The 144,179-nt window shown below is 40.2% G+C and overlaps 1 protein-coding gene, 1 long non-coding RNA gene, 1 other non-coding gene and 1 pseudogene across 8 annotated transcripts; 2 read left to right on the top strand and 2 right to left on the bottom strand.

The window, feature by feature from the left end:
- The first annotated feature begins 56,575 nt into the window (after window positions 1-56,575).
- On the top strand, window positions 56,576-56,682 carry LOC123584510. The gene has a single exon (XR_006705478.1). It is a non-coding gene; the product is annotated as a U6 spliceosomal RNA (small nuclear RNA).
- A 9,622-nt stretch (window positions 56,683-66,304) lies between these two features.
- Window positions 66,305-125,505, bottom strand: TTC8 (tetratricopeptide repeat domain 8). 6 transcript variants are annotated; one of them, XM_045451821.1, is made up of 15 exons: window positions 125,334-125,503; window positions 114,350-114,379; window positions 108,911-109,031; window positions 107,501-107,564; window positions 107,234-107,393; window positions 106,944-107,033; window positions 104,804-104,848; window positions 96,120-96,205; window positions 91,816-91,903; window positions 89,339-89,449; window positions 74,962-75,101; window positions 73,484-73,658; window positions 72,975-73,097; window positions 69,768-69,851; window positions 66,305-66,929 (listed from the first exon to the last, which is right to left on the bottom strand). In XM_045451821.1, exons 1-15 carry the CDS (start codon window positions 125,445-125,447, stop codon window positions 66,813-66,815), a joined length of 1,548 nt encoding a protein of 515 aa, XP_045307777.1. In that variant the 5' UTR covers window positions 125,448-125,503; the 3' UTR covers window positions 66,305-66,812. The 6 variants fall into 6 exon arrangements, with proteins under 6 accessions (XP_045307777.1, XP_045307781.1, XP_045307779.1 ...); XM_045451825.1 differs by lacking the exon at window positions 114,350-114,379 and adding an exon at window positions 124,724-124,782 and having other exon boundaries at window positions 125,334-125,445; XM_045451823.1 differs by lacking the exon at window positions 106,944-107,033 and having other exon boundaries at window positions 125,334-125,504.
- Window positions 96,247-101,006, bottom strand: LOC123584198. The gene is made up of 2 exons (XR_006705243.1): window positions 96,534-101,006; window positions 96,247-96,419 (listed from the first exon to the last, which is right to left on the bottom strand). It is a non-coding gene; the product is annotated as an uncharacterized LOC123584198 (long non-coding RNA).
- LOC123583747 lies at window positions 125,446-142,744 on the top strand (annotated as a pseudogene).
- The last annotated feature ends 1,435 nt before the right edge of the window (window positions 142,745-144,179 follow it).

Raw genomic sequence — 144,179 nt, 5'->3', positions numbered from 1 at the left:
CTAATACAGTAGACCTGTTCATTGGAAGCCAAGTTAATTTTTTGAAGCAAAGGCTAAAATAGGCTTTCATCTTTTCCTTTCTCACTTCCTCACCCCACACCTAACCTAAAATAATAATAGAAGTGATTAGGAGGAGGTCTGCTATGCAAAACAAAATAAACCGGCTTCATGACAATGACCAATTCTGTACTAGAGCACATTGGCCAGGTCTTTGACTGTTGGCTCAACTGAAAAAAGAATGCATCAAGCAAAAGAGCCTCTCTCAGGCAGTCTCCAGAGCCCATGGCCCTTTAAATTTATCACCCCACAGGGAGGGAGTAGAAATCCTTTTTAGGATTCATACTCAGGATTTTAATCTGTTTTCTATTTTTAACCTTTAGAAGAGAAGACGAAACCCTGCAAACTAAAAGAAGCCATTATCTTTGCTAAAGTAATTTCAGCTCTGAGAGAGCGAGAGTCCAATTTAGCTTTCTAGGTTGGGGTTGTTGTTGTTGTTGATGTTGTTGTCATTGTTGTTTTTAATTCCTTGCAAATTAGAACAGATGCTAGCAGATCTGTGAAGCTGAGAGAGTGGGTCCTGTGGGTGCCAGGAAAGAGGGCTGCATATGTCAGTCGGGCTCCCCAAATCACACATCACTGCTGCCCACATCTACGCCAGCCTGGACTACTGCATATCCTCCCAGTCACTCTTTCATCCATTCTCTACAATTCTGCTCATGTTCTTTTTCTACACTGGGTTCTCATCCCACCATTCCTCTGCTTAAAAACCACACTGAACTCTATATTGTCTTCAGAAGGGAGTACAAACTCCAAAGCAAGATGCACAAGGCCTCCCAGCCATCTCCTTTCTCAGCCTGCCTTTCCATATCATCTTGTTCTTTGCAACCAGTGGCCTTTGCCTAGTACAGCACCTGCTGTGTATTGTTTCATTTGTCCAGCAAATGCTAATCAGCCGTACCAGTCACCATCTCCTGCATTTAATGTGCATTTACACTTCTCCAGGCTCTGTACATTCAAGCCCTTCCCTTTGCCAGGAATAGCCTTTCCCATTCCATCTGCCTGAGAAGCAGGTACTTATTCCCAAGCCTCCAACTCAAATGTCAGCTCTTTTCCATAGCCTCCCTTGACACTCCCTTCACCCACCCACACACCGCAAGGCAGAATTATTTTGGGTTACCCTCCTCTTTTATGCATTCCACTGCAGTAGCAGTTGCCACATTGCATATTTATATAGCCTGATATGCTATAAAAAGATAATTGGGTTCCTAAGAAAATTGACTTTATCAAAATTAAATTACAAACCAATTGATTTGGTGAGAGATAAAAGGGGTTGCAGTCAGTGTGTTCAAGGCTTACAATAACAAAGTTCTCCTGCAGGATTTTCAATAATAAAGGTGCTTTATAGGTTTCACAGCATTTAATTGCAAGCTAAAATATCAAATTGCTTGATTGAGAAAGACAAAAATGAACCCAAACATCTTATTTGACTCACAAGCCGCACACACCCAAGAGCCTTCCAAACCTCAGTCATCTTAGCCTTGACCTTGCAACTTTGCCAGCATCACAGTTCATAACAGAGTAAACAAAAGAACCACAGGCATGAACTGGTGTACAAAGGAAGAGACAGTGTGTCCTCACACTACCTGTCATCCTGCTCATCAAGGACTGATCCCTAAGGACAAGCCTATTGTTACCAATGGCAATCAGGGTAATGCAAATTGTGTTTCTTAATTCACTGACCTTATGGTCAATATCTAATTCAATTATGAAAACTCTCTCTGTAGGGAAAGACCTCCATTACTAATCTATTACTTTCCCTCTACATGGGAGGATGCCAAAAGCAGGGAAAATGTCCTACTCAACTTTGTTGTCCCAATAGTGCTGAATTGATGACAGATGTCCTGCGTTGTCCAGATAATTTACTTTAGTCTTGACTTTAGCGCTTGCTTCATGTGTAGGCTGTTTTGGCATGAGCTGCATCCATTTCCCATCCTCACCTCAAGCTTCTGTATACTGATTACAAGATTTTATTGTCATGAGGATTGTTCTTAATATAGCCCTTCTGTACTACAATGTTAATATTTATTTAAAACTGTACTAAACCTTTTATGTGAATTATCTCATCTGTTCCTCCCAACAACCCTGGAACATCAGTAATATTATTGACCCACTGTACATAAGAGTAAACTGAGGCTTAGAAAGGTCAATTATTTGTCCTACAGACAAATAAGTGGAATATAATGGCATAAAATAATCACTCCAAAATAAAAAATCTTATTGGTGTAGATATCCCCCAACCTTTAGTTGTTTTATAGCTCTCCACCTCAAATAGACAGTCAATTCATTTATTCGCACATTTTCAATTAGTTTATCTTTTTTTTTTTAAGTAGGCTTCATGCCCAGCATGGAGCCCAACACAGGACTTGAACTCACAACCTGAGTTGAGATCAAGAGTCAGATGTTCAATCAACTGAGCTACCCAGGAGCCACTGCAGTTAGTTTATCTTGCAATATTGAACTGCATAATATTGGATATGCAAGGTATACTTTTGTTTTTATGGCCAAGGAAGTAATAATTTGAACATTCTTAAGCTAAAATGGCCATAGATGTTTTCTCTAGCAGAAAATGGAAGCCCTCAGTCATTTATTTGTCCAGTGTAGTGTGGACCAGAGGTATTTTCTAAGGGAAATCTTGGCCATATCCAGGGGACACACTTACAGTGTGGTCTGAGGAGGTAGAATGAATGCATTTTCCCAAAAGGGTAGAGACCCTCTCAAGAGTTGGCATATGTCTCAGCACTTAATCCATCCCATAATGCATGTCCTTCAGTTCTCTTCAGACATATCTTTGCATGCTTGCTACCTGATTCTTATCAACAGCCTAGTTTGTACAAATAACGTTAGTGATGATGTCTTGAAGTACTGTGCCTACAGCCTTCTAATTCACAGATAAGGTATCTTAATTTTAAAATGAGACCTTATATATATAATTAATTAATTATGGTGATTTCAGATAAGTCATTTAACTTTCTTACACCTTAGTATCCCCACTGGTACCATGAGGTGGTTGGTCTGGATGTCAAAGTGATTTCCAGGGCTAACATTTCATCAAGTATCCTCAACTCTAGCCATACATGTGCTCATGAGAATCTCATCACAAATTACAAATGCATTGGAAGGTCCAAGCATTATTTCTCTTTGGTTTAGGAATGCATTAGAATTTGTGGCTTCCTGGGGAGAGTAATAAATGGGCAATGGAATCCTTCCCCTCTCCTACTGCAGCCAGTTTCCATGGAAAGTCACGTGAGTCCAAAGAAGTTGACTTCTCCAGAGGAGTTGAGAGGGTGTTGCTACAGTTTGTGTAAGAGGTGGTGTCAGGCCAGACTGGTGTCAATGGGAATGGACTCAAGAAGTAATTTTAATGGATTGGAAATGGGAGATGAGGGAGAGAGATGAATAAGGATTCCCAGGTTTTCTGGCTTGAGCAACCTGGTAGATGGAACTATTTGCTGAGAAAGAAAAGTAGGAGGAACCGGTTGGCAGTGGGCACAGTCACAGTTTGATATTGTCCATATGCATCTGTGCCCACTCCCCAGCCCCCACTTAACTGAAAACTCCTGGAGAGGAGCAAGCTTGACCTGCTCCTCTTTGAACCCCCACACAGCACCCAGCACCCAGCATGGGGCTGTCAGCACAGACTTGCTGACTAAATGACCATTCTCAAGTCAATATCTTGGTGTCAAATAGTAGGTAAGGAATGTGTAGTGGAGACTGAGGTGGCTTTGGTCCCAAAGGGGAATTTGTTGGCTCATGATCTAAAAACCCAGGAAGAGCAGGGCTGAAACTGGCCTTAAGAGACAGCTAGAGCCAACACTCAAGGCCTACTAGGGTCTTCTTCCCCTCCAGGTTCCACTTTTCTCTGGGTGTTAGCCTCATTCACTATCATTCCTACTTTTTACATTCTTCTTCATGTAATACTTTCACAAATCATCTTCTTCATGTACTTGTGTATTGCCTGCCTTCCTACCCCATGCCCTATCATGTAAACTCCATAAAGACAGGAATTACTTCTATCTTGTTTATTGCTACTTCCCCAGCATGTCAAATAGTGCCTCTCTTTGAGTGGAGGTCTTGTAAAAATTTTATGAATGAATGAGCAAATGAAAGGCTTTTTCATGCAAAAGGCAAGGATTCTGTCTCAATTTGCCTACCTCTGAGTCTAATCACTATGCCCAGGGGTTTGAGGTACTATCATTGTCTCATCTTGAGTCATGCCCCTGTGTCTGGGGGTGGGAGGAGACACAGAACCAAAAGTAGGACAGACAAAAGCTATGGGCAAAGAGAAGATCTTTGGCCAACAACATTATGGGCAAATGGCACTAAGAAGTAGTCTCTTAGACACTGCTGAGTGTAAACTATTCTCAGCCCTGACCTCTCCTTGGAAATGTGTGGGCATTGTCCCTTCCAATCTCCTGGCTTCTGAGTTACAGTGATTTGGACATATTTATGAGACACACACTCTGGGTAATCTATTTAAACCTTGGATGCAGTGATAATATTCTCCAAACCAAAATTCAAATACACAGTCTGATAAATGTGGGGACAACAGGATGCAACGTTTAAATTAGGCTTGTTCCCAAAATGTCATGATAGTTGCTGGTTTCTCCTATAGGTGTCCACTCCAGGTTAGCTGGGAAGCCATTAGCCATTTGAGCCGTGATTCAACGAATGACATTTACATGGGGGAAGCGTTGGCATTAGTTCATCAACATCATTTGCAGTATCCAGCAGTGAGTCCAATTTCCCTTAACCATTTGGAAAAGTGGCAAATTATAGGGAACAAATGTTCCTTCCAGCAGCAGGAGAGACACCTGCCTAATGAATCAGCAGTTATGCAGATGGTAAAATGGAGAAACCAAGCAGGAAAGGTCTGGAGTCGGCTTCTCTCGATAAGTAATCAGTGCCAGAGCATCTTCCCCCCCTCTAATCCTGCTGGGCTGGACCACATGGCTTTCCACACAAATGTAGGTCATTTAAAATGCTGTCAGCAAGCTGGTGTTTCTTACTGCCAAGACACTGGAAAACCTATAATGACTAGGAGAAATTATTTCCAAGCTGGTGTTTCTCTCTTAAAACAGAGAATCCAGAATTTTAAAGCTGTATTCTTTACTCAGAGTCATGATTCTCCTTCAGTGTTCCCCAGATAGCTACCAACTTTGTACGTGTATGGGTTCAGGGGTGGGAATGGAAGTAATGGGAAAAGGAGGGGAAGGAAAGAGTGCTAAGCTGTCTTTTTAAAGGCACTAATTACAATTTTGCACTTTACTCTTGAAGGTATTTTAAAGCATTATACTCACTTATATGAAGAATCAAAATGTCATCCTTTATGCCAAGATCTGGAGACACATTTGGCCCTTGGTTTGGCTGAAAAAGAAAAGTATCTGTTCTACTGATTGAATTTACCATTTTGCAAAATTACCTCTGTTTAATTCATGAAATTTAATCATGATCATGCTGGGATTTATTGCTTCTCATTAATGCTTCCTTTGAAGATGAGTGGGAAGACCTAAGGTTGAGAGGAAAGAAAGATTCTTTCCAAGGTACTGTAAGATTTAATTTGGATTTTATTAAATCTCATTAGTTCACTAATACAAAATTTATAACACTTTGGACAGACAGTGGGCTGGTATTTATCTTCGTTTAATCTATGAAAAAGTGATTTTTCTCTGCAGGTGAATGATATCAATAAGTCTCAAGGGGATATTCTATATCCTTGATAGAATATTTATTAGACACTTTCTTTTATGTACAAGTACTATACTAATTTCAAAATTTTTCATATATTCATTAAAGAAGATGGATAGAGGCTACCTCTTGAAATACTTTCCTATTTACTATTACCATTGCTTTTTAATTTTTACTCTTCCTCATTCCAAAAAGTGTCTGAACCAACCTACAACAGAGGGCAATCTATGTAGTTAAAACTAAATGTATGTCTGATTACCACATCACAGAAAAATGTTGAACCAGATTTTCATTAAATCGGGAGAACATTTTTGGGATGGTCTGTCTTAAAAAAATGGGTGAATCTGAAATTAATTTTTGAAAAGTTCTGGGAAATGCTGTAAAAATGGTGTAGCAGTTTTAGTGGAAAACCCAAAATAAGAGTGACTTCAAAAAAGTAAAAGTTTATTTCTGATTCACCTAAGAGAACCCATTAGCTAGGTGGCTGGAGCTGAGAGGATGACTTTCCAGGCATCAGTGACTTACTACCCATCTTTTTGTTCCATCATCCTAGTGCAGGCTTCTATCCCTTGGGACACTTCATGGTCCAAGATAGCTGCTGGTGTGACAGGGATACTACCCATTCAACAGGTAGGAAAGACAAAAGACTCCCTCTCCAATGGGTCAGCACCCTTTAAGCAGCCTTCCTGGAAATCCCACAGAAAACTTATGTTAAAGCTCATTGGTCAAAACTTAGTCACATGACCAAACTTCACAGAAAGGGGACTTTTGTTAATAAGGAAGAACAGGAGAATGGATGTGGGGTGGAACCAACCAGTCCCTGCCATGAACAGATAGATAGCCATCCGTCTGGGTGGCTACAATTGTGGTATAATCTGAGGAGAACTAGAAAATGAAGAGCAAGGAAAGTAAATGAATGCATGCAGTTACTATGATTAAACAGCAGCTTTAACACTGATCTTCTTGATAGCCACCAAAAAAAAAAAAAAACCATTGTTTTTACTAAAAAAGCAAATATATCAATTCTTCAGTAGAAGCAATATGTATATTGGAACTGAATACTATAATGTTTCTCTCACTGGCACCACAGACAAGCATAATAGACACATGTTCTGTACTTTCAAAATTACTTTCATTATTAAATATTCTATCCCATTGTTCTCCATACATATACTCACCTGTGCACATCCAATTTCTGTCTTAGAAAACATGGTCACCTTGGGTATTGGAAACAGTGAAAGGCACAATTGAATGTTGTGATAAATTTTGCAGGCAGTATGAAGAGTGGTTCTGTGGAAATCAGAGGAAGGGATGAAGCAGAAATGTCATAGTGTTGTCATCCATGCCCAGGTCTTTTGTTTTATAGGCCCCTGGACCTCACTGATACCAGGCTTGACCAAGTCCTGGAAGACTAACTTGGCCTAACTGAAATGCACATGAAATGGAGACAAAAACCAACTGTAAGTAAAATAATTGTCACAAAGACTAAGAGTGTCTTTCCTGGCATTATCTGCACACTTTCTCTCTTTAGTTAAGATATTTGGGAAGCCCAATCTTGATCCAAAGCCACACTTTGGATCTGTCATGAAAAATCTCTATCACAGGGGTCAAATTACTCAAAACTCAAACAATTCATTTATCTCCCTCTTAGGCAAGTGTACATGGAAACCCAAAGGTTGCTTTGAAAACAGGAAATTAGAGGAAGTTAAGTGATACCCTGAATATTTAATGGCATCAAGACTGTCTACTACCACATAGATGGGATAGTTTTGCCTAGAGAATGGAAATCATAGAAACCTTTTGGCTGAGACTCTTCTCTCCTTAATACAGTCTCAACATGCATGACCAACATTTGCTCCTTTGCCCTTCTTTTTTAAGGCTCTTATGGCTGCCCAAACCTCCTTGGGACATAGCATTCTTTAATGATGTCCTGCTTACCCAAAAAAGCTTTTTCTCTTTTGGGTGACCTTTCGCTTCTTTGCTCTTCTTCATTGAGTGTTCCTTTCCTGGGTTAACTCTGAGAGGGCAATCCAGAGTCTTATGGGGGCCATTGTAGTGAAATCCCTAAGTATGGTCTTCAAATGAACTTTCATAAGTATCAAGAGCATAAGACTCTAGTGGCTATCATTTATTGAGAGCCCACTGTGTTGGCCAATGGCCAAAGGCAGCTTTACCTATAGTTTCCCATTAAATCCATAAAATCTAGTGGGAAAGATTATTATGTCATCTTACAGCTAAGGAAACTGAAACTTGCAAAGTATATTCATTTCTTAGGGCTGCCATAACAAATTATCACAAACCTAGTGGCTTAAAAACAATAGAAATGTATTCTCTCAGAGTTCTGGAGGACATCAGTCCAAAATTAAGGTGTTGGCAAGGCTGTAATCCCTCCAAAGACTCTAGGGGAGACAACCCCTTGTCTCTTTCAACTTCTGGAGTGGTTACATCCTTCCAATCTCTGCTTCCATCTTTATGTCACTTTCTCCTTCAGACATCTAGCCTTCTTCCACTGATGTTCTATAGTATAGGAGAAGGCACAAAAAATGAATTTCTTATTTCTACAGCCCTCTGGTTCTCAGGTGGACTCCCGTACAGGACTGCCTTCTCCTTGGAGGTTCTGAGCAGGGACCAGCATTAAGAATCACATCACAGGGAGCTAAAGAAAGATAGATATAAAGCCACTCTCAGAATAATGGAGTCAAGACTAGAATCTGGTTCTGCTTGATGAGCGCTCATTACTTTGATCTCTACAATACTGGATGATAGTATCAGAGTCCATGTCATAGTTTGAGTTAGGTGGGTCACTAATAGTGTTACCTAACAAGTGTGGCAGTTTCTCAGAGTGTCAGCTGTGGGTGTGCCTCCTAACACCTCCACCATGTACCAGGCTCTGTGCTGTATCTTGGGGACACAGGTACAATTCAGCTATACTCCTTGATGCCAAGGTACTAGGAGAAGACAAGCCAGTGATCAAATAAGCATGCATGGTGAGATGCAAGTGTTGCAGTAATAGAAGTTTGTATTATGGGGTAACATAGAGGAGGGGATGGTTTGTTTCAGAAGAGACCGGACTCAGGGATGCTTTTACAAAAAAGTATGAGTTCTCTACCCAAGATTATACAGTCAGTAGGCAAAGCAGCTAGAATGCAAGCCCCGATCTGTCCACCTCCAAAAACATTCTTAATGTTCTTTCCACTCTGTGAAGACATTTATGCAAGGGCAAAGTTAATGAAGTAGAAGTATGTACCCCAGGAGGTCTGACCTGGTCCAAATTAGAACTTAGAATGTCTTGAGGGGTGGACATAGCATTTGTTTGCATGTCCTTTTCTGAAATATCACCTGTCTCAGCTGGCTGGTGATGATGGGAGAAGAAACAGCAAAATATTCTAGGTTTCTCTCTCAGAAAGCATCCTGGAGTGCTGGTTATTGCCTCCCTGATTGGGGGAAGCAGACGACCAGATGGTCATACTCTGTTTATTTTCTCCAAAAAGCACTTTAACTGTTTATCTAAAAGCTAATCTTGTAACGTACAGCATTTAAACTAACTTATCTCAATTAATCTAATTAGTAAGATACAGCTGCATACTCTGTAGGATAAAGGCAGTGTGCTCTCTATTTCTTTGGCCCCCACCAGGTCTAGCCCAGATCCTTGCATAGAGTAGGTGAGCAGTACAATTCTATTGGACTAAATTGAGTTCTTCTTGTGCACTGTTGGTGGGAGTGTAAAATGGTACAGCTGCTGGGGAAAACAGTATGGAGGTTCCTCAAAAAATTAAAAATAGAGTTACCATATGACCCAGCAATTCCTCTTCTAGGTATATACCCAAAAGAATTGAAAGCAGGGTCTCCAAGAGGTATTCATGGATATAACCCATGGTCATAGCAGCATTACTCACAATGGCTAAAATGTGGAAGCAACCCACGTGTCCATTTATGGTTAAATGAATAAACAAAATATTGCATATACCCACAGTGGAATATTACTGAGCCTTAAAAAGGAGGAGATAGGCTACAACATGGATTCAATTTAAGGACATTATGCTAAATGAAATAAGCTGGGCACAATAGGACAGACACTGTAGGAGTTCACTTATGTAAGGTGCCTAGAGTAGTCAAGATCATAAAGACAAAAAGTAGCATGGGGGGAGGGGAATCTGGAGCGTTAGTGTTTAATAGGTACAGTTTCAGTTAGAGAAGAATGAGTTCTGGAGATGGATGGTGGTGATGGTCACACACCTATGTGAATGTACTTAATGCCACTAAACTGTGCACTTAAAAATGGCTAAGACAGTCAATTTCATGTTGTGTGTTTTAATTGAATAAAAAAAAAGGGAAGATGGGCACCTGGGTGGCTCAGTCGGTTAAGCATCCAACTTTAGCTCAGATCATGATCTCACAAATTCCAGCCCCGCTTCAGGCTCTGTGCCTCCCCCACTCTGTCTGTCTGTCTGTCTCTCTCTCAAAAATAAATAAAACAATAAAACAATAAAACAATAAATAAATAAATAAATAAATAAATAAATAAATAAATAAAACATTAAAAATTTTTTAAAGAAATAAAAATTTTTTAAAAAGGGAAGAAAAAAGGAAGCGATAGAGAGGTCAAACAAACTTCATCCTCTCTGAGGTTTGTTGTGCTTTTGGTACACATTTCAACTTTCATAATAAATAGATTGAGGTACAAAAAATGTTTGAGTTCTATTTAGCATCCCCATACAATGTTGGAAACCAGTAAGAATTAAAGTCATATTAATTTCATGATAAATTTAAAGTGATAAAGCCTGTAGGTAAAATAATTTGGCAAGTAATTGTTATCTGAATGAAAGATTACTTGATCTAATATTCTAAATTTATTGTAGGTCATTGAAAATAATAGGTCCCAAATGATGGTAGAGTTCCCACTACGACCTCCCGTGAAAAGGCAAGGTGTCCCAAAGGAATAGCTTGCTGTAAGCTGAGAAATGTGGGGCAGGAGCATTTTGTTTTAATAATAACTTTGTTTATTCTGCTAGTTTCTCTCACTGCTCTTCTTATTCGAGCAGCCAGGCCTTCCCAGTGATGATGACCCAGAAGCGTCCTCCTGGTTTTGGTTTCCAAAAGCCTGAGGCCCTGACTAGGTGGTCAGTTGAAGAGAATAGCTATGAACTGAATGTTTGTGTCCCCAACAATTCATGTGTTGAAATCCTGTGTGGAGCTATGAAGATTTAGGGGCCTTTGGGAAGGAAATAGGGTTAGTAAGGTCATGGGGGGGAGCCCTCATGATGGGATCAGTGTCCTTGTAAGGCTTGGCATGGGGCTTTCTTCCCTCTCTACTCTTACCACGTGAGGATACAATGGGAAATCAACAGTCTACAACCTGGAAGAGGGTCCTTACCAGAACCCAGCCATGCTGGCATCTGATCTCAGACTTATGCTTCCAGAATTGTGAGAAATACATTTCTGTTGTTCAATACCAGTCTGTGGTATTTTTTCTATAGCCACCCAAGCTGATTAAGACAAGGACTCCACCAAATCTTGGAAGAAGGGTTGGGGGGGGGGGGGCTTTTTCTGAAGACCAAGCAAGCATTCCTTAGGCTGTGGGAATAGGAGATGAAGAGTGAGTGATGAGGGTACAGGCACCAGTAGGTTCCTAAACAGGGGGCCCTACAGCCTGCTTCCTGCTACAGCCAGCAAGACCCAAAGAGGAGATGGCAGGTTTGTGAGTTTGGCAGGTGGCTGACTGCAACCTGGCAGTAGTGGGGAGAGCCCTGAGACATGAAGGACCTTTGTGGACAGGAACAGGGGCACCTCTGTGGCAGCTGCACAGATTGATGGCTGTGGCACCTCTCAGGAAATCTCCTTTCCAGTAAGACTGCCCTTCCAACAAGGCTAGAGCAGCAGTTGGATCATTGGCTTGTACTGAAATGGTTTGTTGTTGGAAGACTTGTTACACACATAGAATAGACTTCCCAGAGTTAAATATGTATATGACACAACTCCCCCATGCTCTCCAGAGTTGAGAGGAAATAGAAAACATTCATCCTTAGTGGTGATAGGCACTATTTGCAGGACAGTTTGGCAAATCTTGCCACAAGCTTTAATAGCATACAGACTGTTGGGCCGCCTGGGTGGCTCAGTCAGTTAGGCGTCGACTTCAGCTCAGGTCATGATCTCACGGTTTGTGGGTTCCAGCCCCATGTCAGGCTCTTTGCTGACAGCTCAGAGCCTGGAGCCTGCTTCTGATTCTGTCTCCCTTCTGAATCTGTCTCCCTCTCTCTCTGCCCCTCCCCTACTTGCACTCACTCTCTCTCTCTCTCTCTCTCTCTCTCAAAAATAAACATTAAAAAAAATTTAAAGCATACAGGCTGTTCAACTCTGTACCTCTCTACTTCTAAAAATTTATCTTAAATGATTCATTTTGTACTAAATACTAAATCAAAGATTTAAGAACAAGATTGTTCAGTGGAGCATTGTTTGTAACAGAAAAACATAGTAGGAAACCACCAAATTGTTCAATCACATGGTTGGATCAGAGATGGGAAAGTGAAAGCTCTCTTAGCCAACCTAACTGAACTAACTTCCTTTTTCTCCATAAAATCCACTGACTGAGGCTGTGGTCCCTCCAGCAGGCCAGTGGGCTATGCAGAGGAGTGCACTGAATACCTTCTGCCACCTGCTGAGGTGTGTGGTCACTAAGAGCCTGCAGGAATCATCCCAAAGTAGTTCATGGCAGTTGTACTTACTATCTTCATCCCATGATATAATGAAATATTATGTAGTGATACAATATGGGTGCAGAGAGAAAGAGTTGTTTCTATGAAAACTACCTTGAGTGTATAAGAAAAACTCTCATAAATCAGAGTTCCCAAGGAATCACTGTGGAATGAGATCTAAATGAGATCATTATAAGTAAGTGGGGAAAATTAGAAGGATTTTGCACCAGGAATGTGTGGCTATGTCTTTAAATGTTCACTCACTTTATTTTTTTTTTTTAATGTTTATTTATTTTTGGGAGAGAGAGACAGAGTACAAGCTGGGGAGGGGCAGAGAAAGAGGGAAACACAGATTCCAAAACAGGCTCCAGGCTTTGAGCTGTCAGCACAGAGTCCCATGCGGGGCTTGAACTCACCAACCTTGAGATCATGACCTGAGCCAAAGTCGGATGCTTAACTGACTGAGCCACCCAGGCGCCCCTAAATGTTCACCCACTTTAAAAGCACAGAAACTGGAAATGAAGGTGTGGCTTATAGACAAGACATAGGGCTGTAATCCCAGCCACCCAAAGGCTCCAAGCCACTGTCCTTACAAGGAGTGAACTATGGGCTGGGGTCCTTCAGTGGAAGGCCTCTGGGAGGAAGGGGGTTGGTTGCTCAAGCTCATCAATATATCCACCACCAGGACTGGCTTCGTGATCTGTGGAACCCTGTGCAAAGTGAAAATGTATGCCCCTGTTAAAAAAAAAAGACAAAGTATTTGAAGACTGCATTGGCAAGGCATTAAACCAAGCTTGGGGCCCTTCTGAGAGCCTGTGCCCATTACACAGATTATATGCCCATAAAGTTGCCCTTGAAAACCTCCTGAAATTAGCAGAAGAGAAAAAATAAATCACCGAGGACAAGATAAATGCAACTTAATCAAAGATAGGTATCAGAAGGCTATGAGGGCCCAGCACTTAAATTACCAAATCACATGGGACACAGAGTGGTTAATTCACTGAGATTTTGGGTTAACTGTGCCTCCAGTATTACCTCCTGTATTTCTAACAAGGTCTGCTTGATCGTGATGGCTGGCCTCCAGTCCTTGTCCTCCTCGAGGATGGACAGGCACACTGTGCCCGAAGGTCACATGTTCCAGTGAAACAGCGGTGGTTCAAATTTGCATTTTGGGGGTGACAATGGACAATGGTCTCTGTTTTTGTTTTTGTTTTTTTTTCAACGTTTATTTATTTTATTTTTTGGGACAGAGAGAGACAGAGCATGAACGGGGGAGGGGCAGAGAGAGAGGGAGACACAGAATCGAAACAGGCTCCAGGCTCTGAGCCATCAGCCCAGAGCCCGACGCGGGGCTCGAACTCACGGACCGCGAGGTCGTGACCTGGCTGAAGTTGGACGCTTAACGACTGCGCCACCCAGGCGCCCCATGGACAATGGTCTTTGAAAAGCATCTGTAATTTGAACAAGCCTCCTTCCCACAGAGTCCCTTTCTTCTCTGGAATGGCGCACTCCCAGTTCATGAGGTTCATCATGCCATTGGGGTTTTTGTCGCTATAGCCACAAAGACAAACGAGTGGTCCTTCCTCCAGGCTTTCCTCTCCTGGGCAAGTCTGCTGAGGGCCATCCCTGACATATTCAAAATCCCTCGGGCTGTTAACTGTGCCTCCACTCTTACCCAACTAACCCTAAACAAAGTCAGAACTTGGGTAGAATGAAGAAGAGTTTCACCAATTTTACCTACACATCCCTGAATTCGTATTGTTTTACTGTGACTTATCATAGACATTCCCAGGGGCACTGATGGGTTATCAAGTGAACCCTGAAGTGGTCCATGGATCTGCTTACCTGGGGAAATTCATAGAATGGCTCTCTGAACAGGCTCTTAGAATACTATTATTATCCCCCAAATAAAACGTATTATTTGGACCTAAAGTTTGCATCTGCACAAAGCTTTAAACTTACAAAGTGCTTTCTTTTTGTTTGTTTGTTTTTTTAAGATTTTATTTTTAATCTCTACACCCAATGTGAGGCTCGAACTCACAACCCCGGGATCAAGAGTTACATGCTCCACCGACTGAGCCAGCCAGCAGAGTGCTTTCACATGTACTATATGGTGTTATTCCCAGACCATCTCACTGGTTAAAGGCAGAGCCAGTTTTTTACCTTTGCTTTACAGATGAGGAAACCGAGGCAGGCAGAGTTGGAATGATTTGACCAAGGTCTCCCAGCTGTAAGGCTGGGAACTGGGACTAGAATACACACCTCCTGACTCCTGGACAGGGACAGGTGCAGCCGAGTCATTCCTTTTACTGAAACCACACCAAACCTGCTGCCTGCTCAGCTAGCAGAGAAAGCCTGAGAGGACCTGGTTTCTGAGGAAGCAGGAGCAAGGCCCTTCTGTCTGGTCCTGGGGGTTTGACAGGAGGCCAGATCTCTGTTCTGTTCCAATTCACTTTCTGCAAGGCTGTAACCTCTAGAATTCCCAGGAGGATGATCACAATGAAACATAATCTGATAGCCCCGAAGCAATCCCCAGCACCTGCTTTTTCCTTCCCACAATGACATCACGTCCTGCAGGCTGCCATCAAGAGCAAGTAGCGTATAGCCCTGTTACCATCCTATGGCAAAGCTCTGTGTCTCTGTGTCAGGTTGGTGGGAGGCAAAGGGATGACAGTGTCTCTTCTTGATGGCTGCACCTCCCCAGAAATGAAGGGAAGGTTGGCTCAAGGTGGCCACATTTGTGCAACTGCATGCTTTTACCATTTCCAGCTCCACCCAAAGAGCTTGCATTCAGTAGAAGCTTCTATCTCAAGAGCAGATTCAGGGAGACAGCATTGCCACTTGGGTGGTTGTCCTCAGAATTCTTGTCCATACACTGGAGGTGCTCAGTCCCTTGAACAGCCCCATTCTGTGACAGCAGAGTCTTGGAAGGAGATGAGTTTGCCCCGCTAAGGAGTTTGGTACTGAAGGCCAAGTACAAGCTGCATCCCAGAGATGCCTCATTCCCCGTGTGGCTATGCAGCAGGTGCAATCTGACACAGCCTTCCCCTTAAAGGTTCACAGTTGAACTTCCAGTGAACTGGAAAGTTCTAGGTCCCTGGAATTCTTTTCCCTTCCTAGCTAGCTCAAGCTAGGTGGATTGAATTTGGAGGACATAGTTTTTCAAAAAAGAAAGAGAAGAAGGGAAGGAGAGATTGAGAAAGAGAAAGAGAGTGGGAAGAAGGGAAGGAAGGAGGGAGGAAGGAATAAAAAATGAAAAGAGGAAGGAAGGAGGGAAGGAAGGAAGGAAGGTGGTCTTTGAGATCTGGAAGAAGAAAAATAACTAGGTAGAGGGGTAGAGGGAAAATGTTCTGTCAGAGGTGGAGGAGGACACATATGCAGCCCAGAAAAATACATGATTCTTCTAGTAGTTAAGGTTGTACCAAGTTACTATGATAAAAATCCCCAAAATACGACTCACATGATAGCAATTTCATTTCTGTCTGTAATTAGCAACCAGAATGAATAGGCAGTGCTGCCCCAATAGGTTGTTTAGAGACCCAAGCTTCTTCCATCTTATTGCTTAGCCATCCCTCTTGGAACAGAAGGTGTTTCCCTTATCCACATAATCAAAGCTGGTTCACCTTGAAAACCCCACCATTTCAACCCAGAGGGGAATAAAGAAGTGGCTAGCAAGCACCAGTGGAGAGAACTTAATCACAGAGCCAGATCCAACTGCAGGGGAGGCTGGAAAATGTGGCCTTCAGCAAATGGCCATGTGCTCTGACAAAAAGTGTACGAGAGTGGCAACAAGCTCTACTCTAAAAAGGGAGAAGGAAAGAATGGGCATTAGGATACATAGCCTCTGCCGTAAAGCAAAAGCACTCCCGACACATATTGTCATTGAACTAACAAATATAGATGGATGTCAGCTGTTGCCTTGGTTCAGTTGGAATGACTGCACCATAAAGATTTCATAGTTTTATTTCCTGGAAATGTCCTAGTTGCAGCTTCTCATCTTTGTATATCGTGAATGAAGTACCAGGGAAGGAACTCCATCTATAGAGTACTTACTATGTCAGGGACTGTGTTCTGTATTTTGCATACATTGTCTCATGCGAATGTAGTACCAATCCATTTTATAGATGATGAAACTGAGGAAGAGAGAAATTAAGATCACATTAGGTCACATCACAAGTGTATATGATGTATTAGAACTCATATCTGATTCCAGATTCCATGTTTTTAACAGGTACACGATATGACTGCTCCTAGAAATTATAACTCTATTGAAAGGAATTTAAGAAGTAATGCATGTCAAAAAAAAAAAAAAAGAACTAATGTACGTCATTCTAAAGGAAACAAAATCACTACATTAAAGAGTTTTCTGCACCCCCTTCTCACTGCAGGATTATTTACACTAGCCAAGACATGAACACAACCTAAGTGTGCATCAATGGATGAATGAAGAAGATGTGGTATATACATAAGTGGACACCTGGGTGGCTCAATAGATTAAAAGTCCTACTGGATCTCAGCTCAGGTCTTGATCTCAAGTTTGTGAATTCAAGCCCCACATTGGGCTCCACACTGGGCACAAAGCCTACTTAAAAAAAGAGGATGATGAAGATGTGGCATATACATAAATAGAATCTTTCAGTCATAAAAAAAAAAAGGAAATCCTACCACTTGCAACAGCATGATTGGACTTTGAAGGCATTGTGCTAAGTGAAATCAGAGAAAGTCAAATACTGAATGATCTTATATGTGGAATCTAAAAAAATTGAGCTCATAGAAACAGAACAGATTGGCAGTTACCAGAGGCAGGGGGCTTGGGCTGAGGGAAATGGGTGAAGGTGGTCAAAAGCTACAAACTTTTAGTTATAAGATTAATATGTTCTGATGTTGTAATACACACCACGGTGACTAATAATACTTTGCTATATATTGAAAGCTGCTAAGAGAGTAGATCTTAAAAGTTCTCATCACAAGAAAAAAAGTGGGGACTATGTTAGGCAACAGATGTTAACTAGACTTACTGTGGCAATCATTTCACAATATATACATATACCAAACCATTATGCTGTACTCTTTAAACTAATACAATGTTGTATGTCAATTATATCTCAATACAACGGCTGGTGGGGTAGCAAATTGAGATATGAATTTAACAGAGAACAAGGATAAAAATCATAATTCATTTATAACAGGGTAGATACTTTCTATTTTATGTCCTTAGGAATATTCTAGTTTAAACATCTTGCTTTTTGCTTCTTTCCTTCCTTCCCCCATTCATGATTAAGTCTTCTGTTTTATCATCTAAGTGACTGGTTTGCAAGTTACCCTTACACTCCTAAACACTGGGTTATACCACATACTGGTCATTGAATACTGATTTTTCAAACAGTGAGACTCCCAGAACAGATGACTTTTAATTCACTGAAGGGAATTTAACCTTCTTATTCTTAGCTGTTCAGAAGTCTCAACTTTAGTCATCAAACATTTACTGATCACCTACGTTAGGAACAGTGTTAGGCACAGGCTACAAAAAATGAATACAGCCCAGACCCTGCCCTGGAGATGCTCTCAGTCTTGTGGTGGAGGCACACAAGCAAGTGTGCAGTAATGGCATTGGCATGACACAGTGGCCAAGGACATTAAAGACTGCTTGGAGAGCAGGGTGGGTGTCGAGGACAGGAGAGGCTTCACGGTCATGATGATATTTAGGAAGAATCTTGAAAGGTGAGAAAGACTCAAATAGTGAACAAGGGCAAGGAAGGCCTACCAGGTAGAGGGAAGAGTATTTAGCAAAAGCACAGAGGTGTGGCATATAAGGACACCTGATTTACAACAAAAGCTTTATGGCAATTCAGTAGAGAAGTGATAGTCTTTTGATAGTTGATGCTGGGCCAGTGGGATGTCCACATGGGGGAAAAAAACGAATTTCAATCTCTGCCTCCCACCATACACAAAAATTAATTTATGATAGATCTGAGAACTAAATGTGAAAATAAAATCAATAAGGTATGTAGAAAAAAGATAGGAAAATATCTTCATGATCTTGGGATAAGCAAAGATTCCTTAAAACACAAAAAACACTAACTTTAAAATTTTGATAAATTGAATTTCATTAAAATTTAAAACTTTGGCAAAAACCAACAGAAGATTGGAGGAGTAGAAAAGCAAGCCACTGGCTGGAGGATACATATATCCAACAAGGAATTTGTATCCAGACTGTATTAAGAACAGAAAATCAGTAAGAAATACACAAAGTGTGCAGAAGAATTGAACAGGCACTACACACATACACACACACACACACACACACACACACACACGCACACAAATCAAAATGGCTGTTAAAAGTCTCTCCAAGACCAATGGTAGGACCTGGGGTTTCATTCTGCATGTAAGCGGGGAGCATCATGGTGGTGGTGGTGGTGGAGGAGGAGGGAGTCTGAGCAGGGGAGTGTCATGACCCAAATTTAGGCTCTCCAAAGCATTTGGAAGCAGGAAGACCTGTTAATACATGACTGGAAAACTCAGAAGGGCTATCCCCATAAAAGACCTTATATGAGAACAGTTGAAGTCAGGGTGTGACTTGCTCAGTTTCATGTGCTAGAAAAATCACATTGGCTACTATGGAGAGTAACCTTGGAGAGAGTGGGGTTGGGGGGAGCCAGGTGAGTGACCGTGAGTATACTTCCAACTCTTCCTCAGGATCACCATTCTAAGCATCTACACATAGGTTATTCTAGAGTCAGGAATGCTGATTCGTTGGGAGTTCTGGTTAACAGGATGCCCAGTGCCAGAGAGCTTTCTCCATAGAAACCTCATGGCAAGATGGCAGCATTTATCTCAGATCTTTCTTAACAGTGTTTTACACAGAGGATAAATGAACAGCTGCCCCTCTATATTTACTCTCTTTTCCCCCTTTTCTTCAAACAAAATGGCAACTGGAGAGGGTTTGGCTGCTCTTTTGGGGTTAGCTCCATTTCCCAGCTCATAGTCACTCCCATGTGGCAAAGAGGAGCTGGTTTGTGGGCACATAAATGAAGCCCAGCTGTGAGAGAGGCTAAGGAAAGAAGGGTCATTATCATAGCATCTCATTTGGATTTCACTTTTGCATGTCCACAACTGAGGAAAATTGAGAGATTAAGAGCCAAGTGGAAATTTTTTTAAGTTTATTTATTTATTTTGAGAGAGAGAGAGCAGGAGAAGGGCAGAGAGAGAGGGAGAGAGAGAGATTCCCAAGCAGGGTCCATGCTGACAGCATGGGGCTCAATCCCATGAACTGTGAGATCATGGCCTAAGTCAAAATCAAGAGTCAGATGTGTAACCAACCAAGCCACCCGGATGCCCCACAAATGGAAATTTCTTACTTGCAAAGCAAATCTATGTTCTACTGGAACCGCTTGCTGTAAAAAAAAAAAAAAAAAAAAAAAAAAATCACAGAGGGCTGGGAACACACAGCCATTTTCAAATACTGTCATTATAGAAAAGACCCTTTTAGGGTTAAGCACAGTGATGTAATGTTGTTATTCAAAGGAATGTACTACAAATTTGTATTTTGTGCTTTTATTGTAGCTGGGGGTTTTAAACACTGAGCAAAGTATAAGTCAACTGGAATATTGCTTATTCTCAAATGCTGTAGAAATAATAAGAAAGACAACCCCTTTCATTTGAGAAGCAGGGAGCCATGGGTGGTTATAAGAAGACAACAGAGAATTTGGAGTTGGACAGATCTGGGTTCAAATCCCACCTCCACCACTTACCAGAGGAATGATCTTTGGACATTTGCTAAACCTCTCTGAGCATAGTTTTCTGTCTGTAAAATAGAAATAAAATGCCTACCTTTCCAGGTTGTTGTAAATATTAAACTAGAAAGTGCGCATAAAGCATTGACACATAGCAGATGCTCAGTAAAGGAGAGAAATGTGACTAACATGTTATCTACATAATGCTTTCAGATGTATAATTGTATATACTCGATAACACCAAAACACATTGGAGACAATAAATAAAATAGCCATTTGAATATTCCTCCTGGTACCGGACCTTCAATATGGCACTCCAAGGGCCCATTATCACAGGACTCCCCTATGGTGTTAGACCCCCCCCCCCGCCCACCAACCCAGGAGCCTCCCCAGGCCTCCGCAGACCCCTAATGGTCTGCTAAGGAAATAATGGATTTCCCAAAAGCTATCATTAGTATTTCTAGAAAAGACTAACACAGAGCTACCTACCCCTCAATAAACCTGCACAGACTACCTAAAAGTTCAAGAGCTGTTGCTTTTGTCTGAAATTAAGTCAGCCCAGGTGTTAACCCATGTTAGGCAGAAGCTCAGAGTCTTTGCCATACACATCTTTGATGATTAAAAATGGGCAAAATGAATTAGACATTTTTCCTTGGATTGTCTTCATATGTCCAGGTGCCTATGACAACAACAGCATAGACTGGGTTGCTCATAAACAACAAACGTTTATAGCTCACAGTTCTGGAGGTTGGAAAGTCCAAGATTATAGTGCTGGCAGATTTCCTAGACAGACATCATTTCTCTGTAACCTCACTTGACTGATGGGGCAAGGGATCTCTCTGGGGTCTCTTTTATAGAGACACTAATCCCATTTGTGGGGGCTCAGCCCTCATAACCTCATCACCTCCCAAGGGCCCCATCTCATACTACCTTCACCTTGGAGGTTAGGATTTCAGCATATAGAGTCGGGAGGCACAAACATTCAGACCATAGCACAGATGAAATCTTTCTTATGGAGTCCAGAGGTCAGCTGGAGGCTCTGAGATCTGAGGAAACCTGCCTCAAGTCTCTCCACCCCATAATTTGAGGTAGTTCAAAGCCTTCGCTGAGGCATCTGCAGATCTCTGGGGATTTGGTTCCTCTGGCTCCTATGCTGGTTCCTCTTTGACTCCACTTCAGTCTGAGCTCATTTACACACACACACACACACACACACACACACACACACACACACACACACACTATGTACTCACGCTGTGCATTTTGTGGGTTTAATTAACTTTGCTGAGGGTTGTGGGGGGCACAAGGATGGAGGTGTCACCAGCAAGGACCCCTCTTCTTACTGACTTCACACTGATAAAACTCCCTTTCTTCTCTGTCTCCCTTTTTCCTTCTTCCTTCCTCACTTCTTGCTTTGTTTCAGCAAAGCAGTCCAGCCAACATCCTTTTGAGCTAGAGCATTGGGTGTCTTCTCCCCCACACAAAATGGCTGTCTTCCTCCAATGAATGTCAAGGAAGAAGAAAAATTTTCCCCACCTTATAAAGTTAATATAAATTTCTTTGAGGAAAATCATCCAAAAAAGAAGGGGGGCAGTCTTTACTAACAAAAGTATAAGAACCATTAATCTAAGGAAGTGCTTCTCAAAATGTGGTCCCTAGACTGGGCACAAGGGCATTACCTGGGAGCTTGTTAGAAACATAAATTCTCAGGCCTTACCCCAAACCCATAGAAACTCTGGGGTGGGATCCAGCAAATTCTGTTTTCACAAGCCCTCTGGGTAATTTGGATGTGTACTAAAGTTTGAGAAGTGTTGATCTAGAAGGAGGACTTTGGGGTCGCCTGGGTGGCTCAGTCGGTTAAGCGTCCGTCTTCGGCTCAGGTCATGATCTTGCGGTCCGTGAGTTTGAGTCCCACGTCAGGCTCTGTGCTGACAGCTCAGAACCTGGAGCCTGCTTCTGATTCTGTGTCTCCCTCTCTCTCTGACCCTCCCCCCATTCATGCTCTGTCTCTCTCTGTCTCAAAAATAAATAAACGTTAAAAAAAATTTTTTTTTAAATAGAAGGAGGACTTTGGCTGTTACCAGATGGGAGTTCCAAACTGAATGCCCATAGAGGCCAGGCAGTAATATAAAAGGTATTGGGCAGAAGAGCATGTGATGAAGATATGAGTGAGCTCTGGCTGGTTTCCACTACCTGAAAAGGAAGATCCAGGGTGGTCAGTGTCTCTAAATCTTCAAGAGAAGACAGAAATGTGAGTTTTTATATGCAATCTGCAGCTGTTTTAAGTGTTAGCAACCAACTGAGAAGCAACCAAGTGAGAAGGTCATTTTGACCTTCTCAGTTAATTCGGAGGCTTGCAGATCCTATCCACATCGTCTCCCCACTTACACTGAGAATCACAGGTTTCCAAGCCCAACTCCTGGATCTGCTGCTCCCAGTTCAATTTTGAAAGCACAATTAGGAACACAGAAGAAAAAAGACCTGGAGACATTCATTTAACATGGATTTTGTGCCAAATGTTAAAATGGGTTTTTAAGTTAATGCAGGGCTGTGGAGTACAGAGCTTGTGAGGTGGCAGAGAAATGGCACTTGAACTAACATGAGACGTTGTTTCTGGGCAGCCTTTTTATTTCCATCTGTATTTTCTCAGGAAGTCACCAGGGAATCCGTTTTGTTCCCTGCATCAAGTTTAAAGCCCAGCCTATAGAATATATGCAGTGCTCTGCTGTTGCCATGGCAACCATTAATCTCCTAATTCCTTTTCTAAAAATAAAGTGCCCTTTCTCAGAGTGTCTGTTTCCACTTTTTATTTAAATCTCACTGTCTGCAGAGGCTCCATCTCTGTTTGACCTGAATGTTACTTTTGTTTGGCTCCAGAAGAGATGGTGATAACATGCACTCTAGACCTGTTAAGGTAGAAGACTAATCAGAGCTACAGACTCAGAGGCCATAAAACAACCCCAGTGATTTCACAGAGAGGGGTTCATGGCCATGTTCCTTCAGCACAGGTGCCACCTGGACCAGTGTCTCTCCGGCCATTATTTCATCTGCTCCTTCCAAAGAACTGTGTCTCCGCTACGTAAAGAAAAGTCAGAGAGACAAAGAGACAGGCTGAGGGCCCAAAGCCCAAAGCCCTGATGCAGGATGGAGTCTTTCACCCTCACTCCTGATCTGTAACTAGACAATTGTCACAGGCTTTTCTTCACCTCCACACAGGTCTTGATGATCCACTTTTGAGGCATTTGAAGAGCTGAAGGGAAAGGAAATGTTGAGTATTGACAAAAATTCTGCAGCCTTTGTACATCAAAGACCAGGCCTCCGTCAAGATGTCTGCTAACTGACTGCTTGGGACTTCTGACCTGAGAGGGAAATGATCTATAGACTGTCCTTCCTGAGGCCACTTGCCATGTTGAGATCCTACGAAAATGCGGCTTGTCAGGAGATAAGATGAAAAAATCTACGCAAGATGAAATAATAGGTGTGATCCCTGCTTTCTATGAGCCCACACCCAAACTAGCCCACACTAAAGTGCCCAAGCAAATGACTAGAAGGCATTCATAAAGTCACAGTGGCATCCCTGGTTTTCAGGGGAATGTGTACTTGGAATTTTCTCCACATGTGGGCGAGCCATCCACACTCCTCCCTCTCCATCTTTGCTGTGGCCAGCCTGCTCCTTGACAATCCAAGCTTGTCTGTTAATTCTGTGATGATGAAAAAGGCACGTTCCTCCCTGCCAAACTAAGTGGCCAAGGCAGAAATGGCAAGTGTGACTTTGGCTCATTTATACCATACACAGCTTGTGTTTGAAACACAGACTGTCTAATGGAAGTCTTAAAGTTTGCCTATTATAGATAATACAAAGTTAGGTGAAATCATTATTTTCTTTCTCTTCCTCTTGCAATTTTAAGAGCTAGTTTTAGCCGACATTCTATCCTACTATAATGTTGTTCACTTGGATGATGGCCCTTTGGCACTGCTAATGTAGAGCCTCAATTCTGTGATGTTTTTACTGAGGTAATGTCACCTGCCATGACCCCAACTGTACACTGTGGCTGGGGGTCAGGCTGGAGGTGATGGGTCAGCCACTGGGGACTGAAAACAGTCGATCAAGAATTGGTCCTTGGAAAATTTCATATGACTTCATTCATATGTGGAATTTAAGATACAAAACAAATGAGCATAAGGAAATGGAAGCAAAAACAATATAAAAACAGGGGGACAAAACGTAAGAGACTCTTAAATACAGAGAACAAACTGAGGGTTGCTGGAGGGGTCACGGGTGAGGGGATGGGCTCAATGGGTAAGAGGCATTAAGGAAGACACTTGTTGGGATGAGCACTGGATGTTACATGTAGGGGATGAATCACTGGAAGCTACTCCTGAAATCATTATTGCACTATATGCTAACTAACTTGGATATAAGAAAGTAAATAAATAAATTTAATTTAATTTAATTTAATTTAAAAAAAAAAGAAAAAGAATTGGTCCTCGCAGAAGTCCAGGGCAGCACAAGGGATTCTGGACCATATCTCCAAATGGACAAGTTGCTCACAGAAGAGAGCACTGAATTAGGTGTTGGTGGCACTGGCCAGTCCTACTATGAGGAGGAGAGAGTCCAGGGGCAGGGACTGCCCTGCTGGAGGATGAAAACACCTGCACAGAAAGCAGGAAGACGCCTCCCTCTGACTACTTCCCCAGGAGTCTCTATGATCTGATCCCTAAAGACTCAGACTGACCTTGGCTTTCACAACACTTTTTCTAAGGTCTCATCACATGCTTGATAATCTTCATGTTAATACTTAATCTTAAAACCCCTGTGCTTTTATAGCAGCATTTTCCCCAGCAGCCAAACTGTAAAGCAATCCAAGTGCCCATCGACAGACAAAAGGATAAACAAAATGTGGCACATACACACAATGGAATGTCATTTAGCTTTCACAAGGAAGGAAATTCTAGCACATATTACCACACAGATGAACTTTGAGGACATGATGCTAAGTGAAAGAAGCCAGTCACAAAAGGACAAATACTGTATGATTCCATATATATGAGGTCCTTGGAATAGTCAGATTCAGAGAAACAGAAGTAGAATGGTGGTTTCCAGGGGCTGGGGAGCAAGGGCGAGTGAGGTAGTATGGAGTTGCAGTTTTGCAAGATAGAAAGATTTCTGGAGATTGGTTGCACAACACTATAAATGTACTTAACACTACTGAACTTAACACTCAAACATGACTGAGATCATAAATTGTATGTTCTGTGTATTTTACCACAGTAAAAACAAAGGAACAAAACCAAGAAAAAAAAAAAAACCATCACTTGTTGAATGACCTCCCCTCTCCTTCCCCAGCTACTCCCCTGAGATGAGTTGAAGGCATTGGGTCCTAACCCCAGAGCTGCTGTTCAGAAACCAAGTGGCCCTGGGAAGCTCACAAAAACTTTGTGAACCTAACTTTCTTCATGGATAATTGGGAATAATAATAAGTACCCTGGAGGATAACATGAGAAAGGGTTTTGTGAATTAAATAGGCAGTACATAAGGGATAATGAACGTTGTAAAGCCATCGTAACCCATATGACACCCAAAGGAGATCTTGTATTCCATTTCAGGACTCAAATATAGGGACTGAGGGGATGGGTGAAGAAATGTGCACTAACCAGCAACCGACCCACTTTGTTGAGACAGAACAGTGGGGCCCCACCACCTGCTAGTCCCTCAGCGTTCTCATTCTCTCCATACCAGAAAATTAGGTGAAGGTTTACACTCAGATGTTGATTCACAGACATTTTGCAGGGGTATATGCACTGTTATAAGAAGCACTGGGGGCTACAGAGCACTAACCCAGAAGAATAAATACCAATGATGAAAGTTCAGGCATTAGCTTTTTTTTTTTTTAATTTTGAGAGTGAGAGAGAGAAAGAATGCGAGTGGGCAGAGACAGAGAGAAGAGAGAGAATCCCAATCAGGCTCCACACTGTCAGCATGCAGCCCAACTCAAGGCTTGATCTCATGAACCATGAGATCATGACCTGAGCTGAAATCAAAAGTTGGACGCTCAACTGACTTGAGTCACCCAGGTGCCCCCAGGCATTAGCAATAGTACAACATGGAATATATACTGGGGCAGGGACAGGGGTTGGGGTGGGAGGGGATTTTTTTATCAATCCTTTATCACATAATGCAGACAGATGCCAGGTACACCACCAGAGTCTGTCAGTGGATAAATGGGCAAGAAAAACCAAGGTCCTTGTCTTTAGAGCCATGCTGCCATCTTGGTGAGATAAGCAACACAGCTTAGAGCTAAGGACAAGGATACGGGAATCTAACTAACTGGATTGGGATTCTGGTTCTTCCACTTAGCAACTGTGTAGCCTTGTACATGTCATTTAACCTTTCTGTACTTCAGTTTCCTCACCTTTAAAAATGAGGACGAGGGGGGCGCCTGGGTGGCACAGTCGGTTAAGCGTCCGACTTCAGCCAGGTCACGATCTCGCGGTCCGTGAGTTCGAGCCCCGCGTCAGGCTCTGGGCTGATGGCTCAGAGCCTGGAGCCTGTTTCCGATTCTGTGTCTCCCTCTCTCTCTGCCCCTCCCCCGTTCATGCTCTGTCTCTCTCTGTCCCAAAAATAAATAAACGTTGAAAAAAAAATTAAAAAAAAAATAATAAAATAAAATAAAAATGAGGATGAGGATAATAGCACCCACCTCATAGGCTTGTTGTAAGGAATAAATGACTATTTATATAGAGTGAGTACTTAGTGCTTGGCACATAGGAACCACTCTATAAATATTTGTTAAGTAGAACCCAGAAAGATTGTCAACCACCAGGTTTATTTTCTGTCTTCTCCATTTCATCTTTTCTTCTCATTGCTCTTATCACTATAATTCCCTGCATGGAAAATGTACTCCCCACCCATGCCCTGGCCACAATCATTTAAGTCTCTCTTATATTCCTGGCTCCTAATAAAGCTGGCTTTCAGACCTCATTTTCTAGTTAGTTGTCTAATTTAGAGACCTTGTCAATTTGCATTACATAGAAATAATGCAGTAGGACTTCAAAGCTACTTGGAACTGTGCCCTGTAGCCCATAGCTCTGAACCTTCCAGAGTGGGCTGGAACAACTATAAATTATTTGACTGAACAAAACTTCTCCCTTGCTGATTCTCTTAGGATCACTGGGCTGGAATACTTTTTGGGGTAACTGTATAGAAACAGATGGGCCTAAAAAAAGTGAAGTTTTCTATCCATAGATAGAAGTTGAGTGAAATGTAATGTTTTCATCATAATGATTTGGGTTTCTCTGTCTGTTATCATTGCTGCTCTTTTTCATTTCTTTCTTCTACTTTTTCTCTTATGTTTAATCTAATAAATCCTTGTTGGAGTTTTAGATAAAATAACATGCACAACTGCAATCTATGCCCCAAAATTTTTCAGACAATATTACAAGCCCCTTAGAAGCCCCATCATGACCCCTTCTAGTCACCCTGCACTCCCAAGCATGACCTTACTCCCAAGAGCACAGAATGGTTCTGACTGTTCTGATTCCCTGCATGAATAGAATCCTACAGAATGTATAGTTTCAGGTATGTTCTCACTGAACATTATGTTTGTGGGATTCGTCTGTCTTATTCGTGCATGTGTTTGTACTTTGTTCCACATTGTACATTGTACATCTGTATATTGCTGTGTAGTATTCCATTGTGTGATTATACCACCATGTGTTTATACATCCTATTGGACAGATATCTGAATAGTTTCTGGCTTGGCGCTATTTTGAATGGTGCTTCTAGGAGCCTTCTGGAACATGTCTTTTGGTAAATGCGTGTAATTGGTCTTGTTTTGTACAGTGGGTTTGTCTCCCCTCTTTTCCAACAGGGGTCCTCCCCCTTGGCACAGTGAGCCAGAGTAAGTGGTGGGTAGGAAAGGAGAAGGAAAAGGAATTCTGATAGCCTGACAACTAGCTCCCACCTTCCTCCCCTACCACCTTCCTCCACCAGCTCCCTCATACCTGGTATTCTACCTACTCCAGCCGGTGGCTGCCTTCCTGCTGATGCACTTGCCCCTGAGGGCTCCAGCTCTTGTGCTGGACTCCCTTCCACAGACCTACAGGTCCAAGTTCTTGGGCCCTAAGGAGAGCCCCCTGAATCAGACACCTAACCTCTACTGATAGCTATCTAGCATGCCCCTGTCTTCACTGGGCGACATGACTCAACTGCTTTATTGGACTTCTTACATCCTTAATAGCTGTGTGTCCTGGGCTTTTGTCACCCCAGAAAACTCATTGTAACCTCTTTTAGTAGTTATGAGTGTGGGATTGAAGGGAAGGAAATGTAGATTTGAACTTCAGTTCTGGGTTCCAGTTGTGTGACCCTGGTTAGTCATTTAATCTCTCTACACCTCAATTCTTCATCTATAGTAACAGTAATAACACTGAATTCATAATGTGGCTACCAAGTTAAATGAGATAATACACTTAATATTATGAGAGTTCTTGTTATACTACACTCTGTATTATATTTTATCTTGAGGAAGTCCCAATAGTTCACATTTGTTTGCCTTGCTTTTGGCAATGTGTCTAGTAAGAAGTTGCTCTGGCTGAAGCCAAAGAGTTTGCTGCCTGTGTTCTCCTCTAGGATTCTGATGGTTTCCTGCCTCACAGTTAGGTCTTTCACCCATTTTGAATTTTTTTGTGTGTGTATGGTGTAAGAAAGTGGTCCAGTTTCATTCTTCTGCATGTCGTGATCCAGTTTTCTCAACACCATTTGCCGAAGAGACTGTCTTTATTCCATTGGATATTCTTTTCCACTTTGTCAAAGATTAGTTGACTGTATAGTTGTGGGTCTGTTTCTAGATTTTCTATTCTGTTACATTGATCTATGTGTCTGTTTTTGTGCCAGTACCATACTGTCTTGATGACTACAGCTTTGTAATATAGCTTGAAATCCAGAATCATGATGCCTCCAGTTTTGTTTTTCTTTTTCAGGATTGCTTTGGCTATTCGGAGTCTTTTTTGGTTCCATAGAAATTTTAAGATTGTTTGTTTTAACTCTGTGAAAAATGCTGGTGTTATGTTGATAGGGATTGGATTAAACATATAGATTGCTTTGGGTAGTATCGACATTTTAACAAAGTTTGTTCTTCCAATCCATGGAATATAGAATGCTTTTCCATTTCTTTGTGTCCTCTTCAATTTCTTTCATAAGTGTTCTATAGTTTTCAGGGTACAAATCTTTTACCTCTGTAGTTAGGTTTATTCCTAGGTATCTTATTATTTTTGGTGCAGTTGCAAATGGGATTGACTCCTTGATTTCTTTTTCTATTGCTTCGTTGTTGGCGTATAGAAATGCAAGATTTCCGCACATTGATTTTATATCCTGTGACTTTGCTGAATTCATGTATTAGTCCTAGAAATTTTTTGGTGGAGTCTTTCAGGTTTTTTCTACATACAGTATCATGTTGTCTGCAAATAGTGAAAGTTTGACTTCTTCCTTGCCTATTTAGATACTTTTTATTTCTTTTTGTTGTCTGGTTGCTGAGGCTAAGACTACCAATACTATGGTAAATAGTAATGGTAAGAGTGGACATCTTTGTCTTGTTTCTGACCATAGGGGAAAGTTCTCATTTTTTCCCCATTGAGGATGATATTAGCTGTGGGTCTTTTGTATATGGCCCTTATGATGTTGAGGTATGTTCCATGTATTCCTACTTTGTTGAGGGTTTTTACCAAGAATGGATGCTGTATTTTGTCAAATGCTCTTTCTGCATTTTGTCACACTTTTTAAAAAGAAGCAGGGTACTAATATTTATGTGTAGTTTTTCATTTTAGAAAAATTAAATTCATAGAGAAAGAGATAGCAAAAGGACAACAGTATATCCCTCTGGATGGTAGTATTCTGGGTCATTTTTATGGAGTTCCTTATATTTTTCTAAAGCTTCTGATACATACACATATACATATACACATACATATACATATACATATACATATACATATACATATACTTTTATACCCACATACACATAATTATCAGAATTTTAAAATAAGCCTAGTTTGAACAATGGAAAGGAAATCAAAATAGTGAACTGGTTATCTGAGGGTGAAGTTAGGAAATGGTTTAGTATTAGTTTCCAGGATTTCACTCCCTTTTTTCTGTGCAAAACCTACTAGGGTTGCCACCATGCCATGGGGGCAAGGAGGAATATGTTTCATGTGCAGGTGATCCACTTGAGTACCTCTTGGCACTTGCACCATTTTGACAGTAAGTATGGCAAGCCCAACCTGAGAGGGGCATGGTGACCTGGGGCAAAGATCCCTCAGGGATACAAATCTGGATCACACCACTAAGTAAGCCCTCTAGATCAGTAGAGGTGCTAGGTGAGGGTGCGAGGAAATGGATGCTAAAGGAGAGAGATGATGAGTATCAGTTGTGGTTCTAAGACCAGATACAGAGCAGGGGCTCTAGCTCATCTTACAAACCTTCCTCTTCTAATTTTCCTCCTGGGGAGAGACCCACTGGACCATGGAAGGAGCTGCTTCCAGAATGCATATGAGGAGTGCATCCAAATGAATAAAGGGTGGACTGTGATGATCACCTAGATCCCCTTTCAGGAAAGCCTTGTTCCCCAGCTGCTGGGAGTGCTGTTGTGACTGCCTTCAGCTGTCATCCCTTCATGGCAGAGAACTGACAGAACCAAATTTGTGATTTGGAAAGATTTCTCTGACAGCTCTTAAAGGGAATGCTCTAGATCCATACATATCCACATGGAGAGAGATCCAAAACAAATCTTAAATGTAAAAATCAAGATGTAGAAAAATAGAGAGACAGTGTAACCATTTGGAACACCTACCAAGCAAAACCATATACTACTTGTGGATACATATGTATGTATATCAAGATATACAAAATGAACGCATATGTGTATATCAAAATATATATAATGAACATAGTAGATATATTTGCATTTTGTAAACTTTCACATACGTAAATATTTTGAATTCGTTAGCTTTCGCTGTGTTAACAAATAACCTCAGTATATTGGTAAATTGCAATACCGTATGCTTATTTTTATTCACATTACATAAGGACTATAGGTTGGTCAGGGCTCTGCTCAACTCTGCCCAGCTCTGCTGGACTATGGTGGGTTTATGTTCTGCCTCCAGGGAGAACAACAGGATGAGGAGGCAACAAATTATTGTGGAAAAAAAAGTGATTCAATCTACCATACACACCAAACTTATGATGGTAATTGCCTCCGAAGGAGCAGGAAGGGGAATACAAAGAGGAGTTAGTGAATAAAGGGGATGTTGTCTAGACTGTTACATAGTTTTATAAATGACTTGATGCAATATGGCAATTCTGGATGATGGAAATATAGATAATTGTTTAAATATCCTTGGTACTTAGCTTTCTATTTTTGCAGACATGATGGATTGTTAAGGGATAAGATTAAAGATGGAGTTGGGAGGGGGTAGTTAGGAGGTAGAATTCCAGGTAAAATGATAAAGACCCAAATTATGACGCTAAGAATAGAAATGATGTAATAGAGTTATTTAAAAGCTAGAGCTGACCAGACTTGATGATCAACTACATGTGAAAAGTGAAAGAGACGTAAGCAGAGCATGCCTACAGAGATGAATTCTGAGTGACCACAGGTGTCCCAGCTCGGGTGCCGTTCTCTGTGCCGGGGAACAGAGGAGGAGCAAGCAGGTCATGGTGTGGGTGGATCGGGAGGAAGTGATGCCTGTCATTTCAAGGCTTGGTTGATAACTGAATCTTACTATTTTCCTTTTGCCCTGTTTGTTTACTTATTTGTTCCCTTGCTTTCTCTCTCACTACTGGTTTGCAAACCAGGAAGACATACACCTAGCTGTAGCTGTTATTACCTGTAACAAGGCTCTTCACTTAAGGATGTGAGTTCTATAGAGATAGGGTTGGTGAGATAGTGTCAGGCTGATCAGGGACTGTGTTGCTCTGAAGAAAGAAAAGTACCACAATGAAAACTCCGTGACTGATCAACACAAACACTTTGTAGACTTCTTAATTTTGCTTGGAGGACTCATTTACCATCATTCAATACCTTTATGTATTTGTTTAATATGAACCTGGAGTGTCCCTCAGAGAGACCTCCATGAGAGCCTGCTAGACAGCAAAACAAGCCTTCTAATTCAGAGCCTCAGTCCTTGTGACCTTTTGATTTGGGGTTCATATCTGAAACCACGGTTCATTTTTCTCTGTCATTTTACCTCACCTTCAGACATTCTGGAGGGAGCACCCTCGCCCTGAATTCCTGGGACTTCCCAGAAGAAATATTTAACCAAGCCAATCAATATTTAATCTCCAAATTGATAAAAATCTCTGCAACCCTTTCACATGATGAAGTGACAAACAAAAGAAAAACAGAGCTGCATATGCATATAAATAGATCCTGGGCAGCAAAATGACCTCCTTCTCTGGTTAAAAGCCAGACTGACATTACATCTAGCCATGTCTTAATTCCTCCTCACTCCATGTACTTGAGGAAGAGACTGGAACTAATAGCTAATTCCCTACCTGCCCCTCCAATTCTATCCCATTCCACAACCCATCTCCACTATCACTTAGTGGAGCAGATGCAGCTCATGTTTCCAGCAGCAAAGTGCTGTGATCTTACTCCATCTAAGACAGTACTGGAAGAAACAGTGGTGATGAAATTGCCTGGAACTAGACGGTTCTACTGTGTGCAATAATAGAAAAAATGCTGGGCTTGCAGACAGTCTCTCTTTCCCTTTTGTGGTTTTGAGCAAATCACATAACCTTCCAGAGGCGTAATGACTTCATGTCTAAAATGGGAAGACTCATAACCACAATGTGGATTTTTTGTGAGGATCAGGTGAAATAAAGTCTGTGGAAGTGCTACCATTGTTTTAGAGCAGAGCTTCTCTGGCGTTGAAGTGTGTACAAATGCATGTGAATGGAATACAGATTCTGATTCTGTGGGTCAGAAGTAGAGCCTGAGATTTCTGAATTTCTCACAAGCTCCCAGGTACAGGCATGCCCTGTTTTACTGTACTTTGCTTTATTTACTTTGCTTTGCAGATACTAATGCCAGAGCTGCTTGTCCACAGATCATAACTTGAGTTATAAGCTCTTTGCTGTGCTGTCCATTATGGTAGCCACCAGTCATGTGAGGCCACTTAGATTTAAATTATTAAAATAAAATTAAATTAAACTTAAAATCCACTTCATTGATTGCAGTTGCCACGTTTCAAGTGTTCAGTAGCCACCTGGGGCTAATGGCTACTGTATGAGACAGCACATATATAGACCATTTCCATCATTATAGAAAATTCTACTGGGCTGTGCTAGGTTAGAGCACTGTAGAGATGTTAGAGAGCCACTCTACAACACTCAGACTGTGTGTACTGAGCACCATTCATGGGAGCTCTATGCCTTTTCCTCATACCTTGCCGCATGCCTTCTGGCAGCTCCTGAATTATATCATTTTGTAACAAACCAGTAATCCAGTGAGTAAATAGGTTTTCTAAGCTCAGGGAGCCGCTCTAGCAAACTAATCAAACCCAAGGAGGGGATCGTGGGAACTTCTGGTTTATAATAGCCATTCTGTCAGAAGTACAGGTGACAACCTGGGCTTGCAACTAACATCTGAGGTTGGAGCATGGGACAGTCTTTGAGACTAAGCCCTGAACCTATGTAACCTGATGTAATCTCTGGATAGATACCATCAGGATTGAGTTCAATTGTAGGACACCCAGCTTGCGTCTGGAGCATTTCTTGGAGGTGTGAGGACACCCTCCCATCCCACGACGGAATTGGGTTCCAAATCACCTTATGGCCCAACTTCCCCAGCCTTACATCCAGCTATGGCTTTTACTTCTCTGGGTCCTACCACAACTTTAATAAGAGTGAGAGATGAAGTCTGCCTGCTCTTGCATTGTTGACAATGAAACACTGACAGTGTGCTGGAGCCTGCTCACCGTGACTCTCAGGAGCCAACAATACACATCTCTTCTCAATTTTTCATTCAGTGAATTCACATTGGAAGGCTTGGAAGTGGCCATGGTGGGAGTATTTATACCACAGCAATTGGCATAGACTATAAATCCTCTCCCCAACCCCCAGAGAGCCAATGGTTAGACATTTATTAGCAAACCATCAGGTATAGGAGTTGTGGGGAGAGGATGTGGTGCTCAACATAATTTAGAATTTATTTGGAGGACTCTGTTATTTTTCAACCCAGATGCTTCTTCCCCTCTGTTTTCTCCTATGAGGCCTGAAAGTTGTTTCATTTCTCAGAGCAGAGATTCCCTGGCAATGTACAGGACAAGTGGCCACTTTGGCAATTCAAAGACACCATTCCATGGCTTAAGACAGAGTGGTCCCCAGCATAAGAGAGACATCAGAAAGACAATGAGATATGAGCCAACACCCCCCCCCCCCACACACACACACACACACCCCACACCTATTGGCAGGCTGCACCTGACACTCACTTCCTTTGGTGTGCTTCCTTCAGTTTGGTGATCAAACCAGCTGATTTCATTTTCCTCTGTGACTATTAAATTAAGAACCAAAGATGTGCAGAAGTGATAAAGGAAAAGTGGGCTTGCTTTTTGTATCTCACAAGCATCCTTAGTGGGCTGTAACCACCATGGAAACACTCTGGAAGTTATGGAACACCAAGAACTAGGTGATAGGCACTTTTGCCCAGTGCTGGGCTGTGGTGGGAAATTAAGTCCAATGATGAGAAAAATCATTTGGAGGACTTGAAAGAAGCTCCGAGTAAGGCAGCTACTGGGCAAGCTTCTCTTAAGCTCCTCTTTTCTCTTTCTTGGGTCAGTGATTGTTGGTAAAGCCAGCTCTGCGGGACTGCAGTGGGCAGTGCCTCATAGGAAACTCCTACCTCCATCCGTGTTGTTTTTATTCTTCCCTTTTCTGTTTCTTTCGAAGGTTGACTCTGACACTCAGCGAAGCCTCTTTTGCTTTGGATCAAAGTCCTGGAAGCAGAGGGACAGAGAGTAGGAGACTCTCCAGTGACTTATCCTGTGGTTTCAGCAGGGCCTCAGACTCACCCACTCACACCAGCACTGGATGTTAGGTTCTTCCCTACCCCCGCCACACCCTAATGTTTCAGCAGAGGGTAGCATCCATGATGACACTTCCTTGTCTCCTTGGCCTTCAGTTCACTCTCCTGCTCCTTTATTCCATTTGGATCAACTGTGGGCTCTTTCTCTCCTAATTATAGTCTACAAAGGCCAATTTTTCAATGAGTTGGCACCTAAAATGAGCCTGTACTTTTTCACACTGCAGTTTGGTTTTTAATAGCTTGATTAAGTAAGATAGCCAACTCAGGTGAATCAGCTTGCTTGGAAGGAGGTATTTAGGGCTACAGAAGAAAAAGTCTTTATAAGTGGCCCACTTAAAGGTAGATCCAGACGTAGTATGTCAATCAGAAATTCCAAGTTGGATATACAGAGTTCAAAATATGGAGCAGATGTCCCACATGTGCCCCATGTGCCGTGGGGAGGGAGTGTTAGAATCCTGTTTGTAGGAGGGGGTCTCACTCTTGAAAAAAAAATAACTCTTCTGTGAACAAGAACAACAACAAAAACCTGGATCATAAGGTTGGTCCAGTAATCTGACCCCACTGATGGATGGAGGATGACTTAAATGTTGCTATTCCCTCCCTTTCACCTCATTGGCACCCCCAACCCATTGGTCCTACCTCTCTTCCACTGTTCCTTACCTCCTATTGTCACTCTACCCCTTCTAGGCTTAATTCCAACAGTGCATCATCATCACTGCCTTGCCTCTGCCATTTTCTCTTTCTCCAATGTGCTTTTCTCGCAAAAGCCTGCCCCTCTATGTACTCTGCACCTGCACCCAAACCACTGACTGTGGCCAGAGAGAAGCCCATGGCCACACTGTCTGTTCTCACACTCAAGTCCACATCGGTCCCCAGTGGGGCTCTTGCTGCAGTTAGCAGTCCCATCTTGCGTTCACCTGAATAGTAACTTCGCACTTTCTCCTTTTTCCTCAAACCTCCAGTATCTCCTTGCTTCTCCTTACTCTCAGCTGACGACCCTGAATGGGAAATAAACATTTCCCAGAAACAATGGGAGCAATTAGAAGAGAAAGTCACATGCTCCCACAAACACACCTGTCCAGATGGCAGTGCCTGGGCCCTTACGCTCCGTCTTCCCTCTGGAAGTTACTGTGGTTGGAACTGTCTACACTTCATCTAAAGACAAACCCTTCCCTGGAACGCTTCCCCTCTCACCTGCAGTGGTCTCTCTCCTCCCTGCCAGTCAGTGTACAGACATGAAATACAAGCAAAGCAAAACAAAATGTAGAAACAAAAACCACCCCTGACCTCCTATCTCCACTCCTAATACTCTCCCTCTCTTTCTCTCCTTTACCTAAAAATACCTTGAAAAGGTTATACTCTTGCGGGCTCTCCTACCTCTCCTTCCCATCTTTAGTGAATCCCCTCAGGTCAGACTTTCATCACGACCTGTCCGGTGAGAGAGCTGTAAATCCAATGGTCAGTTTCAGCTCTCCGGTTACTTCAGGAGAAGACTCATTTTTATGCTGCCGAGCACCTTCACTGCTGAGACACACTTCACTAGTTTCCACTGCTCACTCTCTTGTCTCCTTCTTACTCACTGGCAACTCCTCAGCCTCTTTTGCTGCATCTGCATGGTGTTTCCATCCCCAGAGTTTGGAGGGTACAGTCACCAGACATCTTCCCATCTCTATTATGTATTTCCTAGGAAATCTCAACCTGATGGCTTTAAGCACCACCTATCCACTAACGACCCCCAAAAGTTCCAACCCAACTCTTGTACCCAGCTGTCTCCTCAACAGCTCCATTTGGATGACTGATTTCTCCTGATTTCTCCTGATTTCCTGATTCACTCCTGATTTCTCCCCTCCATCAGGTGTCTCAATTGCTGAGACTAAAAAGCCATGGAAGCGTCTGTACCTCCTTTCTTTCACTCACTCTTCTACATCCAATCCACCAGCAAATCCCTGGCAGCTCCACTTCCAAAAATATATCCAGAATCTGCTCACTCCTCCCACATTCCATGGCTACCGCCCTGATCCCAGACACCACCACCTCTCACCTGATCGTTGCCCCGGTCCTGTGATTCCCTTCTTGGCCTCTGACAGCTAGGATGAGACTTTAACTCAGGATGGATTGTGTCATTCCTCTTCTCAGAACCTTCGGATCACCTTCTGTCTCTCTCAGATAAATCTAAAGTCTATACCATGGCCACCAAGGCCATGCGGAGTGTGCCCTGGAACCTCCCTGTCCTCACTTCATCCCACTCTCCCCCTCCTGCCTCAGTCAGCATGCACTGCTTTAACAGAATACCGCAGACTATGGCAGCTAAAACAACAGACATTTATCTTCTCATAGTTTTGGAGGCTGCAAGTCCAACATCAAGCTGTCAGTAGGGTTAGTTCTGCTGAGGCCTCTTTCCTTGGCTTGCAAATGGCACCTTCCCCCTGTGTCTTCACATGGTTGTCTCTCTGTACATGCACATGTCTGTGTCCAAATGTCCTCTTCTTACAAAGACACCTCTTCTTACAAAATCATATTGGATCAGGGTCCACCCTATGCACCTCATTTAAACTTAACTACCTGTTTGAAGACTTTCTCTCCAAACACAGTTACATTCTGAGGTACTGGGAGATAGGGCTTCAACATGGAGTAGGGGGTAGCATAACTCAGCCCGTAAAGTCCCTGTCATTCCACTCCAGCCACACTGGCATCCAATTGTTTCTCCGATGTGCCAAGCCTTATCTCCCAGGTTTTTTGCTCTTCTCTTTATCTGAACATCCTTCACCTTTGCTCATTCCCTTGCTCATTCTATCTTCATGACATATGGCATAACCCTTAAAATCATAGGCTCTGGAGCCAGACTGTCTGTATGTGACTTTAAGTGAGGAACTCCATCTCTCTCTATTTCTATTTTCCCATCATGAAATGGAAATAATAATGGTACTTTCTTCATATAACTGAGATAAGCATAAATTAGATCCTATATCAAAGCACTTAGAGCAGTGTCTGGTACATAAGAGATGCTTGAAATATATTAGCCATTGGAGTTGTGGCCGTGGTTGTCTAATACAGTTAAACCTTGGTTTGTGAGCATAATTCATTGCAGAAACATGCTTATAATCCAAATCATTTGTATATCAAAGTGAATTTCCCCATAAGAAATAATGGAAACTCAGATGATTCATTCCACAATTAATCTGGCCCCCTTATTTCTTCTTTATTCTTTAATATTGTATAAATTGTCAATGTAAATTTCTTATAAAATCTTGCAATTTCAGCCACTTAGATACCTCGTTCATAATTCTTGATGATTTCCTTCTTAACTTCCATTGTAATCATCTCTTTACCACCTTTGTTTTCAACCCGTTTCTGCATGGGAACCATTGTATACACTTGCATGGATGTTGACTACAGTACAATATTAATAAACTCTTGTCATATACTGTATTTCATGTACCTGGCTATAAGGCATCAGAGGACAGCATCTATATCTGCAGGCAGCCTGAACTAGAATGAAGCAAAGCATTCCTGAGCTTATTCTTATATTGAAAAGCAAAGGACTGTCCATAGATGCTTTGATGACATGAACAAAAATACACTAGTGCCAGCTGGGGGTACCTTCCAGACTTCTGAAAAATCACTGATTTCTGCCAAACACTGCAGCCTGAGACTGAGCATCTGAGCATGGGAGATGATCACCCACAATCCCACAGTGCGAGAGACAGACAGAGAGAGAGAGAGAGAAGGAGAACCATTGGCTCAGTTGTGATCATGTGATGTTCAGTGTCACATACTAATATTGCAAGACATCACTCATTTATCAAAATAAAACTTGGCGTACCTGGGTGGTCAGTTGGTTGTCCAACTTCGGCTCAGGTCATGATCTCACAATTGATGAGTTCAAGCCCCGCATCGAGCTCTATGCTGACAGCTCCAACCCTGGAGCCTGCTTCAAATTCTGTGTGTCCCTCTCTCTCTGCCCCTCCGCCAATCACACTCTGTGTGTGTCTCTCTCTCAAAAATGAATAAATGTCAAAAAAATGATCAAGATAAAATTTATTAGAAGCATTTGTTCATCTTGCAGAACGCTTGCAGAACAAGTTACTCGCAATCCAAGGTGTTATTGTATTCTATTTAATGAACAGATATTGTGCCCGGAGCATCCCTGAGGACTGGCTGCTGGAGGGTCACTGAGATGATTGGATGCAGACAGAAACAACATAAATAGCAACAGCCAGTATATAGAGAGCTGTCTCAGTTGACTTTGGCTCCTATCACAAAACCTCCACAGACCGGGTGGCTTACACAGCAAACATTTCTTTCTCATAGTTCTAGAGGCTGGGAAGTCCAAGATCAAGATACTGCAGATTCAGTGTCTGATGAGACCCCCTTCCCTGGTTTGCAGACAGCTACTCTCTTGATGTGTCCTCTTATGGCTGAAAGAGAAAGAGAGAATCTCTCTGAAGGTCAATTTTATGAGGGCATTAATCCTGCTCATGAGGGCTCCATTCTTATGATCTAATCACCTCCAAAGGCCCCACCTCCTAACACCATCATATTGGGGATCAGGGATTAGATTTCAACATATGAATTTGTTGTGGGGGGGGGGAGTGGAGGTGGGGACACAAACATTCAGTCCATAGTAAAAGTAGAGGTCAAATGTCACTTTATCATGGAGGTCTTCCCTAACCACTGCTAAAATCAATGTCTGTGTCTCTCTGTCTCTCTGTCTCTCTTTCCCTCCCTCCCCCCCCCCATTGGGATACATGACATTCATTACCCCTGATATATTGTAAGATTGTTTATGATCTGCCTTTATTATCAACCTGCAACCTGACTTATAACCTCCACAAGAGCCAGAACTTTGCTCTGGTCACGGGTTTACCTCCAGAGCCTAGAATGGGACTGGCAATGCCAGGTCTCAACACACATTTGTTGACCAAAGGAATGGGTGTACTGTTCTGGGCCCCAGGCTCCCATCATCCTGTTCTTAGAGAAAAATCAGCAATGAACTTAAAAAACAAAGAGTACCAAAATGTCACTTTTCAAACAAAAACTGTGACATATGGTAGTGGGGTTACATGTGGCCATAAATTTGGGGCAATGAAAACAGCCATCTCCGGATGTGCCGTATGGGTGCAAGGCCACTTCGGCAACATCCCCAGAGTGTGCTGCTGGAACCAGCAGCAGGTGGCAGGGCTGGGTGGTGACCTGGCCCCGTGATGATGTGCAGACTTAGCAGATGGCGATAACAGTGCCGTGCGAGGGCAGAGCCGTGAGTCAGCCTCAGTAGCCGATACTGTTGTTTTCAGCTGGCATATCACGGTGGCACTGACACCTCCTGTAGATGGTGGCAGCGGCACCCCGGGGTGACAGGTGCAACCATAGATGGCAGAACCTGAGCTTTACGGGGTGCAGACCCTGTGGTAGCAGAGCCAGCGGAAAAGCCACAGCAGCAGCAGCCTCAGAATTGGCCGGCAGCACAGAACCCCCGCCGGGGCTCCAGAGAAGACCAGGTTAGCGACACGTGGTACCCAAGAGCGGTGTGGCCACCGGCCCTTAGAGACACTCGGAAGACCCACAGGAAGACCAGGAGGGTGTCTCAGTGAGAGCTGAAGCCCCCATAATTGTGGAGGGGGTAGAGCCAGAGAAATACTGTCTGGTTTGGTGAAGGGGACAGACTGAGAAAACTTGGATTAAACACTATGCTGGGCATCATTTGTGGCCCTTAACCACACTCCCAACTTGGGATGCTGTCCCCAGCCAAGCAGAAAAGTTCTGTTTAGGTGCTGCTGACAAGAAGCGCTGACCAAGGTCAGAAGGGAGGAAGAAAGCAGAGACCATTCTTCTTCTGCCCGGTTATCAGCTATTAACCAGCGAGTGCAGAAACCACGGGCCCCTGCTGTGGCCATGGCATGTTTGCTTCTGCATTTTCTGGGCTCTGGATCACATCACCCTTCCCTGCTTCCTACTCCCCCAGCCCTTCCAATAATTCTGTGACCTAAATCCCGTGTTAAATTCCTCTCGGCCTAAAGACCTAGAGCAGATTCCAGTTGGTTGAGCGTCCAACTTTGGCTCCCGTCACGATCTCGTGGTCCGTGAGTTCAAGCCCCGCGTCGGGCTCCGTGCTGACAGCTCAGAGCCTGGAGCCTCCTTCAGATTCTTTGTCTCTCTCTCTGCCCCTCCCCTGCACATACTGTGTTTCTCTCAAAAATAAATAAACATTAAAAAAAAAAAAGCGTAGTTTCTGCCTTCGGACTGATAACCCTGACCGATACCAACATGTACCTTGTGTTTGTCTGATGGTTTATGGTTTAAAAATAAATCTAATTCTACAACAGTTCTGTAAGGTGGAAAAGACAGGAATTTTAGTGGCCATTTTTTATATGGGGACAGAAAAAGAGAGTAGCAGGAGCCTCCCTGCTCGCTCTTTTCTTCTCAACAGCTGAGTGAGTAATTTTGGCCAATTTGCTTCCTCTTTCTATGCCTCAGTTCCTTCACCTATAACATGAAGGCTTGAGACCACAATCATTAGCCTTCAAACGGTTTCTCCTGCAACTCTAAGAAATATATTTTACATCACTGCCCAGTACTTACATCTGCATGCATGTAAAAAAACTAAGACTAGAGTTTCAAGGTGTCTGTGTGGCTCAGTCAGTTGAGCATCAGGCTCTTGATTTCAGCTCAGGTCATGATCCCAGAAGTGTGGGATCGAGCTCCATGTTGGGCTCCACGCTGAGAGTGGAGCCTGCTTAAGATTCTCTCTCTCTCTCTCTCTCTCTCTCTCTCCCTCCGCCCCTCTCCCCTACTCACATTCTCTCTCTCTCTAAAAAAAGACTAGTTTCATGAAATAAGACCCCTGAGAAGCACAATGTACTCTGATGTCATTCTATTTTTCTATTAATTCTTTTAAATGCTCTTGGTAATTATTATGGACTGAATGTGTTCCCCCCAAATTCATATGTTGAAATCCTAACCCCCAGTGTGATGGTATTTGGAAGTGGGCTTTGGGGGTGGTGATTCTATCACATGCATGGAGCTCTCATGAACAGGGTGAGTGCTTTTATAAAAAGATCCCTGTGAGTTCTCTCACTGCCTTTGCACTGTGTGAGGACACAACAGGAAGTCAGCAGTCTGCAACCCCATAGAAGAGCCTCACCAGAACCCCACTGTGCAGGCACCCTGATCTCAGACTTCTGGCCACCAGAAATAAATGCCTGTTGTTTAAGCCACCCAGGATTGGCTAATTTGTTCTAGCAGCCCCAACAGACTTCAGCAGTAACCTGCTACTACCTTGATTTCAGAATCCAAGTACTTGGGCAAGTAACACCAGTTTCCTGAGTCTTTGTTTTCCACCTGAAAAGTAGGGAAATAACACCTCCTTTATAGGGTTATTGGTAGAATTAAGCAAGGACTGACTCTAGCTCAGGGTGTAGCCCAAGGTTGATGCTGGCTTTTATCCTTGGAACCCGATCAGCAGGACTAATCATACCTGGTACAATGATTACATTAAAAGCGAAGAACAGGCCATGAACACAGTCCAGGGGAGAAAAAAACCTGAGCTGTTTATAACACAAGAATACAAGCTCTGCCAAGTGGTTCAAAACCTCCCCTTCAGTTGCCAGGAACTCAACGTAGAAACACTCACCATGGCTTTATACATGCTCAGGGGTCTGCAGGCAAAGAGAAAGAGCTCATGCTGGAAAAGGATGTAATACCATCAAGCAGCATGCCAGCATAAGCGTAAGTGAGAGAGTAGCCTCAATCTGTGCCTTATCCCACTGGGGTACTTTAACAGTCAAAATGTCTTCACAAGTTTCATGTTGCCAAATACCCACCTTCCGTCTTAAAGCAATGCTATTTCCATAGTTTTGCTCTCCAAGAGGCAATGAGCAAATTGAATTTTTATAAACCAGCTATCATGCCCCCACTGGCTTAAATTATAACTTGCAGAGGTTTTGTTTTTAATTCCTGATTCATTTTCAACCCTAACACTTAAATGAAAGTCCCCCTGCCATCTGCAGCCTGCCTGCACCAGAGGTCTCAGTTGAGAAAAATAGAAGGCATACCGGCCGTTTACACAGAAAGGGAATTTATTAAAAGATATGAGATTGCCTACAGAAATTCCTGGAGGGCTAGAGTCAGGCTAAGAGTCAATGAACATGGGAGCCCAGGCTGCAGGGCAGCTCAGACAAGGTCATGTTCCCTATCGCTAGATGCAGATACTATGACTGCCACCTCTTACCCCAGGGGCTGGATGCCAGGCTCTCCCTCCTCCTCTCCCCAGCTTATTGAAAGCTGGATTCCTTCACTGCCCTATCATCTGAGAATTGCATTCTGGGGAACAGCCGTTTCCTCACTGCTTTCTTCCGAATCAAAGTGTCACATGGGTGCATCTGATTGGAGAAGACAAGGTCATGTGTCTGTACCCTAGCTGCCAAAGGAAGGCCAGCTTCTACCTTGGTTAGTGGGGGGAGGGAGGGGAGGATTTATATTTTGGGACATTCTCCCCCAAATGCTGGGGGACCATCATTTACTGCACACTATCTTTACACCATCCCTGTCAGTGTAAGCAAAGATTTTTGAAGTAGAATTATTTAGAGACTCAATAAGCTTCAACAATGAAACCAGTTTTGTGCTGTGTGGAAGTTTATGTGCATAGCGATTCCGTATACAGAACCTACCTTTGAAGGATTTTATAATTTAGTTGAAAAAAGAGACAACCAGATTATAACCCAGGTTGGTACATCATGGCAGAGTAGAACTTTAACCATTCAGGAGGACCATATCTGGAGACTTTGGGGTGTCTAAATTTGCAAATATGGATAATATGTTTGCTGAGAATCCTGTTTGAACACGTTTCCTGCGCGTATCCTCACTGCCTTTTCAATTTTCATTTATATTCTCCCTTAATTTAGTGCCATTTTATTTATTTATTTTTTTTTAATTTTTTTTTTCAACGTTTATTTATTTTTGGGACAGAGAGAGACAGAGCATGAACGGGGGAGGGGCAGAGAGAGAGGGAGACACAGAATCGGAAACAGGCTCCAGGCTCTGAGCCATCAGCCCAGAGCCTGACGCGGGGCTCGAACTCACGGACCGCGAGATCGTGACCTGGCTGAAGTCGGACGCTCAACCGACTGCGCCACCCAGGCGCCCCTAATGCCATTTTAAAACAAAGCAACAGTTTGTCTCGTTTGCTAAAAATATATGCAACAATGGCCAGAGATCCACAAAGAAAGTTGAGATGAGAGTGCTTTATGGCCAGCTAGTGTTCTCAGTAGTAGCATCACTTAGGACTGAGATGTCGCTTAGGATTAAGTGTCACTTAAGCAAAATTGTGCCTAAAGAATTAGTGGAAGAAGGTCAGTGAAGGTTCATCAGAGAAAGCGAAAATCCAAAACTCCTTTGATACTTAACACATGGTCTGACCTGGCTCTTACTCTCCGGGCTCATCTCTGTTATTCTCCCCTTCACTCACTGGACGTCGGCCCCCTGGCCGCCTCTCTGTTCATCCAATGTAACAGGTTTTCTTGCCTCGGGGCCTTAGCACTCGCTCTTCCCTCTACGTGGGATGATCTTCTTCCCTGATCTTTGCACGCTAGTTCCTTCTCTCATTCAGGTCTCAGAAAAAACAGCACTTTCTCCAAGAAAGCCTTCTCTAAACACAAGGGTAAATAGCCACCCTGCCCCCAGCTCTCCAGCACACGTTGTTTTATGTCTTTAAGCATGCTTACTGTTATCAGCTGTTACCTCATTCACTTGCTTCCAATTAATTGTTGGGTCTCTTCTTCTGAAACGTCGGATCCGTGAGCAGGAATCCTGTCTGACGAGCTCACTCCCCCCAGGAGAGTATGTGACGCACATTAGGGACTCAGTAATTATGGGCTAAATGAATGGTAAATCATTTAAGGGTAAATAAGGTAAATCTTTAAGGGTAAATAAGAGTTTGTAAAGAAGAAAGATATGGGCAGGCATTCTAGTCTGGGAGAACACAAAAGCATACATAATTGGCACTGAGGAATAAAACAGCTTTAAACTGTGTGGAACAGGCCGACTGTAGGCAGGCAGGTGCGGAAAGCCTACTGTACCGCATGCTCCGTCGGGGAACTTATTCCTGCGGGGAGTGAGGGGCAATGGAAAGATTCCAACTGAAGGCGAAAATGTACTGAGATGGGAGCACGACGTGTGCACGCGACCTTGCAGAGATGAAGACAAGGGAAGGAGAGACGCTTACCACCAGGCTAAAGACCTTGTGTTGGGTCTGCCAAAGAAATTTTAAGAAAGCCAGGTTGTTATTGGGTTTGGCAAACACCATGTCAGATGGGTTGGATGAATCAGGGCAGGGAGAAACTAGAGTCAAGAAGAATGCTTAGGAGCTTTATGGATCTCAGGCAACATGTCACTAGGGCCTAAACAAAGATGGTAAAATTAACAATGACTAATAAGGAGCCAAGAGACATTTTAAAGAATCAATAGAACTTGGTATTGGGGTCAAAGAAAATGGTTGGGTTCCAGTGAGAGCCCTCTTTTAGACTGCAGACTGCAGACTCTGGGTTGTATCTTCATAGGGCAAGAAGAAAGCTACAGAGCTCTGTGGGGTCCGTTTTATAAGGGCACTAATCTGATTCATGAGGGCCCCATTCTCATGACTCACTACCTCCCAAATATCCCATGTCCTAATACTATCACACTGGGATTCAACTTATGAATTTGGAAGAAACACAAGCATCCGGTCCATCACAGTGGCCTTGGCCATCCCTTTCCTCCCCTGTCCCCTGCCTGTCCTTCGAGGTTGATTCTCCAGCCATCTTGTCATTTCTGGGCTCTGTCTCACGTCTTCTGACTCACTCTCCACTCCACTCGAGTTAGCCAAACTTGATTTCTGTGGTTCACAACCAGGAATCCTGACCGGCTCAGCACCTAATAAACCGAAGAGACTTACAAAAGGAGATCCAAAACAAAAACAAACAAACAAAACGTGAAGATTTTAAAGCAGTGAAAGTAGATAAACTTTCTTCTGCATATACAGTAGTTTCAACTACACTTTTTTTTTAATGTTTATTTATTTATCTTGAGAGAGAGAGAGAGAGAGAGCATGAGTGGGGAGGGGCAGAGAGAGAGGGAGAGAGAATCCCAAGCACACTGTCAACATAGAGCCCGGCTCGGTACTCAGTCCCATGAACCATGAGATCATGATCTGAGAGGAGATTAAGAGTCGGACGCTTACCCGAATGAGCCACCCGGGCACTCCTGTAACTACAGTTTAAATGGCTCCCAAGGAGAAACCGCTGCATTCAGAACGAATGTTAACAAAAAGCAGCCGAAGTAATCGCAAGATGCCAGCTGCTTCTGCTCCAACACCCCCGATATGGTTGTGTTTTAAACCAGAGCAACAATCTCCAAGTCTCGTGTAGAATGGATACCCATATATATGCCCCGAAAACAGCTGAGATTTCGTTCAAAAGTCATCAGAGGCCCTCAGAGATAGAAGCGGGGCTGTTATATAGCAGTTCAGAAGAGACAGATTGCTACAGAACACAGAAGTAAAGTATTTTTTTTAAAGAAGTGCTTAATTGGTACAGCATGTGATAGGACACGTCCTCCCAGATTTAATGAAGTTTAGATCGTATGACTCAAATTGTGAGGTCATTTGCAAATCAAGTTACTAGATGGCTTTTTTTTTTTTTTTAATGACTCATGTTACCAGGAACTGCTAGGGCACAAGTGATTGCCTGTCTTATCCCTGAAGGGTGTTCCACTTGTCAGGAAGCAAAACTGCTGGAAAACCGATCACACGTTCTATATAAAATATGGCTTTGTGATGACCGCCTCTAGCAGTGGGGGTAAAGGAGAAACATAGAGGACATGATAAAAAAATAAAAATCCGGTGGAGGTGGAGGTGGAGGAGGGTCGTAACCCTAGAATCTGACCACTTCTCATTTGCCCAGCTCCCGTCTGGGCTTCTGCAGTGTTCTTACACAAGAATTTATGTTCTTATTTTCACTCTTTAGGGTCTATTCTTATCACAGCAGCCAGGGTTCCTTTTAAAACCTAAATCCAGATTATATTCCTAATCAGAATTTAGCAGTGATGCCCCACCTCACTCAGAAAAGCCCTTGCAGGGGCTTACGAGACCCTAATGATCTCTCAGAACACCCCTCCACACACGTATGCGCGGGCGCACACATGGATGCACACACACACACACACACACACACACACCTCTGACCTTACCTTTGCTGCTCTCCCCCTCACACCCTGCAGCCATACTGGTCTGTTTGCAGCTCTCGAACAATAGCAAACATGTTTCTGTCCTAAGGCCTTGGCTTGAGCTGTTCCGTCTGCCTGGAACACTGTTCCCTAAGATACCCACTTAGCTTATTCCCTCAACTTTCCTTATGTCTGTGCTCAAATGTCACCTCCACAAGGCTTACCCCATCCTCTCTCTAAAATTGCAACTCGCTGCTTTCCCTCCACCCTCCTGGTCCCCCTGCTCTTGTCCTATTTTTCCCCAGCGTGTATCTTCTCCTTTATTTGTTGTTACATTTGCGGACTGTTGTCTGTCTCCCCTGGTAGAGCATAAGCCCCATAATCACAAGGATTTTTTGTGTATTTTTTTCTCCTACTGTGTCTCCATAGCCTAGAACAGTACTTAGCATTTAGTAGCCGCTCAATAAATAGTTATTGACTAAATGTCTCAAAGGAGAAATAGAGCTGGGCAGAAAATAGTCTGAGTTTCTAAAACTCTAAGCCCATGGTCAGGAGAAAGGATAGGGTGTAGACAAAATGCATGGGAGACCCTTGAAAGGGAGAGGTTCCTTCCTACTCAGATACTAGAAAATATTTGAGGGGACTGAAGGAAACTGATGAAAGCTGAGTTTGATGAGTTGTGCAGGACCGAGGACAGCCACGTGGACAGGAAGGAGGGAGGTCTCAGTGGCAACCTGTGTGTCTAGATGTTCCCTCCCCAAACCCGGTAGCCTGTAACCAACCCCTGCCCCCCACCTCCAACCCACACCTTCACACAACCCTGAGAAAGCATGGTGATCCCTAAAGACTGATGGGATTTTCACACTATCTCATTGGGATAAAGATAGAAATCATAACCGAGTTGAGTTACGTAAAAATAAAATTCTGTTTCCTTCATGCCAACGTTCCAACCTGCCTCATTTTATATCATGTCAAAACGATCACTAATATTTGAAGGAATGGAATGAATTTCAAAGACATTTTGGTCATGTGCCAGGCAGAGCCCAACTCTGTCCCCAGGAGTCTGGGACAGGCATTGTGTGTCCTCTGCTGACCTTGGGTGCACTTCTGCAGGAAAATTAGAGACGCATTAGGTGCTGCACACAGCTGAGTGATTGCCATGGCAACCAAAGGCCCATCACCTGAGCTTTAGTCAAACTGCTTTATCAGGAGGGAATTGCAGACCAGCTCAGAAAATGGAAGATGGAAAATTCATATTCTCTTTCATTTTCTCTTCTTTTCTCACGTTTTGGTACTGGAGTTCTAAAAGTGGCCCATCCCGTCTCTTCCTAAAATTATTCTGAATGCCTTTTTATTTCCATCTCTGAGTTGTTGTCTGATTCATGGATCCTTGCACTTGATGAGGTGAGGGATTGGGATAGAATTAGCACACAGCATTTCCCTCAGGGGTCACCCTGCCATGTCGCACGTGGGTAAGGCTGGCAGAATGACGATGTGTCCCTGAAGAGGCCACTCGGGAGCAAGCATATCTCTGGTCTGTTGAAGGGGATCCACGACCCTGTCGTTCTGTTGTCTGGAGGCGACCATAACCAAGATAGAAAAGTTGTCATGTCAGGCTGTTTCTGGACGTGGAGCTGTGTTAATGAATAAGTGATGGCTTGCCCAGATCCTCGTGGGTTTTATTTCTCTCTGATCTATCACTTAAAGTAGGAGACAGTAAACATGAAATCACGGGGAATACAGTTCAGGTGATGGGTCCCTAGGTTACTATGGTGATTACTCTGCTATGAATCAATGTCCTTTCTAAAAACAGTTCTAACGCCTTAATAAGCCTAAGCATCAACCACAGAACATGTCTACGATGTTTATGCCTGGGACCCTTCCCCACAATCTGATTTAGTAGGGATGGATAGATGGCCTAGCAATTTGTGTTTTTAAAAAGGACACCCTTCCCAGGGCACCTGGGTGGCTCAGGCAGTTGAGCATCCGACTTCAGCGCAGGTCATGATCTCATGGTTTTGATTTCGAGTCCCACATCGGGCTTGCTGCTGTTAGCACAGAGCCTGCCTCGGATCCTCTGTACCCCCCTCTCTCTGCCCCTCCCCTGCTCACACTGTTAACTCTCAAAACTGAACAAACATTAAAAATAAAGCCAAAAAAAGAAAACCCTTCCCAAGGAGATTCTCCTTCAGATGGTCTTCACACAACATTGTAAGAAACACAGCACACTCAAAAGCCTTCCCCATGAGTAAGATTAAGCTGTATTAATACAGGTTTGGCAACATGCTGATGAGTCTCAGCTGACTTTGGGGTAGGACAACATGGCTACAGTAGAGTCAGCTACTTAAGTATGTGTTCTTGAGCCACTTCCAAGCCCTCAATTTTCTTATCCATATTTCCTTTATACAGGGGATATCTGGTATCTGCTTATGAGTGAGCACCTGATACAAAATGACTAACCCCTGAATGTCAAACATACGCACAGACAGGCGAAGAAAAGTTAATTCCAGATTGGTTCATATGAAAATAGATATTACTATTTCAAAAACCTTATAATAATGATTTGGGCGAGAAGATTCCCATTCTTATACAGAAGGAAAGCCCAATCTCCTAGCTTGATGTTAAGATTGCATTAAAAAATGGATTTTATATTTTCAAGTCTCCGTAGCTGTTGAGATAAGGAGTCATGTAAGTTTTATGGAAACTTTTGTTACTTTGCCTTAAGGGTATATATACACACACATTTTGGTGTGAAAGACATAAAATCATTACATATATGGTTATACTGGGCTGCAGAACAGTGGATGGAATTGAATTAATTGTTAGAATTTAATCAAACCTTTTGCTAATTATCCCTTGGAAAAGAGAAAACTTGTGGGTCAGTTATACCGTGTCAGCAAAATTATGGGTTTCAAAAGGCAAAAAAAAGGAAAAAGAAAAAATTGGATCATGGAATTTTAGTTTGGAAAAGCCCTTAGAGATGCTGCATTCCTATTATTTACACTCACAGATTTTGACCGTCACACCTGGGCAAAATTCGCAGTACACCTGGGTTGTAGCATTGCATTAGAGCTTTATCATGCTGATGATAACTTCAAATAGGTTCACTTGAATTCAAGTGTCTTTGTCATTTAGGTTTTAGTTGTTTGTTGTTTCTTCATTTTTCATTATTTGGATTTGACTTCTACAAGCATATTTCAAATTCTGTTTTGTTTTTTTGCTTGTTTTGTTTTGCTTTTGAGAATGGGGTCAGATGGAGGGAGTTGTTTGAAATAATGGAAAAACAAGCCGATACCGAGACTTTAGCAAAAAAAAAAAAACAAAAAACAAAAAACCAAAAAACACACCACAATAATAATAAGGGATAATAAGGCTGTCTTAGCTCTACTGTTGTAACAAAATACCATGCACTAGGTGGCTTAAAGAACAGACATTTATTTACAGTTCTTGAGGTTGGGAAGTCCTAATTTAAGGTGCCAGCAGATTCCATTACTGGCGAGGTCCCTCCCCCTGGCTCACATAAGTATGCCTTATCACTGCGTGCTCACATGGTTGAGAGAGAGAGTGGTGGTCTTTTGCTCTTCTCATCCTCATGACCCCATCGAAACCTAATCACCTCCCAGAGGCCCCACCTCCCAATACCATCATACTGGATGGTTAGGGCTTCCACATATGAATTTGGTGGGGAGCACATTCGGTCCATAACAATGGCCTTGCACAGAAAGCATTCAACATGGCTCGGAACACCTGGTCCCTCTGGCTGTGGTGGTGTTGAGCCAGGCCTTCAACATCCTGAGCAGTGTCCTCATCTGAGACATGAAGGGGAGGGACCAAACATTTTGCACAAGCTCTTCTGACTCCCAAATGCTATGGCTTCATGAGCAACTAGTGCCTGGCTCCTGGTAATCACTCCAGAAACATGTCTGAATGAGTGATTACTTGGATTAGGTGCCCATAAAGAGAAAGAAATCCCCTCACCTCTACAAGCTTCCAGAGCCTGGATCATCAGTCACACTTTTAAAGGCAAAAGACATTATCCAGCTGAGGAGCACATTGTTAAGGTTTATGTGCCAGGTTGTCTTAGAGGAAGATGTTTCAACTTTTTCCTTTTAGCAATTCTCTTTACATAAACTCAAAAGGCAACACAATTTCCGGAATATATGATAAAGTTTATGGTTTCTTTTTTCTAGGCTTTTCCACAAAGCCTAATGCAACCCTGGCTAAAGAATCATCTTAGGTTCGTAGATTTCAGGGGCATCTGCTCTGGACCCCATGTTGATTTCATCTGCCTTTTGGAGTCTCCTACAAACTCTGACATTTCCCATTTAACTCTCAGCCCAATTCCTAGTTATTTTAGTTCAACATCCTATGCTTTGGTTAACTCAGCTTGAAGCAAAGCTATCTCAACTTCGGATGAGATTTTCCACACATTTTGAGGATTTAACCATAGGAAATATGCCTATACTTCATATTTGAGTTATACTGAAGAAGGGATACAATACAACACAATACAATACAGCGTCTAGCATAGTAAGGGTTTGTTGAATAAATAACTGCCATCTAAATATTCATCCCAAGACAAACCTTTCCCCGCTGTCCACTAATGTCCCTTCACCTGCCAGCCATTCCTGCCCCAGTTCACCACAAAGGTATGGGCCACTATTCACACAGATTCTGCCACATACATAATAGCCCCAATTCCTCCCAGCAGGCTTCTGTTACTGCCATGTGGACTTAACTGTAAACATGGCCCCTGGCTGCCTGTGTATTTTTCCTCTGAGTCAGAGCCCTTTATCAAGAACACAAAAAAAAGGGTGAGGAGGAGGTTCATTTTTCCAGGCCCTGTGGGGTGTGCAGCCGGTGACTTTCCAATTTGCAGAAGGGAACTTCAGTCTCTCTTTTATTAGTACACTTCCCCGTCATGACCTGCTGTGCCCAGAACAGCATTCTACCCTCCATAACCTATCAAGATATTTGCTCTGAAGATTACCTGAAAATCCCCTTCCAGAGAAGGCTGGCCCCAACAAAGGTGATGGGAAATGACAGACTTCATTCGAAGAATTAGACCATTATCTAATTCGGAGAATTAGACCCCATCTGCATCATCCTCTGTGGTGGGATGACTAGTGTCTTCCAAATATTCATGCCAACCCAGAACCTCAGAATACTGCCTATGTAGAAAAGGGTCTTTTGCAGATGTAATTGGTTAAGACAAGGTCATGTTGTATTAAAGTGGGTCCTAAATCCAATTACTGATGTCCTTATAAGAAGAGGAGAGGACACGTACAGACCTGAAGGGAAGGAAACCACGTGACAGTAAAGGTGGGGTCTGGAGTGACACAACTACCAGCCAAGGAATGCCAAGGATTGCCTGCCTTTGAGGAAGACTTCAGAGGCAGCAGAGCCTTGCTGACAGCTTGATTTTGGATGTCTTCCTGCCCTGTGGGATCCCCCAAATGAAAGCATATTAAGATAAGACAACATGGGTCTAGATTTTATGCCATGCCATTGTAGGTCAACAAAGGCTTGGACCTTTATGGGGGTTGGTGTGGATCGAGAGAAGGACGGAAAAGATGGCACACACTGGCTAACTGAGCTAGATGTTACCACATTAAGACTGAAGGGTTTCAAATTACACAGGCAAAGTCTGGAAAACATTAGAGACTTAAATTGAGGATGCCTCTAAATATTAAGAATAACTACTAAAAAGACACAGATAGAACTTGTAAAACTCCCAAATCAGTAGAAAGAAGCTAAAGGGAATGTTCTCTGACTCTCCTCCGGGACACCTCAACTCCCCTCTGCCTTTCAGTTCTAGTGCCATCACCATGTGAGAAAGCCAGACCAGCCCTGCCTGGCCAAGGAATTGGCTACTCTGCTCCCAATTGCAAGGAGGGGAGGGGCCGAGGGGATGGGAGGGGAGGGGATGGGGATATGTTGTTTAAACCTGTCTGCAGATAGGGAGCAGATATGTCCAACAGAGATCATGGGTCCTGCTGGAACCATAAAAATATGTCTATTCATGTAGTTGATCGATGCAGCTTACATGAGGCCCCATGAGTATAAAGATTGTTTCTGTATTTTAAAGCAAATAGAAGATATTGATTTCCCAAATGGTATCTACATAGCAACTTTTAGGATCGTCAGGTTAATTTGCAATTAAAAAAAAGAATATGATCCCCCCACCATATATACACCTACACACACACACACACACACACACACACCAAGAAAACACTCCGCAGAACCCCAAAGGTGTAATGTGTGTGGCACCATGTGGGCAGAAATGGATGTGTGAACAAAGCCAGCACAGAAAGTGTCTCGAAACACTTATTCATCCTCCCACCCCCTTCCAAACACATTGTGTTGAGTTTACAGCTTTGAAAATGTAATTAACACTTTTATTCATGGGAGAGTAGGCCCTAAGAATTTTAACAGGATGTACTAGAAACAGATTCAGATCTCAATGAGCAATGGTTGACCTGAAGGATAAACCAAGTATAGCCACCATTTTCTGGGCTCCTAGGAACCTGGACACCATCATGGGCTTAGGTCAACCTTTCTTTGAATCCTGCTGTCATTGTTGTCATATCCCTGTATCACATTTGAAAATTAAACTCCACCGAGTACAGCTCCAAGCATACCATGATGAAAGTCCAGAAAAACGATTTGAATAAATGGGATCTAAAGCTTTCTGTCTCTTTGCTGTGATAACTTCACCAGCCACACTCATGGTTTGGGGATCGGCAAGAGCAATGCCCCTGCCAAAGTGGCTGCTTTTATGGTATGAGCTTAGGGATGCCATGGAGCTCCTCTTGCCCCCAGATATCTCTCGGGTCATTCTGCCATAATGCCTGAAATCCCATGTAAAATTACATGTATTTTACTTAGGAGGGAGAAACATATAAACCTCCAACATTAAAGAGAAATCTGACATCACCTCGAGGGAAGACAGAACTGGCAAGTATTGGTGAAGGGACAAAAGGTCTAGAATAGGAGATACTGCCGGGCAGGGCAGGGCAGGACCCCAAGACCTGACTGCTGGGAAAGGAGGCAAGGTGAGCCAGAGCGGGAGGGGAGGCACTAAACAAGGCAAACTTCATCCACTTAATTCTTCTCCCTAGAGCTGAGAAAACAGAAGGATGGTGTGGGTACTGCTGAGGAAACCACAGGCTAAATTATAGACCTTCATCGTGGAACAACTACTTTGTGTGAAGATGTGAGGGATATATTATTTTTGTATTAAAACAAATACAGATATGCTTTGGAGTTAGTTGCAAGATCCACATAGCTATTTTAAAGACAACAAACCAGAAGGCTCCAGCTTCAAATGCCATGCTCACCATGGACTCTTGGGGTGACCTAGACTAGAACTTTCTCAGCTCTTGTCATCTTGCCCACCCCTATGTCACTGTGCACCTGGAAAAGCTGCTTGCTGAAAATCTTCAAGGATATGAAACTAAGGAGCTTTGTCCTGGGAAATCAGTATCAAGACCTGAGAATCAGTACAGCCCTGAGAATACATGTTCTTTTCAATGGAAGTCGCTGAGAAATTTTTTTCTGATTGGAAATCCATTATAAAGGGGCATAAAACCAAAATAAGCCCTCTATAAACCTGGCAGGTCAGAATGGAAGGGATGTAATGCCTGTCTCTGTTGCAGCCATTTGGGATTTTTTTCTTGCTTCCTTTCCAACGAATGAACATCTTCCATGCTTATCCGGTGTAACGAAACTAAGACGTGCTCAACGGTGGTTGAGGCGACGACTTCCGGTCACAGGACTCCCTAGCCTGGGAAGTTTAAAATATTCAGCTTTGCCTTTCAGTTAGTGTCTACGCTATTAGCAGGCTGCATGGTTGGGAAAGTGGAAATGTATTGGTATAGTGGGGAGTAGAGGTATTTAAGTCCTCAAACTCTGTCTTATAAATGTGTGGCTATGGCAGGGGTGGGGGTGCATTATATGTCCCTGAACTTTGTGTTTCTCATCTGTAAGATAGAGATCCAAACTGCTGGACTGCTAGCCCCACAGGGTTGCTGAGAGTGTCAGAGAAGATCATGAAAGCACATTGTGACTCATAGAACTCATGGAACTATCAGGACACAGTCTGATGGGAGACCTCTCATTGCGTGTGGACCATTTGTTGCGTCACATCTTGATGTTTATTGCGTTCATGGAGAGCTGCCACCTCGTCTTCTACTTTTGCCACCTTATCTGTTCTTAACTGGCTGAAAGGAGACAGCACACCAAGAGGCTGAGATTCCCAGCTCTGCCTTTTACTATCGAGTGCCCTTGGACACAGTATGTAACACCCCTGAGGTTATTGCCAGGTAAATAGGAATCATGACTGTTAACTTGGGGAGTTGTAAAGATTACAAGCAATGAGCACTTAATACATAGTCATTACCTATCATTATGATGTCCTCTCTCCCCACCTCTGTTCACAAGTATTTCATGAGGGTCTCAAAAGGTAATCTGGATCCTTCAGTTTGAAGGCCTCTCTCTAAAGAAAGCTGGGACCCTTCCCATTGGAGCTTTACTGGACACCTCCCATTTGAGTGGTAGTAATAGGTGGATTTTTTTTTAATTTTTTAAATGTTTGTTTATTTTTGAGAGAGAGATAGAGAGTGACCAGGGGAAGGGCAGAGACAGAGAGGGAGACTCAGAATCCCAAGCAGTCTCCAGGCTCCGAGCCATCAGCACAGAACCCAGTGTGGGGCTTGAACCCACGAACCATGAGATCATGACCTGAGCCAAAGTCAGAGGCTTAACCAACAGAGCCACCCAGCCACCCCTACATGGATTCTTTAATAGCTACAGGTCTATTTGGATTATCTATTCTTGAAGGTGCTTCAATAGTTTGTGTCTTTTTTTTTTTTTTTTTTTGAGAGAGAGAGAGAGAGCGAGAAAGAGAGAGCATGCAGGTTGGGGAGGGGGGGTGGAGAGAATCTTAAGCAGGCTCTATGCTCAGTGTGTAGCCAGAGGCGAGGCTTGATCTTATGACTGTAAGATCATGACCTGAGCTGAAATCGGGAATCAGATACTTAACCAACTGAGCCATCCAGATGCCCCAATAGTTTGTGTCTTTTGAGGAATTTAAAGGTAAAGGTGCTCTTAGAAACCACCTGGCGTGCTGGCTTCAGCAGCACATATACTAAAATTGGAACGATACAGAGAAGATTAGCATGGCCACTGTGTAAGGATGACACACAAATCTGTGAAGCATTCCATATTAAAAACAAACAAACAAACAAACAAACAAAGAAACAAACAAACAAACCACCTGGAAAATTGGTTCTCAAACTTTAGATACATCAGGCTAACCACAGCCTCCCCCTAGACTCTAATTCTAATGTTGTAACAAATATTATAATGGAAAAAACTGTCACCTGGGTAAGTATTACTGTTTTTATTTCCCCCAAATTCCTGTTTCATGAAATACAAAATATCACATAACTAGTAGCCCTGCATTTTTTTTTTTTTTTTAAGACAGCAATCTTGTTAAAACTGTTTGTTGCAAACCATGATTAGTGAAGCACCATCTGTGACAGTCAGTGTTCTTTTCATGAGTTGGGACTATCTAGGCAAATTTTTATGCATTTGAGTGCAAATGGGAAAGAGAAAAGGGTGAAGCCAAGCAGAGATGTGGCATATACTGTCTGATCAGATGCATGTACTGTGCAGTTGGGAAAATTTTATATATTATCTAATGTAAATATATTCATTTTCACACCCTTCCTAGAAAACGTAATTTAAAATCTCTGTCTTACTTTATCTTCTCCAACTGATCCTCAACATTGCCTCCAGATCAATTCTTACAAAACACCTGCCTCCTCTACAACCTGAACTCAGGTAAAGCTTGAACTCCTTAACTATGGAATCAAAACCTTCTATATTCTGGCACAAGAACAGACACTCCGATCAATGGAATAGAATAGAGAACCCAGAAATGGACCCACAAACGTATGGCCAACTAATCTTTGACAAAGCAGGAAAGAATATCCAATGGAATAAAGACAGTCTCTTCAGCAAGTGGTGCTGGGAAAACAGGACAGTGACATGCAGAAGAATGAACCTGGACCACTTTCTTGCACCATACGCAAAAATAAACTCAAAATGGATGAAAGACCTAAATGTAAGACAGGAAGCCATCAAAACCCTCGAGGAGAAAGCAGACAAAAACCTCTTTGATCTTGCCCACAGCAACTTCTTACTCAACACGTCTCTGGAGGCAAGGGAAACAAAAGCAAAAACGAACTACTGGGACCTCATCAAAATAAAAAGCTTCTGCACAGTGAAGGAAACAATCAGCAAAACTAAAAGTCAACCAACAGAATGGGAGAAGATATTTGCAAAAGACATATCAGATAAAGGGTTAGTATCCAAAATCTATAAAGAACTTATCAAACTCAACACCCAAAAAACAAATAATCCAGTGAAGAAATGGGCAAAAGACATGAATAGACACTTCTCCAAAGAAGACATCCAGATGGCCAACCGACACATGAGAAAATGCTCAACATCACTCATCATCAGGGAAATACAAATCAAAACCACAATGAGATGCCATCTTACACCTGTCAGAATGGCTAACATTAACAACTCAGGCAACAACAGATGTTGGCAAGGATGTGGAGAGAGAGGATCTCTTTTGCATTGTTGGTGGGAATGCAAGCTGGTGCAGCCACTCTGGAAAACAGGATGGAGGTTCCTCAAAAAACTGAAAATAGAACTACCCTATGACCCAGCAATTGCACTACTAAGCATTTATCCATGGGATACAGGTGTACTATTTCAAAGGGACACATGCACCCCCATGTTTATAGCAGCACTATCAACAATAGCCAAAGTATGGAAAGAGCCCAAATGTCCATCGACAGATGAATGGATAAAGAAAATGTGGTATATATATATATATATATATATATATATATATATATATATATATATATACACACAGTGGAATATTACTCAGCAATCAAAAAGAATGAAATCTTGCCATTTGCAACTACGTGGATGGAACTGGAGGGTATTATGCTAAGTGAAATTAGTCAGAGAAAGACAAAAATATATGACTTCACTCACATGAGGACTTTAAGAGACAAAACAGATGAACATAAGGGAAGGGAAACAAAAATAATATAAAAACAGGGAAGGGGACAAAACAGAAGAGACTCATAAATATGGAGAACAAACTGAGGGTTGCTGGAGGGGTTGTGGGAGGGAGGATGGGCTAAATGGGTAAGGGGCATTAAGGAATCTACTCCTGAAATCATTGGTTCACTAGATGCTAACTAATTTGGATGTAAATTTTAAAAAATAATAAAATAAAAATAAAAATAAAATAAAATAAAGTAAAATAAAATAAAATCCTATGTTAAAAATTAAAAAAAAAAAAAACCTTCTATGTTCCATTTCTTTCTGTGCCTCCAAATTTTGTTCTCCTTCCCAGCCTACTCCTGCTGCTACTGCCCAACTCCCATTCAGACAAATTTATATTCTAGCGCCCCCCAAATATGTTCACCCACTAGCATTCCCTGGCCTATCCCTAGCCCCTCTCTCCTTTGACTGCTCACAGTACTACTCCACCTGACATTAATATAGTATGGTGTATCTTTTCTTATACTTGTAACCTACTCATGTCTTCACATTTTAATGTGTGGTTTTTCCAGAGAGTAGGTTTTGTGATTTGGCAGGTAGATTGTCCAATCTGCAAATCTCTGCCTTTTAGCTGAGAAAATTGCATTTAATTTAGACCATGCTATGGACCAAATTGTGCCCTCCCAAATTTAACCCCTGACAAGACTACCTTCCAGATAGGGCTTCAAGGAGGTAATTAAAGTTAAATGAGCTTTTAAGGGTGGGACATTAATTCAATACAGCCGGTACCCTTGGAAAACGAGAAAGACACACCAGAACTCTCTTTCTCTCTGCCACGTGAGGACACAGCAAGAAGACAGCCACTCACAAGTCAGGAGGAAAGCTCTCACCAGGAACAGAATTGGCTGGCTCCTTGATCTTGGACTTCCCAGGCTCCAGAACGGTAAGAAAATAAATTTCTGTTGTTTAAGCCACCCGGTCTGTGGTGGGCTTGTTATGACAGCCATTTACATTTAATACAATTATTGATACGGTTAACTTTAAATCTACCATACTGTTTGTTTATAGTTTGTGCGTCTCTGTTCCCTTTCTTCTCTTTTCTGCTTTCCTTTGTTCTCTGCATGGTACAAGCACACTGTTGTGGGATTTCAGAGGCAGGGGACAATTAGGGCGCACTGCCTGAGGGAGCTGGATCTGAAGGCGTCCTAAGCCTTGGACACACAGCTGAGGTTAGGAGCGTTCAAGGCTGAGAGAAAACCACACCTCAAAACCTTAATGCACTAAATATGTTGAAAACTAATAATTATGTTTGGCTGAAGTACAGGTGGCATAAAGGGAAGGCATGAAAAGTACAGAATTCAAAGTAGGTTTGAACCTGATGCCAGGGGGATGCAAATAGTTGAGAGAGTTCAATTTATAACAAACTATTTGCCTTTAAGTTGTATGTATATTTCTTGAAATTTTTGAAAATTAGTAACTTGCCTAGAGATTCCTCAACCAACACATAACCGTGAAAGCCTTTTCATCGGAATAAAATGCGCTTCTCTAACTTATCCTTTATTTACTCTGCCAATGCCATCCAAAAGTCTTACTTGCACCTGAGTTTTACCTACACCTGTCTTCCTCAGAAAAGAGAAAGTGTAAGTCAAAATACAATATAGTAGGTAGCTCTTAGATATAAAACTAGCAGGAATAACTAAGTAATTCCTATAGGAAAAATTTACAAGTGTGTTTGATCTGCTAGGATAGGCTTTTAACATGCAAAAGGTCATCATTTCATGATATGAAACATTAAAACTTCCATTAATTTTTTTAAAAATATTGAGATATAAATGACATAGAACATGTTTCAGACGTACAATATGATGATCTGATATATGTGTATATTGCAAAATGATCACCACAATAAGGAGTTAACATTTATCACCTCACATAGTAACAATTTTTTTTCAATGATGAAGACTTTTAAGATCCACTCTCTTATTAACTCTCAAATATACAACACAGCATTATTAACTGTAGTCACCATGCTGTACATTATATCCCCAGGACTTATTTTATAATTGGAAGTTTGTACCTTTTGTTCATGTTGACCCATTTTGCCCACCTTCCATCCCCATTTCTGGTAAACCCCCCCAGACTGATTTTTTTTTTTTTTTAAATCTATCGGTTCAGGGTTTTTTTTAGAGGGAGGGGTAAGATTCCACATATAAATGATACCATATGGTATTTGTCTTTCTCTGGCTTATTTCACTTAGCACAATTCACTCAGGGCTCATCTGTGTTGTTGCAAATAGCAGGATTTCCTTCTTTTTTAAAGCTGAGTAATGCTCCATTGTATACATAGCCCACATTTTCTTTATCCGTTCAGTGGACACTTAACATTGCTTCCATATCTTGGCTATTATAAATAATGCTGCAGTGAACATGGGGATACAGATCCCTTTTTGAGTTGTTATTTTTGCTTCCTTCAGTCAAATACCCAGAACTGGAACTACTGGATCATAGGACCACTCTGTTTTTAATTCTTTTAACAACCTCCATACCATTTTCCATAGGGGCTGCACCAATGTACACTTCCACCATCAGTGCACAAGGGTTCCCTTTTCTCCACATTCTCACCAACGCTTATTTCTTGTAAGTTGATAATAACCATTCTAACAGGTATGGGGTGATATCTTACTGTGCTTTTGATTTGCATTTCCCTGATGGTTAGTGATGTTGAACACCTTTTCACGTACCTGTTGGCCATCTGTGTGCGCAAAAATGTCTATTCAGGGGCGCCTGGGTGGCGCAGTCGGTTAGGCGTCCGACTTCAGCCAGGTCACGATCTCGCGGTCCGTGAGTTCGAGCCCCGCGTCGGGCTCTGGGCGATGGCTCAGAGCCTGGAGCCTGTTTCCAATTCTGTGTCTCCCTCTCTCTCCGCCCCTCCCCCGTTCATGCTCTCTCTCTGTCCCAAAAATAAATAAACGTTGAAAAAAAAAAAATTTTAAAAAAATAAAAAAAAAAATGTCTATTCAGATCCTTTGCCCGTTTTTTAATAAGATTTTTTTTGCCATTGTGTTGTATGAATTCTTTATATATTTTGGATATTAACCCCTTATTAGATATATGATTCTCAAATATTTTCTCCTGTTCGATATGTTGCCTTTTCATTTTGTTGATGGTTTTCTTTGCCGTGCAGAAGCCTTTTGGTTCGATGTAGTCCAACTGGTTTATTTTTGCTTTCGTTGCCTATGCTTTTGGTGTCCAATCCAAAAATTTGCGAAAACCAATGTCAAGGAGCTTACCGTTGGTTTCCTTCTAGGAGTTTTATGGCTTCAGATATTACATTCAAGTACTTACTTTGTTTGGACTTGATTTTTGTGCGGGGGTTTGATAGTGGTCCAGTTTCATTCATGCAACTGTCCGGTTTTCCTAACCCCATTTATTGACGAGACTGTCTTTTCCCATTGCACATAGTTGGCCCCTTTGTCCTAAATTGATCATATATGTGTGGGTTATTTCTAGGCTCCTTATCCTTTTCCATTGATCTGTATATATGTTTTTATGCCAACACCACATACTGTTTTGATTATAGCTTTGTAATATAGTTTGCAATCAGGATGTGTGATACCTCCAGTTTTGTTATTCTTTCTCAAGATTGATTTAGCTTTTTGATATTTTTTTGTAGTTCCACACAAATTTTAGGATTGTGAAAAACGTTTCAATATCTATTTCTGTGAAAAATGTCATTGAACATTTGATAGGGATTGCAAATGAATTTGTAGATTGCTTTGGATAGTATGGGCATTTTAACAGTATTCCAATTCATGAGTATAATATCTTTCCATTTACTTATGTCTTCTGTGTTTTTTGTGAATGTCTTATAGTTTTCTTATAGTTCCAGTGTACAGGTCTTTTAAAATTGATTATAGTTGGGGCGTCTGGGTGGCTCAGTCAGTTAAGCGTCCCATTTCAACTCAGGTCATGATATCATGATTTGTGAGTTCGAGCCCCGCATTGGGCTCTGTGCTGACAGTTCAGAGCCTGGAGCCTGTTTCAGATTCAGTGTCTCCCCCACTTGCACACTCTCTCTCTCTCTCTCTTTCTCTCAAAAATAAACATTAAAAAAATAAAATAAAATTGATTATAGTGATGGCCGTTCAACTGTAATCATATTAAAAATCACCAAATGGTACATTTTAAAAGAGAGAATTGTATGGTATATAAATAATATGAATAAAAAGCTGTTATGTTAAAAAAAACAAACAACTCTGGATTTGCTAAATGGGAGTAATTAGTGACCTCAATGGAAGGGTTCCCAGTAGTGGCTGGATTTAAAGCCAGGCTGAAGAGGGTCAAAGAATAAATGAGATGAGGAAGTAAGCAACAAACATCACCTGCCCTTTCATGATGTTATGACAAAGGAGCTAGGGTTGTGTTAGAAAGGAAGAGACTTAAAGGGACCATGATTTTAAAGACAGAGAGAGACAGGGCACCTGGGTAGTTCAGTGGGTTGAGTGTTCAGACTTTTTATTTTGGTTTGAGTCATGATCTCACAGTTCGTGAATTCAAACCCCATATCAAGCTCTGCACTGAGGGTGAGGAGACTGCTTGGGATTCTCTCTGCCCCTCTCCCATTCACACTCTTTCTCTCAAAATAAATAAACTTTACATTTTTGAAAATTAATTTATTTGAGAAAAACAGAGTGAGTGGGGGAGGGTCATATAGCAGGAGAGATAGAATCCCAAACAGGCCCTGCATTGTAAGTGTGCAGCCCAATGCGGGGCTCAAACTCACAAACCACAAGATCATGACATGAGCTGAGACCAAGAGTCAGGTGGTTAACTGACTGACTCACCCAGGCACCCCTAAAATAAACAAACTTTAAGAGAAAGAGAGAAAAAAATTCTATAGAGAAAGAAATTGAAGCTATCAGATCAGAGCAGGTGAGAGGCAGTGGCCGTGACCATTATAAAGTGCTGGAGCCCATAGAAACTTGAGTTTCAAACACTGGAGAAGGGTCCACTTTATTTAAATACAAAAAAAAAAAAAATCTTCCTAAATCTATCTAGGTTTGGCTTTTCCTTCCCTAGGATAATATGGTTGCTGTCTCCAGAAGTTTCTGTCATTTACGTTTCACCAGCAAACTACTCCTTAGTAGTCAGGATGCAAGGAGGGGGAAGGATCACAGTGCAGGAAATATTATATCCCTAAGGATTATACTTTAACTTTTATTAATCCCTGTTCTTTCATCTCAAGAATTTGGCTTTAATATCAAGGACATAAAATCACAGCATCTCTCAAAAATGTTGCTTCTAGTCAGCCAAACATAGGACTAATGCCATGTATATGAAAAGATGTACAACTGTTTTCAAATTGCTAAATAAAACTTTCCCCCTAATATCTGAGCCTAGGTAACTACTTTGGAACTCTGGAACATATCCATGGACCATTCCAGTTTATATGTTCTCTAGAACTTAAAACTATCCAGTAATGGCCTTTAACAAAATTCAATTTCTGGGTTATTTTCCAATGTTGAGTCCTACACAGAAGTTTGGAAAGCTTGTTGTTTTTCTGAATGCTTAAACTCAATCCCAGTTGAAAGCTCTTGATAGAAATCCCTCATGTTAATAAAGAGTTAGTGGTGGAAATTACATTAAAGATGTAGTGATATGCTATCTTTATTAATTTTCTCATCCCGAGGCCATAAAGTATGTTGGGTGCTCTGATGTTGGGACATACTATTCGGAAATGTAACAGAACAATGAGTAGGTTAGGATGTGACATATTTGGGAAGGAACTTCCAACCTCAGCAATTATTGTGCAGGCAATGGTCTTGCCAGATCCTATCTTCATCAGTGGGAAGCTGAAGTTAACTTTGGTCAGACAATTTGTAAATGGACTGAACACCTTTTTACCCAGGGTAGAAGACAACTGTTAGCCTTCCTTCTATAGAGATGTTGGCACAGGTGCCCAGGTGGCTCAGTCGGTTAAGTGTCCGACTTTGGCTCAGGTCATGATCTTGTGCCTAGTGAGTTCGAGCCCCCGCATCGAGCTCTGTACTGGACAGCTCAGAGGCTAGAGCCTGCTTCAGATTCTGTGTCTCCCTCTCTCTGCCCCTACCCTGCTCATTCATGCTCTCTCTCCCCCTCTCTCTCTCAGAAATAAATAAACATTAAGAATAATGTTGGCACAGAAGCCAGTTATGCAGTCCAGAAGTAATTTTTGTTGCGAAGATATATGTAGCTCTTGACGCACAGTGTTCTCTTATGCCATCATCCTGCCTGGAGCCATCCTGACTCATTCTTTGCATTGGTGTTCACATCGAATTAACATAAATTCAAGACGAAAATATCTTCATATTACCTTAGGAATACTGACTCATTTATTTTTTGCTGTTAATATTAGCTTATTACCCAATTTTACTAACACATATGTCATTCATTTTAAACAGTAGTAGCCTTAGGGGCACCTGGGTGGCTTAGTTGGTTGAGCATCTGACTCTTGATCTTGGCTCAGGTCATGACCTCATGGTTTGTGAGTTCGAGCCCCGTGTTGGGCTCTGTGCTGATGGTGTGGGGCCTGGTTGGGATTCTGTCTCTCCCTCTCCTACCCCTCCCTCACTCACACTTGCACGCATGCTATCTCTCTTAAAATAAATAAACTTAAAAAGCAGTAGTAGCTTTATTTATAGAAGAAACACTAGGTGATTTCATATAACGGGTAAGAGCACATCCTCAAGGGCCACGCTGCCTGCATTTGAATCCCAGCCCTGCCGCTTATTAGCTTTATAACCCTGAGCATGTTAACTTCTCTGTGCTTCATTTTTCTGATAAGTAAAATTAGAGTAACGGCACCTTCTAGGACTACAGTGGGAAGGAAAGGATTAATCCACATCAAGTACTTAGAATAGGGCTGGGTGCATACAACATCCACGGTAAATGCAAGCCTTTGCGATTACTTTGATTTTCGATTAACTAAGAAAATGACTCACGTTATAAGATTTCAGCCTAGATATTGAATACAGTATTAAGACATGTGATCGTGCTTGAGGAAATTCTCATGAGCTAAGAAACAAGCGCTAGCATATATCCTGGGGAACCAAGAAGAGTAAAAGCACAAGAGTGAAATCTTGGGTTCTAGTCATGGCCATACCACCAGCCCACTGGGCTTGGCTTCCTTCCTCTGGGCCGCCGTGATTCATCTACGTCTTCTCTAAAACTCCTCCCAGCCTCTCATACTCCATAATGCCTCCAATTCACATCTTTTTGTTCTGTCAGCTAAGCAATCCTACTCATACAAATCTGAACAGAAACAAATAGGTATCTGTAAGTTAGTTTTCACGGAATGAAGACCTTTTTGAAAAATCACATGGATGGGTCCCAAAGTCCAAACTACGAATTTGGGTGGCTTTGTTCCTTTGACACATTTCCTTGTGTGAACACGTTAATGAGAATTCCACTACATGTAGGAGAGACAAGTTCAAGAGCCTTTGCAGGATTTTGCAATATGTGGTCCAGTGATCTGGCCTAACCCTCTCGGGGCTGACCGCCCATGGGACTCCAGGCCTGTGACTCCATTTCTAATCCTGATACTCTTCTATTGAAAGTGTGATATCCCATAAATAGCTTCTGAGGAAAATACAAAATTGGTGGTACATCATTTCAAGTAAAATTAAAATAATGACTTGATTTCTAAGATTACTGGACTTCGGAAAAAACTTGTTTTTTCTGAGATAACTAAAATAAAAAATCATGGAAAATGACAGAATGATGGTGTTTTACACGCTGATTTATTTTAAAGCATAATACATAAAATGTATAGTGTCTTACAAAGCATTTGATAAAGAGTTTTAAATACAATTTTAAGCTCTAAGTAAACTCTCTAACTGGAATATATATACACATTTTCAGCCATAAAAGTGGAATTTTTATGGCAGGTTTCGGACCTCTGAAGCTACATGCTAGCTCATGGCCCAGTCAGGGACGTTAAAGATGTGCATTAATAAACATTTGAGGAAATTCATGAAAATGTTTCAGAAACATTGTAAACAAACATGTAGCATATAATGTGGGGGAAGTTTTCACGATCTACTTACACATAGCACATCCTGTCTTAGGAAGTTGTTATTATAAAGTGTTCATCATGCATTCTTGTGCAAACTCCCTTATGCCATCTTCACTAATATCGAGCCTGGCGTGTAATTCCTATACATACAAGCACACTACTTTTTCCCTTGTGCAATGCCCCATCGTAAGAATATGCTTGGTCTCAGGGACAATCAGAGCGTAGCAAAATGCTGCTTTAACTGTTTAATTAAATGTTGGGTATCCACATGATCTGGAAATGCTGCTTCAGATTTCTGAGCAGCAACATAGCTTCTCTGGAGATCTCCAATCTGTAAGAAATACCAGAATAAGACCCGAAACAAATGAGTAAGAAAGTCAAAAAAAGATGTACTATCTGTACACTGTAGAAAATCAAAGGGTTCTTAAGGGTAAATCGCTCGATTATGCTCTTTGATTCTAGAATCCTTTCACCTAGATTACAATTCAGTCTTGTAAAATGTGAGAAATATAAAATAACCAATCATATAAATTCTGCTCCATTACAGCGGTCTAGTTATGAATTCATAAGCCTGTGTTTTCGTTTCCTATCACAGACAGTGTTATAAAAATAAAATAACATTTGCATACTACAACACCCAGCTCTATAGTGTTTCACAATGTCTTAGGACAACGATTTGTAATGTGCCACAAAGACAAATTTTGGCTAGGGCTTTATCTTCTTTTTTTTAAGTTTATTTATTTTCAGAGAGAGAGAGAGACCGTGTGAGCAGGGGAGGGGCAGAGCAAGAAGGAGAGAGAATCCTAAGCAGGCCCCACGCCATCAGCGCAGAGCCTGACTGGGGGCTGCAGGAACTCACAAACTGTGACATCACGACCTGAGCTGAAATCAAGAGTTGGATACTCACCTGACTGAGCTACCCAGGCGCCCCTCGGGCATAATCTTTTAGACAGAAAATTCAAGCAAAAACTATTATATATAAGATACAATAATGGGCACTAGGGTGGCTTAGTCAGTTAACTGTGAGACTCTTGATTTCACTTAGCTCATGATCTCAACAGTTCCTGGGTCGGAGCTCCGCCCTGGTCTCTGCACTGATGGCACGGAGCCTGCTTGGGATTCTCTCTCTCTCTCTCTCTCTCTCTCTCTCTCTCTCTCTCTCTCTCTCCCCTTCTCTCCCTGCCCCTCCCCCATGTGCACCTGCATTCTCTGTCTCTGTCTCTCTCTCTCTAAATAAGCCTTAAAAAAAAAGATACAACAACATGCTCAGGGAGGTTTTAAAGGGTGCCAGTGATGTGGGGGTTTTAGAAGTTTTTAAGTAATCAGTTGTGTCTGATTTTCAATAGACTTTCGTGTTAAAGTCCAGTCCCAAAGAAAAGCACACACAGTATCTGGATCCATCTGAATAGATCTAGATTCATGCATGCGTTCATAAAAAAGTGAGAATTTTTTAGTGTGTGCACACACAAACCTAGATAATTCAAATCTGGCAGGGTTTTTTTTTTTTTTTTTTTTGAAACATATAACGCATATTAAAAACATGAGTTTCTTTTTTTAAAAGATCATAGCATTTCTTTTTAACATACCATTTTCTCTTACAGAAAGTATAGCCTTCTGTGTAAAGAAATCTCTCATTTGAGTTATAGATTATTAAAATGTGATATGGGAAAGGAAGGTGTCAACCCTTTGTGGTTTAACTAAGTGGCAGCACAGTGCAGTGGAAAACACCTGGGCATCATTGGGGTCTGGATACAAATTCTGAACCTGCCATGGCCATGTGACTCCAGCGGAGTCTTTTAAGCTCAAGCAGCCCGGGGTTCCGTTAGAATGTAAGCTGCATGAAGTAGACGTTTTGTTTTATTCACTAACATCCTGTGCCTACAACAGTGCCTGATACATAGTAGAAGTTCAGTAAATGAACCAACAGTTGTATAAAAACACGAGTCAGGAAGGTGAGGGAAATGTACGTGGCAGGGTTGTTGGGAGAACTCGAGATGGTGTATAGGAGCACCTGGAACAGGGGCTAGCACTTACGAGCACTCAAAAATGACGACTTCTATGGGGCGCCTGGGTGGCTCAGTCAGTTAAGCATCTGACTCTGGATCTCAGCTCAGGTCTTGATCTCACGGTTCGTAAGTTCAAGCACAGAGCGTGCTCAGGATTCTCTCTTTCCCTCTCTCTCTCTCTCTGCCCCTCCTTCCCTCTCAAAATAAATAAACTTAAAAAAATAATGTTTAAGAAAATGACAACTGGGGCGCCTGGGTGGCGCAGTCGGTTAAGCGTCCGACTTCAGCCAGGTCACGATCTCGCCGTCCGGGAGTTCGAGCCCCGCGTCAGGCTCTGGGCTGATGGCTCGGAGCCTGGAGCCTGTTTCCGACTCTGTGTCTCCCTCTCTCTCTGCCCCTCCCCCGTTCATGCTCTGTCTCTCTCTGTCCCAAAAATAAATAAACGTTGGAAAAAAAATTAACAAAAAAAAAAAAAAAAAGAAAAAAGAAAATGACAACTTATTTCCAAGCAGAAATGCAAGTTAGGATAGCTTGATGTTCGTGCTATAAAAAATGACATTTTTGTAATGTCTTCTGGTCTATAAAGAGTCTTTACACAGCAAATATTTTTAGCCATTTCCTTACCCTTGAAACTCACCTTTCTTCCATGTTAAAAAGAAAGATTTCCAAGTAAAAGTTATCAGATACTTTTTATCTGTTTTTCTTCTTGTTATTGAAAATGGCGCTCCTTTTAGCTCTTGGTTATTAACTGACTTGTAACACAGTATTAACAGTTGTATTTTCCCCACATTGTTCACCCATATCCCTAATTTTATAGCAATAATGACAGACAGGATTTCTTTGCAATAAAAGCCAATTACTAAATCCTTCCTCAACCAGGCGTTACTTAATGAGTATTTTTTCATGACTAAATATTTTAAAAATAAAATAATTCTGTAATCTATAACAGACCATCTATAATGCAATCTACAATATTAAGTTTAGTCCATATCCAGTGATAAATTTCTTTACAGTGTATCAAACTATCCCTTCAAGTGAAAGACATGTGTATATAATGTTTAAAAAAATCGCTTCTTTCAAAACGTTAGAATTTCCTTATCTGTATTTTAAAAACCAAGAAAAAGAAACAGATCAGATGAGGAATTGATAAAGAAAGAAAATACCTTATCAGAGACCGTTGCAAAATTAAAATGTGGCTCGTACATATGGGGTGCTAAGGATGAGGCAGTTTGTAACAGTGCTCTTGCCTGTATTTAAAAAAAGAAAAAAAGGAATGAAAAGAAAACCAAGGATATATGAACATCTATCAGCACTATATTTGTAATTATGAGTTTTTTTGTTTTTTGGTTTCGTTTTTGGTAAAAGAGTCTTTTATCCAAGATAGGACCTTAATAAACATGATCCTGTGATAAATACAGATGACACGCCTCATGAAACACAACTTACCGAAATACAATACTTATATCTTGCCAAAATTATATTAATAATAAAATTGCTTCAAAATATGAAGAAAATTAAGAGTAGTTATAAAGTCAAGAATCATTGTTCTTGTAAAGTTTATATTTTAATACGACAAACAAATCAAAATACAATCTTCTCAATGCAAAAAAAAAGGCTTATTCTAGTTTTATTGCTGTTGATTGATTTCTTAGGCTTCTAATGACTCGTTCTCTGATGCTACAAAAAACAATTAAAAAAAAAATAGTAAATTTCTAAGCCCCAAGTTCTGTGCTGGAGAATGGTGATGAGCATTTAATACATTGTTGACCTCACAGTAACAAGTGAGTGCAACTGAAAATGACAAGCTCTCTGTCATCTCATGTACTCAAGAAGCAAAATTCACATCATTTTTCATCCCCTACAGGCTCAAACGATCATGCATTGCAGGGACCACTGATAGACAAGAGATGCTCACACATTCATTGTTAGGACCACAGACTCCCCATTCCACACTGCTGAATATCCCTCCAACGTGTAACTAAACCCAAAACCTCCATCCGTGACCTGTGGACAAATTGTGCATCTTTTTTTTTTTAATGGAAAGTAACATATGGGATGGTAGATATTGATTTGTTTGTTTGTTTTATGATTAGCTATTTTTCTTTCAATTGATGTATAATTTTTAATAATAAAATAGGGGTTAGCAGCATGAAATCTTTCACCAAAACATTTCAAATTGGTTGAATACTAGAGAAACTGTAGTAAGTAGGAAACAAAGATCACTGACATGGGGACAGAGAAAAATCACAAAAGCACTTGCTTCATATGGAGATAGGTCAAGTTCCATGGCAGAATAAGTTCCCATTTGGAGTACAGTTGACCCTGGAACAACACGGGTTTGAACTGCATGGGTCCACTTGCATGTGGATTTTTCCAATACACACAGGACAGTACTATTAATGTGTGTTCTCTCCCTTATGATTTTCTGAATAACATTTTCTTTTCTCTAGCTTACTCTACTGTAGACTACATGTAACATACAAAATATACGTACATATAACACACAAGATAACATAGTACGTATAACATACAAGACAATGTGTTGATGGACTGTGTACGTTCTTGGTAAGGCTTCTAGTCAACAGTGGGTTCTTAGTTAAGTTTTGGGGGAAGGTCAAAAGTAAAACTTGAATTTTCAACTACATGAAGGGGTCAGCACCCCTAATCCTGTGTTGTTCAAGAGTCATCTGTAGTTAGTTTTTGTTTATAAAATACAAATCTGTCTTATTTGGGGGAACTGATGACATAAAGGTACTGTCCAAGGATGTTCATCTCCTTGTTTTGTTACAAGTTTATCGCTGTGCTTAGGAGACCAGGTTAGAGGTTAACATTCCTGCCATGGTGTTCACTATGTCATTTACCTCCTGGAGTCCCTGTTTCTTCATCTCTAAAGTTCGGGATGCAATACTTATCTATCCTCGACTGTCACTAATACTGTATAAGTGTATTTAGCCTTTTAAACTTCTTTTTTATGATAAAGTGATTTTTTAAGCGTCTGCCCCGTGCTCAATACTATGCTACCAAGCCAAGTGCTTTACGTGCATAATCGGCGAATCCTCCCCAAACACCTGCAGGTTCTGTCATTAACCCCATTTTATATACTGTTCACTCATTTCACAAATACTGGCCCAGCACCTACCACCTGCCAGACACTGTTTTTGATGCTGAACATCTGGCAGCTGGAAGAGAAATAAGGCCCCTATTTGCATGTGGCTGCCATGCCACATTACATATACATATGAACATATTTGATAAAATAAGTACTGTGAAGGAAAAAATAGTACGAGATGTGACAGTGGCGGAGGGCTCCTTTAAACCGATGTTTGAAATGACCTTTGTAGGGAGGTGGCAATTAAGCTAAGACTCAAATGACAAAAAGAAGAAAAAGTCGCCGCAGGATCTGAGAGAAGAACATTCCAAAGGCCGTAAAGTAAGAACAGGCACAGCGCATGTGCAGAGCAGACTTCTGGATGTGTCCAGAAGTCTGAGAGTTGGCAGGAAGGGAGACGTAACAAAACCTGTGGTCTGACAGAGACCCAGAGGCCAGATGATGCGGGCCCTGTAGGCCAAGGTTTGAATCCACATTTCATTCCAAGCAAAAAGGAAAGCATTTGGAGGATGCTGAGCAAAGTAGTAGAAAATTATTGTTTTATTTGATTTTTTTTTAAGTAGGCTTCACGCCCAGTGCAGAGCCCAACACGGGGCTTGAGCTCACAACCCTGAGACCAAGACCTGAGCTGACATCGAAAGTCGGATGCTTAACTGACTGAGCCACCCAGGTGCCCCCAAATCTTTCTTGTTTAAAAACAAGAATCCCTTCAGCCGTTGTGAGGAGGATGTGTTATAGGGTACAATTACTTGCTGATGCAAGCAGAGACCAAAAGAGCAGCTAGGAGACTCCTGTAGTCGAGTTCGGGCAGGAGAGGAGTACAGTTTGGAGAAGGGTGGCAGTGGTGGAGAAAAGTGGCCACATCTGGGATGTGACCTGGAGAAAGAACTGACAGGGTTTGCCAGACATGATGGGGTGAGGTGGCAGGAACTGAGCGCTTTCAAGGTTGACTCTTAGGATTTTGGTTTGAGCACCCAGCTGGTGGATGGGGGACTGCGAATTGTGTCACACTTCACTAAGACAGGGAAGACTTGGGGCGATGCAGGTTTGTCCTGACAAAACCAAAGGTTAAGAAAAAACCAGAAAGGTTAAGTAACTTGTCCAAGGTCACATCACTAATGTGACAGAGCTGGGATTCAAATCCAGGCCAGTGAGCCTCTAGAGCTCATTTTTATAAACTATAGCATGTAAAGATAGCTACCCCTGACGACATTTCTGTGGAGAAACCGGATTAGCTACTGAGCCACTGTAGTTCACTGACCTGCTCCACATGGCCCTTCCGCATCTCCAGCACGGCCAGGTTGTTGTAGGCCTCGGCGTGGTTATTGTTGTTGACCAGAGCGAGCCTGAAGCACTGATGGGCCAAATTCGTATCTCCGATGCCCTTGAAAAGAAAAGCATACCCGTTGGGAGGAGCACTGGGTGTTGTATGGAAACCAATTTGACAATAAATTTCATACAAAAAAAAAAAAAAAAGGAAGAAGAAAAAGCTTGTATTCGCACCCGCGGATCCACAGGCTTCCTCCCTTCTTTCCTCACGTGAGTCTTTGCTGCTACCAAGCAACAAGTACCGATCATAATCAAGTGTGAATTGTAGGTAAGAGGATTTAACTTGAGAAAATAAAATGAGTTCTGGTGACCCTTAGAAATCGCTACATTGCTACACAAGCCCATAACCAAACCTGGATTGATGGTATCTGAAAATGTCTTCAAACTAATTTATGGCTACCTTTTCTACACCGGAAATAATATTAGAGAGAAAAAACCTACCACAGCCACGTGTCCCAAGTTGTACCAGACATCAGCTGCCTCTTCTTCGTTTTCAGCCAGAGCAAGGGCACGTTCAAATGAGGTCAGAGTCATATCATACTGCTGGGCATAGAAGCAGCAGAGTCCCAGATTGTTAAAAAGCTGGCAGTTATAGACACCCATCTGCAGGAGCCGCCTTTTTGAAAAAGAGCATATATTGATGTCAGACCAACTTGATAAATATTAAGACCTATTTTTTTTTACAAAGTTAGAAATGAATGTTTTATAATTTTTAACACGCCCAAGGAATAGAAATAGAAAGTATTATAGTAAATGAAAAAACATTCCGCAAATACAAAAGTGTGTCTTTTTTAATGGTACTAGTCACGGGAACTATGTCCAGAGGACAAAGTCTGAAGCAACATACGTGAGTTTTTTTCCTCCAAAAGCTCTGTTAGAGAACCAAAATACAAAAGAGTGACCTAAAGGAAAACCCAAAGCATTTTGCTTCATAACGTTTTGGTGACAATTAGTAAACCCCTAATACCTTCTAATCTAATTTAAGAGCTGTATTTAGGATTTATCCCCAAGTTTTCAGCTGAATTGAATCTTGGTTTTGGTTATCTGTACTTCGTCATTTAGCTGTGTCTAGGGACCTTCTGATGAGCTTCCATCGAGGAAGACAAGACCATCAGTGGATCCCTACATTATTTACTTAGCTTTCATGCTAGGGCTCGAAAAACCCATTTGCTTCTATGCATCATTAATCCCAAAGGACAATGGACAGTAGAGTCCAAATAAGCCAAGGAAAATCCACCCCAGATGCCCTGAGGAAAATCCATGACCCATTTGGGGGATGGAGGTGTAGAGTCAGCTGCATATGCCTAAGGCAGCATTCATTTTATATTTTATGCTTCTAACATATATTTGGAAAGAACTCTCGTCAGCTGCCAGTTATCTCCTGGTATATTACCTAGGGGTGGAAGAGAAAATCAAAATTTAAAAATTAATCTCAGAAACCATCTGTAGGATGAAATGAGGATGTTCTCAAAAGAGAACCAGAGAGAAGAACATATTTAGACTTTGAAAAATCATTTGGACAAGAGTTGACAACACTTCACAGAAGAGGGGAACCTGTTTCAGGTCCTCATCAGAGCTCAGAAGCTGGCATCCACTGTTCTTTGCAAATCTTGTCACTATTTCAGCTTCGGGGCCTTTATATTGTATGTGGTGGGATTAATGGAAGCAGTGGGTGGCTGATTCATACAATGCCATGGTGTTAAAAACTCAATTATCCAGGTATGTTTCTGTAAGATGCCAATATCTGAGCATGTTCAAATTATTAGATGTCCCTTTAATGCTCATCAAACATCTGGGTGCTTGAACTTTTAGTCTCCTATAGACGTGGTCTATGCATTACCTGTCTACATTTTCATTCCATTATAGTTTCACCAGTATTTCACAGGAAAGGAGTTCTACAAAAAGACCGTAAAGCACACCTGTAAAACCGGAGAGCTATTTCTGGTTGATCAGAATAAAAGTGGTTGCTTCCAATGCATGCAATGGCTTCCACATGAGTATTGTCCTGTTTCAAAACTTCTTTGTAGTATTCAGCTGCTGATGAAATATTGTTCATTTCCTATTCTCCATCAAGAAGAAGAGTGATACTTTATTGCTGAGAAAGAAAAATTTTTTTTTTTCTGGCTGATTTATTTTACTTGATTCAACAAATATTGAGAGCCTATTATGTGCCAGACTCTGTTCTAGGCCCTGAGGACACAATGCAAACAAAAAGATAAAGTTGCTATCCTCAAGGTTACAGTGGGTAGGAAGAGAAGCAAATGAACAAATAGGTAATATAATGTCAGGCAAGTCTAATGGATGTGAATAGAGGCGAAGAGAGAGGGAAGGAAGGATGGAACCAAGAAGCAACATGGTTGTATTTACATTTTTAAAGAATAACTTGGTGGCTACACACAGGAGACACAAAAGGGGAGAAGAACGGTAGCAGAGAGACCGGGAATCCCCCCTGATAATCATAAATCAATGCATTTAATGTTATTACTGTCTTAGCTCTCAAATCCACCTTCAAGGCCAGTGCAGGCTCCACAGCTCTCATGGAGATATCCCTAAGGCCCTCACTTCACATAACACTTTCCGCCTCTCAATTTATATGACACTCATTGTGGGAACCTCTCACTCATTATCAGATGACAACTCCTATCTTTTATTAGATTTTAATCATAACATATTTTATTGTGAGAAGCAAGCACCACACAATGCTTTCTTATTACACAGAATTTTTTTTAACCTCTGTGGACCTCAGTATGTTTTTTTTATTTCAGGACTTTATTATTTTTAGAGTAGTTTCAGGTTCACAGCACAGCTGAGGGGAAGGTACAGAGATTAAATGCATTTTGTTATTCAGTATCAAAAAATGACATCCATTATCACCAATATCATCAATATTTAGCAATATGAAACCAGTTTTGACCTTGTGGACCCTCTGACAGGGTCTTGGGGATCCCTGGGAATCCCTGGGCCACACTTTGAGAAATATTGATACTAAAATATTTGAGGCCTTTCTTCCCACTCCGACTCACTCATTCCCAGAAGGCAAACTCAGCATGCTTGTCTCAGCCCCTTCTGGACCTCTTCGGAAGCCAACCTGCCTGTCACATGCCCCCCTGTTCTTCCCTGCCAGGTGGAGGGGGCTCTCCCAGGGACAGAAGTTCTGCAGGTTGCACAGTCATGTCTGGGTGGATAAGGCTGTCTAACTCAGAGACTATCAAGTCCTTTTGGTCACACATCTAAAGCCACATGCTCCAATTCTGCTGTTATCAGTAATAAAGTTAATGGTTTATCTTCCATTTTTCGGAATCTTGTATCTATCCCTTGGAGTGATGAAGGGGGGTGATATTGATTAGTTCCATAAAACCCCAGTAAAACATTTCTGAGTTGATCCAAACTCATTCTGGATGTATATCTGTTCCCATACTTTATATTTGAAATTCTTATTTCAAAGTCCTGCCAGGATTTAGTTCTTTAAGAGAAGAGGCGTTTTCATTCATTGTTTGTAGCTAAAAAAATAACTAAATTTTTTTTTTTCAAAACACAAGGCTGTTGATATATTCATTAGTTGTGAGGTCATTCTCTCCTGTATTTTACACTGCTTTTACGTGCAGCTATTCCAAATATCCTTTAACATTTTAGGAATATAAGAACCCATTGAAAAGCATGAATAATAAAGACTTTCATTAGAAGTGTATTTTCTACTTTTTGGTAAAACAAAAGCCTTGTAAGACTTGAAACAACACATGACATTGAAAGCACCTCACTCCCCACCCCCACACACACACCAAATCCTTCCTTCCTATAGACTGAATGTTTCTGTCCCCCCTAAATTCATATTCATATTCTCCAAGGCGATAGTATTTGGAATAGAGTCTTTGGGAGGTATTTAGATCATAAGGCTGAAGCCCTTAAAGAAGAGACATCAAAGAGATGATCTCTCTCCCCACCATGTAAGGATGTAGAAAGAAGGAGTTTGTCTATAGAACAGGAAAAGAGCCCTCCCCAGGAAATGAATTGGCCAGCACCTTGATCTTAGACTTTCCAGCCTCCAGAATTGTGAGAAATAAATTTATGTTCTTTAAGCCACCCAGTTTATGGTATTTTGTTACAACAGCCTGAGCAGATTAAGATGCTATCCTTCCAAAGAAGAATCTCCACACCTAGGCAGCAAACTGACCACTGAATTTAATGGCCCCATGAGACATGGGCCCCAAGAACATGACTTTTCTGGTTTCTGGGGTAACAACATCCCACAGTGCAGGGCTTCAGTGTTACAGCTGCCAAAGTTGGTGTATCAGTCTGCTTGGGCTGCTATGACAAAATACCATAAGACTAGGTGGCTTAATCAACAGAAATTTATTTTCCCACAGATTTGGAGGCTATAAGTCCAAGATCAAGATGCCAGTATGGCAGGAATCTAGTGAGGACTCTCTTACTGGCTTATAGAGGGTCACCTTCTCACTGTGTCCTCATATGACAGAGAGGAAGGGAGACAGAACTAGCACCAGCACACTCTGGTGTCTCTTCATTCAAGGGCATTAATCCCACCATCAGAGCCCCACCCTCACAACCACCTCTAAACCTAATTATCTCAAAAGGCCTCAACTCTGCCATCACACTGGGGGTTAGAGCTTCAACATAGTAATTCGGGAGGGACACAATTCAGTCCAATGCAAAAAGACTCCAGCCTGAATGGATAATTGTTTCAAGACTTTCAGTTCTCTAAAAATTAGTCCTATAAAATTATTTGGGAGTGTTTGTACACTTGATTGATGGGCACATAATTAATTTATGTAATCTTGAGGAGTTTTAGACTGAAACTAATTTTTTTGGCAGTCTCATGTAGTCAAATGTGTTATTGTAAAATATGTGTTTATGCTAAATAAATGTAAACATTGCAAAAAGTTGTAAAAGTCCCCTCCCCAAATCTAGTCACAGAGGTTCTGTGAATAGTTTCTTATTTTTCAAGAAATTTTGTTCATATATGTGCACACATATATATATGTGGGAGCAGCCAAATATATAAATCAATCACAAACATAAAGAAACTCATCGATAGTAATACCATAATGGTAGGAGACCTCAACACCCCACTCACAGCAATGGAAAGATCATCTAATCAAAATATCAACAAGGAGGGGTGCCTGGGTGGCTCAGTCAGTTGAGCGTCTGACTTCAGCTCAGGTCATGATCTCACAGTCCGTGAGTTCGAGCTCTGCATCGGGCCCTGTGCTGACAGCTCAGAGCCTGGAGCCTGCTTTGGATTGTGTGTCTCCCTCTCTCTCTGCCCCTCCCCATGCTCATGCTCTGTCTCTCTCACTCTCAAAAATGAATAAATGTTAAAAAAAAAATTTTTTTTTTTAATCAACAAGGAAACAATGGCTTTGAATGACACACTGGACCAGATGGACTTAACAGATATATTCAGAACATTTCATCCTAAAGCAGCAGAATATACATTCTTCTCCAGTGCACGTGGAACATTCTCCAGAATAGACCATATACTGGGACACAAATCAGCCCTAAGTAAGTACAAAATGATCAAGATCATACCATGCATATTTGCAGACGACAACGCTATGAAACTCGAAATCAACCACAAGAAAAAATTTGGAAAGGTGGTAAATACTTGGAGACTGAAGAACATCCTACTACAGAATGAATGGGCTAACCAAGAAGTTAAAGAGGAAATTAAAAAAGTATATGGAAGCCAATGAAAATGATAACACCACAACCCAAAACCTCTGGGACGCAGTAAAGGCAGTCATAAGAGGAAAGTATATAGCAATCCAGGCCTTCCTAAAGAAGGAAGAAAGATACACAACCTAACCTTATGCCTTAAAGAGCTGGAAAAAGAACAGCAAATAAAACCCAACACCAGCAGAAGACAGGAAATAATAAAGATTAGAGCAGAAATTAATGCTATCGAAACCAAAAAAACAGTAGAACAGGTCAATGAAGCCAGAAGCTGGTTCTTTGAAAGAATTAACAAAATTGATAAACCATTAGCCAGTTTGATCAAAAAGAAAAAGGAAAGGACCCAAATAAATAAAACCAAGAATAAAAGAGGAGAGATCACAACCAACACAGCAGAAATAAAAACAATAACAAGAGAATATTATGAGCAATTATATGCCAATAAAATGGGCAATCTGTAAGAAATGGACAAATTCCTAGAAACATATACACTACCAAAATTGAAACAGGAAGAAATAGAAAATTTGAACAGACCCATAACCAGTAAGAAATCGAATTAGTAATCAAAAATCTCCCAAAAAAACAGACTCCAGGGCCAGATGGCTTTCCAGGGGAATTCTACCAAACATTTAAGGAAGAGTTAACACCTTTTCTCTTGAAGATGTTCCAAAAAATAGAAACGGAAGGAAAACTTCAAAACTCTTTCTATGAAGCCAGCATTACCTTGATTCCAAAACCAGACAGAGACCCCACTAAAAAGGAGAACTATTGACCAATATCCCTGATGAACATGGATGCAAAAATCCTCAACAAGATATTAGCCAAGTGGATTCAACAATACATTAAAAAAATTATTCACCACGACCAAGTGGGATTTATACCTGGGATGCAGGGCTGGTTCAATATCCGCAAAACAATTAACATGATTCATCACATCAATAAAAGAAAGGACAAGAACCATAAGATCCTCTTAATAGACGCAGAGAAAGAATTTGACAAAATACAGCATCCTTTCCTGATAAAAACCCTCAAGAAAGTAGGGGTAGAAGGAGACTACCTCGAGATCATAAAAGCCATATGTGAATGACCCAATGCTAATATCATCCTCAATGGGGAAAAACTGAAAGTTTTCCCCCTAAGGTCAGGAACAAGACACGGATGTCCACTCTCCCCACTGTTATTCAACATAGTATTGGAAATCTTAGCCTCTGCAGTCAGACAACACAAAGAAACAAAAGGCATCCAAATCGGCCAGGAGGAAGTCAAACTTTCACTCTTCGCAGATGACATGATACTCTATATGGAAAACCCAAAAGATTCCACCAAAAAACTGCTAGAATTGATTCATAAATCCAGCAAAGTTGCAGGATATAAAATCAACGCACAGAAATCGGTTGCATTCCTATACACCAACAATGAAGCAACAGAAAGAGAAATCAAGGAATCGATCCCATTTACAGTTGCACAAAAAAACCATAAAATACCTAGGAATAAATCTAACCAAAGAGGTGAAAAATCTATACACTGAAAATGACAGAAAGCTTATGAAAGAAATTGAAGACACACAAAGAAATGGAAAAAGATTCCATGTTCCTGGATAGGAAGAACAAATATTGTTAAAATGTCGATACTATCCAAAGCAATCTACATATTCAATGCAATCCCTATCAAAATAACACCAGCATCTTCACAGAGCTAGAACAAACAATCCTAAAATTTGTATGGAACCAGAAAAGACCCTGAATAGCCAAAGCAATCTTGAAAAAGAAAACCAAAGCAGGAGGCATCACAATCCCAGACTTCAAGCTATACTACAAAGCTGTCATCATCAAGACAGTATGGTACTGGCACAAGAACAGACTCTCAGATCAATGGAACAGAATAGAGAACCCAGAAATGGACCCACAAACATATGGCCAACTAATCTTTGACAAAGCAGGAAAGAATATCCAATGAAATCAAGACAGTCTCTTCAGCAAGTGGTGCTGGGAAAACTGGACAGCGACATGCAGAAGAATGAACCTGGACCACTTTCTTACACCATACACAAAAACTCAAAATGGATGAAAGACCTCAATGTAAGACAGGAAGCCATCAAAATCCTCAAGGAGAAAGCAGGCAAAAACCTCTCTGATCTTGGCCACAGCAACTTCTTATTCAACACGTCTCCAGAGGCAAGGGAAACAAAAGCAAAAACGAACTACTGGGACCTCATCAAAATAAAAAGCTTCTGCACAGCAAAGGAAACAATCAGCAAAACTAAAACGCAACCAACAGAATGGGAGAAGATATTTGCAAAAGACATATCAGATAAAGGGTTAGTATCCAAAATCTATAAAGAACTTATCAAACTCAACACCCAAAAAACAAATAATCCAGTGAAGAAATGGGCAAAAGACATGAACAGACACTTCTCCAAAGAAGACATCCAGATGGCCAACCGACACATGAGAAAATGCTCAACATCACTCATCATCAGGGAAATACAAATCAAAACCACAATGAGATACCATCTTACACCTGTCAGAATGGCTAACATTAACAATTCAGGCAACAACAGATGTTGGCGAGGATGCAGAGAAAGAAGATCTCTTTTGCATTGTTGGTGGGAATGCAAGCTGGTGCAGCCACTCTGGAAAACAGTATGGAGGTTCCACAAAAAACTAAAAATAGAACTACCCTATGACCCAGCAATTGCACTACTAGGCATTTATCCACGGGATACAGGTGTGCTGTTTCGAAGGGGGACATGCACCCCCATGTTTATAGCAGCACTATCAACAATAGCCAAAGTATGGAAAGAACCCAAATGTCCATCGACGGATGAATAGATAAAGAAGATGTGGTTGGTGTATACACACACACACACACACACACACACACACACACAATGGAGGATTACTCAGTAATCAAAAAGAATGAAATCTTGCCATTTTCAACTATGTGGATGGAACAGGAGGGTACTATGCTAAGTGAAATTAGTCCATCAGAGAAACACAAAAATCATATGACTTCACTCATATGAGGACTTTAAGAGACAAAACAGATGAACATAAGAGAAGGGAAACAAAAATAACATAAAAACAGGGAGGGGGACAAAACAGAAGAGACTCATAAATATGGAGAACAAACTGAGGATTACTGGAGGGGTTGTGGGAGAGGGGATGGGTTAAATGGGTAAGGGGCACTAAGGAAATCTCCTGAAATCAGTGTTGCACTATATGCTAACTCGTTGGGATGCAAATTTAAAAAAAAAATTAAATTAAAAAAAAATTCTGTTCATATATGTGCACACATACACACATGCATTTTTTACCCATAAACAGAATCATTCTACACATTCTGATACATGGTTCATTGTTTTCACTCAGTGTCTTGACTCTTTCCATATCAATACAAAGGGCTCTACCCTATTACTTTTTCATTTTTGCACAGTTTTCCACCAAGACATAGACCACAATTTATTTAACCAGCCCCTTTTTGATGAAGTATTAGTTTGTTTCAATTTTTTTTTTTGCCAAAAAAAAAAAAAACCACTCTAAAACCATCCTTGTACATATCTTTCTGAACTTGTATGAAAAGCCTTAAGGAAAATTCCTACAAGTGAAATTTCTGGGCCAAGGAACATACACACTGGAAATTGCATCAGTACTCGTGAACTGCCTCCAAATGGATTGTGACAATGTACACTCCCAGCATCAGTGTTCATGTGTGGGATTCGTTCCTCCACAACCTTGACAACCCTACATGCCATGGAACTTCTCCATCTTTGTCAACCTGATTAAGGGGAAAAAGGCATCTCATTTTTGTTTTAGTTGTTTTTTCTTTAATTATGACTGAGGTGAGGCATTTAGTACACCACATATTTATATTTCTTTTCCTGTGAACTGCCGATTCATGTCTTCTGCCTGTTTTCCTATCCTATCTTGTGCTATGTGGGGCTTGGGTGGAAAACTGCCCTCCTGGATACAAGAGAGCTGAGGGCAGAGATGTGGCTCTGAGGGATCTGTGGGGATCCCTGGGCACTGACTCGGCTTTCTCCTTTCAGATTTGACCAGTCTGCTGATGCGACTTAAGTTCAAAACCAGGAAGGCCCCATGTTTATAAATATTTCCTTCAGAGGAAAAGTACAGATGATTTAAGTTCTTCCCAGATGGGTGTTACAAAGCCCCAGTATGAAAGGTGGTGGTGTGGCCAAAATGTAGCAGGAATTGGCTGTTGTCTCATCTCTAGGGTGATTTTATTTGCATGGAGAGCATCAGCAGCCACTATACAGGCAAGTAGGAAAATGAGGGCCTATGCAACAGCCACACCATGATTTTGACCCACAACTGCTCTAAGAAAATACCTCCTTTCCATAGGGGCTTACGATCTTGACTAAATGTGAACCTGTAAGTTTGTATGCATGCACATTTGTGTGTGTATGTGTGTGCACAGATATGTGTCTAATTCTCCCACCAATCTGCCACCACCTGAAATTCAGCAATTTTTAAGCAACATACAGACTGAGGAAACTTAAAAAAGTAGTCTTCTGTCTGTCTCATGTATGACAAATATTTTCCCTGTTGGGTATTTTTACACTTTTTTTTGTTTGGTTGGTTTTATTTCTCTTTTTGTTTTTATAGAATATTTAACTATATAGAAAACTTATTTAACTATCTAGAAAATTTAACTTTTATGTTCTCAAATTTATTAATCTTTTCTATTATGGCTTTCAGATTTCTATCATGCTTAGAAAGGTCTTCCCATTCCAAGTCTATACAACTAATTCATCTGTGTCTTTTTGTTCTGAAACTTTCGTGATTTTATTTATTTATTTTTAAGTTTATTTATTTTGAGAGAGAGAGAGAGAGAGAGAGAGTGAGTAGAGGAGAGGTAGAGAGAGATAATCCCGAGCAGGCTCCACACCATCAGCACAGAGCCTGACGCAGGGCTCAGACTCACAAACCATGAGATCATAACTTGAGCCGCAATCAAGAGTTGGACTGTCAAATGACTGAGCCACCCAGGTGCCCCTGGAACTTTCATGGTTTTAAATCTTTGAGTCATCTGGCAGTAATAGATTCTTTTAGTATAATCATTATTCATTATTCATCCAGCTCTATTTTTTCAATAATCCGATAATCCAACTGATTCAATAAGCAATCTTTATAATATTATAAATTTTCATATGTATGAACATACATAGACTCTATTTTGCTCCTTTAATCTATTCCTGCATCAGAATTGTTTAAATTACAGTAACCCTAGGATAACTTTTGTTAATATAGATTTTTTAAAAAATTTTTTAACATTTATTCATTTTTGAGAGACAGAGACAGAGTGCAAGCGGGTTGGGGCAGAGAGAGAGGGAGACACTGAATCCTAAGCAGGCTCCAGGCTCTGACCTGTCAGCACAGAGCCCAACTCAGGTTCGAATTCAGGAACTGTAACATCATGACCTGAGCCGAAGTCAGATGCTTAACTGACTGAGCCACCCAGGCGCCCCTTATTAATGTAGATTTAAAAAAATATTTTCAAATATGTAAATATCACTTCAAGTCTATGAATAACCATGGTATCATTTAAGTGATGTTTATCGGGGTTGTTTTGGAACTAATTTAAAATCGAACTACAATTCGATTTTAGTTATTTAAAATAAAGTCGCTAATAACTTAAGGAGGTGAATGTTGCAGTGGTTCTCAAACTCCGTTTCTACATCAGAAACACCCAGTGAGCTCAAACATACAAATGCCTGAGTCCCGCCTTCCAGGGCATCTGATTCAGGAGGCAGAAGGTGGGCCGTCCTGCTCAACCTCTCCTAAAGTCAGTTTTTCAACACAGTAAACTTCAAAAACCACTAGAATAATATTTGCTAGGGTAACATTTATAATTTCAAACATCTTTAACAAAGAACAGTTCAAATTAGAGACCTGCCTGTTAAGTGGATAAACAGAATTCCTTGAGAATAATTAAAACCACAGCCAAATAAATTTAGCAAGAATACATTATTTTAAATTTTTTTTTTTCAACGTTTATTTTATTTTTGGGACAGAGAGAGACAGAGCATGAATGGGGGAGGGGCAGAGAGAGACGGAGACACAGAATCAGAAACAGGCTCCAGGCTCTGAGCCATCAGCCCAGAGCCAGACGCGGGGCTCGAACTCACGGACAGCGAGATCGTGACCTGGCTGAAGTCGGACGCTTAACCGACTGCGCCACCCAGGCGCCCCAAGAATACATTATTTTAAACAAGTTTTCTGTACAAAATAAGCAATGAACAATAAACATGTTCATTTTAAAATAGGAAACACTGGAAAGACACAGGATCAAAATGAAAGAGATAAAAAGAACATGATGGAAGAGGATCCCTCCAGAGAAAAGCCTGATGTACATACAAAAATCCCTAAGGTGTATGTAGCGTAGGCTGCAGTGCTAAGGAACAAACTTTACTTATTAACTCTGAATCTACAGTCACATAAAGAGAAAAAGAATACAATGGAAATCTGTCTTTATATGGTAAACTTTGGCACCAGGGAAATTAACTGTTAGATTCCAGGGGAAATACTGCATCTGACTATTTTAAGTTTGCGCATAGTCTCTGATCATGCTTCCTGCGGATGACAGATCGTCCCCACGATTTGGATGCTTTCTTCTCCACTTCGAGTGCCAACTCCAATTCCACTTTCCTCCCCAAACTTTTTCCTGTACACTTAGGATATGGCCCTCCAACTCCTGGCTGGACCCAGAGCTGGAAAGGATGAAGGGAGCTAATTAAAGGGTCTATTCTCTGTCCCAGCCATAGCAACAGTGACTATAACAGAGGCTCGGAAGGAATTCTTTCAACCAGCAAACACGCGTCAAAGATTCCATAGTATGTCTAGCTGTTTCTGCCAGCACCTCCTGCCTAAGAAGGGCAGAAGGACTGAAATATGCAGAAGGCAGATCTTAAAGGTCAGAGAGCTCCGACTGTATTGAGGCAGTCCCCACTATGCGTGAATACCACTGCTCTCAAAAATTGATTCTCTTTTATTTCTTGAGCTTCTTGGTCAAAAGTTTGTTCATGTTCAACTTAGGGTTACACAAGTAAAGATACAGAGATACTAATACAGTATTTCATTTTTATTGACTCACCAAAGCCACCTACTTATGTGTTTATCAAATTTACATCTCAAAAGGGGAAACAATATTTTGAGACAATTTAAAAATAAAATTTGTGGGGTGCCTGGGTGACAGTTGGTTAAAGTGTCCAACTTCAGTTCAGGTCATGATTGCACAGTTTGTGAGTTCGAGCTCAGTGTCAGACTCTGTGCTGAGAGCTCAGAGCCTGGAGCCTGCTTTGGATGCTGTGTCTCCCTCTGTCTCTGCCCCTCCCTTGGCTCTGTTTCTCAAAAGTAAACATTGAAAAAAAATTTTTTTAATAAAATTGTTTTTCATTTTATTTTTTTAAATGTTCATTTATTTATTTTGAAAGAGTGTGGGGGAAGGGCAGAGAGAGGAGAGCCAAGAGAATCCCAAGCAGGCTCCGCACTATCAGCCCAGAACCTGATGCAGGGCTTGATCTCAAGAACCACGAGATCATGACCTAAGCCGAAATCAAGAGTCAGACACTTAACTGACTAGGCCACCCAGATGCCCCAGGATATTTGTTTTTAATTTTAAAAGTAATGCATGTTCATGACAGAACATCTGGAAAATACAAAAAGTATGAAAAAGACAATAAAAATCATTCACATACTACTACTCAGATACAGCAACTATTAATACCTTCCTAACAAAATAATTTGTTTGGTATCTTAAAGTCCTCATATGAGTGAAGTCATATGATAGTTGTCGATTTTCTAACAAAATAATTTTAAAATATTGTCCCAGCATTTCAAGTAATTTAAGAGAGAACAGAGATGCTTCTTGTCAGTATTGTACTGGAAGTACTAAACAGTAAAAAAAATTTTAAGTGGCAAAATAATTGATGTGAAGAGATGAAACTGTGTTTGCAGATGATGACTATTTTATTTATTTAGAAAATCTAAGAATCTATGGGTAAGCTATTAAAATTTAAAAAAGGTATTAGGCCTGTTTTCTAGTATCAAATCAACTTTAAAAAATTAATGTATTCCTACTCACCAGAAATAGTCAAATAGAAAATAACAAAAAAAAAAAAAAAAAAGAAAGAAAGAAAAAAGAAAAGGATTCCATCCACAGTTATACTTAGAAATAGATCTATGCAGGAAAGAGCATAACAGGTCTGAAACTGCTATTCTTAGAAAGGCCTGCTTGTTGTAAAGAACTTAATCAAACTCAACACCCAAAAAACAAATAATCCAGTGAAGACATGGGCAAAAGACATGAACAGACACTTCTCCAAAGAAGATATCCAGATGGCAAACAGGCACATGGAAAAAATGCTCTGCATCATTCATCATCAGGGAAATGCAAATCAAAACCACAATGAGATACTACCTTACACCTGTCAGAATGGCTAACATTAACAACTCAGGCAACAACAGATGTTAGTGAGGATGCAGAGAAAGAGGAACCTTTTTGCACTGCTGGTAGGAATGTAAACTGGTGCAGCCACTCTGGAAAACAGTATGGAGGTTCTTCAAAAAATTAAAAATGGAACTTCCTTATGACCCAGCAACTGAACAACTAGGTATTTACCCAAGGGATACAGGTATGCTGTTTCAAAGGAGCACATGCACCCCAATGTTTACAGTAGCACTATCGACAATAGTCAAAGTATGGAAAAAGCCCAAATGTGGTATGTATACACACACACACACACACACACACACACACACACACACACACACAGTGGAGTATTACTCAGCAATCAAAAAGAATGAAATCTTGCCATTTGCAGCTATGTGGATGAAACTAGAGGGTATTATGCTAAGCAAAATTAGTCAGAGAAAGACAACTATCATATGACTTCACTCATATGAGGACTTTAAGATACCAAACAGATGAACACAAGGGAAGGGAAGCAAAAATAATATAAAAACAGGGAGGGGGACAAAACATAAAAGACTCTTAAATATAGAGAATAAACAGAGGGTTGCTGGAGGGGTTGTGGGAGGGGAGATGGTCTAAATGGGTAAGGGGCATTAAGGAATTTACTCCTGAAATCATTGTTGCACCATATACTAACTAACTTAGATGTAAATTAAACAATAAAAAAAAAAAAAAAAAAAAAAAGGCCTGCTTATAAGGTTGGCCCTTGGCTGGCACCTGAGAACTTGGAGGGTTTCTTATATTGATATAAAACTTCCCTCAAATGATAAGAGGGGCTCACACACCTAAACTATCTGTGTAAACAATGTGGTGCATAAATCTGATGTGGTGTGTGAATACCTGCTTTATTTCTTGGAGTCTGGGATTTTGGTACATGGTGGGCAGAAGGTGCCCATATGACCAACCCCCAGTAATAACATTGAGTATCAAGTCTCTGATAGACAATGCTTCATACATGTTGTCACAACTTGTTACTAGAGGAATTAAATGTGTCCTGTGTGACTCCACTGGTGGAAGACTCCTAGTAACTTGTGTGCCTGATTTCCTCTGAACTTTGACCTGTGTGCCTTTTCCTTTTACTGAGTTTGCTTCATAGCCTTTTGGTACAATAAGTCTTAGCTGTGAGTGCCACTGAATGCTGAATCCTGAGTCCTTCTAATAAAGCACTGAACCTCAGGGTGGTTTTGGGAACCACCAAAATAACACCTTCCTGGAGAGAATTACAAAATATTCACTGAAGCACAAAACAAGACCTAAGTAAATGGAGAATTATACCATGATGGAGAGTAGGAAGAAAGGCAGCCCACCCACCCCATCATTCATATATTCAATGAAATTCCAATCAGTATGCCTGCAGGCGTTATTTTGATTATTGGTGGTTCTCAATAAGTCAATCCTAAAATCAATATGGAAAAACAAAGGATCAAAAATAACCATCTGTGAAGAAGAACAGGTGGCAGAATTTGTCCAACTGGGTAGAGGAATTATTGTAAAGCTACAGGAATTAGGCAACAGGAAGGTATCTCAGTGGGGCTTTCCATGGAATCTGACAACATGATTCCAAAATTTGTAAGAATAAGCAAAAGTCCAAAATGGACAAAACATTTCTGATAAAGATGAACACAGAGCTGTGCCAAATGGTATTTGAGGCTTCAATACATAGGTGGTATAATATTGGTACAAGGATAGACAAACAGACCAATAGAATAGAATAGAATAGAATAGAATAGAATAGAATAGAATAGAATAGAATAGAATAGACAGCCCCCGAAACATACCTACCATGTATAGGAAAAAAGTTGATAATTTGACATTACAGACTTTGGAGAAGGATCAAAAGATGTGCTGGACAAAAAGCTATCTATAGGGGGAAACTCATTTAAACCCCTACCTCCTACCACACTTTATAGTCTTTTGTATGTTTTAAATACTTCATAATAAAAATTTAGTTGACTAAACACATACACTAAAACTCTCTGACTCTGTTAGTAAACCACAGGCCAGTGATCATAATTTTATAAACTGTTCTCCTTCCTAGGATCCCAAGGGCCTATGAGCTTCTTAAGTAGCGTTTAACTTCAATTTTACACCAACTTTTTGAATAAGCCTTACCTCATAGATCCTGGCAATTCCACAAAGTAGGGTTACTTCTCCTGGAAACTTATCTAAGCCTTGTTTGAAAAGATTTAAAGCCGTCACTGGCTGATCCAATGAGACGTAAACCTAAAACCAAGATACATTTCAATAAAAGTACTGGCACTTAAAATAACAGTATTTGTTACTACAAGTTTATAATTACTGCTTAGTGACACATGATCTCCTAGATGTTACAGTAAGAAGTTAATTTCCAATAGTGATGTTACAGTTTTACCTTCACGTGTCGTATTTGAAGCATTTATTCATTTATCCCTTCAACAAATGCTCATTGTGGGCTTGTATGGCCACAGAGACTGAGCAGTAACTCAGCAAGAAAGGAACAAGGGAAAATCTGTTTAGGATAGGACAGATACAAGTATGTCTATAAGCGGGCACTAAGGAACCAAATTCGAGACCGAAGTTGAAGACGAAGAAAGAGGAAGGACCCAAGGAACAATAAGGTCTGCAAGAGAGCAGCAGCAGAGACTCTGTGGAGAAGCTGGTTTTCAAAAGAGGCCTCCAGAAATAGAGGACGAACAGACTTGTGAAGAATGGCGTCAGGGAGTTGAGAAAGTCATCGCTCGATGGCTTCCACTTAATTAGCAATTAGAACAGTAGCGTGGATAAACCACACACTTCATAGAAATTTCTAACGTAGAGAATTATAGTTTTAGGGATGGAAAAATAAGATCATGACATTTTTTCTTCATGATCTTGGATCCTCTGTTTCTTTCCAAATTGTGTTTTGAAGAAGATCTTCATAGGAAAACTGTGTATAGTGTCTAATGCTTACGTATGAGATTAAAAGGAGAGGTATGGATGAAAAATTTTCAATATTTACTTCATATACTACTGAACTGCTTTTTTAAATAAAATAATTTAATATACTAAGTAATACAAAATGTTTGATAATTTTTTAAATTAACAATCTAATATTTGCAGAAATAATACTGTTCCTAAATCAGATTGATGTTTATTACCTAGCAATTACTCTTTTATATATTAAAGAAAATAAGAAAATTTTACTTTTATACAGTCATGAAGGCAACAAGAGATTTAAGCAAATCAATTTATGGAAAAATATGTCAAACCATGTACTTAACAATAGTTAAAAAGCATATTTTTTTTAACCACCGGGCAAGTGATTATCAGTTAAGAAAATGACAAATAGCGTGACCTAAGTTTTCATTTCAAGGTGTCAGAAAAGTTTAAAAGTCTACTGTGATGCTTAGAAGCTTCCTTAAGAATTTTAATATGTAATGTACCGAAGGTGGACTTAGTTTCAAACATCTCTGAAAACTACAGTAAATATATCAAGATTATTTGGCACCGTAAGATTATATGATGTAACTTTCATTGTGTCCTTTTAGTACACAAATTCTTAAAACCGTATTTAGGAAGTAGTTCTTCCTTTTATATCTTTTCTTTTCAACCTCCTTTACCACACTTTTTCATTTTAAAGTGTTTTTTGTTTTTGTTCTGTTTTGTTTTGTTTTGAGAGAGCAGGGGAGGGGCAGAGAGAGGGGAGGACAGAGGATCTGAGGCAGGCTCCACACTGACAGCAGAGAGAGCCAGATGTAGGGCTCGAACCCACAAACTATGAGATAGAACATGACCTGAGCCGAAGGCAGATGCTTCACCAACTGAGCCACCCAGGAGCCCCGGCACTTTTTAATTTTAAAAAAATTCTTCAAGATACAGTAAGATGATGTCCTAACTGCCACTTCATCAAATGTTTCTAGAAGCCCTGGTGAGGGGCCGAGACGTAACTTTTCTCCCAGGACTGAAAATTCTAAGTGGCCCTTCACCTCTTTTGTGGCTGTGGGGGGCAGCAGGGGACAGTGAGTAGGAAGACCTGCATTTCAGTGCTGGCTCTAAACAGCCAAGTGACCCTGAAAACCCTACTGGAGCTTCTTTAAGTCTCTGTGGCCATAAAAGTACAATGGAAATGTGAAACCTACCTTGCAGGGTTGCTATGAGGCTTACATTAAACTGTGTGTGGAACAGACCTGATATAATACCTTGTACTGAATAGGTGTTCAATATAGGGGAAATCTTTGTTGTTATGGCCAAGCCAGGAAATGAAGGACCTACGTAAAAACAGTCCCCGTTCTCTACCGTGTGCTGAGGTGGGAGTCTGGCAGGTTGTAGGAACTATGGCCTCTCTGGGGCCTGTTACCCATGAGGGTGGTAACAAGCCTATGGCAGCTTCTTCTGCTCTGATGGGCAATCTTTCAAAGGGGTTTTCTTATTTTTCATGGCAATCAATTTCTCCTGAGACCGTTAGCCTCCAAATGTTCTCACTTTTCCACTTGCTATAAAGAAAAATATGTCTGAGCACATTAACTTGCCAAATATTCCTGAAGAAACTGGCAACTCTCCGTGTATACTGGCCAGAATTTGAACCTTTTATTTTGAGAAGACAGATTTCACTCCGGTTTAAGAATACTTACTTTTGCCAAGTAGAGAAATGTATCTACCATTTCCTGCTGCTTCAGGGCTGATTTAAACTGTTTTTCTGCTTCACGATACATTCCTAACCTAAGAACAGTCATTTGAAAAATTAGACATTCAACTTAAAAATACTCTAGCACTTATTCACACACTGAGGATATGAACAGAGACAAGTTACATTTCTATCTCGAAGAGTGTGTACTAAAGAAGGTAATGTCAAACACACATATAAATTAATATTCGCATTATGTTTATAGAGTTTAGCAAAAAGTTGCCTATTTCCCATGTTCACGGCCCGTGCAACCCTCAAACGGTGTGTAGAAAGTCTGTCTGGACAGCAGGGCTAACAGCTGCCCGTGAGCCAGGTCATACCAGTTTACCACCCAAAGAGCTTATGATCAGCTGGACATATGGCAAGTGACCTAAATAAATGCTTAAGGTCTCCATTTTATTAGAAGAACTTGATGGCATTTCTATGAAAATATTACCTGCTCTGGGACAAAGGCCCATTTTTAAAGCCATTCTTAAACAGTTTTGATGTAAGTAGTAATTGCTACTTGAGGGAAACAGGTATGCCATGTTGTGATTCTAGAAACATTTTCTTCTCCTTTTTTGTCTTCATATCCAATACAGATTGTCCTAGTCTACAAATCAGATCTGTTCTTTGCCTCACTGTAGCCGTCCTGATATCAGCCCAGGGAATGTTCTATTACCACTAACTCAGTCGTGGAAGCATACTTGAGCCTGTCCTAGATCTGTCGGGCTTTCTCATAACTACTCATTGCTCGCCAGCCAAGAGCTACTTGGGCACCTTACGATGCTTTTACTTTGTGAAAGTTGGAACAATACACAGTATGTTCCCTCAGTCTACTTCCATTCATAGTGAATGAAACAGCTGTATCCTAACAGCTGTTGGAAGATATAAGATTAAGGGGGTTAAAAGCAACCTCCCCCGCCAAACACTGCCCTAAAATTAGAGAGAATGTGTTAAACGGCAGAAGCCCCCATATAACTTTTACAAGAGTATTCATAAAATGTTACCAAAGAACTCTAAATTTCCGAAAAAACGGCATAGCTCTCTACACAGCTTCGACTGAACATTCAAGTCTCAAGCATATGGCTAAAGTTCAGCCACTGAATTCTGTGAACACTTAATTATCCACGAGAGTCTGGATATTTTTATCTAATATGATGTCTCTTCCCAAAAATGATTGAAAAGGGATTACAATGTAATCCTATAAAACCCATGCAAAACAAGAATGAGAAAACAGATTTTTTTCAAACAATGGTGATGGAAAGATAAGTTAAAAAACAAAAAAGCAATCAGAGCCATTTAACTTCCCTGGAAACCAAAGAAAGGAAGGATGGATCATACATATTTTTTTATTACCACACCCTCAAGAGAGAACTTCTAGTACTATCAAAAAGGAATAACCACATGGGCTCTTGTGCAAAGGAAATTAACTGGGCCATGTATAACGAAAGTCTAGGAATAATGAAAATATCAGTCAGGTTCAGGAACACCGGCCAATATCAGAGAGTCAAAGTCCAGAGATAACCCACCAACTGCTAAGCTTTTCTCTCCAATTTAATTCAATAAATACTGTCAAGCACCAACTGCATGCACATTTCATAACACAAAAATGAAGATCGCAACAATGTCCTAAAGGCACAAATAAGCATGAAACAAAACGTTCACAAATAAATGGAATCATATTATGGCCAATAAGAGAAAAAAAAAGTGTTTTGAGAGCACAGAGGAGGAGTGAACCAAGAGTTTCAGGGAGGAAGAGACAGGCAAGCCTTTGAAGGCTAGAGAGGGTGGGATGGGGGTTGGGTAACATCTCTGCTGGAAATGAACTAAACTGTCAGCACAGGCACACAGAGAGCACAGTGCACAGCTCTGTAGGGGAACGCTGAGTTGTCTAGGGAGGTGGGTAGGGTGCGACTGGAAGGAAGGACACAATAAGTAATGGGAGAAGAGAGAGAGATGGGCAAGCGTGTGGACTGGACAAGATCAGGCGTGCCACATTTAAAATCCAGATTTCATCCTCCAGGTAGTGGAGATTAACCAGAGAATCCAACCAGAGCTGTTTTTTTCACAACACTGTTCTGACAGTCGTTTCTAAGAGGGCTGATGGAGCAAGAAAATGGGAGCAGAGAATCCAGATTAGAAGCCAATGGAACAATTCAAACAAAACAAAAAGCCAGAATTCAGGCACTGGTATGAGAATGGGTAGTAAGGGAACAGCTGTGAGAACTACTTGTAGACAAAGAATTGGCAGAATTTACTGATCAGAGTAAAATTTGGGGCTACATCCTCTGGTAATCCACCCTTGACCTCTCCAGTCCAACTTGGGAGCTCTTTTTCTGGGCTTGCTTCTATCATGGTGGGAGCTAGGCTTATAATTGTTTACTGTCCTCTCTTCCCTCCCCTTTCTGCCCTCCCTCCCCTAATCCCCTATGATTTTTTTAAATCATTTATTCTGTTTGTGTTTGAGAGAGCGAGTGTGCGTGGGGGAGGGGCAGAGAGAGAGAGAGAGAGACACAGAATCCAAAGCAGGCTCCAGGCTCCGAGCTGTCAGCACAGAGCCCAATGCAGGGTTCGAACCCACGGAATGCAAGATCATGCCCTGAGCCAAAGTCGGATGCTCAATTGACTGAGGCACCCAGGTGCCCCAACTGTAAACCATTTAAAGGAAAGACTGTCTAATAAATATTGGTAACCCTTGTACCTGGCAGAGTAGCAGCTTGTTACATAGCTTAGTGAGTGAATGCAGGAGTGCTGAGCACAACAAAGATGAGAGGCTATTAAGGGACAGAGAAGAACTCTGACTAATACGGCAAGGTGCACTCATTTAAATGCCATCTTACACGGACGGCAGAAGGAGTCCAAATTGTGCTTGTCTTTAATTATTAAAGATTTCTTAAGCTTTTGTTTAGAAGCTCAGGATTTCAAGCTTGCCTTCAGAAATTATACTCATAAAAATTTAATGGTATAATGCTACAAAATTACCTTTTAGTAGAAAATACTTCCTCAATCTAACAGCAGAGAAAACACATAAGTTCTATGTAAAAATACCTAAGTGGAAAGTAGTCTTAATTTCAACCGAAAAAGAATAAGCATTCTTTTTATTCCGTTTATATATTTCCTTTTCCTCACAGTGTTGGACTGATAAGTTCATCTGAAGGATGCTCAGAGTAACCGGTCTACCTGGTTTTGAATAATGAAAGACGTATTATCTTTATAAAATACAATTGCCCATTCGTCTCTATTTTTCAAATGCTTCAAATGCACTTCAATTCTAGGCAACAAGTTTTAGATCATTTACTAGTTGCTGTACAGTATTCATAAAACTAATTACAACTTTCCTGACCTCGCAGTTAATTTGCTTAAAAACATGTTTAAACATTAAGTGAATTAATGGAAGATTATTCAGATCCTAGAGAAACACCATGGAATTGTGCAAATAGTAAGAGAACTGGCCTCAGAAAACTGAGCTGTAATTCTTGTCCTGCCACTTACTAGCTGTGTGAATCTGGACAAGTCACTTTTTCTGAGGCTCAGTTTTTCCCATCTGGACAAAGGGCTAATAATTGCAACCACCTCCAGGTGCTGTGAGATTTAAGGTAAAGTAACAAATGGACAAGCTATCTCCCAACTGTAAAGCACACTACAGATGTGAGGCATTGGGGGAAATAAAAAGACTTGAGAGCAAGAGAAGAATGGGAATCAACAGCCTCAGCTCTAACTGCTCCGTTATTGACTGGTCTCATACTAACTAGTTCCTGATGCAAATCACAGGCTCTCTCTGGCCTCAGCCTCCTCATTTAAAAAGTGCTGTTGCATCTGACGGTCTCACAGTTTCCCTGGCCCGGCACTACAATTTTACTATTCTAAATTTTTTTTAATGTTTATTTTTGAGAGAGACAGAGACCCAATGCAAGCAGGGGAAGGGCAGAGAGAGAGGGAGACACAGAATCCGAAGCAGGTTCCAGGCTCTGAGCTGTCAACATAGAGCCCAACACAGGGCTTGAACTCACGAGCCATGAGATCATGACCTGAGCCGAAGTCGGAGGCTCAACCGACTGAACCACCCAGGCGCCCCTACAATTTTATTATTCTAAAGGTATCAGTTCTTGGTGTTACCATGTGATTGTTCAGGAAGTGCTTTCTCAAGTAAGTCAAAGGCCCAGTTCTTATTTCTTCCTGAGGAAATCTACCCAGAAAAATAATGATCAGAGTTGAGACTCTAAAATACGTCACTACATCTAAGGCCTTCACAAATCACCAAAATTTTACCTGTAGTAACACTTTCCAATCTGCACTTTCCACCACCAGTCCTTGTACTGAGAGTACTCTGTGGAGAGGGCAGCCAAGTCCAAAGCCTTTGAAAACAACTCATTTTAGATTAGGATTTTCTTTTCTAACAATAAACAGAAACAATAAATAATGAAATGAACCGTGTAATTAGCATCAATCAAAACATGCATTAGAAATCAGACAGAAACTCAAGTTGTTCATGTTTCCAGATGGCTCCACCAATTTTCCCTAAATAATCAGTTCCAGACCAGAGGGCTGACAGCAGATGAATAGTAAAAACTGATCAAAGAAAAGCAGATGGACAATATGTTAGAATACAATGCTAATATACAAGGCTTAAAATGGATATTTAAAAATCCCCCAAGTTGTACCCTCCCCCCACCCTTTATCTACCATCCAATGATCCCTGTAAAGTCAGTGGTGGTCAAATCTTTGGTGTGTCAGCCAGGTCCAACTTCAGGCCCCACTTTACGGACAGATGTAGAGAAATAGAAAAAGGTCAAGTAAGCAGACAGAAGAAGGCCTCGAAAACAGGATCGTGAAGAAGAGTCAAAGGACAAGTGCACTTGGGTATCTGCTGTCTTCAACCACCATTGTTCCATCATCCTGACCTCGCCTCACGTCCAGTGATGCTGAGGGTCAGACCTGCCTTTGCTGCAGACTGAAAAAGATCTGAGTTGCTTGCATATTTTACATGGGTTTATCCCTCTCTCTCCAACATCTTCTAGTTTGTTCCTTCCAGTGTTTATAGATGACTAAATAGGAATTCAGATTTTATACAGAAGTAGAAACCATTTGGACAAAAAGGAAAGCAAATCAGTCTTTCCACAAATTTGAAGCTCATGTAAAGATCTAGTGAATAGAAACTCAAGTTATTAGTTAAAAGAGAATTCTCACGTTTTATGATACAAGTCTTTCTCTCAAGATTGGAAAACTCTTACTCTTTAGCCAGTGTTAGTATAATCGTTATATCCAACAGTTAAAGTATCTCTCAGATTTTCAGTTCTGTGATCTCAGAATATATCCCATATTACTGTCCATGTCTTAATGTGAACTCATTGCTGAAATGCAAGCCAGATGAGTTCCTTTGATGTCCCACCACAGAATTAATAACTTTTCCTTGTGTTTCCTCATCTTCCCTTACTCCAGGGGAGACTTCTAAAGATGCAAACTCTTTATAAAGGAACCGTGTCACCACGCTGAGGTTCTAATGCACCTGAAAATCAAAACCTCTATTTGAAAGCTATGTGAATTAAAAACAAGCCACATGCTACTCTCGTATGCTTATTTTTCTTTTTTCCTCCAAGCCAGAAATAAAAGTGGAAGCAAAAAATGGGGAAAAATTATAACTTCAGTTATACTTGAAAAACATATTTTCAATCAGCTCAATTTGGGACTGCATTGTAAATATCTGAACATGTTAATTTTAACTTAATCTTTATAAAGAACTTTTCTAGCAGATAGATCATATACACTCTCATGTTTAATATAAAAGACCTTCTATTTTTTCAGAAAAATATGTCTTTCTGAATTTGCTACATATTCTAATTTCCCAAGGTTAGATTTAGTGCTTGTTACAGGTTGCTGATTTTGTTTATGGTCCTAAAACAAGTCTTCCTATGTAAGACTTCTGTGTTTGTTCTCAACCGATTAAGGAAATTAATATGACTTATTGATATGGAATAAAAATGTAAAAAATATACATTTTAATGATCATTCCTCAAATGAACACTGAGGCTGCACTAGACAAAACTATTTATGACTATTTCAAATGGGCTTTAAGTTCCCTGAGAACAGGCACCCCTTCTTACACATCTCTGTGGTTCTGATATGTTGCCATGCTGTTAAGAGGCACTCAAGGATGATGTGTTGATTGAATTAATTCTATTCCTTATTTCTGACTTATACTGAAAATAACTTAAGAGCCAAACAAAACTCATAGTAGTAAGATTTATAATTAAACTAACATTTTAAAATGTTAAAATGACAGATCTTTATTTCTTTAAAGTCTTTCTCAATTTTTCAAAATAAATGACTATGTAACATTTAAGAATCTTTGAAAAATCAATCTAATATCCAGATATTCATAAAGGCCTAGAATGTCATATAAGAGCCATAAGTTTATAAAAGTCCACAGGAGAGGGGACCTTGGCAGATCTAGGCTACATAATGTTTGTGAATACAACCAACCGAGCATCACAGTGTATTTCTTTTTTTTTTTTTTTTAATGTTTATTTATTTTGAGAGAGACAGAGAGAGAGAGTAGGGTAAAGGGAGAGAGGGAGGATCCCAAGCAGGCTCTGCACTGTCAGCACAGAGGCAGGGCTTGATCCCACAACCGTGAGATCATGACCTGAGACAACATCCAGAGTTGGACACTTAACTAAGCCCCCCAAGGCGTCCCATCCAGTGTATTTCTAAGTGACAGTGCTCCAACCATTAATATTTTTAAAAACCAGTCATCCTTTAGCTATTGTTATAGTTGCAACAACTTCAGGATGATGAAATTAAAGAGCATATGGAAATAAAGATTCCAGAATCAACCCACATGCCACTTTAATTTTGCCAATACTGCCAATATCACCCCAAAAGGCACAAGCGAGGAGGGAAGGGAGTTATTAAGAACTCAGAGGCAGAAATACGGTTTTCTATAAGTCAGCTTTACTTCTTCTTATCATTTAGCTATTACTTCATAACATTCTCTATATTTACCTCCAGTATCCTCCATATTTGTCTGCAGATAAACACAGAGTCAACCACCCACATGGCACTTAAGTTTTGTCAACACTGCCCCCACAAATGGAAAAAGCATTAAGAATGGAAAGACACAAATATAGTTTTCCATGGGAAGATCAATTTCATTCTTTCTCAAGTACCACTTCACATTATCCTCATTTGTCTATTGTATGTTCGTGTTTGTGTGAAATGGTTTATTTAAAAAGAAATCTGGAGGCCACCCAAAGTAACCAGTATAAAAGCACCTCTGATTTCTTAAGAATGTTAAAAAAAAAAATTCCTCTTTTCTTTTTCCAGATAATGTCATAAAACAGAGTTTGTGGAAAAAAGGCATGAAAATGCATGCTTTTCTGCTCATTACCTAAATCCTTCTTCCTTTCAGAAAATAACATTTGTGATAAAAATCTAAAATGACATCTTAATGGGACAATCTGATCCACAGCAGAACTATAATGCAATGAGTCCATAACAGAGTAAGAAAACAGAAACGGGGCATCTGTCCTGCTCGATCCTCCCCACATCCGTCACAGTACCCAATAATTATTTGTTTCAAGAATAACCCAGTCGAGAAATAAACCAATCAATAAATTCATGAATAAAAAGGAAAACAGAGGAACCAACAATTTGTGCTTTTCACAAAATAAAAACAAAAATTTCTTAATTTCATGTTCTATAAAATATATGTATTGAGGGTAAGCAGATGAAAATAACAAGCAGGATATAATTAATTACAAATATTTTATTTTATTACTGCCCCTAATTTATAGCTAAACTTATAAATGAAAAGTTGCTATAAAATTATTGAAAATTTTGGAAAAAATTGGAGAAAGTTTTGGTAAAACTGGATACTTTCCATTACTGCCACAAGGTATAGCTTTTCAATTTACTGTCGTACTCTTTTCAATTTACTGTTGGCACCATGGAGGGATTTAACAAATATCTGTAGAATTAACACACCTTAGTTCTATAATACTTTTATTTCCTTTTTTTTTTTTTTTTTTTTTTTTTTGGTAATACCTTCTAGCATATGTTATAGTACATATTTAGACTAATAACTATTTAACATACATACTAAATGTTATATTCTGTGGGCTTAACACTATAAACACTTTTCTGTTTCTGCCCGAGGTTTGTAATTATGGTTTTTTTAATGGCTGCATAAAACGCTAGGATGCAGTGTAGTGTAACTTAGGTTGTTAATCCGGATTGCTTAGTTACTACGGCTAATGCTACAATGAACATCTGCAAATAGAGCACTTGTGAAATTTCTTAAGAAGTTAAAATTACAAAAAAAAAAAAAAAAGTTAAAATTACATACACAATAGGAATATGTTATCTTATTCTGTTTTATATTACCATACTCTTTTCCAAATTATTGTACCATTTAAAATATCATCTATATCAGGGTAACAATTTACTCCACTCTTTCCCAGCATTTTTTTTTCAAATTTCAGAAATGTGAAATTGAAAGTCCAAATTCTTTAACTTACTTTTTTGTGTTAGAAAGTGCATCTCTAGTGTGCTTGTTTACTGGCATTTTCTCTAATGTCAATTTTCTGTCACTGGATCATTTCCATTTCCACAAAAAATTTCCTAACAAATTTAGATAAGCTTTTTCCAATTTAACAAACACTAACATTTTTAAATCATGCTTATGTACATATTTCATCCTTCTGTTGTCCTTTTACATTTGTTTGGTTTTGTTTCTGTTCACTGTGCAGAGATATATATAAGTCAGTATATGAATATATACTGAGATATATATGAATCAGATATATATGAATCCATAAGTCTCTATTGTTTGCTAGTTTAAATTATTTTTCATTCTTCTCTAGTCAAATGTTTAAAAGAAAGTCTTTAAACAAATTTTCTCAACAGTGTTGTTTAATGAAGCATAAGGATCTGTTTCCAAAAAAGTAAAAAATTGTGCTCAATGTTGCTTGTTTCTAGAGTATTGAGTCTTTCGCTGTTCTTAAGAATAAAAATACAGGGGCACCTGGGTGGCTCAGTCGGTTAAGCGTTCAACTTCTGCTCAGGCCATAATCTCCCAGCTCGTGGGTTCAAGCCCCACATCGGGCTCTGGGCTGACAGCCCAGAGCCTGGAGCCTGCTTCGGATTCTGAGTATTCCTCTCTCTCTGCCCGTCCCTGATTTGTGCTCTTTCTCTTTCTCAAAAACAAATATTTTAAAAAAAATTTTTTTAAAAGAATAAAAATATAAAATTTGTAAGTGGGGACTCCAGCTCTCAACAGTAGTTTGTATCACTTCCTTGCTACTGAGATCTATTTGAGAGTCATTTTTGCTGTGCTTTTTCTCTTAATTTATGGACGTCCTTCATTGAGCTAGGAGACACACACCCTCCTATTTGTTTGTTATATCAAGCTCTGGTCCTCAAGTCCTGTTCATGCTCCCAGCTCTATTTTCCTACACTAGGAGGCCTAGCATTCCAGCCTTCTATTTTTAATTTTTTAAATGTTTATTTATTTTTGAGAGAGAGAGACACACACAGCATGAGCAGGGGACAGACAGAGAGGAGGAGACACAGAATCCAAAGCAGGCTCCAGGCTCTGAGCTGTCAGCACAGAGCCCGACACGGGGCTCGGACTCACAAACCACGAGATCATGACCTGAGCCAATGTCAGATGCTTAACAGACTGAGCCACCCAGGTGCCCCCCAGCCTTCTATTAATCATCGCCTTTCAAGCTATATTCTTCAGCAGTAGTTCCCAATCCTGGCTGAAAACTAGCATTGCCTGTGGAGCTTTTACAAACAACAGATTGACCAGACATACTCATGGGGATTCTGATCCAGGAAGTCTAGCAGGGATCCAGAAATCCATGACATTAAAATTCACCAGGTAAGCAGTGCCTGGGTGGGTCAGCTGGTTAAGTGTCTGACTTCAGCTCAGGTGACGACCTTGTGGTCCATGAGTTTAAGTCCCGCATCAGACTCTGTGCTGACTGCTCAGAGCCTGGAGCTTGCTTCTGATTCTGTGTCTCCGTTTCTCTTCTGCCCCTTCCCTACTCACACTCTGTCTCTCTCTCTCAAAAATAAACAAATGTTAAAAAAAAACTTTTTTAATAAATAAAATAAATAAAATTCACCAAGTGATTCAGAAACAGCTGGATTTAGGAACTACTGAAGAGCCCTAGGATTTGAGGGGCAGGAGCTCAGAGAGGGGAGGAGTAAGGAGGTGGCCCAGTGGGTGTATTCTTGGTCTGTTACTTCTGCTTGAACTCCTGCAGCCCTGCTTTTTGTCTGTTTTCTACAGCAGGGTCTGGATAAGATTTTGTTTGAAGAAAAAGGTTTGTGTTGTTTAAATAAAAAATTTGAAAGTCGCTGCTCTGTTTAAGATCAAATGTTTTTAATCAATGAATATGAAGAACTGTGAAAGCATTCTATAATACATCATACGTAAAGGTTAAAGTCTGTTAGACTCTTTAGAGTCTTTAAGATCCTTAGGATCTTTAAAAGAGAAGCTCAGTTAGTGCAGAGAATAAATCCTATTTTATTTCACTGTGGCTCCTATTCCTCAATGCCATTATATCAATGCCAAGATGTAGAATGACATCCTTGAGATGAATGTACTGATAAAGACGTCATCCCTGTGATCTCCAAACAGCATACGATCTGTCTTTCTGAACCCACGGTCTACAACTCCTCCCCTCACAGACCTCACTACAGCCACCCTTGCCTCCTTCCTGCTCCTCGAACAACCCACGCATGCTCCCACTCAGGGTTTTTGCGGTTATTCTCTCTGACTTACATATTCTTCCTACACAGAACTGCACGGTCTGCCCCCCGCCATCAGGTCTCCAATTAAGTGTCTTTTCAGAGTGGATTTCACTGACCACCTCCCACCCCATCCAAAATGGCATCTTCCCCCACGTCACTGTATTCGCTTCCCTATCCCATGACATGTTACGTGTTTCTAAATGTGCTAATTATCTCTATTCCTTGCACGACCAGAATATAACCTCCAAAAGAGCAGAGATTTTTGTCTGTTTGCTTCACTCTGTAATCTCAGGGCTAGATCAGGGCCTGGCACACCATGGCGGCTCAGAAATTTGGGGATGAAAGAACAAAGGTCTCTTCAATAAATAAATCCTCCAAAAGTCAAGATACAGCTTTATGTTATGTAGAGATCGACTCATTTATGAATAGGAACGGTGTTTGGATGTTTCTTTATAATGACGGTATAACTCTATGATTTTACATGTCATACTGTGACTCTGACCAGCTTTACGTGAAGTGAAAAAAGGCGTGTACTGACTTATTTACAGAAATGTGCATGATTTCTGCTCCAACCTTAGCTTCCTCTCTTCCCTACGTGGCCACGTCCACTAGCACTCATCACAGACAACTTCTACGTTCTGTGTATTGGGCCTAGGCTCCCACCTACATTTAGTACCACACCTTCCAGTGCATGCAAGTATCTGCACTTGGATAGCCTGTCATAGTTTCAAACTACAAATGCCTTCAAGTGAATTACCCAGCTTCCTTAGAAACTGACTTCCTTCCCTAATTATCCCATTTCTGTTAGTAAAACAATCATTCTTCTTGTAGCATCTTGAGGAGACAGATTTGACATGTTTCTTTCCTCTGTCCTCCACATCAAATCTATCATCAAGTGCTGCCACTGCTTTCTTTAAAAATGTCTCTCTGATGCTCCCACTTCTTAGTATATGGCCTATTTATTTCTCACCCCATATCTTGCTCGTGTTTTTAACCCTTTCTTTACGTTTATTTCCCCTTCTTCCCAAAAATCTGACTTACTTTGTGGATCTTTACTAATATCACCCTTTTGAATTTTTTTTTTCCCTTTGCTACCTGGTGACAGTTTCACAGCTTGGCAAGTACCTCTTTAATTGCCTCATTATGCCAATTTTATTTTCTCAGCTGGACTGCATGCCTGATAGAGTCAGGAAAAAATGTATTTTTATTAGTTTTCCTAGTATATGGCATTGTGGTTGACACACAGAAAACACAACTGAGGAAAACGTTTTTATTTCCCTGAATATTTAACATATGCATATAAAGCTTTTTCCCTAAACTAATAAGAAAATGAGGGAAAGTACTATCATTAGACACTGCAGAATTAACTACGTTCAATTTGACAAAATTTGTGAAGTTACTGGTCATTTGCATATTAGCATGTAAAAAGTGAGGGGGCGCCTGGATGCCTCATTCAGTTAAGTGTCTGACTTCAGCTTAGGTCATGATCTCATGGTTCATGAGCCCCACATTGGGCTCTGTGCTGACAGCTTGGACCATGGAGCCTGCTTCGGATTCTCTGTCTTCCTCTCTCTCAGCCCCTTCCCTGCTCATGCTCTGTCTCTCTTAAAATAAATAAACGTTAAAAAAAAAAAAAAACTTTTTATAAATGAAGAAGTCCTATACATATAACCTTAAAAGTCTGTTAAGAGACTACAAAGATGTTTAAGTATTATTGAAGCTGGGTGATGGATGATACTGGCTCATTATATTATTCTCTGCACTTGTGTGTTTGAATTTTTCTATCCTAAAATGTTAAAGGAGGGATAAGGGGCGCGCTACAAAAAAACAGAAATACACATATTAATAAACCTGTAATTCACTATATGGACCACAGAAAAAAATGGATCAACAACGCTATTAGTATAAAAAATAAACTGTAGCAAAAGCACATTATACAATATTCTCAACTATCTATATCTTGCTTTTTAGTGGAAATCTATGTAGTCTATGGACCAGGCACAGTTCTTACCTCTTCTATATTTATACAACTTTTCCTATTGAAAATAACAGTGGATTTGAAAGTATTAGTAATGCTCCAATTTTTAATAATTCCGTCTGTTTATAAGGTCAGAAATAGAACATTTCAGAATTGAAATCCCCAAAGTCAGAAAAATTACAATAAAAGAAAAGAGCATGAATTCAAAACTTACAGTCTTAACATCATTTTCATGATGAAAGATATATTCAAACAAAGCCTATGAAGAAAAAAAAAAAAGGCCAAAAATACATTAGATTTTATTTTACCAAAAGCACTCTATTGGTATATCTGATACGGATATACTCAGACCATTTTGACAGCAGCTGGGTTGAACCAAAATAACAGGTACACTAAACATGCCTTCATAAGTAAAGGGTCTGTCCATCATTTGTTATAATCAGCATTTTAAAATACAGTGATTTATACTTGATTCTTGTTTTTACAAACTGGAAAATTGAAATAACTGAACAAGGTTTTTTGTATTATATACACTATTTTACTACAAAGAGAGATGAAAAGACCCACTCTGAGATTATCCTAAAACAGATTCGGCCCATTTTTTTATACACTGTGCATATGTTATACAGTCATTATGATAATGATAATGACACTTTAGACATGGGAAAAATCCGGAAATTCCTTCTGAAACAAAGTAGATCTTAGGTGTAAAGTGGGATGTGTACATGACTCTAATGTGCAGCTAGGTCTGAGAACCATTATTTTAATACTTCCCCCAGCTCATCTGGATAAATAAGCATTGACCGAATTACCTCTTAGTGGTATCATGTTTGTCCATAAAACCATCAATGCACCCTTGCAAAGAGGTTAGCGTATCAAGGTTATTAACAAAGAAGACTTAAGAGGCAACCAAAGGAAGAGAAAAGAAATCAGGACAAGGCCCTTCTTTTAAAAACTATACCTGACCCTCCATTCGCTCGGTGATAAAGAAGAAAAGTTAAGAGTACAGCTTGTGCTCCCGTTGCTATGAAAGGAGTAAAGACTCAAGCAATCAATGCTAGAAATGAGTCTTGATGAGTAAAGGCAAATTGGAAACCAAAGACAGAAAAAAAACCTGGCATTACTTCTATAAAAAAGCACAAAATCTGATTCAGTTTAAATCTAGTAACAGACCAGGTCTGTCCTGGAAGCATCATAGTTTGAGGGAGATGCCTCCATGGGCTACACTCCCTGAATAGAAAACAGCAATGGTACCAACCAGCCATCCAGCCACCTCAAACAAATGGCCGAAAAGGGCAGGGGAACTGGATACTCCTTATGAGTTGCTGTTAATACTTCACTCTCATGAAGGTAAGGGAAATACACATAGCTTTACAATTTTGCTAAATGAAGTTGACAGGATTGCTGTCAACTGAGAAATTAAAACATCACGGGCATTATTATAGGCTAATTCCCTATCAACTGACATTTCTTTTTCGGCTTTTAATTTCAAGTCTGTATGGCTCATGTCCATTCTTATATAACCTCGTGTTTGACATTTAGTAAATATGTTAAATGCCATTAGAATTCAGATTCAGAATGTGCTCAGCACTGATGCATAGAATTCACAGACATTACAGCTAAAAAGTTGAGCTAGGATTAGACCAGTTTCAGCAACAGCTAAGTGCTCATGTCTCTGAATTATTCCAAGCTCAACTTCAAGTTTATTTTTACATTAGAAAGGTCACGGGCCCCACCTTTCCCTCTCAGTCTCTCTTTTTCTCACTCTCACACATACACACACTTACTTTCACTCTCCCTTTCTCCTTAACATAAAGGAGCATCTAATCTTTGAGTAGTTAGAATTAGTAAGGTAATTCTCAATGAGGATCACTCAAGCCAGACAATGGCTTATGGAGATGCTTGCCTAATTAGTAATTAAACGAACATATTTTTTTCATCTTTTTGACAGTCATAAAATTCTACAAGGATAGAAAATTATTTTTCTGAGAATAGTCCAAGAGGGAAAAGGAAAACACACACACACACACACACACACACACACACAGATGACCTTCTAAATTTCATTCCATGAAGATGATGTTGCTTGTCTGCTTTGTTTGTTATCAATTACTATTTTTTGTTATAAGTGACTACAATTTCCTATGCAATGGTATTGTATACTTTATTTCTGATTGACTTTCCTTAACTCAAAAGACTAAGAGAAATTTTACACAGTAATTAAACATTTCCATTTCAAGCAAGATAATGGCCTTTCCTTCACAAAAGAAATTTTTTTTTATTTCCTACAATGTTATCAGGATAACATATCTAACATTACTACTTCATAACATAAAATCATTTTAAGTACATACCTTTGCCAATTTAGGTTTCTGGGCATATTTTGTTAAATTCAGTCTAGATAAATTTATAAAAGGTCCATCAGGACTTGTAAGCATGGAAGCCTATGGGGAAAAATAACAGAACAAGAAATCTGAAACTCCCTCTGGAAATATAAATTGAGTGTAATGAGCATAAGTAAAAAGAACCACCTTCAAAAAATCTGCCATGTGACTTTCCACTATAACAACAGCAAAAAAAAGATATAACGTAACACCAAGCTACTCTGGTAATACAAAGATAGGGTAAAGCTGGCAGAATTTACCGTTCCCAGCCTGACAAATCTTCCAGTTGTGCTGGTGACTGGGCGAGCTGTGTAGGCAGTTCTGGGTGTTCTGATGGCCTGTTCCATAGTGCCAGGCCTTCCGCTCTGTGTGCTGGGTCTAAGGAAACCTGTAATGGGCCTTCCAGCTTGAGTGATTGGCCTGTGAAGAGTGTACATTGTGAAAATACCAAGAAGATCAATAAGGGAAGATTCTCATGCAATCTGGTCAGTATTTAATGGCAGAAGGTATGAAACAGAAGTACATACCTGATGGCTGGACTAGGCCCTCCTGTCTGATTAGTTCCAGGCAGTTTCAAGGATGTTCCCGGGCCTACGACATGAGATGGCAAATTCAATTTATAGATTAGTTATTAATCTGTAAAAACTGTCAGCTGTTGTAATTTTCAGAAATGTGCCGGCCTGGTGAAAAAGACGTTAATAACAGGAAATATATTAGGGAAAGGTGTTTGAGACTGATATTTATTAAAAATCATGGTATTTTATGTTCTTACATTTAATCTTCACACTAAGTCTGTAAGGTAGGCTGTATTTACCCATTTAGCAAAAGCTTAGAGGGTTTAGTAAACAGGTCAACCTATTAATAGAGGTGGGTTTCAACCTCAAGGCTGGCAGACTCCAGAGCACCCAAAGACGGTTCTATGCTCATAGTGTATTTCTGATACAAACTTCTCCCAACAAAAGATCATGTACCCACAATATATAGAATTTAGACATTTTAACTCCAAAAGAACAAAATGATGGGGGGAAAGAGGAATTTTAGCATGAACCATATGTATTTTTTTTCCTCAATTTCCATTTGAAGCTTTAAAACAGTTATTATCTTGGGGCACCTGGGTGGCTCAATCAGTGAAGTGTCCGACTTCAGCTCAGGTCACGATCTCGCAGTTTGTGAGTTTGGGCCCCGAATCGGGCTGTGTGCTAACAGCTTAGAGCTTGGAACCTGCTTCAGACTCTGTCTCCCTCTCTCTCAGCCCCTCCCCTACTTGCATTTTGTCTCTCTCTCTCTCAAAAATGAACATTAAAAAATATTTTTAACTTATTATTTTTCAAAACATAAAAATGACTGACAACAGTTATAACTAATAAATACCAGCAAGACCACCATACATTACGGTAATCACTAAATACCATTTGCTCCAACACATCTGCAAGCTGGGGGCTGGGCCTCTGCAGCAATCCCAGTGGGCATTCACAGGCCAGTGAATTACCCCATCACCTCATATCATACATTAGAGCAAATCACCTTCAATTATTACAGTGAAGTGATGTTGTCCAAAGATCCCTTTTTTTTTTTTTAATCCTTTTAGAAGACTTGAGTTGTTTGGATGCTTCCTGTGTTTCGACTCTCAGATAAACAATTTTCTGTTATATTAGATAAGCAGTTCAGCTAGAATCCATTTTAAATATAAAATCTGTTTAAATGCATAATATAGCTTGTATTGAAAAATTGTTTTATACAGCAATCCCACATCTTAAGTTTAAGATAGTGTAATTGAATTGTGGAAGGAAAGTCTTTGTACTATATGACAGGATAGAGACCATTAACCTGAAGCAGTGTTTTTTTCATGTATATAATGTCTTGTGTTTATTTTATACACATGTAGTATTCTTCTCCTAATGGCATTTCATTTACTTAAGTGAAAAACCAATACTTACGTGGAACTTGAGCAATAGCATTTTCATCCAGCATCATTTCTGCAATTCCTTCCTGATCTACGTCAATTTCATCTACATATACCATTTCAGTGAGTGCCCGTGCCTTCAAAATCCAAGCTGCCTGTAAACATGGATAAAATAAAGCACACATTAAGTAGTATTAGAAGTACTGCCTAGCCTATAGAAGATTTATTATCGTCTAAATTTTATTAGGCATGTTTACCGTTTAATACATTACGCTAATTTAAAGAGCTATTTCAAGAAACTAATACAAGGCAAGGTCATTACTAATCAAGAAATGCCCATTAGATCAATTACCTAGTAGTCTCCTAACATGCCTTTTTGTAAGTAAAAGAAGAACTTCAGAGAAAATTTTACTGGAATAATAATTCGAAAATCAATTAAGAAAGCTCTGACCACAGTGCTCTTTCTGCCTTCCTCCTTCAGGACCAAAGTCCCTCATGAAGACCTCCCTGACGGTTTAGTTCTAAACCTACTTTCCTCTTGTCTTTCTCACGGAGCATTCTCTTTACACTTCCATCAAATGTACTCACATATTCGAGAAACACTGTAATTATCAGGCATAGGTTAGCTCCCTTCCCCAAAACACAAGCCTTTTTACCTTGTTCAGTTCTGAACTTTCCATAACACCTATGGTTTTTGCACATAATAGGTATTCCAAAAATGTTGAATTGAACTAAGAGCAATTTCTCCCAATTCCCAAGAAGCTAATCAACACAGTCTTGGCTGCTTTGTGATCTAGCCAGTAGAAAACCTGCTAGAAAGTGATTGGGAGTGGGGGGGGGGGGGGCGGGGAATGGAAAAGGTAATTAAGGAATCTGGAAAATATCAACTTCACTCTACCTTGAGAAATTAGATGTCAAGGTGTGCACCATTAAATATCTTGCTCAACATTTAAAACAGCTTTATCAGAAATGTTTACCTTTCTGCTTCACTACAGAACAGAAGCAAAGAACAAGAAAGCTCGGTGTCCTTGAGCAGCAACACAGACCTGATACTCTATAGTACACAGGAAGCAGCAGCGAGGGAAGTTTGGCGGGAGGCAGGGTAGGGCTCACCATACTAGGGAACCGGCTGTGAAGCCGGCTGAAGGAGGAACAGACTGAGAGAGGAACAGACGAGAGCTACAGAGTTCCAAAAAGTCCTCGCGTAAAGAACCCAAGATGCATTCAATCAGTCGGTCCATACCTATGGAGCACTTCCTAGTTACATAGCATTGGGCTAGGTTCTGAAGAGGAAGCATGAGAAGATTAAAACTTGGATCCTAATTTCCCTGAACACATCACCTACTGAATTAATTGACAAGGCAAAGCAGGGCATGATAGGTGGCAGGTGTGTGGTATAGACAATAGTTTTATAGGAATTAAAAAGTAGAGATCCTTTTGTGGGCTAAAATAACTGGAATGCATGCATTAGACAAAAGTTCTTAAGGAAAAGGAAAATTCTTCATGCTTTCACTTTAATGGGAATAAAAAAGGCTGCCTTCATAGCCGTAGGTTCCTAAAATGAAATTATATTTGGTTAGATGATTGGGTTTTTTAGCTTCTACTTTCCTGGGTGAGATTTACTGGATTCAGATAACTTAAAATGTTTCAACTGTGTGGATTTAACACAATTGAATAAGCAGAATATGGAATCAAAGAATTCATTTGTTAAATAAATAAATAGATAGATAGATAGATAGATAGATAGATAAATTCCAGTCGTAACTGCATCTAACTGTAAGAGCCACTAAAGTGTGGAAACAATTGGAGGTTTTCATTCATCAAAGATCAGGAAGGTCGGCAGATCTTTATAACTCTGCTCAGGGGTCAGGGAAGTCATCTCTGGCTTCAACTCATGGTTTAATTTAACTTCAAAGATGGAAATAAGTAATCCTGATTTATCTTGAGTCTCCACAGCTCATACTGCCCTGCAAGGATCTGACAGCTTTCATTTCTCAAAAGGGCATTCCTTGCTCAGCATGCTGGTGGACAGGAAGGATTGCAGCATTTTCTTTGAAACAGTAAAGCAGGATATGGGCGCCACTGGTTCACTCCCATATTACTAGGGAGCACCTATGGCATGCCAGGTCCTGGGGACAGAGAGAAGTAAGCCACGGCTCAACTAGCTTACACAAATTTCGGTGTTGTAGGGAAAGCGCAGTGATAAAAGTCTGGAGCATGCTACGGGAGTACAGAGAGAGGCACCCAGCTGCCTGGGAGTAGAGGAAGGGTAGGAGAAAAGAGTTTGCTAGTGGCAAAGACGGGAAAGCATGTATTAGGCAAAGAGAACGGGACAAGGGCAGGCTAGCTTGAGGGCTCAAGGCATGCTTGGTAACTCCAAAACAGTTGAGTACGGTTGAAGAATCAGGTTCAGCTGAGGCAGCAGTCAGAGAAGAAGCTAGAGAAAAAAGGCAAAGGGCAGTTGAGGGACCCTGTATGCTCCAGTGAGGTGTAGGGACTTTTATCCTGATGATGAGCTAATGAAACTTTAAAACTCCAACTTGGAATCCTAGTTAAATCGACCTTCTAAAAGTCAACTTTTTATTATTATCGTATCACCTATATGGCTGGGTATTAATTATCCCTGAACATATCTTTTTAATAATTAGCATGTACATACCGTTATCTCATAGTTAACTCCATCATTCTTCCTGACATCCAGCCTCCTACTAACCTCTCAGATATTACGGAGGTGCAAATTTTTTTAATATTAGGCTAAGTAAAAGAAAAGAAAGTAAATCTACTTTTCCCTCACCACCAAATGAATAAATGCTTCAGAGGCCAAATAGGAACATCTTTTTTAAAAGGTTATTCTATAAGATTTCACTTTTTCAAAAAGGTAAATGGATCTATATTTCAGTTTCTAAAATTTAATTCTTCAGAAGTAGAAATCGTGGTGGGAATCTTTTATATTTAAAGATCTATAATAAAATCTACTTAAACTATTATTTAATTTTAAATTTCATCATTTTTTGAGAATACTAATCTTCCTGACTTTCCTCTTGTCCTAACACAAATGACCTTGAAAATCAAATATCACTGCTTGCTTAAACATCAGATTGTATTCAAAGAACTGCTCTTGGCAATGTGAACAATTCTTCAGATTTTAATGAAAACAGCAGATGGGGCTTTGGCTTTAAAAAAATTTTTTTTTAATTTTATTTTGGAAACAAGCCAAGTATGTTTTACAGCCCTAAAATCCTGTTTAAGTTTTTCAAGAAGTTCAAAACTAATCAGTGATTACATTAAAATGCATAACAAAGCACAATGGGATGATCCCAAACTGGTCCTTGAATCTAAATAAAAAATACAAATTGGTTTTATTAAATATGTTTAAGTTGTTACTACATGACAGGGTCATGCAGTTTATGTAAATATATTTGAATGCCTATATATTGGAAAGTACTGTGAAATCAACAAAAATCACAGAAGTGCAGGAACTTTTTTAAAGGGAAAAGCATGTGAGTCAATTATATCGTTCTTTATCTGTAAAACATAATCCCAACTCATTCACCTACTGAGGTAGTCTACAGGACATTATTCTTGAGGCAATGATGGAAAGGAAAGGAAAATAATGCCTTACTTGTACTACCTTTGGTGAGGTTGATTCAATTTTGGTTATGAAAATAAACATACGAAAAGTGAAAAAGTCTACTGACTGAGCAAAACATGTTGAAATTGTCTCATTCCTTTTAATACAGAATTGGAGGCCAAGAGTTTAAGACATAAAAGAAACAATTTTGCTAGATTATTAGTAGAATAAAGCTACCAAGGAACAGTCTGTCTAACCTGTGAGCCATCATAAGAATCGGTATAACATCTGACACTCTGCCTACTCTACGAAAATGAAAACTTAGCACAAAATATTGAATTGTTATTGTAAAGCCTCATTTATTTTGAAGTCGTGCAAAAGAGGAAGGCAAAATGTATGAATAATGAGCTCAAAAGAATCCCATCAGCCTTGTTCCCTTTTTATTCTTTTAGATCACTATCCAGATAGTGATAGATAATGAAGTCTACAGTAACAGAACAAGAAAGTAATACTAAATACAGGTCCCTGCATGGTTTGAAACTTTCAAATGCCATTTACAGTTTTAAAACCATAACAACAATGTAAATTATTGACATTTTAATTTAATTTTAACAAAACCAGGGCACCTGGGTGGCTTAGTTGGTTAAGCATTCGACTTCAGCTCAGGTCATGATCTCACAGTTTGTGAGTTCGAGTCCCGCATCGGGCTCTGTGCTGACAGCTTGGAGCCTGGAGCCTGTTTCAGCTTCTGTGTCTCCCTCTCTCTGCGCCTCCCCTGCATTCACTCACACACACTCTCTCTCTCTCTCTCTCAAAAATAAATAAACATTAATTTTAACAAAACCTTCCAAAATCACTGAAAAGAAAAAGCGCATTACTTACTCTATTTATAATTTAGGTCCTTCTCAAACGAATTGTGCATATATTACGCAAAAAAAAGTTTAGTACCATCTATCAATTTGGAAATCAAAATTACGAACACGGCAGACAAATTCCTTTAAAATCCTTTTCAAGAACAGAGTGCTTCATTTTAACCTATTTATGGTGCTTGCTTGATAATACTACACAGGCCTCCATCACAGTACTTTGTATTCTGCTCTCTTGGAAAAGGTCGAATGATTACTCATAGGAACCACATATGAGGTTCAAATTGTGTATTTACTGAAAACCACTGTTAGCATTCTCTCTCATGTGGCAGGGCCAACACCTGGCAATATTTAGGGTGATTTATAGCACTCTCATCCGTTCTTATTCCCAGACTTACTGGAAACTCCCTTGTGTTAAAAGCTTCACTGGCCCACGTGTCCCCCTAACCACACTTCCTCTCCTTGGGCTCTCTCCAGACTCATTCACTGCGTCTTCTCCAGTTAGCAGGTCTCTCTGGCCACCTCCCATCTCTAACCAAGATAGTTTGGTAGACAAGGCTATCTGGCCAGTGTCTCCTCCTGTCTTCTTCACGGTGGCAGGCACCTCGCTCTAAAATCGAGCCCTTCCCAGGCAGGGTGAGCCTACTCTTTACTCAAGATATACCATCCTGTCCATCACAATCTTTTCAGACATTTGGGGCTCTGCTGACTTCTTGGCCCCATTCCTAAGCTCCTGGTTTCCCTTGCTTCCTTCTCTATTTTTCTCATCTTTCTGGTCAACATTGGTCATTTCAAGTCTTAAGACTATAAGACTACTCACCCATAGACACAAAAATATTGGAAATAGAATACTCTACATTAAAAAAAAATACTCTACAAAAAAAATATTGGAAATAGAATACTCTACAGAATGGTAGAGAAGGCTGATTTTATAAAAGCATTAATAGATATGCAGCAGGTTTTCTAATCTATAGGAACGAGTAAGCAATAGGAATTATTGTATTCTCTAAACTAACAGTTGCAGCTAACCCTTTACCTGAGTCACTGGCAATTCAGGATCTGGTTCCTGGAAAGCATTAAGAAGGTAGTAAACATTTTTAGGAAATACAGTTTCTAAAATAAAAAGTCTTAGTGATGAATTAAGTATTTGTAGACGGACTCAAACTCATTGAATAAAAATCCGAATATCAACTTTAATCTTTCTCCACAAGTACTCAAGAGTTCTGCGTATACTACTACTAATATTGGTATTAGTGTGTAACTAATATACACTGAAGAGTGCTGAATTTGCTATGATCAGAAAATTCTAATTACTCGAACCTCATTTAAAGCACAGAGAAGTTATCTTAACTACTTGTTTAATGAAGACACAAAATCTCAGAAATTAAAAACAATTTTACAGCTATACCAAGGAAACACTTCCTTATATTCATGGTGGTTAAAGCATTCAGACTTTAATCATTTGGGGAGGAGGAAGAAAATCCACAACATACTATAAATCTTTCTACTCCACATAAATGGGATTAGCAGCTGAAGATATAAAAAAGTAATTCCAACTGTAATGTGCTCCGAGAAATGTGTATGAATAGACTATGTCATATATATTAGTGTCAGGTGCTAACAAACTCAGGGTTTTTTCCTGTCCAAATTAAATGGAAATCCACTGGGGAAAAGTCAGACTTGTAACAAATTTATTTATGAAATAATCTATACTTCTATATCTACAGTTAGCAATCTGTGCTGAACACTTAACTGGCAGCATGTTTTATTAGGGAAGCTACTAAGAAAAAAGGGAAAGGGAAAAAAAAAATCCTTCCTAGCCTTGCTTTCTACAGCTCTAAAACCCAAGGAGAATACTCGAAATATTTTTTAAAGAATATATTATGTGTGCAAGCAATGTTGAAGCCATCTGGTCACCATGCAAGGATAAGCAATTTCTATAGCACAATACACGGTAGGAACACGAGAAGCAAAGATGAAGCTAGGCTACAAAAGCAAAGGCCCTGGAGGGTGGGATTTAGAGAATATTCGGCAAGCAGCTGAACCGAACACAAAACAGCAACTAAGAATACATGGCAGTTGGAGGTTTTCAATTCCAGCGTGCATCAGGAAGAGCTGGAAAAGCACAGATTGCCTAGAACCCACAGTCCATAATTAAAGAAACACACCGACACAGGCAATGAGATGACAGAGGAGTAACCCTTTCTATTCCTTCTTCTGTTTATTTGTATACATGTCTGTATGACCCATTATCTCACTTGAGTCTCATAACAACCACCGGAGGGAGGCAGGTGTTATCCATTTGACATATAAGGAAACAAATTCAGAGATGTCATGTAATTTGCTCAAGGTCACACAAAGAAGCCAGGCTCTTCCTTGCCAGTGCATCTAGGAGATTAAAAAATGAGTTCAAGATAATAAGGCAGGATTGAAGCGTCAAGTGTAGGAGAGATAGAAGATAAGTTCCACACAGGGAAAAAAAAAGTTTACCCATGGTGACTGCAGACAATACTTGAAAAGGAAAACAAAACACACAAGGGCTGGAAGCCTCTAATAGGAAGGAAAAGCTAGAGGCCTGTCATTCTGCCAAGGACAGGAAGATGCTTCCCAAAGTCAAACAGCAGCTCAGCCTCAGTGTTCTGATCACTGAGGAAGGCCTTCGTGCTCTATCTGGTTCTTCTGCCCCACAGGAACACATCTGTGATTTGCCACACCATGCAGGTGAGGTGAGAAGGTCCGAGAAGATGGGCAAGTATACAGACAGGTGAGGTTGTGCAGATGGAAGATGGAGACAAGGCCCAAACAGGAAGTGAGGCCGAGACCACGATCATGTTAGTTCCACAAGCTTCCCCGGACATTCCTGCACCCTGCTAGGTGCTGAAAACATTCTGTGGGGAATGCACATAATTAAATAAATGCCAATACAATGTATGAAATGCTATATTCAAGTTATAGACCAGTTATAGACGACTTAGATGGAGAGGAGAAAAACAATAAGGGAGATAAGAAGGGTGTCAGAAAAAAAGAAAGATATTATTCCAGAAATTACTGAGTGCCAGTGATCTATATTCATCATCATTTTTTTTTAATGTTTATTTAGAGAGAGCTTGAGCAGGGGAGGAGTAGAAAGAGAGGGAGAGAGAGAATCCCAAGCAGGCTCTGCACTGTCAGCACAGACCCTGACGCAGGGCTTGAACTGGCAAACAGAGAGATCATGACCTGAGCTGAAATCGAGAGTCGGATGCTTAATCGACTGAGCCACCCAGACGCCCCTGTTCAGCATCATTTTATCAATTTCACTGAACACTTTCCTCACAGACACTTTCCAGATTACCAACAATCTTTTCAGAAAAAGATCAATGCCAGAATACTACATGTAAATATCTCTAGCTATACAGAGACAATAGCAGCTAACATTTTTGATCACTTACCATATATTAATGAGCTTAACCCTCACAACAACCCTTTGAGGTAGGTGTATTATCATCCCCATTTTACAGAGGAGAAAACTCTGAAGTCAAAGTGTACAGGCAGTATTTGAACCCAGACACTCTGCATCAAGAGCCCGCACTTTGCTGAGTATGTGAGATCATAGCAAGGCATGAAAACAGACTGCTGTAGGGTGTGCCAGACCAAGGCTGCGTATGACTGGCCTGGAGATCCATCAGGAGTAGCAGGATTAAGAAGGAAGAGTTAGGATGTTTTAATTTAGAGATAGGGCAAAACTTTTTTTTTTTTTTTTTTTAAAGCACTGAGACTTTCACCTTTGGGTCTCTCAACTATAGTCTGTTATTTAAATTCAACCAAATAGGGAACGGCAAGTTAGGTTCATTTGGTCTAGCAAATCATTTCCATGGGTATCGACAGAGTTGAGTACAAAGTAGTTGGGTACAAAATACCCTGGAGTCAGAAGGGCTGGGCTTGATCCTCAGGGAGCCACTTAGCTACGTGACCTTGAACGAGTCACACGACCTCTATAACCTAGTGCTCCTCTCGAATTGGAGCAAATAGTGTCTACTTCATAGCATAGTTTTAAAAATAAACCTTGGGGGGGGGCGCCTGGGTGGCTCAGTCAGTTAAGTGTCTGACTTCGGCTCAGGTCATGATCTCATGGCTCATGAGTTTGAGCCCTGCGTCGGGTTCTGTGCTGACAGCTAGGAGCCTGGAGCCTGCTTCGGATTCTGTGTGTGTATGTCTCTCTCTCCTTCTCTTTCTCTGCCCCTCCCCCACTAGTGCTGTCTCTCTCTCTCAAAAATAAATAAACTTTAAAAAATAAATAAATAAATAAAATAAACCTTGTATTTTTAAGAATATTTCATAGTTTTGAGGCCTTCCCCATATGCTATCATAATTAGTGAAGTGTAAGGTGGTAGCACTTTCAATAAGAAATATCAGTTGCACAATTTCTTTACAAAACCATTTCTATAATGACCAGAAAAGCCCCACACTCTCTATTACTTCCCTTTCCCAAACCCAGAACTAACTCCCACTTGTGTCTCATCAAATTAAAACTACCTTTTGACTCTCCTTCAGAGCAAGTAAGGGGACAGAGTGGAGTGACACAGCCTGGAACCAACAAATGCTCATTAGCATCAACTTCAATTCACATCAGTTTACTTCCTTCCTTCCTCCCCAGGGTAAGGCTTACTCTTAGGTCGTTGCTATTACTTCAGGGTATCAAATCTCTAGATAATTCTGAATGCGACTTCTTAATTGCCACCATTACTTACGCTGGCTCGTGAGTCTGACCCAGCTTGGCCCTGAAACTTCTGAGACATTATTCAGAAGTTAGCAGTCACACAAAGGAAAACAATGAAAGAGAACACAGAAATTGATGGATATCAGAAGGTTTAGGGAGAATCCAAGGACCAACCAAGCAGCCAAGTAGGAATGTCATCTGTGTAATTCAGCAGGAATACAAATTCATAAAATGAACTCCATATAGAATCAAAAGATTAAGTCTGGCTTAGTCTCCATGGCCCCAAAGAGGAACTAAACTAGATAATCACACAGAAAGATTTGTTTGTTTGTTTGTTTTGCTTAGAGCACGAGATCATTGTCTCAATCAACTAATAACACAGAGCTCACTAGAGCACGAGATCATTGTCTCAATCAACTAATAACACAGAGCTCACTAGGGACCCCTGGTTCCATGTCTTTCCTCTAAGTCAGTGGCTTTCAGCCTTTTCTCCATCTTCAAATCATTTACAATAATAACCCCTTCCTCTCTGTAACATATCTCATTATAAGTAGAGACTGGGGAGGAGAATGTGAATTCTTCCTGTTCTGATACATAGCCCCCACTCCCACTCCCAGAATCACTGATTTTCCTAACTTGAAAATCTATCAGAAATCTACTCCATTAATAAAAGCATATTGTCTTAAAAACCTCACTGCCTGAAAAACCTGCACGTTTTATGAACTGTTTAATTATAATGGAGCTAAAAAAAAATTGGGGCTGGTTTTAAAGCCATGTATCTGACATATGGAACACAAGGAACAGTAATCAGATTAAGCAACTAATCGGGATGATGGACATGAGCTGTAAAAGCAAGCATTCCCTCTAGGTCACATTGCCGTGTGGAAGACCATTTTGCCTTTCTCCCTTTTATATCTTACAACTTACAACCACTTTTTCAATCGTGATTTAAAGAACACTTTGAAAAAAGACAATGTCTCTCGATGAACTTCTTGTTCGAGCTGTATTTTATCAAACAGGGGCAGCTACAATAAATTAACTAGTTATCTTTCTTTCTCTATATTCTCAAGAGATCAGAATCTTAAATGTCCTTCATGGTTACACACCCTGCCCTTTTAAGTCTCACTATTCTGAATCTGGGCAAAACAGTTTACAATCCATCTTCTTCAAGAACCTTTCCACATTACCAAATACCATATTATTACAGTCAACAACCTATCCTTAAGTCTCTTTGTGTCCAAATAAAAATGTATGACTCTAAAGAAACATGCTATTTCATTGTATATCATACCTCTCTGGCCAGCCTGACTACCCTGACTTTGGCAAGAGTCAAAATTAAATAAAATCCAGATGTCCTAATGGAAAGTACAAAGCACAACCTAAGTATTTTTGATGATACTATACCAAAATTGTATCTCTAACAGGAGAAATAAATGTAGAAGACGTAGTCTCAGAGGTGGACTTATCCCAAAAGGTTGATATATCAGAACCAAAAGAGGTTTTTTGGGAAGCTCTGTGGACCAACTTAAAGAAAGATTAACAAATAACAAATCACTTTAGAGAGGCTCTCCTCACCTGGCACAAAAATAAGCAAAACCAAAAGTGAAAAACAACATCTAAAACAAAAGCTATTTGGGGCATCTGGACGGCTCAGTAGGTCAAGCTTCTGACTTAGGCTCCAGCCATGATCTAGCCGTTAGTGAGTCAAGCCCCGCGTCAGGCTCTGTGCTGACAGCTCAGAGCCTGGAGCCTGCTTCGGATTCTGTGTCTCCCTCTCTCTCTGCCCCTCCCCCACTCACACTCAGTGTCTCTCTCTCAAAAATAAATGTTAAAAAAAATTTTTTTAAGCTATTTTTGTTTTAGGGGCAGGAAAAAAAAAAAAGCAAAAATGAATCCATTTGGCCCTCAGAAAAAAATATTTTCATTTCCTTGCTCTTCCATGTGTCCAGGAACTGCTTCAGAGTCATTCATTTGTACTAAAATCAGTTTGGTGGCACAGGAATGGTAATCGGAAGTTGTGGGGGAAAAGTACTCTAAAATGTTGAAGCCTCAAAAAATTCGTAAAGGTTAAAGGAGGATGTGAAGATAAACCATCTGACTGCAGAGCTGAGGACCATCTGCTTCTGCTCTGATCACATTTCTGTTAGCTTTTCATAGATTGGTAGTCTCTCCATCAATTACCTTCCTCCACTGAAAGACAGCATCACAAGAAATCCCAATAACAAAATTACTATCAGAAACACCCTCCTGGGGGCGCCTGGGTGGCCCAGGGGTTTGGGCTTGATTTTGGCTCAGGTCATGACCTTACGGTTCATGGTATCAAGCCCCAAGTTGGGCTCTGTGCTGACAGTGCAGAGCCTGCTTGGGATTCTCTCTCTCCCTCCCTTTCAGCCCCTCCCCTGCTCTTGCTCTCTCTCTCTCTCTCAAAATAAATCAACTTTAAAAAATAAAGGGAAGGGGCACCTGGGTGGCTTAATTGGTTAAGCGTCCAACTTCGGCTCAGGTCATGATATCACAGTTTGTGGGTTCGAGCCCCGTGTCAGGCTCTGCGCTGACAGCTCAGAGCCTGGAGCCTGCTTCAGATTCTGTGTCTCCCTCTCTCTGACTCTCCCCTGCTCATGCTCTGTCTCTCTGTCTCTCTCTCTCTCTCTCTCAAGAATAAATATTTTTTAAAAAATTAAAAAAATAAAGGGAAGAATATTTCATTGTTCATTTTTAACATCTAACAAAGAATAAATATGAAGAAATACATTTTTCTCATATCTCTTCCCAATTTGTTAAAATCAATTAAAAGCTTTTAATTCTGAAAAAATTCAATATATATATTTCTGATAAACTGCATAAGGAAATCTCAGTGGGAAAAAGGAAAAAAGAAAGAAAGAAAGGAAAGAAGGAAGGAAGGAAGGAAGGAAAAGAAGGAAGGAAGACTCTCCTGGAGGAATCCAGGAAGAATTTCCTTAATTGATTAAAAAAAAAAAAAAAAACTGGCCCTCAAATCAAGAAATGAATTAAGAATGTCCATAATGCAATTACATTTATTTGAAAAGGTAAATATATGTTTAGGAACCTATGGGGCTGAGAATTAAGGATGGGAGTGGAGGGACACAAAGGTCAACTCTCATGTAGTGTTGGTAGGAATGTAAGTTGGTGCAGCCACTGTGGAAAACAGCATAGAGGTTCCTCAAAAAATTAAAAATAGAAATACCATATGATCCAGTAATTCCACTACCAGGTCTTTACCCAGAGAAAATGAAAATACTAATTTGAAAAGACAGATGCACTGCTGTATTTACTGCAGCATTATTTACAATACCCATGATATGGAAGCAACCATATAGATAGATGAATGGAAAAGGAAGATATGGTATATATGTACAATGGAATATTATGCAGCCATAAAAATTAGATCTTGCCATTTGCAACAACATGGATGGATCTTAGAGGGTATTATGCTAAGTGAAATAAGTCAGACAGAAAAAGACAAATACCATATGATTTCAGTTATATGTGGAATCTAAAAGACAAAACAAAAAGCAGAAACGGACCCAAATATAGAGAATAAACTGATGGTTGCCAGAGGGGAGGGTTGGAGAGGGATGGGCAAAATGGGCGAAGGGGAGCCAGAGATACAGGCTTCCAGTTATGAAATGAATAAGTCATGGGGATAAAAGGTACAGCATAGGGTTTATGATCAGTGATATTGTAATAGCATGGTATGGTGATGGTTGGTAGCTACACTTGGGGTGACCACAGCATAGTATAGAGGAGTTGAATCACTATGTTGTACACCTGAAACTAAGGTAACATGGTGTCAACTATATTCAAATTTTAAAAATTTAAAAATTACCTAATTAAAAAGGAAAAGCACACAGTGAAAAAACAGTGTTTAAAGGCTGAGTCAAAAAATAACTAACACATAAATGAACCCTATAAACATTTCAGCAGCCCTATCCAGCTATCAAAAGCCCGGTTTGGTGGGGTGGCTGGAGGGCTCAGTTGGTTAAAAGCTTCGGACTCTTGATTTTGGCTTGGGTCATGATCTCACGGTTCATGAGTTTGTGGAGCATGCTTGGGATTCTCTCTCTTCCTCTCTCTGCCTCTTCCCTGCTCATGGTCTCTCTCAAGATAAATAAATAAAACTTAAAAAATTTTAAAGCCCAGTTTGATAAGGTAATATCAAGTTAAACTTCTATTCCCAATAAAATACTGCTCATTGTTCTGCCAATATATATATAGTTCCTACTTAAATAAACTACCTCAGCAAAACAAATAAAAAGGATTAGAAAGGAAAGGAGTATCATAAATTTCTTCTAGATCTGGTACTCATTCTCCTAAGCCTACTCTGATATTTACATCAAACCCATTAACAACCCCTGCTCATAACAAGAAAATAGTAATAAAGCATAACATTTTTTAATGTTTATGGCAGTAGACATTAATTATGTATCACATTATGGACGATTATTCAAATCCACAGCAAATAGGACAATAGAATAGGCCAGGACCTAACAAAATCGACTGCCCTAATGATCTTAACCATGTCAAATGGTTAACCAATGACAACAGAAGTATTTCCCAGTATAAACCTGTGTCTTTTTTTCTTCATTATCATTATCAAAATCACGGTTCTACTAAACATGCCTTGTAATAAGTCTTTAATCTTTCAAGAGGGCCAATAAGGCCTAATGACAGCTGTACAAGAAACCAAGTAAAAAGACACAAGCCCTTACCTTATTTAGCTGCTAATTCAGGACACTGCAAAGCCCTAAATCTGTTTATCTTACTCTTCCTAGATAAAAAGGAGCAAGGTCCCTCTATGGCCCCATCTTCACCATTAATGAAAACACTTCTGCTTTGACCATGCACTTTCCAAAATGGCATCCCCAAAATAACAAGGGAGAAATCTCTCTGTCTCCCCGATCCGCCCCCCACCCCGAAGGCACCAGGGATCAAGTAAGTTTCAGAATACTGTCTTTATCAAAATTAGATAGGTCACCTTCCTTCAGGACTTTCTAAAGCCTTTAATCCACAAGTATGTTAAAATTCTTTACCATTTAGCTAACATCTTGAAAAAGGCACAGTAGATGGGAAAATGTACTGGGAAAAGTTGAGAAACACACAGCTTTGAAATATTAGGCTACATTGGGGCCAAAGAGGGAGCACAGTATGGACAAAGTAAATGGATTTATCAGCTTTGTAACTTTGGACAAATTACTTAACCCTGTGCCCCAGTGCACTTAATCTGTAAAACGGGTGAAACAGTACTAATTTCCTAAGAGGGATGAGGATTAAATGAGATGACTTCTAAAACCCTCCGAACCAAGCCTGACATAGAGTAAATACTCAATAAATGTTAGCTACTATTTTTGTTACCTATTTTGCAAGGTTATTCTAAGCATAGAAATACCCATAATTTACACAACTTAGTAAGCAGTAAGCATTCAACAAAGGTCACTTGGTTGAACACACATAAAATCCTGCTCACAGTGCCTAGCACAAACTAAATCTGAATTCACAGGCACAGTACTGTACTGAATGTGCTATGATTATATGTTATTAAGAGTATAGGATCTTAACCATTAACAAAAACACTGCTCCTTTGCTTATAACATTTCACCATGAGACTACATCTCCCTAGTACGGTAACAATGAAGATACCCGACCCTTACCCACTGCCAAAAGAGTAGCAGAGGTCAAATAAGTTTCAGAACTATTATATTGCCAAAATTACATTTCTTTTCTTCAGAACCCAGAGGCTTTAGTATGAATCTTGAATCTTCAACTAGGAAATATACTGTTCCCAGATGAATTCACTAAGCAGCTCTTGGGCAACAGCTCTGTGGAACACAGAATGGAAACTACCCTAAATTAATGGAAAAACAGAAACAGCACGTAAAGCTCTTGCAAACCATTGTGCTTAGAGCAGTGCCCAGTCCATCGTAGGGTTTTAACAGACTTTTGTTGTACAAAACGAAAAGGGGTCAATGTACTGTAACAGTTCCCAGACATAGTTGATTGTGGAATCTGGAACCTTGTTTTTTGTTTGTTTGTTTGTTTGTTTGTTTTGTTTTGAGTACCACCTGTGGGGCTAACTGTGCCAAGAAACACGCTTGGAAAAATGCTTCCCTGTGGAAACACAGTCCTATTAATGAACACGAACTAACCCAAAAGAATCGAGCTTAGCACCCTCACTAACATGGATTGTTACAGGAGAGATGTTCTACCTATCTGAAAGTCTGTATGTTCACCTCAACAGGTTATCTGTCATTCACTTGCTCACATGCAACAAGGCAGAGCCTAATAACAGTATTCACACATAGGCCTCCACTTATGTAACTCCCCTCAATTCTCCTTTTTTTTTTCCCTAATATCTCCCAGGCAACACTACTAAAGGAAAAGCTGGGAAACCAGCTTTTACTAGAAGCACTGACAAACTGCCACAGCTCTGCTCCTCTTCTCCCTTTTTCTCCAGGAACTACCTGCCACCGGTGTTGTTCCTCTCACACACAGTACATGGCCATCCTCACTCTCTTGATTTAATCTCTCACTTCATTTAAGAGAACAAAACTAAACTAGCACTGTAGTTTATTTAAGGTCTTTTAATCAATGCCATTATTCCTTCTTTCAGGGAAACTCTTTTCCCATCCCTCCTCCTAATAGTAAATGTATCTCTTCCCCTCGTAGATTCTCATTTCTCTAACTTCGCATTACCTGCCTCAAATTGCACTCATGTCCGAGAATCAAAGCCTCCTTCACTCCTGGGCAACAATCTTCACATGAAGTGGGAGGATCACAACGTTTGATCCAAATAACAACAACAACAACAACAACAATAATAAGGCAACTATTTCAACAAGAGGTGAGAAGTTACAGATCTTTATACATAATTGTTTTAGAAATTAATAACGCACACGCAGAGAATTTAAGAGCCCATCCATATGAAAGTATACACTTGATCTTAGCCAAAAGGCCGAGAAGCGATCATCCATATGAAAGTATAAACGAATCATCAAAGTTCTGCACCAAAGTGAAATTCGGGACTTTTAAGTGTTCCTTTAAGGGACGCGTAAAGGAAAGGGGCCGCTGAAGTTTGAGGAGGGGGCGGTTCTGGCACAGCACTCGGGGGTTCCGTGGGGACGCCGCCGGCGGGGAGGTGCCGGTCACGGCTCTAGGGGATCTCGCGCCGGATGCCTGTGCTGACCACACGATCAACTTCGCCCCGGGCCTTTCACCCCGGAGCCCCCACGGGGAGGCCCCGGGACCCCCCAGGGCCCTCTGCCTCTCGCCGGGATCCACAGGGCTGACGGGGTCCGGCCGGTACCTGGTCATAAGGGGACTTCTCCAGCATCTGCGTGCACAGATCGGCGCAGAGCTGGAACTTCCTGCGCCTAAAATAGCTCCAGGCCAGGAGCAGCGGCTCCATCTCCGAGCCCATGGCGGCCGAGGGCGGCCCGCGAAGGACCGGGGCCGGGGCCTGGGAGGGCGGGGTCGAGGAGCAAGAGGCGTCCAGCTCTGCCCGGCAACGCGCGGAGGCAGGGGCCTAGCCTGAGAGGTGCCCGCATCGCGCCTGAGAACAGGAAAAAGAAAACCCACCACGAGTCGAACTCAGCTACGAGGCTTGTCAAACCTTGGCTGCAGAAAGCGTGTACTTTTAAAAGATACATATTTCATTAACCTCGAGAAGAAGGCACCATGGCTAAATTAAGAGGTAGTGACTTAGACACCTCCGACTGGGGTCCTCCACTCTCCCAAAGGAGGACCGGTTGCCTAGCAGCGAAACGCTCTGCTTCCTCTGCCAGGCTGAGAAAAATCCCAGGTGTTGACCCTACAACGGGTGTCTTACTCTTCCTTGCACGCTTTCCTACCCCTATCATTTATCCTTCCAATTCTAGAAACACGAACATGAGACCAGTTTCTTCAATACCATACTGCCCACCAGAACCCAAGGATTCTAAAAGCCCTCAACAAATCTCAGTGTTCGAATAGAAAGGGGTATCGGATACTGCTTAGTCCTATCGAGGCATTTTACAGATGAAAAACTGAGATCGGCTCAGAGAAGAGAAATTATTCACCCAAAGTCGCATGAAGTTAGGGAGCGGGACTGTAATCTGGGCTACAGATTAGGCTGTTACAGATAGGCTGTTCCACTATTATACAATGCATAAGGATTCTGGATTACAAATTGGTGACTTTTTTACAAACAAAATAACATAACACAAAATTTTAAAAAGGAGCTTTTTGAAATGCCATCTCCAACCGATTGCTGTTTGTCAAATGCTTACTTGTGCGGAATGATTTCTTTAGGCACAATTCTGACTTCTCTCTAGAGATTTACACAGATATGAAAAAAGAAGGGTGACTGGGCTAAATCTAGGTAGACTTCGTTAGGAAGGGTACGTTTTTTCCTTGCCTCTTTCCTACCACAGTGGGAGAGGCAAGAGAGGAAAAATAACTTAATACTGAAGAACTTTCTGGTCAGGTCTAAATCTCCTTTTACAGATAAGAAACAACAACTCTTAGCAAAAATGAGTCACTCACAGTTTTCTCAAACCACTAGGGTACCATAATGCAGACATTATATTTAATCCCAATGTTTATATATTTCATAAATATCAAAATAAAACTACCTTTCTAACCTGACTAATGGGTTGGGAGTAGTTTTCTTCTCCTTACTAAGCAGTATTTCTTGTATTTCTTGAATTTTTGCTTTTTAGAAGCAAATAGTAATCAGGGTTTTTTCTTTTTTAAAAAATGTTTATTTATTTATTTTGAGAAGGAGAGAGAGAGCATGAGTGAGGAAAGGACAGAGAGAGAGAGAGAATTCCAAGCAAGCTTTGTACTGTCAGAGCAGAGCCCTATGCGGGGCTCAATCCCACTAACCATGAGATCATGACCAGAGCCAAAATCAAGAGTCAGATGCTCAACCAACTGAGCCACCCAGGTGCCCCTATCCAGGTTTTGATTATTACAGTTATGTTTATTGTAATTAGTCCATTTTTGTTTCCCTCAAAGTGCTTCTAGAAATGTATTCTGTCCTAAGACAATAGCCTGTTGTTTCTGAGAGTCAGGTTGTAGGACTACACATGCTGGCAATTGCAATTGGGCTCAATATTTCAAAAGACTTTTTGTTTTCTGATACAATGTTGCTATGTAAGTGAGTCTCAACTCCAGCTCCATATTAGACAGATTTTTAAATAAAATTTTTATTTTAGAATAGATTTAGATTTATGAAAAAGTTGTAAAGAGAGTACAGAGAGTTCCCATATACTCCTCACCCACTTTTGTTAACATTGTTATTGTTAACATTTTATGTTAGTACAGTACATATGTCACAATGAAGGAACCAATATTGACACGTTGCTATTAACTCCACGGTATATATGGATTTCAATAATTTTCCCCTGATATCCTTTTTCCATTCCAGGATCCCACTTTGGATACCTTATTACACTGAATTAGTAATGTAAGGGTTAAATTGTAGTGTTAGGGCTAACCTGTAGCCTTGAGAAATAACAGCTTTGTTTTAACACTGTAGGTTAAGAGATACCAGCCTTATCCTATCAATCAAGGGAACAAAAGTTCAAGGAAAATCAACTGGATTAGTGTTTGATTGGATTGGGGCAAGGGCAGGTCGGAACTGTTTCCACCCCCATCTGGAAACTATTTCTTTGTTCTGTTCCCAGGTGATGATAAGACGATGTGGTGGGCTATAAGAACTCTGTACCCCGGCTGTTCGGGGCCGCACTCTGGTCAAGAGTGTCGGTCCTGATCGGTCTGCCTTGCTTCTCATTGCAATAAACTTTGTTGTGACTGTCACTGGTGCCCGTAGCATTCTGTTTCAGGAGTCGTGTGGATGCAACAGTATGTCTCCTTTCTCTGGTCTGTGGCAGTTTCTCAGGCTTTCCTTGTTTATGATGACCTGGACAGTTTTGAAGAGTACTAGTCAAGTATTTTGTAGAATATCTGGAAAACTTTTAAAAATACAGATACTCAAATTCCATCCTTCAAGATTCTGATTTAAATAGCTTGATGTAGAGCTAAAACATCAGTTTTTTGTTTTTCAAGTTTCCTGGTTAATTCTACTAGGCAGCCAGGGTTGAACAACTATCATGTTGAGTTCCACATGGTCTTCATATATTGAGATTATTGCCAACTTCCTAGACAAGAACAAGATTCTTATAAGTGGTAAGAATAAAGAGACATAAATATATAAGTATGGAACAAAAAAAGAGGCATTAAAAATATTTTAGGACCATAATAATTCATATTAGCTTCTTTCAGAAGGCTGTTAATTTTTTTTTTTCCTTTTAGAAAAGTCAGATGGAGGGGCGCCTGGGTGGCACAGTCGGTTAAGCGTCCGACTTCAGCCAGGTCACGATCTCACCGTCCGTGAGTTCGAGCCCCGCGTCAGGCTCTGGGCTGATGGCTCAGAGCCTGGAGCCTGTTTCCGATTCTGTGTCTCCCTCTCTCTCTGCCCCTACCCCGTTCATGCTCTGTCTCTCTCTGTCCCAAAAATAAATAAACATTGAAAAAAAAAAATTTAAAGAAAAGTCAGATGGAGGGGCGCCTGGGTGGCTCAGTCAGTTAAAGTGTCCGACTACGACTCAGGTCATGATGTCTCAGTTTGCGAGTTTGAGCCCCACGTCAGACTCTGTGTAGACAGCTCAGAGCCTAGAGCCTGCTTTGGATTCTGTGTCTCCCTCTCTCTCTGCCCCTCCCTGCTTGCACGCACTCTCTCTCTCTCTCTTTCTCTCTCTCAAAAACAAATAAACATAAAAAAATTAAAAAAAAGAAAAGTCAAACAGCTGTGGAAAATTGTAGAATACTTAGCAAATTGCAGGATGTGAAGCACGTCTAAATGTAGCATAAACTGAGCCTTTAAAAGATTATAAATTGTGTAAATTTTTAATTGTGTAAATATGTTGATTGATTATGTGAATGTGTAGATAGACTTTATTACATTTTTTATAATTTCTAATCCGTAATGCAGAAACCATTTTTTAATGTTTACTTATTTATTTTCGAGAGAGAAAGACAGAGAGAACGCGTGCACAAGTGGGGGAAGGGCAGAGAGAGAGAGAGGGAGACAGAATCCGAAGTAGCTCTGGGCGCTGAACTGTGAGCACAGAGCCCGACTCAGGGCTCAAACCCACAAACCTGTGAGATCATGACCTGAGCTGAAGTCAGACACTTGACTGACTGAAGCCATCCAGGCACTCCAGAAACCACTTTTTTAAATGGCATGCTAGTAACAGGAAGAACAGTAAATGTAACAGCTCCTAGTGAAAAGGGTAGATAGTACTTACTAGGGCCATTTTCAAACTGAGGAAAATGAAGCACAGAGAAACAACTTAATCCCTTTGAAAGAAAGCGTCAGTTTCACAATCAGCTACATCTCAGTTCCTGGATCCTTATCTTTTGCTCTCCAGCAACTACATATCCCTTTAGGTTAATTCTGTTTAAAGTCAAATACTATAGATATGTAACTTTAATTGTCAAAAGTTAACTTCTCTTAAATGTTACATTGGTATTATTCAGGCCATTTAACGTTAACCCAAAAGAAAAGCAGTTAAACTGGGATCTTCTCTTAGTCAACAAGTATTTGTGTAGGCCCTATGCTTGGTGATAAGAACAGCAGAGAGGAACAAGAGAGGTCTCCAGCCACAAAGATACTTAGAATAAAGAGTAGTTAGGGGAAAGAGCACTGAACTTGAGGTCAGACTTACTGGCTGTGTTTTCTCAGGCAAATTAGGAATCAATATAGGATGGTAGTTAAGAAGTCGGCTCTGGTGCTACATTTCCTATATTTGAACCCCTGACTCTCCCATGCACTAAATGTGGGGATCGTGGGCAAGTGGCTTAATAGTCCCATGCCTCAGATATGTGCTTCATCCATAATGTAAATGTTCTTTAAGAATTTTTTATTCTGCATTAAAGGACTAGGAAAACACACATGATGGATGAAACTCATAAGAAATGTTAACTATAGATAGTAAGTATGTCATAGATCTATAGGACATGCTAAACATAGAATCGACATTTATGTGTTAAACACATTAAGAGAATGAAAAAATGAGTGTTACTTGTAGATAGAAAGAGATGGAAAGCAAAATAAGCCTTAAATACTCATAAAGCATGCATCAGCTTTATCTACCTCAAATTGGCCACCCATTGGTATCATCCATTCTAGCCCACTTGCCCTCTGCTTAAAATACATACCGTTGCTCATAAGGTTATCACAGAGCTATAACTGTAGCTGTGTATATTTGCCTCTTCTTCTCTCCAATAGAGCAAACATCTGGCACCACAGATCTTCCATCTCTAAACTTTCTTGCCTGCCCTTGACTCTGGTCCTTGTAACAACACCATCTGTGATAAAGAAAGGTGATGTAAAGAGAGTCAGGACACAGGCACTTTGAGCAAACCACAGGCCATGCGGTCCTTTCACCTATTTGCACTAAATATCTTAACCTATTCAATCCCATTCCCTTTGCTTCTCACTGTAGATTTTAAGTTGATTTAACAAACTAGCCGTTTTGGTCTATGAGCCTTTCAATTTCAGGACTTCCAGGATAAGCCCACTAGTTAGTGTACTTAGAAGCCACCATAGCATTTCCCCACTACATATAAAATGGGAATGAGGATGATGACTACGAGAACAATGATGATGACGGAGTGACTATTTTATGGGATGGTTGTAGAGATCAAGCCAATTTCATTTAGGCAAGGCATAATTACATTGTCTATTCAAAAAACACAGAAGCACATTGGGATGGAAACCAACAATGTATGCAACCAGGGATTGCCTCAATTTTCAGTCAGACACATTTATTACATCCTAGAGAAAGAGTATTTTGAGACAATACCAAAGAAGCTGGAAGTCGTTCTTTTTTACCCATTCTTGAGAAAGTGCTTAATAAATATCTATTGATATTTTAGCAAAAAATTCTTTTGAATACATAGTATGAGATGCCAGGAATACAGAGTGAATAATGGAGGTGAACAAACAAGTGCAATAGAAGGAGGTGGGAGCCATGATAAACCCAGGAAGGGACAAGGGTACAAGTGAAGGCACGGGGCTGGGTGATTTTACATCTTCTCCATGGTTGGTAAAGAGCTTTGTGGTCATCAGCTCAGGGAAAGCTTCACAACATGAAACCATGTGATCAGGAAAGAGGATGTGGAAGGAAAGAAGCAAAGGTGGGCTCAAGCCAGATCATCAAGAGTATGGAACATCACATAGTGGAATTTGCACATCCAATGAAAAACCACCAGGGAAATTTTACCAGAGAATAAGAACAACTTGGCTGATTTAGAGTGAAGGTAGGAAGATCACTTAGGATACTCCTGTCATAGTTAAGGTACGACATGCTGGAAGTAATGGGCATGGACGCAAGAGGCAAACAAATGTCGAAGAAATAAAATCAGTAGAACTTGGACACTGATTGGATATGTGGAGGGCATTTGGCTAAGGAAAGAGAGAAAACTAGTCTAGTTCTCAGGTTTCCAAGTGGTGAGTGTACGGATAGGGGGGCCAGTCACCAAGATCAGAATGAAGGAGAAGGAATGGAGTGAGAAAAAATGAGAGTAGTTCAGTCTGGGGCATAATGATTTCATTGCCTCTGGGACAGCAGGATGGAGATGTTCTGTTGGTGACTGGAAACAGATGCACAGAAGAGGCCATGAAAACAGTTCAGTGATGGAGATAAAATTTGAGACTCACATAATTATATATCTGTTCATCAAAGGCAATGGAGAGAATGAGATTACCCCCATGGAGAGTTTGTGGAATGAGAAAAGAAAAGAACCAAAGACAGAACCATGCAGATTACTAACAGGTAATGAAAAGAGGAGAGATAAAACATACCAAGAAGGAAGGCTCAGACATGTAAGAAACCAGATCTAAGAAGACCAGATGAGTGTGGGATCGTGAAGCCAAACTATAGAGAGAATTTCAAAAAAGAAGAAGCAGTTCAACCATGTTAAATTCTGAAAAGATATGATGAAAACTAAAATAAAAAATAAAAATAAAAAAAATAAAAATACCAGGTTTGGCCATAAGTCACCCATCTACAATATTTGTCTCCATTTGACTACAATGGAGTCAAGAGAGAACAGGCAAAGAAATCTGAGTGTAATTAGCTGAGGTGAGAATCAGACCTAAGAAATAGACACACGAATAGAAGTTATTTTTTCAAGGAACAGTCACTCAAGCAAATGATTTAGAAATATTTGCAAAGCCACATGCATGTGTTTGAATTAACAGAAGTTTTATACTTTGTGGTGGTTCACCATATAATAGATGCTGTGTTCAATTTTTTAAAGCTATAGGGCTCTGGGGTGCCTGGGTGGCTCAGTCAGTTAAGTGTCCAACTTCAGCTCAGGTCACGATCTCATGGTTTGTGACTTACAACCACACATCAGGCTTTCTGCTTTCAGCCAGAGCCCGCTTCAGATCCTCTGTCCCCCTTCTCTCTCTCTGCCCCTCCCCTGCTCTCTCACTCTCTCTCTCAAAAATAAACTTAAAAAAAAAAGCTATAGGGTTCTACTACTGACAATTGCATAAACCACTGATTCTGGGGTAGAAACTTTTCTCTAAAATGGATGTGATCTGAGGTAACATGTTTTTAGTCTTTTTGCTCAGGAAGAAGTGATACTTTTATACTCCTGGACTCTACTGAAAAAGTGAACTCATTATTAGTACTAGTATGGGACTTATTCTACTATTTAAGTTTTTTTTTTTTAAAGCCATTGAATGAATAATTCCTAGCAATATACAAGCAAATGCCATTCAATATTAAAGTAGGAGTCACTAACAGATTTATCTATTTACCAGTATAAATAGATAACCAGTATAACAATGGCTACCATTTATTGAGCTCTTATTCTGGGTGGATTGGGCACAATATTAGGTTCTACACATGCTCTTAAGTCTCCTCACTAACTCTGCAAGCTTGGTACTATTATTGTCCCCATTCTACAGAAGAAGAACTAAGACTTGAACTTAGTTGTTTGCTCAGTTATCCAGTGAGTCTGTGCACAACGAGGATTTGAATTTATGTGGAGTCAAGATCCTACACCCTTCACCAGATGAGCAACTTGTATTTTTTCAAAAGTACAAGATGCTCTAGTCACACTGAATTTCTCCCTATTCCCTCTACACTTGATGTACTTGAAGCATTCTGTGCCTTTGCACATAGCTGCAGTGTCTTATCTCCATCCCCCATGCCTTTTGTCTGGTTGGCATAGATCCAAGCCAACTTTCAACCCTATTTTGAACTCTACTGATTCTCCAAAGACCTATCTGCAAGATGCTCTCAGTACCCCTCTTATAAAACTTCTTATGCTACACTATAATACCTGTCTCCTTGTAGACTTTAATGTTTTTCATCCCTTTCCCAGAAGCCTAGCATATGGTGCACGCATGGCATAGACATTTCATAGATTCTTGGTGAATGAATGGCCAAATGAAGTTCAATAACTACTATACCAAATTCAAAATTGATGGTTATATTTTGAAATAAATAATTTAATCTTTGAATATGCATTGTGGCATCTATCTAAAGGCTTAGGGAACCAATTTAACCATGCCAAAACTTAGTGTCAAATAACTTGTTTTCATTAAAATACCAAAGCCTTTGGGGCGCCTGGGTGGCGCAGTCGGTTGGGTGTCTGACTTCAGCCAGGTCACGATCTCGCGGTCCGTGAGTTCGAGCCCCGCATCAGGCTCTGGGCGGATGGCTCAGAGCCTGGAGCCTGTTTCCGATTCTGTGTCTCCCTCTCTCTCTGCCCCTCCCCCGTTCATGCTCTGTCTCTCTCTGTCCCAAAAATAAATAAACGTTGAAAAAAAAAAAATTTTTAAAATACCAAAGCCTTTGGAGATCAGTCTATATTAATAGAGTCTACCTAAAGCAATTTGAAATTTCTTTTCAAAAAGAATTAAAAAGGGATAATCCTTAAAGGGAATAAAAGTCTGATTTTATAAAGACTGATTTTTGGTTTTTATTTTCTAAAATGATCCATTTAAAGATCTTATACATTTTTAAAGATAGCTTAAATATTATACAAGTTATCAGAAAATTCACTTGCTTTAAGCTAGTGGATATTTTTTCTAATACTTTTCTGTAATTCCAATATTACTAGGTAAATGTTTCTTAAGATCTCAAATAAGCCTTTTTTTTTTTTAGATAATTTCTTGGACACTTCATGTATCTTCTTGATACAACCAATCCTCTTGATAATTAGTTATTCACCAAGCATTTATTGAATGCCTACCGGTGCCAGGCATTTTCTAAGCTATGGGTACAGTGATTATTAGAGCAAAGACTCTCTCCTCTCATGGATGGGGAGAAGAGATTACGACTATTGGTAAACTAGTAATATACCTACTTTAAACCACAACCAACGTCATACTCAACAATATACCCTTAAAAGCATTCCCAGTAAAATCTGGAATAAGCGATGCTAGCACTACTGCTATTTAATACTGTTCAGAAAATTATAGCAATGCAATAAACAGAGTAAGAAGTTTGGCTATCAGAAAGAAAGAGCCAAGATATTATTGTTTGTCAGTTGTAGATAATTGTCTTTCTAGGAAACTTTGTTATTTGGAAAGTTCTTATTTTTTTAATGTTTATTTCATATTCCATAACTTCTTGGACCCTCTGATTCAGTGATTTGAAATGCTACCTTCATTATATGCTAAATTCAAGTATAGAATGAATATTGTTTCTGGGTTGTGTGTTCAGGGTCATTGACATGAAGGTCAATATTTTTGAAAGTATAACACTGTTTTAATTTCTGTAGCTCTATTTACAAATCTTTACATTTTTTTCAAGTCCTCGAGTTTATGTGAGCCTTTATTCATAGATAAACTATTTTCAGTTATGAAGTTAGTCACAATCCAATATTACTGGCATTTTAAGTACGTGAATAATGACTTTTCCTAATCTACTGGGAAATATTCTCTTAATACTCTGCTCCTACTATAGTAAACTCCAAATCAAAAAAGCTCTATAAAACTAGTGACTTCCTTGAAAATAAAGAAAATGCTTCTCAATTTCTGCACATGAGCTACACTACATTAACCCCAAATTACTGACCATCTACCAAAATCTATTTTCTTCTTGTGGCTCTTGAATGAAGCTATTACCTGTTACTTTGGCAAAGGTCTTAAGAAAGTGAAAATACAATTATTAAATATTCCCTTTTATTCTAAATTTGCTTGTTTCAATCTGAATTTCACACGCAATTACACATCTGCTCAGGTGAGCCATCTAGGTGTTCTTAGAAATATTTATCAAGTCCCTTTGATTCATATCACATACGACAGCCTAAACGATTTTAAACCAAGCGCATAAAGAGAGGCTGATTACATTCAATTGCTTTTTCCATCAAGCTTCTTGTACTCTGAAAATCAGATTCTAAAGTCTGAGAATGAATTCATTTTCAACAATTGAAGTAGGCTTAGAACTCTGTTGGTATAAATTCTATTTATGTGACAGACACTTCTGCCTCCATCTTGTCCTCATGCAATTGAACATGATATGAAAGAGCACCTTATTTCCAGTCATTGGTAAGGGGTCATACAGATTCTTTAAAAATCACTTAAAAAAGGAAAATAAACCCAGGAGCTCCTGGATGGCTCAGTTGACTAAGCTTCCAACTGAAGCTCAGGTCATGATCTTGTGGTTCGTGAATTGGAGCCCCACATTGGGCTCACTGCTGTCAGCATAGAGCCTGCTTCCATTCCACTGTCCCCCACTCTCTCTCTGCCCCTTCCCTGCTTGTTCTCTCTCTCTCGCTCTCTCTTTCTCTCTGAAAACAAATAAATAAACTTAAAAAAAAGAAAAGAAAAAGAGACCTAGATTCTTTTCACTAAAAAAAAAAAATGACAAAGATCAAAGCAAAATCTACCTATCCTATGACATTTATACATAGAGAATCCTAGTATAAATATTTAAAATATAAAATAGAAACACAGTAAATTGGTGCAGCCACTATGGAAAGCAGTATGGAGTTTCCTCAAAAAATTAAAAATAGAAATACCATGTAATCCAGTAATTCCACTACTGGATATTTACCTAAAGAAAATAAAAACACTGATATGAAAAGATATGTACACCCCTATGTTTACTGCAGCATTATTTATAATAGCCAAAATATGGAAGCACCCTAAGTGTCCATCTATAGATGAATGGATAAAGAAAATGTGGTGAATATATATAGATATATATAATGGAATATCACTCAGCCGTAAAAAAAGAATATCTTGCCATTTACAATAGGATAGACTTAGAAGGTATTATACCAAATGAAATAACTCAGAGAAAGACAAATACCTTATGATTTCACTTATATGTGGAATCTAAAAAAACAAAACGAGCAAATAAATAAACAAAAGCTCTAAACAAATAGACTCTAAATACAGAGAACAAACTGATGGTTGCCAGAGGAGAGGGAGTAGGGGAATGTGTAAAATTGGTGAAGGGGAGTGGGAGATACGGGCTTCTAGTTAATGAATGAATAAGTCAGAGGGATGAAAAGTACAGCATAGGAAATAAAGTCAACGATATTGTAATAGTGTTGTATGGGGACAGATGGTAACTACTCTTGTAAGCATAGCATAACATAAAGAGATATCAAATCACTATGTTGTACAGTTGAAACCAGTGTGACATTGTCTGTCAACTATACTTCAATAAACTTCACATCTTAAAAATACAAAATAGAAGAACAGATTTAAAAAAAAATTTTTTAACGTTTATTTATTTTTGAGAGCCAGAGAGACAGAGTGCAAGCTGGGGAGGGGCAGAGAGAGAAGGGGACACAGAATCCAAAGCAGGCTCCAGGCTTTGAGCTGTCAGCATGGAGCCCGATGTGGGACTTGAACCCACAAACTGTGAGATCATGACCCAAGCCGAAGTCAGACACTTAACCGACTGAGCCACCCAGGCACCCCAAAAGAACAGATTTTTTTTAAATGCAGTATACACTGTATTATTACATCTCTGCTTTCTACTCTGACCAGCCCCAAGGACATTATATACATATATGAAAGGAGGGCAAAGAGTGAGAATGTGTCTTTGATGTGGCTAGAACGCTGCTCATTTTTAAAAAATTAAGTTCTGGAATGTTCTAACACCACCATCCAAACTCTCCAGCAAGACCTAAAAGTCCTACAGCTCCTGGCTATTTCTCTGACCATATCTCATCCCCTTATCGACTCGCTTACTCCACTCATGTGACACTGGCCCCCTTGCTGGTTTTTGACTGGGCTTAGCGGGGCAATGTTGCTCTTAGTCTTTGTAGACAGCTACATTCTTCCCCCAGATAACCTCTCAGTCACTTAATGAAGGGGTCCTTCACTCTGTCAATTCATGAAGGTCCCCACTGACGTGTCACTTCATTAAAGAGGTCCTCCCTACAAACCAGCCCCATCTCATTTCCCTGCCACTTTTTTCTCCATAGTACCTGACACCCCTTGGCATATTTCATAAGTATGCACATATACATTATCATCTATGTCTCTGCCCTCTCTTCTGCAGAACGCAAGCACCAAGAGTTGATACTTTGCTCTATCCTCAGTGCCTAAGGTAATGCTTGGCATATAATATGTCCTCAAAAAATATTTGCTGAATAAATTGCTTTCTCTCCAATAATATTAGGCTAAATAATACAAGTTGTGGGTCACTATTTAGGTTTAAAGATCCAATTATTAATTAGCACGTTGATAAATATTAGCACTTGACAGTATGAATTATTTAATTGAACATAATGTCTATACCTTCTCATAAAACCACATAGAAAATTGTCAAATCAAGAACCTCTGCAACTCTATCTCATTCTATTCATGAGTTCTATTCATTCTATTCAGACTACCTACCCTCACTTACATCCTGACTGCCCATCCCTGAACCCCCACTGGCCCTTTTTTTAAAAACAATTTTTTTAATGGTTATTTATTTTTGAGAGTGTGAACAGGGGAGTGGGAAAGAGAGAGGGAGACACAGAATCTGGAGCAGTCTCCAGCCCCTGAGCTGTCAGCCCAGAGCCTTGATGCGGGGCTGGAACTCACCAACTGCGAGATCATGACCTGAGCCAAAGTCAGATACTTAATCAACAGAGCCACCCAGGAGCCCCTATAGGAAGTTTGAACCCCTACTGACCCTTGAGAAGAAGAGAATGGCTAGAGGTGCATGGAGAAACATATTTTGTCTTCTTGTGAAAGTATCATATTTATGCTTACTGGCATTCCCCTTCCTTCCCTCAATATCCTAAAAAATTATCCACTTCACTCCGGAAGTTCTAAAGTTCTAAGCATTTGTAGGGTGGTGAATTCCATTACACGACTCCTTTTCCTTCGGGATATTATGGCAGATTATATTATTATCCCCACTTATTCACTCCTCCCTTGCAAGAAGATTTAACATCCTCACCCATTGTTGCCATGTGATTCAACACTGAGTTGGCCCCCATTGACATTGGACCTGGTCATGTGACTTGCTGTGACCAATGGGTCATGGGCAGAAAAAGTATACTACATGCTCTAAAACTTTAAGAGCCTTTCCGTGGTTGGCTTTGCTCTTTTCCCTCTGCTCCTTCAGCCTGAGACCTAGAATGAGAAGAGATGTATAGCAAAGTATAGCCAGGCCACGTCACTGTAGCTGACCCACAGCTACCCTGACACACAATGTGAACAGGAAAGAAATGTTGGTTATTGTAAACTACTGAGATGCTTGGATCATTTGTTATTGCAGCAAAGCTGATATCTTCATACTGTTCTTTTTTCTCCCATGATTAAAATTCAAATATCCATTTCTACAAAATTAACAAGATGTGAAGAAGTCCCACATGAAGAACACTACTAATTTTACTGAAGGGCATATAAAAAGAAAAATAAACAAATAAAAAAATACCATGTTCCTAGATAGGTAGATTACACAGTGAAAAGTTTCAGTTCTCTTCAAATTAACCTATAAATTCAGGGTGTTTTCAACAACTAGAATAGTTGAATCTGACATTCATCAGGAAGAACAGTCCCCCCAAAAAATTTTTTGAGAAATAATAATAATGACAGTCTTGCCCTACAAGATATTAAAAAATGTACACGGATGCTATAGTAATCAAAATAAGATGGTACTAGAACAGGTTCACAAGTAGATGGATGGAATAGAATAGAAAAGCCAGAAATGGCTACATATATGTGATGATTTAACAGATGATAAACATGGTAGTTCCTCCCAACACTACCCAACCTGTTCTTTCTGAAATCATTCCAATCTCAGAAAATGGTACATCCATCTTTCCAGTTGCCTAGACCAAAAGCCTTACATATATGCTTATCTTCTCTTTCTTAAACACACACATCCAAATTCATTAGCCAAGCCTATTAGTTCTACCTCAAAAATAGATCTAGAATCTACCTCTACTAAACCGCTTTGCCCCAACTATCCTTATCTCTTGTATCAATTACTGCTTTAGGCTCTTGGGACCTTTGACACTACTCAACACAGCAGCCAAAGTGACTCTTTCAAAATATCCTAAATCAGATCATGTCACTTCTTTCCTTAAACCCCCTCCAGTGTTGGCCATCTCACCTGGATTTGAAAGCCAAAGTTCTTAATGCTAACTCATAAGTCCCTAAACTATCTGCCCCTCTTCCACCCCATTAGATAAGATCTGATCTTATCGAATGCCGCCTTACATTAGCTTATTATACCGGAGTCACTCGAGCTTCTATGCTATTCCTTAAGTGGATCAAACATGGTGCCATAACAGGTTATTTGCACTTACTCTTTTCTCTACCAAGAATGCTCTTTTCCTAGATATCCACGTGAATTGCTTCATCCCCTCCTTCATGTTCTACATCTAATGCTATCTTATTAGAGTGATCATCCCTGACCACCAAAATTAGTCACATAACTTTCCCAGTGCAAAATGAAAATGCAAGGTTTTTCATTTTCGGAATTTCAAGACAACAGAGCATTATTATAATATTGAACATTTGGAAAGGTTCAAAGCTAACATGTATTTTTCTATCACTTATCAACTTGTACATTAGGCCACTAATTTTATTAGGAAGGAAGACAACTAATTTTTATTTACATAAAATATAAACACAACATAAATCTAGTTTTGTTTCTGTTACATACAGTAAGACACTCTCTACGATCATGTGTCAATCTCTTATAATTTGTCTACACAGTATTTCACAGGATATGAGGAATGATCACAAGAAAAATTACTGGTGCTCAAAAATTGTATCAGATGATGTCAATGATTTAACAGTACACTTACTAAGCTTTTCTTAAAGGTATATTATGTTCAAAGGCTATAAACCCCTCGATTTATGATTATTGAGTTGAGAACCATCCTGTTTTCTTCCAAGTACAGAATGTTTTATTTCTGTCACTTTTTCTGAAATCAGTACTTAAGCCATCTCATTTTTTATTTGTTTGTTATTATTTTTCCAGAAGGCCCATCTCATGATAATGTATAACTAACTTGGACTCGCATTATATGGCACAGGTTTTCATGTAGATGTATTACCAGTGTGTGTGTGACATTGTTTGAAACAACCTTTACTCTTCACGTCTGAGAACAACCACCACAACATAATAATAAGCATTTTCTAAAACCTTTTTGAGATATTGGCCTTCTTTTTGATCTTCCAGTTCAAGTTCACTTATTGTCTAACAAACAAATCAATCAATGCCATTGAATTATTTCAATTAAATCCCTTTTTTTTTTCATTTAATTCCTGTTTTGAGAAGGATTATTAATTAGCCAAATGATTCCTTTTCTGGGGAATGTTCCACAACTCTTTGGTGAAATGAGCATATTACATATGTGCCTTCTTAATTGACTACTTAACTACTTAACTTACTTAACTACTTAACTACTTTTGCAGCAGAGTTAGAATGTTAACACTGCTTTTCTTACATATAAAGTTTATCATCTAATTTCAAAATGTTAAGAGCTTTCCCCATTCTGTCTAGTCTAGTCATCCACTCCAGTCTCTGCTTATGTCTCTACTTTTCAGCTAAAGTTCTAAGTTATTGTTCAAATTTGTTTTGAAGTTTTAATTTAAAAATTTTTCCCCAGTCCTGATCAAAAGAAAGGAAGAAATAACTCAGATAACTCACTGAATAATGACTTAAATGGGCCTATTTCTCTTGTGGTCTTCCAAGAGTCCTGTCACTATGTCAACCCCATTAGAATGTGGATCAACATAAATTATAAGATATTCATAGAGTTCGCTCTCCATAATTAGATTTTTACTCACAGGACTGGGTATTATCTGATATTTAAAAATTAATAGGAAAGGATAAAAAAAATCAACAACAAAGTTAATCTTCAGGAAAGGATGTGTTTTAAGATGTGCCAATGCTCAGTAGAGCTGTTTCAAGCCTGTGGAGGAACTCTGTCTCTTCCTCCCCGTGAATACTAATAAAAGAATCTGAACAAGTTGGAGAAGATAAAGTATATTCAGTCGCTAAGCCAGAAGATCAACAAAGTAGGAAAGGCACAATTTTGAGGATGAGTTAACATGTCCCATTTGTTAACAGTATTTTTGAAGACCCTCGTGTACTCATGCTCTCATACATTTTGTAGAAATTGCTTGGAAAACATTCTTCAGGCATCTGGGAGTTTTTTATATGGAGACCTTTACGAATTCCACTCAAGTGCCCCAACTGCAGAAGTATTATTGAAATTCCTCTAACTGGTATTGAATCTTTACCTGTTAATTTTGCATTAAGGGCTATTATGGAAAAGTACCAGCAAGAAGTCCGTCCAGATATCGTTACCTGTCCCGAACTTTACAGACAATATTAAATGTTTACTGTCTCTTAGATAAAAAATTAGTTCGTGGTCATTGCCTTACCATAGGTTAACGTCATGGTCATCCCATAGATGATCTTCAGGGTGCCTATCTGAAAGAAAAGGATACACCCCAAAAACTGCTTGAACAGTTAACTGACACACACTGGACAGATCTTACTCATCTTATCCAAAAACTGGAAGAACAGAAATCTCATTCAGAGAAGATGGTCCAAAGTGATAAGGAAGTTGTTCTCCAGTATTTTAAGGAGTTAGTGATACATTAGAACAGAAAAAAACTTTTTTCTTAGCTGCTCTTGGTAAAGTTAGCAATCTGATTAATCAAGAATACACTCCACAAATTGAAAGAATGAAAGAAATATGAGAGCAGCAGCTTGAATTGATGACACTGACAACATCTTTACAGGAAGAGTCTCCACTGAAATTTCTTGAAAAAGTTGATGATATCCGCCAACACGTACAGATTTTGAAACAAAGACCACTTCCTGATGTTCACCCTGTTGAAATTTATCCTTGATGAGCCAAATATTGAAAGATGATTGGAGCAGAACAGAAATTGGACAAATTAAGAAACTTCTCATTCCTGAAATGAAAATTTCTTCAAAGAGGGTGCCATGTTCCTGGCCTCATAAGGATGAAAAATAAGTCGAAGTTTTTAAGATTTTAAGAAGTTTTAAGATTTTAAGTTTTTAAGATTTAAGATTTATCGTTGTAGTTACATTAATTTTAGTGATACTGATGTTGATCCTCTTTTTTAGCCAACACATAATAACCTGAAGTCTATCTTTTTACCAAAGTTTATCTAACAATTTGCATAATTTAAAGAATATGCTATGTCACACTTTATATTTGCTGAAGGAATTCATGTGGAAAATAGTTTCTCGTTGAAAATTCAAACCTGAATTGTTTAAATAGGCTTATTTTGTACAGCAGAGACTAACAACCATTGCTAAAGGGAGAAATAGGGTAGCATGGATAAATAGCAAACTAAACTATCAGAGTTGCAACAAATACAAATACACAGAAATGTTAAACCCTCCATACTTCTCTTAGATGAAAATGTGTCAGAGCTAGAAATGATACAGAATGTGTCTAAACTAGAATAATTATCTAGTAACTACTTAATTTAATACATTATCCCATTTTATTTGATTGAGGCTGACTTTATCCCTGTGACCTTGAAACACTTCTGTACCGATACTGTCTTTCAGCATTATGCTGCAGTGGGTGGTTACTGTTGCAGTTCTTTATGTATACAGAGCTTTTAGGTTAAAAGATGGGAAAATTGTTAAAGTGTATATATACCTTTATTTTGATGTGGCCCGAAGCCTCTAAATGGGCAAAACAAGGAGGGTGAGTAGAGGTTTTAATTCAAACAGCAGTCTAAAAGTAGTAAGGGATTGCATACATTAAGGATATTTCTGATCAAACATACATGATACATTAATGTATTTTAGATAAACATTGCATTAAGTCTATCAACATTCATTCCTAACAAGTTATTGATTTTGGAAATGTGTTAGGGAACAATGACCTTTTCAAATAATGATCTTACTTTATGGTTTGTGTAAATTTGACTTTTGGTTAGTGCTTTATTTAGTCTTGCCAGTCAAATCCATTTTTGGATAAAAACTCTGAAAACACGTTACTAGAATAATATATTGTTGATATATTCCATCCTCATTTGATTTAGGTGGCACCATGTTAACTATATTTGTCTTAAAAATGGTCTTAAGTTCTCTGCCATTTGCTTATGTGAATATCAAAGTACCAATGATTTAATCTTTTTTTTCAATTTTGCTTAAATGGGAGTCTGTATAGCTATTAAGTCAAATCCCTTTGATTAGTTCCCTTATTGTTAACAGGGACTGGAATTGTGCTTGTGGTAGGACTGTTGGCTCTTCTGTCCATGGAACCATAAGTATAAGGTTATTTGCTTTCCAGAAATTCCAAATTGGCTGTTGCTCTTGGATCCATTCCCTAGGAGCCCTACCTAGCTCAAAGACTTTCAGGCCCTATTAGGGAATGCTCCTGGTCCTAGATTACATATAAAATATAATGAATTAATACGGCTATAGTTCTAAAATACTCCTAATTTTTATTTTAAAAATTTTTTTAGTGTTTATTTTTTTGAGAGAGACAGAGCATGAGCAGGCTGCAGGCTCTGAGCTGTCAGCATAGAGCTTGACATGGGGCTTGAACTTTCTAGCTATGAGATCATGACCTGAGCTGAAGTCAGATGCTCAACTGACTGAACCACCCAGGTGCCCCTACTGAGAATAAATCTTAACACAAAGATGGTTGGCTGTATTAAATCAAATTT

The sequence above is a fragment of the Leopardus geoffroyi genome, chromosome B3, assembly GCF_018350155.1.
Source record: "Leopardus geoffroyi isolate Oge1 chromosome B3, O.geoffroyi_Oge1_pat1.0, whole genome shotgun sequence".
NCBI classification, from domain to species: Eukaryota; Metazoa; Chordata; class Mammalia; order Carnivora; family Felidae; genus Leopardus; species Leopardus geoffroyi.
This window is presented reverse-complemented; position numbering and strand designations above follow the sequence as displayed.

Coding starts and splice junctions, on each gene's coding strand:
- TTC8 (XM_045451821.1), bottom strand. CDS start 125,447: ATGGGCTCGGAGATGGAGCCGCTGCTCCTGGCCTGGAGCTATTTTAGG. Junction 109,032..114,349: donor CTGAATTGCCAGTGACTCAG/GTAAAGGGTTAG, acceptor CCATGTTTACAG/GCAGCTTGGATTTTGAAGGC. Junction 66,930..69,767: donor TTGCAACGGTCTCTGATAAG/GTATTTTCTTTC, acceptor TATTTCTTACAG/ATTGGAGATCTCCAGAGAAG.